Below are 103,188 nucleotides of genomic sequence, written 5' to 3'. Positions count from 1 at the left end.
GTTTCTTCCAACTACGAAGTTTCTTTCAACTACGTTGATCTTGGGCAAGTGTTGAGATGTATCGTAGCATGCCTTCATCATCTTCAAGCAGACGTTGTCAGGAATGATGTGCGTTGCCTACCCGGTCTTTATTTCCCAAAGATTCATCATCTGGCATTTGGGGCACGATTAGCCGATTGTCTTCTTATCGGGTCTGTTTGATTATGGCAAGTTCCTAATAGCACAACGATATCATCATCATCATCATTGGAGTAGAATAGAACTATTAGCTTATGCATTTCATTCAGCAAACCCCTTCGTTATATACAGGGAGCAAACATCAGAGGTTTATAAGTCAAACTTTGAAGAAGCTCGTCAGCATGTAGGCCTACGACATCGTGTATCGACGGTACTTGGCAAGCAATCTTTAAAAAAAAATATATCGCTTGAAGAGGAGGTAGTCAATCATCAATGGTTATTAGTAATGTTACTTTCATCCCGATCCTCAAAACTAATTCTCACCAATTGGGGGGGGGGGGGGGGTTCCCTTATTTAATGAAAAGATTTAACATAACATTTCAGTTCAGATATTTCTTTGCACGCTTGTAGCCGCAAATCAATGCGATTTGTTGAGTTTTTTAAAAGGCTGTTTCAATTTCCTGACGGAAATAAATTGCTCCTGAGGGTTGGTCGTCTTATTGAATTTATCTGCAGATTGTAAACTATTAAAAACAAAACCCTAGAATTAGGCCGTGTCCGAATAGATGGTGTCGTCAGTGGCTTCGACCGGATTGCCGCTCAAGTATTGTCTTCTTGATTTGTCGTTGCCGAGGTCACTTGATTTGAAGGCACGGCCCATAATGATGTACGTTGCCTTCAAACTCTGTTTCTTTGTCTTCTTCTTTTTTAACGACTCCAATTGAAATCCATGTCAAATTTAATTTTGGTTGTCATTGAGCAGAAAACTATAATGCATTAAGGATCATATCATAATACAATTTGACAATAACGCGGCCAGTTCTTGTTTTTACTACAATCCAATATCCTTCGTTTATGTTGTCTTTTCTATGTTGCTAATACTGTCCATAGGGAACGGTGACCCGGATCATGCCCGACCAATTGCGGGACGTACCCGGTAAAATTAAGCCTTGAGCGACAACGATATATGGACCGTTATCACAGTGCAGCCATCTTGAATTTCTCCCATTGAAACCCTGTGTTACCAAACCCAGGCTGGAAGAACAAAATAGTATGGTTCCCATTATTAAAATGATTATTAAACATTCATTATATTATATTTGATACGAGGAACATAACCAAGATGGAGGCAACATGATAAAGGTCTATAACGACTGCAGTGGAGAATTGGACTTTTGCTGTTCCAGTTTACTGCAGAAAACAACTTATGATAGTCTGCAAGAACCTCCCCATTACCACATTCGCCTAAAAATCCAACCACCCACCACTCCCAAATATTAGGCAATGTAAAATGCATTATTTTTGTGTTCTTGAAAATAATACAAACTGTCACAGTTATTCTCGTCATTTTGACCGAGTGGTTGGTAATGTGATTGGTCACCGTGGCAGTTTCTATTACGTAATGTAATGTAGGTTCGAGAGCATGTTCGACGAAATAATATTATCGGGTGGATTTATTGTTAGGTCCTACAGAGTGTCTATACCAGGTAAAATCACAGACACAAAGGTTCTCTGTGGGTAAAATCCAGTTTTCTCGGTAATCTGCGCATGCTCAGAACTACGTATAAACAATGACAGTTTACCTGGTAATAGTCAGGTGGCTTAGCGAAATTACCGTTACACGGCGGACAAAAGCACCATTTTTGGCACATGGCTTCCTAAGGGTCTATTAATTAATATTAGCCGAGGAGCCCTCCGGAATTTTTGTTAGTTTTTACGTAAATCAGAAAATTTCAAAATGGCCGCCAAATATGACAAATATAATTTTTCTTGAGTCCTTGGAGTCAAAACCTCAGCATGGTTGCTAAATAAGTGACTTACAGGTAGTTAGACAATAGAGAAGTACTAAAACATTTTTTGTTTCGCTTTTTAAATATCGCAGACATTCAACTTTCAATCACCCCCACCCCCAGTTCAACCCGATCAAATCTGACCCCCTTAGGGGGCGGATCCAAACATTCTGAAGAAAGGGGGTTTCTGGCCTATCAGTTTTTAGTTTCACATAATCATAATGCTCACCATACACAGATTGTAACCCCCATTTACAGGATATAATATATTTGTTAAAAAATAGTAATACTAATAACAACTGTTTGTAAAGCGCCAAATTACCAACTATGTCTATTGTAACAATGTTTTATTTTATTTATTTATTGTTTTCTTCTGGTTTTGTGGTGGAGCGGGAGGTCGATCATCCCCGATCATGGACACTAGTGGTTGCGCACATCATGTATATACATTCTTGACAAAGTTATCTTTCTCTGCATGTATCCGAGCCCCCAAGGTGCACAATTCGGCTACCATTAATTCATCTATGCACATGCGACTTGAGAAATAATCCAAGGAGGATTGCCCTTGGGAGGCCTGATCATTCTGCTGGAAGTTCTCCAGGATATCTCTAACATGAGAAGATGAGAATGAGGTTTTTGTCTCATGATTGGGTCCAAGTACATGAAAGTAGGATTTCTCCTCAGCATATTAATGTTTCTTCAAGCTGTGGCAGACTCTTTATCTTTGGGGCCCTCACTGAGCATGAAACCCTCACTCATGGAGATGTGCAGAGAGAAGAGAGTGATCTTGTGGGCTTGCCTATCGAGTTAGTGTGTGGGATGCCTTCAGATACAAGTCAGCCACACCAGATAATGCTGCCTCTTAGAAAAATGTCGTCCGGCCGGCCAGAAACTTAAAGCAGAGACATCCCCAATATTATTGCAGATTGCCTTTTCTGTTAGCAGACCACCTACATTTAGCACATGCTTACTCTCGCAGTGAGAATCTGGTCATTTCTACTGTACAGACTTTACCAGGGTGAACACAGGTTGGTCAAAGTAATGACTGGGTTTGTCACGGACTAAGAAATTTTACAGTTTGTCTCTCTCAACAATCCGTTGCATGCTTGCTCATAGCAGGAGTTTTTTTTTAATGCTCTACCCATCTAAGCACCTTTCGACTTGAAACGTAACACGTATACAATCTGGCACCGTCTTTAAAGTTATGGCTGGTACAATCCACTATACTTCGAAAAAATAAGAACTCATTGAAAGTGTCTTTTACACTGGTCTAAAGTCTCCGTGGTTTGAGATGGTACCGTTTGTTTGTCTTTTATCTAGATATTCAGATGATTCATGATTGTTTTATATTCACATTTAACCTGCAACCAGAGGTCTTCCCCCCCCCCCAAACTAAAAAAAAAATAATAATAAAAAAAGTAAAACAAAATATTTAAATAGGGGATTTTTTGTTATGTAGGCGGCCATTTTGAAGTTTTGTGATTTACATAAAAACAGTTACAAATTCCGGAGGGCTCCTCGGCTAATATTGATTAATAGACACTTAGGAAGCCCTGTGCCTAAAATGGTGCTTGTGTCCGCTGTGTAACGGTAACCTTGATATTTTACGCTAAGCCACCTGACTATAAGTCTGCTGCCACCTAGCGTTCCCAAAGGATCCCATAGGCTAGTTCGATGACGGGGAGGGCGTTTAATTACTGCAAGGACCGTCTTGCACAGTGGCGGACACGATTGCATATGCAAATGTGTCCGGGCGGACGCGAGGGGCGGACAGTATTGCTGTGCAATAATGTCCTCGCCTCGGACATGTATTGCATAAAGGACAGCATACCCGTTGCTTTTTAAAATGTCCCTCCCCCGGGATAGAATCGAGGAACTGCCTGTCAACACATAACCATGACTCCCATGTGAAGCCCCCCCCCCCCACCCCCTCTCTAACTCTCTAACTTTAATTAACGTCCTCCAAAGAGACAATTCATGGGATCTTCAATTCGCTGTCAATCTCATCTCATGTAAAGTCGTGTTTTAGAAAAGCAGCTGAACTGACTTGCTGACTTTGCGCGCATCATTTTTTCCCCCGCTGTTCTGTGACTTATGTAGTTTCTGTTTTGTGTGGACTACTTTGGAGGTGATCACACAGTGCTCTGATAAAAATGGAATGCCATTCAACGTGTATGACATCCCAAAATAAAAGGTATTTTATCTGACTCTTATGAGGAAAGGAATTTCCCAAATTGGGAAGTGCGTATAAGTTAGCATTTCGTTGGACCCATATGCACCATATTCAAACCATAGGCCAACCACTTAAAATCGTGAACATAAACCAGCTCTCGTTGGGAAAATATGTATGAAAATATGTACGTATTGACTTCCAAAAACAAGACTCGCAAAATCTGTATAGTTCCAAAAACAAGACTCGCACAAAATATAGGCCCATCCGTGCAGAATTACAGCCCATACTTGCGATGGCACTGATGGGCTTTCGTAGGAATGTCACATAAGGCCATTCATACATATATTAAATTCTTTAGTTTTGACCATAGGCATAACACTCTAAACACTAACTTGTTAAGAATTCATCCTGATACCGGGTGCCGTGGGGTATCAGCCTCTGACCTATTTCAGTGTCGGTAAGAACTCTCAATAACTGTCACAATGGTCTAGAAATGGGTTAAGCTGAAGCTATAAGCCGAGTTTAAATCCAATTTCAACCTCTGCGAACATTATAATCAAATGTGATGGCCACCTTTAGTGAACACAACAACATGCTGTTTATGTATTGTCAGTATTCATATTGGGCTTATTAATATTGTGGTGGCAATAGAAATAAGCAACGGTGATCCACTATAGTCTGCCAATGCTAATTTATCTACTTTGTTTGGCTTATTAAGGCATATTACGGGTAAGGCACACGTACGGCTTATTAAGGCGTACGTACGGGGTACATAAGGCGTACATACACGTTAGTAATGCGTACGTACGGGTTACATGAGGCGTACGTACGCGTTAGTTAGGCGTATGTACGGGTTACATAAGGCGTACATACGCGTTAGTTATGCGTATGTACGGGTTACATGAGGCGTGCGTACGCGTTAGTTAGGCGTATGTACGGGTTACATGAGGCATACGTACGCGTTAATAAGGCGTACTTACGGGTTACATAAGGCGTACGTACGCGTTAATAAGGCGTACGGGTTACATAAGGCGTACGCACGCCTTAATAAGGTGTACGTACGGGTTTGGAAAATTTAAAAATAAAATTCACCATGTCCCTTAAAGCCATTGGACCCTTTCGGTACAGAAAGAAAAAAAAAAGTTCACAGATTTACAAATAATTTACAGGGTTTACAGAAGGTAAAGGTGAAAGACTTCTCTTGAAATATTAGTCCATGAAATGCTTTACTTTTTGAGAAAACGGTAAAACAATATAAATTCTCGTTAGCGAGAATTACGGATTTGTTATAAACACATGTCATGACACGGCGAAATGCGCGAAAACAGGAGTGGGTTTTCCCGTTATTTTCTCCCGACTCCGATGTCTGATTGAGCCTAAATTTCCACAGGATTGTTATTTTATATATAAGTTGTGATACATGAAGTGTGGGACTTGGCCAATACTGTTTACCGAAAGAGTCCAATGGCTTTAAACAGCTTCGTACAATCCGACCCTATCCCTCTCTCTATTCATTATGTCTGTTTCTCTTTTTCTTTGGGGTTGGGGGCGGGGCAATGATCCGGTTGGGGTTCTTGTCTCTCCGTGCCACCGCTGATGGACCATGATTACGGCAACCCTCAAGGGGCGTGTGGGTGGAGGGGGTTGGCTGTCAAGTGCGACACAACCTTTAAGCATCACACTTTCCCCCGACGGATACCGAATATTTACCTTTAAAAATAGATGCTGTTACCATGACAACGGCAATTTCGGCCAAACTGAAACGTCGATAACTTCACTCAGATTACATGGGTCCTTATAATGAACATTCTTGTATGTTTGAAACGTCTCTTTTCTCAGCCTTTTATACAGTCAGTCGAAGTGTGAAACCTAGACCCAAATGTACGAAATATCATAACCTAGTCTCTCATCTTATTCCTTGGTTTCTGCTATATAGAGAGGTTTTTGTTTGATATCGCTTCACCTTCTCAACTCCGCTGGGTGAGCATCTTATTCCTTGGTTTCTGCTATATTAAGAGAGGTTTTTATTTGATATCGCTTCATCTTCTCAACTCCGCTGGGTGAGCACCTTATTATTACTGCCTCTGGATATTTTGTTGTCACCCGAAGTTTAAAGGGAGCTGTCTGACAACGAACGGCACGTAAAGTGTGTTGATCCCGATTGGATCAAGTATGATATGCGATACTGTGGATTTTTGATCGTTCAATCAACCCACAGAAATCTAACAAAATGATTCATACCAAATCGTTTCTCGCATTCTGCCAGAACATGTTTCCAAACCATACAACTTTGAAGGGTAAGCCTTTCTCAAAATCCGACAGCTGCACTGCTTCATTAAATTTTAGTTTGTATGACCAAATATTTTTTAGTATGTACCAATATTACCCTACCTTTACTTCCCCCAATGTAACCTTATCATATTTTATAAGTGGAGAGTATTTCATGTCCAACTTGCCCGTTTCGTATTAAGGTTGTCTTTCAATCAACCTCATTAACTCTTCTCAACAATTAGGTATGCTCACATAAGCATGGACACAAAACCTTGACTTAATTCTTTCTTTTCAAATAAAAAAGAGGCGCCAAGCAAGGATCTAAAAATGGGTCTTTAAAGGACGATATTGCTCATCTTAAGGCAGTATCTCGCTCGTATCACTGTGTCCTCAATATTGTCTGGTGACTCGAAACGCTTTTCATTTCATTATTTGAGGTCTAAATTTTGTTATTTCAGAGCATCGAACCGATGATATACTGATGAAGTCGAGCAAGCTCGTGCCAACTCGTACTCCAACAAACTCGTCCCACCCCGCACTCCGACAAACTCGTACTCCGACCAACTCGCACTCCGACCAACTCGCACTCCGACCAACTCGTCCCAATTCGTACGGGTCTCAACCCGTACTCCGTACTCCGACCAACTCGTACTCCAACCAACTCGTCCCAATTATAGTCAATTCGTACGGGTCCCAACCCGTATTCCGACCAACTCGTACTCCGACCAACTCGCAATCCGACCAAATCGCACTCCGACCAACTCGTACTCCGACCAACTCGTACTCCAACCAACTCGTCCCAATTATAGTCATTTCGTACTGCTCCCAACCCGTATTCAGACCAACTCGTACTCCGACCGACTCGTACTCCAACCAACTCGTCACAACTCGTACGGGTCTCAACCCGTACTCCAACCAACTCGTCCCAATTATAGTCAATTCGTACGCGGGTCCCAACCCATACTCCGACCAACTCAAATGGCAAATGTGATAGTGTTTCATTTCACTTTTGTTTTCTCCTGGGCAGCCCATATTTTGTTTCGTTGCTCCATGTTTGTTGTCAAATTTTTGGTTATCATATCTTTGTATGTTTTTGTATAAAATATATTTTACCGGTGTTTTAAGTGACGTATCGTGGTATGTCTTGATAAAGTATTTGTATTATTACAGCTACGGCTAAGGCTACATTGCATGATTGAAGTTTGAGTACATCCCTTAGCAACAGTCGCAGCCGTATAGCTGTGACCGCCAATTCGGATAGCTACAGCCTCAATATTGAATGGTTAGTTGATAGAGTTGACTCAAGTCACAATTCGTCCAAATCAGAAAGGAGTGTAACAATTAACGATTGTCTGCCCACCATTAGTCATAATGATCATTGGAAGCTAAATTCATCATGAAAATGGGAAAACGTGTCTTCAAACGTAATTTTTGTGAATCTTTCGAATAAAATCCATTATTGTTAACCTTCGGTTGTTACGAGCCCATCATGAGGTCGAATACGTCAGCCAAGCCCCGAACACGATTTCTGCTAATTTCAAATTGATCAATCGGCATAATCATTTTATGAATAGTCTCCGCAAAAAAAATCCCTCTTCCAAAAAGAAGAAAATCAGAAGAAAGGGTATAATTAATAATCATAGTCACACCATTGTTCTTAAATGTATGACAATGGTATTACATAACAATGATATTAAACATTGTTGATAAATTTACGAATGATGATATTTTTATTCTGTTTAAATATAAGGCAGCACTCCCTTCCTCTTTAAATTGGACGATAAAACGTGTATTTAATTAATTGAGAAGGAATCAATATTGACATAGTATTATTTGGGGAAGCTCTCTCGATCGATAGTGGGTAAATTACACAATCAACGCAGTTCTTATTTCATAATAAAAACGCATTTCATTAAGTTTCGTGACATGACTACGCATTGTCAATGAGGCAGGGGAGGGCATTGAGGGGGGGGGGGGGCGGTGGGATGAGGGGAGGGGCGGTGGGATGAGGGGGAGGGGCGGTGGGATGCAGGGGAGGGGGATTAACGACTTATTAGTATTATTACTGACTGATTTGTATTATCAACTCGGATTAAATATCAATATGCATTATTGATGAGGCATCTTCTTTTTGTTTTGCCCATAGTATACACCGGCACTATACACTCCATACCCGAGTTCTGTGAGAAAAAAATCACCGGCAAAACCCGAGTATTTGCGATTTTACGTCTAAAATATGCTATTTGTTTACAAAAAGGACAAAAGTTAGGCTTCGAAATGCTTTGATGTCAAGCTTTGCGTACAGTTTATTTCCGGATACCGGTAGTGAATTAAGTGGATCTGAACACCTGCTTTCTGGAAAATTGATTTAAAACAAATTAAGCCCATCATACAAATTGAAGACTGTATCATGAATTCACCCGTCTTGAAGGTATCGTTAGGTTTTTGTCAACTATGGGCAAATTGTCTGGCAAATGATGCATTCTCCTGTAGACGATCAGAGAATACCGTTCGAAACTATGAGTTGTCAACCACAGGTTCTTTTTTAGAACCAACACCACCAAAAGAAGAAGAGATTTACACATGGTGCTACCGCAAACCTCACATATAAACTCACACCATGCAAAGTTTCAATTTAAACTTAAAGGCACTGGATTGGACTCTATTGGTAATTATTCAAATAATTTTTAGCATAAAAACTTCCTTGGTAACGAGCAATCGGGAGTCGTTGTTAAGAAACGGCTTCCTCTAAAGTATAAAATGTAGTTTTGAGAAAGAGGTAATTTCTCACTCAAGTATTAAAAGACTCGCTCAAGTATTATATAAGACTTCAGGCCTGAAGCCTTTTATTCGGCATCTGAAAGCACACAAATAATTGTGCAAAAATGGTTATTTCTCTTTCACTTTTCTCCTGCAACTTCGGCGACCAATTGAATCCGAAGTTTCACAGATTTGTATTTTATACAAATGTTGGAATACACCAAGTGAGAACACTGGTCTTTGACACTAGTCAAGCCAAGAAAGATGCAATAAAAGTCACCTGTGAATGCAGTTGATTACAAACAGCGCCTACCCATTGATAACAACAAACTGTCAATGTATTTTCACAAGAACGTTGAATTTTCGAAACCATGCCTCTTTAAAGGCAAAAGAGTGAAAAAGAAGTGCCATAATATGAAGGACAACTCTTTTTCGAGTGGTCTTCCACTCTTTTAGATTGAAGTTTGCATCTTTTTGAGTGATGTTTCTCTCTGTACCGGAGTGAAACCCCTCTAAAAGAGAGAAATAACCACTACTCTTTTTAAAAGAGCCATTTGGAGGACAATTCAATGTATAAGAGTGGTGTTTTTCACTCTTTTACATTTAGAGAGATGGCTTCGGCTTTGGATTCGGCTTCAAGCTCCGTCCTCTCGTCTGAAGCCCTGTGCGGGTATACGCGCAATATTGGCGGAGCCAAGCTAACCTGAGCCAAATCCAGAGCCGAAGCCGTGGTTTCGAAAAGAGCTATAGTCGAATCCATCCAAGTTTTAGCAACACCGTTATCCGCAAGCATGAAGACAGGTCACTGCCGCTAGATCCAGTGATTTCATTGGATACTAATGATGGATAAACGTGCATCCATTATACCCAAACCAGTTTTTGATGCCGGTATCTGGCGTTACTCACGAACCTGGAAGTGTGACGGCAGATGGTCAGGCTACAGCGGTACCAGCTGAATCTCTGGTCGTACGAGGGCAGCATTCAAATGGCCACTACGGAAATATTCAAATCTCGCCCGCAGGCGATCTATGTGGAGTGGATTTAAATTAATTGTCGACATACAGATTTATTATCACAGCGGCCTACCACTTTCATCTTTGTAATAAGTAGCTTTCATAAAATCTATACTATTTCTATTCACAATTTGACTCTACCTTTAAAGGGAAGGTACACGTTTGGTAGTTACTCTAAATAAATATTAACTTAAAAACTGACGTGGTAACAAGCATTGGGGAGCTGTTGATAGTATAATACAACTGTGGGAAATGACTCCCTCTGAAGTAACTTATTTTTCGAGAAAGAGGTAATTTCTCACTAAAATAGTAAAAGACTTCTAGCTAGAAGTCTTTTATTCTTATCTGAAAGCACACAAGTTCGTCCAACAAGGGTGTTTTTTCTTTCACTATTTCCTCGCAACTTCGATGACCAATTGAGCCCACATTTTCACAGGCTCGTTATTTTATGGTTATGATGGTATACACTAAGTGAGAAGACTGGTCTTTGACAATAACCAAACGTGTACCTTCCCTTTAAATGCAACGAGTGTTGTTCCCGATAAATAAATACATTTTTCTGACCACAATAATGAACACAATCTATTTCTCCATATCATGAGAGGCACCTCTTTTTATTTATTTATTGCAGAACCAATGGGTAACATCACGAAAACACTCAAACTAAAACAGTGGTTAATCATTTCTATTATTAAGATAGCATTGATCATAAATCCAACCAGTTACAAGAAAATTCATACCTCCTCGTTAGCATTAATTATTAATCCAAATCTCAAATTGTTATCAATTTTAAAAAGAGAAACAAAATCACGAAAACGCTTCAATTGCCGCAGACTCAATACCAGGAATGCCAAACAAGTCATTAAGTTTTAATGAAAGTGTTTACCTAAAACAAGACCTAAATGCATTGAACTTGAACCCTAAACTTTGCTTTCTTGTAAAAAATACAGTAGCACGATATCTATAAAGATGTACTCTTATTATTATAATATTTGCATTGATTTTGCTGAAAACACAAAATATCCCCAAATAAAAAATATGTAATAATAATAATAAAAAAAGCATTACACAAGTAAAATACATACAGTGTTGATGTTTAAACAAAACATGTTATGAAATGTCCATTTTTGTACCAATAGTAGTTGGCATTTGAATTGTCTGCTTCCAGTTAGCACCAGTCATACTATACTGGTTCGCATTGGCCAACTTGTGACAATGATCTTTAAAAACGACCAAGTTACTGCTTTCGTCATTGTAATCGATTTAAGAAAACAGAATTAGTTATTTTGAGATATGACGGGACATCCTACTCAAACTCTATTAGGTATGGGTGACAATAACCCAGTGCATTCCTGTAGTGTCCACCATATCTCAAGAAGGCTGATCACAGATTCAGAAACAACTAAAGGTTTATAGTAACATCTTTAATTTACACCTGGATAAAATACATTACTTGGTATATACCGGTACACTGATGTGTATTAAGCAGTGTATACACAGTAGGCCTACTTTCCCAAGTACCGTTTGGTTGTGTGTTTGTTTGTTTGTTTGTTGGGTGGGGAGGGGTGGTGTTGGAATGGGGTATTGGTAAAACAAACAAACAAACAAACAAACAAACAAACAAACAAACAAACAAACAAACAAACAAACAAACAAACAAACAAACAAACAAACAAACAAACAAACAAACAAACAAACAAACAAACAAACAAACAAACAAACAAACAAACAAACCAATTCAGAAAACCAAACAAGGGAAAGTATGGTTCTTAAAACACATTGGTGTATGGATAAAAACAATGAATGTTTATTTTGATGTCCGTGGCTGCGCAAATTAACAATTAAAAACAATCAAAAGCACTACAAACTGCCCCAGGAAATAAACATGCAGCAAATAATTCTCTCTATACAAAATAAAGCAAATTGTACTCAGTTTAAACTACGTATACAGTCAGCTCTCGTTATAAAGAGGTTCTGTTATAAAGAGTACATTCTGAAGTCCTGAATCTCATTTCTGCTTTGTTTCTTTGTTTTGCTTTGCTCTTAGGCCTATAACTTTAATCCTAATATAAAGAGGTCATTTAGTCCCAGCGATCTTGTTATAACGAGAGTTGACTGTAAATGCAAAGTTCTAACTCCAACCACTCGGGAAATAAACACAATAACACGGAAAGAAAACATACAAAAAACATGAGGACAAAACGGTAAAATTAAAAAACATACAACAGGGGGACTGGGAAACGAATAGAAGGAAGGAGATGAGGCAGCGCACAAACTAGTATGGGTACAATTTTAGGGGGGTGGGGGGGCACAAGGTGCGCAACATTTGTTTTAGGTAGGATTTCTTGCCAACTAAAATTATATTTGCCCTTTTCCGTCGCTCTTGTTATGTTGTTTCCTCTTTTCAAATAAGATAGACACAGAGGCCACTAGGGAGGCGAAATTGTGCGGATACATTTGATGACAGCCAATTAAGCTCTGAACCCAGCCCCCACCCCCCTCCCCCACAAAAACCAAAAGCATCAAGAAAGAAACAAAAGGGCAAGATGAGTGGAAGAGTGAGACCTTGACAACTCTAGAGGGACACGTTGCCTTGGATCAGGCGAATTATGTAAAGCATTTGAAACCGTTTGTTGCAAAATGCATATTTTGGTTAGAACTATGCCTCCAAATTGCGTGGCTTGGCTTTAATTTTTTTTTACTAACACAGTGGGCCACTTTGTGTGGAGTCAAAAATTTGACTGGCATGCCCTGTTAGTTCAGTGTGAGTTCACAACGTATACTAAAAGGAAAACAGAGCAATTTTGAGGCATTTTTGTGTGAATCATTGTATTCTACTTTTAACACATCTTTCCAACCGTATGCATTTTATTACACACGGTTTTCAAATGCCTTTCATAAACCAACTCGCCCGATCCAAGGCAACATGTCCCTTTAAGTCTACCATTATTTCCTAGTCTAGTCTTATATACACATGTTTTAATTTGCATTGAACTGCAATAAACTGCACAGAACTGAACTCTGTAAAAGCTTCAAACATTGTTAACTTTATACCTAAACTTATTCCTTGCAAATAATGCTATGTTTAGACTATTGAACTGTTGGAGAACCCACTGCTAGTTGCAGGATTTTAACTGGCCACTTGACACCACACCCAGCACTACTCAAGAAAGCACTGATTAAACAGTGCTTACCACACATCAGTGCAGGGATAAACAAATAACATACAATATTCTTGTAGTACCGAGTGACCTTCAATTAGTTATTGGACCAGTTGGTGGCAAGTTGGGATAAAGGTTAGCATTATACATATAATAGCATTTGGTAACTAAGAGCCCTGTTAAACTCCCATACTTATTAAAAAAACAAAAACATGGCACTACAAATAGAATAAACTTGTGCGAGTTCCCTTAAAACCATTCTGCCCCAAACACCCACATAAACTTGACAATACCAATAAACCCTTAACTTTTAAAAGTTAAAACTCCTGTAAAGTGCATTTTTGTTTTCTGTAAAAGTGTTTGCATTGTTTGCTCACAGACGTTTCTGTTTCTTAGTTCTCGGCCAAATTTCGTTACTGCTCAACCAAATTATTGACTAAGCAAATATTGAGCATACCAAAGAATTAAGCTATTAACCTGTATTTTGCTATTAGCAAGATTTGTCTTTTGCTTAACAGAATTCTGTGGATGAAATTGGGCCAAGTAGATCTCCGTCATGTGGTTTACCCTGCTTCATCAATTCCCCACCATGTATCTAATTTTGTTCATATAAAATACATATTGGTCTACACTACTTTTCCCATAAGGTACATTAGACACTCTTTTAAATATACATGGATTATAATCTTATATGAAGTGAATATAATGGTTTTCAAATTTCTTAAAACTTACTGACCCAATCAGCCCTGAAATCAACACCCTGCAAATCTTTGATGCACAACTTTGGGAATCAAATTCCTTGTGCAGTACTATTGTTCCACATTTCAGGTGATGCATTCAGGGTAAAACGCACATCTTAACGTGCAATTTTACTTCCAAAATGGCATACCTTGCGCAAACAGGACACACAAGTGGTCAATAGGTACACAGGCCCCATCTACATGTAGCCATTGTAGAAAGAAAAAAACCCGAACCTATTCAACTATCGATGGTCCTAAGGCAGACATTACGATTGCCCTGGACTTAAGCACAAACGAAACCCTCATGTCAATAGTATACAGCACAAACCCAATCCCAAACATTACATCAATTAAATGTTTGATTGACAAAGAACAGATTGTGCAGCATTGTGCATAGTCCTACAATGTGCATCATTAAAGTGAAAGATGATCATTTCCTTCAAGTGGACAACCAAATAAGGTCTTTTGGTGTTGGCTCTTTATCATGCTGTCTCCATCTTGGTCATGTTCCTTGTAACCAATACAATAATGAATGCTAATAATCATTTTGCAAATAGCAACCAGACTATTTTGTTCTTCCAGCCTCGGTTTGATTACAGTGATATCAATGGGAAAAATTCAAGATGGCTGCACCATGATTAAGGTCTATTGTAGACTCCGACAAAAAGAAGGGGTTGAACTCTAGATAAGATTTATTGTCCATAAAAAGGCCATCAGTGAGTTACATTTCTATAATGTCTGGTACACTGACCTGCTTAATAAATCTAACTCACAAATGGATTATAGGAGACTCATTGTGTCCGTAATTCTGCTTCCAACCAAGATCATATGTCTCCATACAAGAGTATCATTTTTCATATTAATTTTAGAGATTATAACACCTAGATTATCATGATCAATATCATCCAAATTTGCTGCTATGTACACACAAATATCCCCAAATCACAGCTCCGCATTCCACACAAAATAACTTGAGATTATTGACACAGCAAAGAATCAGCTCAAGCGACACACATGTGACAAAGTTTGGTCATTACAATCCATTGAGAAAGCTGCATACTATTCAACCGTTAACACTAAACCACAACTGTTGTTGTCTAGTGATCTTCTCTGTATGGTAGCTAAAGACCCAAATGTCTTTAGCTACCATACAGAGAAGACCACAACTGTTGTTGTCTAGTGATCTTCTCTGTATGGTAGCTAAAGACCCAAATGTCTTTAGCTACCATACAGAGAAGACCACAACTGTTGTTGTCTAGTGATCTTCTCTGTATTGTAGCTAAAGACCCAAATGTCTGAGTAGTATCACTCTGCCTGTTCCAACAACAAACTTTTCTGAACAAGGCTGGCCGTACTATAGCCTTTAACATCAGACAACTTCATAAATAACGGATCCGATGAAATTGTTGTCTGTGCGAAAATATTAAAGACTGCATGTAACCTTTAGCCAATGAAAAAGGGTTGCAACTGCAAGAAAACTGTTATTCACAATAACCACCCCATGTGCTCATGATGTACCCATTGTACACCAAATGTGCACCCAGTGTACATTGGATGTACACTGGGTGTACATCCATTGTACACCCAATTTACACCCAGTGTACATCCAATGTACACTGGGTGTACAGTGTACACCCATTGTACACCCAATTTACACCCAGTGTACATCCATTGTACACTGGGTGTACAGTGTACACCCATTGTACACCCAATTTACACCCAGTGTACATCCAATGTACACCAAATGTACACTCACCCAATGAAGCCAGGATGCATTGCTGAACAGAGCCTCTTTTATGCAAGACACGACTTTACAACAAAATCAAGAAGCAACTAAATTACAAAATGGAGTTACAATACATCTACTCTGACGAGACTGACTGATTTATTCAACTGCAAAAGTATCTGAAGAGGACACTAAACATATATAATATAATGCTTGTTTTTCAGCATAGTGCATATTTCAGAAAGTAAACCCAAGACCACAAGATTTTACATTTCAGAATTCATCACAAACAGACAGAATCTTCTGCTCAAGGGCTTATTTATTATTATTATTATTATTATTATTTGTTACTTTTTGACGTGGAAGAAAATGATAGAAATACATATCAAATAAAACAGTCAGAAACCCAAGTAAAACCCGAATCAATAGGAATACTGGGGCCTATTTCATAGAGCTGGTTATGCACAAAAAAAGTATCACAGCACAAAAAAAAAATCTGCTTAACAGATTTAGGTTACCAGCCAAAACAAGGGCATGTACCAATTGTGACTGGTATACCAGCTCATTTTTGTTTAGCAAACAGTTGTTAAGCAATATTGTGTGCTTCAGCAGCTCTATGAAATCAGGCGTTGTTTGTGCACTTGCAATTTGTTGGGTCCTGTTTGGTGGTTTGTCGGTGGTTTGTCGCTGCTTAGTTGAAGAGAGCCAAGATGTCAATATTTGCTTGCTCAATGTGTTTGGAGAAGCGCCACGCATCCTAGGAGAAATGGAAACAGAAAATCAAAATTAGTTTAATTTGTTTAATTTTATATTCCGTATACATTATTTTGATTAGCATAGAGGAAGGAAAAACAATGATAGTCTATTGATAAAATGACAAAAAGGAATGCAGTGAAATTCAAAACTAGAAAAAAGACGTTTCATTGGAAAACCTTAAAGTTAATGGGAAACTATTGAAGGGGCATCAAGGCCAAGTAAAGGTAAATGGTTTCCATAAGCTCAATGTTATTCCAGGCCTAGCATTCAAACACAGAAAGCTTCACTTTTCCCAGGGACTTGTCACATCAGCCACATTCAGGGGTGACAGTCATTGCCAACAACAAAGTTTGAAACTGGGATATAAATTCTAAGGTTTGTTTGAAATGATGGCATTTCCACTTTTTGGTAAACCAATGAGTTATAGATTCCAATGAGCTTTTGGGAACAGTGTCTGAAGCACTAGAGAAGTAGACCACAGAGCAGGATTCCTTTATATTATGTGGAAAAAATACCGCCTGATTTTCTTCACAAAGCCGACATACAAAGTCTGAATTCAGATAAAAGACTGAAAAGTCTCATCCCTGCATATGCTTACAGGCAGCTTGGAGACAAGCAACTGTAAAGTCTCATCCCTGCATATGCTTACAGGCAGCTTGGAGACAACCAACTGTAAAGTCTCATCCCTGCATATGCTTACAGGCTGCTTGGAGACAAGCAACTGTAAAGTCTCATCCCTGCATATGCTTACAGGCTGCTTGGAGACAACCAACTGTAAAGTCTCATCCCTGCATATGCTTACAGGCAGCTTGGAGACAACCAACTGTAAAGTCTCATCCCTGCATATGCTTACAGGCAGCTTGGAGACAAGCAACTGTAAAGTCTCATTCCTGCATATGCTTACAGGCAGCTTGGAGACAACCAACTGTAAAGTCTCATCCCTCCATATGCTTACAGGCAGCTTGGAGACAACCAACTGTAAAGTCTCATCCCTGCATATGCTTACAGGCTGCATGGAGACAACCAACTGTAAAGTCTCATCCCTGCATATGCTTACAGGCTGCTTGGAGACAACCAACTGTAACGTCTCATCCCTGCATATGCTTACAGGCTGCTTGGAGACAAGCAACTGTAACGTCTCATCCCTGTATATGCTTACAGGCTGCTTGGAGACAACCAACTGTAAAGTCTCATCCCTGCATATGCTTACAGGCTGCTTGGAGACAACCAACTGTAAAGTCTCATCCCTGCATATGCTTACAGGCAGCTTGGAGACAACCAACTGTAGCGTCTCATCCCTGCATATGCTTACAGGCTGCTTGGAGACAACCAACTGTAAAGTCTCATCCCTGCATATGCTTACAGGCAGCTTGGAGACAACCAACTGTAAAGTCTCATCCCTGCATATGCTTACAGGCTGCTTGGAGACAACCAAATGTAAAGTCTTATCCCTGCATATGCTTACAGGCTGCTTGGAGACAACCAACTGTAAAGTCTCATCCCTGCATATGCTTACAGGCAGCTTGGAGACAAGCAACTGTAAAGTCTCATCCCTGCATATGCTTACAGGCTGCTTGGAGACAACCAACTGTAAAGTCTCATCCCTGCATATGCTTACAGGCTGCTTGGAGACAACCAACTGTTAAGTCTCATCCCTGCATATGCTTACAGGCAGCTTGGAGACAAGCAACTGTAAAGTCTCATCCCTGCATATGCTTACAGGCTGCTTGGAGACAACCAACTGTAAAGTCTCATCCCTGCATATGCTTACAGGCTGCTTGGAGACAAGCAACTGTTAAGTCTCATCCCTGCATATGCTTACAGGCAGCTTGGCGACAACCAACTGTACCACATGCAGACAGATAACTGTACAATTTAGATTTAAATGCTCAAGTTGCATTTTCCATGTTTTAAGATGAATACAATTTTTGTAAAGAATGTTTTTCTCAGAACAAATTATGGCAGCTGAAACTGTTTCAATAAGGAATACAAAGACTAGTACTCTCACTTGGTGTATGACAGCATATTAATATAACAATTCTTTTAAGAATTTTTAGTCAATTGGTCATCAAAGTTGCAAGAGAAAAAACACCCATGTTGCACAAATTTGTGTTCTTTCAGATACCTAGTTCAGTGAGAAGTTACCTTTCTCAAAAAATTACGTTCAACAGAGGGAAGCCAATTCACAAAATATTGTTAACAATCAACAGCTCTCCATTGCTCCTTATCAAGTAAGTTTTTATGTCAACAATTATTTGAATAATTAACAATAATGTCAAGTGCCTTTAACCAAGAAATACAAATAATTTTTTTTTTTAACTTTTCTTTCTTAGATACTCCCCATAATTGTTTGCCTATAAGTTGATACCATAGCAATTGTGTGGCCAGTACCAACACATAGCGGCTGCAACCTGGCACATGGTTTGACCTACCTCCATGCATGCCTACCTCCACTCAACCACAATGATCAAAGTAAAGGTTGTGTCCTGAAGTGACAATTTCCATTATTCCCAAACAAATCAATTTGTTTGTTTCTAATTGCTCTTCCAGCTACCGGGCAAGCTCAGTGGTCTAGTGTTTAAACATCTACTCTAGAATCTCAAAATTCCTAAGTTCAAATCCCACCCGGAAACATCTATACCAGTGGAAAAGTTCTCCGAGTATACAGGGCTCACACAAATTGGTGTTGGTAAAGCACATATAATGACCTTAACCCCCAATGAAAATTTCACATCTCTAAAAATCAACTTCTTTGATCAGTTATCAGACATAAAAATGTGCCGTGTCTGGGCACTTTATTGATGCTTGTAGAGAAAATAACATTCTCTAAAGGGTTATTATCACCTCACTTAATAACTTGACTCACTTTTCTTAAAGATTGATGCCATCATTAGTATTATACTGTCCGAGTTAGCAAAGGGAACCCAAGTGCCACAAACACTCATGAATCCTTAACAACTAAGCTTCCGGATCATCGTCTACTCTATTTAGCACATTGCTTTTAACCCTCTTCAAAAATAGCCATTTATCAACACTGGATTTATTAGGCTTTGAAAACCAGGAAATGAAAGATAATATATTATCCTTTTCGTCAAGACGGACTCTGCCCCTAGCTTTGCAAACAACACTATTTATTCTGAGCAGTTAATCCACCAACCCTATTGCACTCTCTAACACAGTGGCATAAGCGTTCAAAACCTCCCCCCCCCCCCGACCTCCAAATGAGATCCCTAAAATGAATAAATGAATGGCCGCTACATCAAAAGCTTACCCCCCCCCCCCGCCCCCTCCCTCCACATTATGTCTACTGGGTACTTAGTTACTTACAGTGTTAGGTGATGACCTACTGCTGGAGACATGATAGAAGATGACATTCTCACCAGCAACGATGTACGACACACCATAGCCATCCTTGGCAACCTAGATCAAAGATTAGAGGTCAAATACAATTTAATACTAAAGATAAGGGATGATACCTGATAGCTATGAGTATGTATTAGAAGGAGAAGGTCTCATAACAAATTGTAGTCCCACATACATGTACCAGGCAAGAAACACTGACAGTAAAAGCCCCTTGCGCGTCACTGAGGGATGGATATGAGCGCTATAGACGATGTGACCTGTGACATCACATGTTTCCAAAAGAGCCACAGAGCCTGGACTTCCTGCAGGCACAATTTGTACACAGCTCAATGGAAGAAAACATAAAATCTTATATTTTATGGAGATTGCACTTAATCTTATCAACTAAATCGTATCAACTTTTGATATGTATAAAAGGGGGCACATCTCAAAACTTGTCCAGCTTTTACTTTCAAACTCTTGGATTTGTGTGGAAATTATGACACAAAATGTAAACTTTCCCATAGGACCAGTGCAGTAGCTTGCCTGCCAGAATACTCAAAGAATGTACAAGGTCACACTTATTGTAAACAGAGTTCACATGGTCTACATAAGAAGCCACTATCATCAATAAGAAGTATTGCAAAACAGACTAATTCATCGAATGTTCACCGAATTAAGTACCAAAAAGACCTGCAAACCACCATGAAAGACATTTGTACTAAGTGACAAATAAAACTTTATGCAGGAAGTTTTAAAACATTCATAAAAAATTAAAAAAACAAAGGAGATACACACACAAAAATAACTTAGATTGAGAACAAGTGAGTTTTTAGGAATGATTTGAATGTGTGCCGTGATTCTGCTTAGTGAATCCACTTGTAATCTGTAGTGCTGGTAGTGCTTATAACGCTTCACCTCACCCAGCGTGTTTAATGTAAAGTTAGAATTATACAATAGAAGGAACAATCTGCATCCAACCACACCAGAAACACCGGGGCCAACCCCTTCTCTTTTTCACCTCAAGTGCACCACGGTACTTTTACATGCGATACATAACACGGGGACCAAATTTTAACGTCCCATCCTAAGAACAAACCAATGGTTAAGTGTCTTGCTTAAAGGAACACGTTGCCTTGGATCGGTCGAGTTAGTCTTTGAGAAGCGTTTGTAACCGTTTTTTATAAAATGCTTATGGGTAGAAAGATGATGTAAAAGTAGAATACAATGATCCACACGAGTTTGCCTCGAAATTGCACGGTTTTCCTTTTACCTCGTCGAATAACACAGTCGGCCATTTATGGGAGTCAAATTTTTGACTCCCATAAATGGCCGACCGTGTTAGTTCGCACAGGGATACGAAATCAACACTCTGCTGATCAGGAACACCAGAGTTTGAATTCGGTGCTCTTAAGCACTCGGCCACGACACTTCCAATTAAGGTTACCAATGTCTTGCACAAGGACACAAGTGCAGTGGCCAGAAATGACATTGACACTCTTGACAAGACCAGAACTTGAGCCCAGTGCACTAGACCGCTTTATAACACACCTCTTGCTTGTCCTGTATTCTGGTTGGCTGAAACATGGTCACATGGGGTGAACTAACATAGTCTAGTGATTGCACACACAGGTTTTGTGGAAATAGTGCCCGACGAGCAGGTACTAGTCCTTGAAAATAGTGCCTGGTTACACAGCCCCCTCTTTTGACGTGAACCGTGAAAAGCTAAAATACTAGACTGGACCCCTGTCTTTATCGGCAAGGTTCCTGTCGCTAAATCCAGTGATTCCCATGGATACAATGGTACCATTTGATAAGGGATGCTGTCTTTAACTAACCTCTGATTCCTGCTGAAACCCCCAGGATCCCACCAGCTTTAAGTCAAATGAACACTAACAAAAGGATTGCATAAATCATGAATATGCCAGCACACAAAAGGTCATGCTCAGGTCTAAGGGCTCATTCATGCAACAGGATCTGCATCCTTAGAAATAGAGAAGCAACACTTTGATTGCTCTGCTTTGTTATGGCAACTCACTCCACAGGACAAGCGCTAATCCGTTGTTAATACATTGTAATTAAGGGTAATCCCTTAACACTGACAGATCTAATAACCCAACACCATCCCTGGCAAGAGACTTAAACAGGTTTTATATCTTAAAGCTATTGATAAATCATATCTGAAAGATATTGATAAATCATATCTTATTCATATAGAAACCCTTGTTAACATTTTGTCAAAAGAAGACAAGTAAAATACAAAATTAATTTAATTTCAATGAAGAAGACAACAAATCATCCCAAAAAGTTTTGTTTCTTACATTTGGGGGCATAGTTCTTAAATTCATCTTATAAACATCTCGCTTCAGGCGCTCTTTTGCGTCTTTATTTTGGCAAATTCTTTTGCAAACTCGATTCGTCCGTTCACTACACAACCGATACCATACAAAGGCATTTGACAACAGCACCCTCTGTTGTTCAATGAATTGTGTTAGACTGGTTCCCTGTGAAATCGGGACATCAGATAAACTGGCGTGTAGACCATATGCAATGCAGGTTTGCGCCACTAGCGTGCGTGCAATGATGTATGCGAGGGAATCTCTGTTGCGCTGGATCAGGGGTTTCCCTTAACTTTTTTTTTCAAACGCCCGCCGGGCGTGTCAACCACAATTCTCGATCGCCCGCAGGTTTTTTCACTAGCCCGCATGTATTTATACACAAATTTTTCAACAAAAAAAACCCAAAATTAAGCCCTTAAAATTGCTTTTTTTTTAGATGATTTTATATCTGAATTTTTACCTTAAACTATCCCTTTTCCATCAACAACTTGAATGGCTTCATGGTTAGGGGTTGGTTGATTTGAACATGTTTTGAACTCCGTTTGCAACAAAATCGTCATGAATCAACGATCAGTCAACAACGCACATATCGAGAACTAATTCAATGAACTTTGCCTCGCAACGCCCTCTGTTGGTAAAAGTTGTCCATGTTATTGGAATTCCTCCAAGGCTGTACATTGTGCACAGTCTGCAGGCATTATGCACAACGTGCGGCAATTCTTTACTCCGTTCGTTAACGTGTACTGCATTGAAGTCTAGTCAAGAACATCATGAATATGGAATTATCAACAGCCGTCAACGGCCAATCACAGCGTTCAGAGTGTTGGTCAGAATGCACTTTGGACGACTGTGTGTGTGTTGTGTATGTGCTGTGCATACTGCATGGACGTAACAGTGGGCTACCATGTACATGTACTGTAAGGATACTCGGCACCATGTGGTTTGTGCATCGTGTTTTCAATTGATTGTACGTGTTTTCTGAAACGAACGACAGCAATTCCGGTCCCGATCACGGCAAAATTAAATCTAGCAAGTATCTAGAATTATCAAACTTATTACTTTAAAAGCTTTAGTAAAAGTTTTCAGTGGGATTTTGCCACTGAACCCTCATTTATATGTGAAAAGGAATAATTAATCGACTCGCCCGGCGGGCTAGTGAGAAAGGGTTTTCTCTCGCCCGCCGCTATTTTCACTCGCATTTGGCGACCGGGCGACCGCTAATTTCGAACCCTGTGGATGTGTGGTGAAAGTTAAATAAAGAATATCACAGGAACAGAGTTCATTGGATAATCATTGTCGGCCGTAAGTAGTCGGCCAATAAAAAAATATTGAACTGGAGTTAAAAAAGGGCACGACGGCCAACAGGGAGATAATTGTATTTTTGTGGTGGCGATGCTCAAAACCGTACTTTTTTGCAAAACCTGTTCACCTGTATGTTTTTTTTTCTTTTTTTCGTACGAAATACGGGAAAAACGTACTAGTTACAGTCTGCATCATACGTGGCCGGCAACAATCAATGATCTCGCACAGTGACCTTTGCCGTCAGCTGAACTGAACCGTTTAACTATGCGAGATCAATGTGAGATCATACTCATGTGTGAACGCGGCACAAAAATGCTTTTTGCAAAAAAGTGCAGCTATTTGAATTGACCTGAAGATAATGAGCTCATTAAAGTGGTGTAAGACAACCCGTGGGGATCCTGCGGGTCTTGGCGGATATTGGAGGTTAGTTAAAGAGGGCTTCCCTAAACATGCAGTGACATATGCCCAAACAAGTCACTGCTGTCATGTCCGCAATAGAATTTGACTGCGTATCTCTATGTGAAATGAGGGTAGGTCAATGGTGAATATACACGCCGGTCTCAAGGCAGATCTATGACGTTATTCGAGAGCCTCGAAGTGTGACGTCAGATGTTCAGGTCACTAAAATACTTCCTTTTTTTTCCAAATTTCTTTTCTTATACCACATTTAAGACCGAGGTGTGTTATAAAACACATACTGACTGGCATAATTTGGTAACTAGTGTACGTCTATTCCCCGTCTCTGAGAGACCAGAAGACGGACATATTTCCCTCGGCCGAATCTGGTCCCTTGGGGGAATATATGTACACTATTTACCTCAATGCCAGTCAATACTAGTTTGGGTAAAAGAAGGTTAAGAAACATTCACTTACTGGGCCGAATCCACCCCCTGCTGATATCAACTCAGGATGTTTAGCAAGGTCCAGATTGTTCATCTGCTGATGGGGTGTTTGGCTGGTTGACAAACGCCATGGCTCACTCAGCACCTAGTGATTGCAACAAGTACTTCATTACATTTCCCATACGTAGGTGTCAAATAGCAAATGCATGGTGAACAATAAAGATAAACAATATAGATGAGATGTTGGAAAGCAATTTGACACATATACAACCCATGCATGGGCTTATACTACCGTGTGTCTCAAAAACAAATATGATTCTGGGGGAAAAGGTCTATATGTATGGATAGCTTATGGACTCAACATTTCATATGACACCCAAAAGTCTGAAAATAATTCATGCTTGGGTGAGCACTGCTAACTGAAGAACAAGTAGCCGACATCTTGGAGTGCATTTTGTAAGCTCCAAAGGACTTACCTCTCACAAATTGAAAGGCTAACTACCTGCGCAACCTGATTTTCATACCCTGTGCTCACTCAATCATGAATTATTTTCGGACTTTTTGGTGTCATATGAAAGTTGAGTCCATAAGCTATCCATACATCTAACCTTTTCCCCCTGCCATTTCAAAAAGTGTATATTTTTTTTTAGACACACTGTAGTGTCAAGGATAAAAATAACTTTGCATCACAATATACCTTATGCATTGATGTCATTTAGCCGCCATCTTGGCGGGTAACTGATGATGAAACAATGGAAAAGCACAGGCTTGTACTAGCCACACACATGATGGGCCAATAAGGTTAATAGTGGATAGCAAAATATCAAGGGAGGCACTGTTCTGTCGAGCATGCTGAGTAACGAAAAGGGGCATCGGTAGCCCGGGCGCATCACATGACATGCGCACCTCCTCCATGACAACATACATTGCGGTCGGCGAATGCCCCCTCTGTCTACCCATGACACAGTGCGGTTCTTAATTGTGACAAACCTTTTGAACGACCTCCTTTTTAGCTCTGCTCAAATGACATTATGTGCACAGGGTCCATATCATTGTCAGATGTGGTGATTAATTGCTAAAACAACATTGGGATGTGGTGATTAATTGCTAAAACAACATTGGGTTTTGGGTTTGTGTCTCAACTTCAAGTCTCGGTTTTCAACCTGACATACCTGTATCAATTATTTCAAGCAGGGCTCAGAAAGCACTTTAATCAATGTAATAATTGCATCAGGGATATGGTAATTATTTTTCTAATTCAAAATTGTCTCCCTTTACTGGAATTACTGGAATTGTGTTAAATTGTTATGCGCTCTCGAACAGGCTGGTCCTGGAGAGAGCACAATATGATTTCAATAAATTAATATTGTTAAAAGCACTATATACTGAATCCTAAATGTAAAGACATCCACAATCACTCAGGTGAGATTTGAACACACAATGTCCCATTCTTTAGCAGATGTCTTAAACTATAGACCACCAATAATGAGTGCTTTCAGTGTAGGGTAAAGCTAGTTCACATCAAATTTATCCAAGACTTGACCTAGCAGTAAAACAAGGCTTGCTCCTACATGATTACTTAAGGGACCTTACCCTTTTAGGGATCCCATATCTCTGTTGTGCTCTTGGAATTTATAAAGACACAAAGTCACGCATTGTACACCTGTTTTCCCCAAATTGTTGTACATCTGATTAGTCTGTATACACTTGAAACAGTCTAAGTTCTTCTTTTGCAATATATTTCCATGTCAAATAAACTGTTTCATACCGGAAAGTTGCTAAATGTTATAAGTAGCTCGCCGGGCTACCTAAGAAGCAAATCTGACAAGCTAGCACCATTCTTGACAGTCTAGTGATCAGAATCCAGCCATTAAAAGTTTTGTTTACCTTCTGCAAGAAAGGAGAGTCTTCATTGAGGTACTTGGATACCACATAGAGGCAGAATAGATGTCGATCGATACCTTTGCCACACATAGCATCACGATAACCATTCACATGGGCATCTACTGCCTTGTGGAATTTGGCTAGACGTTCCTCTTTCTGTCAAGATGGAAAATAAAAAGATCTTTGAGACGGCATTTTTAAAATGTGTTATGACTCTGGACACTTTTGGGAACTTTCAAAGACAAGTCTTCTCACAGTATCTCAACATATGTACAAAATAACAAACCTATGAAAATTTGAACTTAACTGGTCATTGAGAAGAACACCCGTGTCACACAAAGTTATGTGCTTTCAGAAGCTTGCGTTCGGGACCTGAAAATCTAATTCTGAGGTCTTGAAAACAAATTCGTGGAAACTTACTTCTTTCTCAAAAACTACTTTTCTTCAGAGGGAGCCGTTTCTCACAATGTTTTATACTATCAACAGCTCTCCTTGTTACCAAGTAAGTTTTTATGCTAACATTTATTTTGAGTAATTACCAATAGTGTCCAGTATAAGCTTGGGCAGTTCCTTCGGTTACCGGTTCTACCCGGTTCCAAATTGAAAACCGGACCGGCGGTTCCACTCTTCTGTGGAACCGGGTACCCGCTTTTGTCGGTTCCGATTTTAAAAGACAGAGTCCCAACTATAAAAGGCTCTGTGGAGCCGATCCTGCGACGAAACGGCTCTAGAAATTGAGGCTTGATGTTGAAAGCGGTGACCGCAGATACAGTGTGCAAAGGCTTCAAGCCGACATGAGTATCAACTATCACGTGTGGCTGCATACACAGTGCACAGCCCCCTCCAATGCATAGGCATCTATACATGTATATCTCATGCATATACATGTACATGTACAGAGTCCAAAGTCCAAATAGACAGCACGTTGTGATTGGCTGCCGATATATCCATATTCATAAAAGCTTGGCCCATGCACAAAACACACAGTACTGTATGCATGTACAGGCATGTACACTTGTATGTACAGAGACAACACACTGCATGCACTACGGACGTACTGCACTACGGACGTACTGCACTACAGATGTACTGCACTACGGACGTACTGCTACACAACGGACGTACTGCCGGCTAAATCAAAGACTTGTTTAAATGCAGGGAGAATAGGTGCTCGGTGGCACGATGTCTGATTGACTTGGGATGGGTATTCTGGTATTTTCGTTAAAAATAGATCGGCTCCAATTGTGTGTGTGTGAGCTCGGGACCGATGTCTGGTTAACTTGGTTATTTTCAGTTAAAATAGATCGGCTCAATTGTGTGTGTGTGAGCTCGGGACGGGCGGCTTACATGTATGTTTTATATTGAATTGGAACCGGATATGTCTCAGAACCGAGCTTTTTTTCGGAACAGGAACCGAGCCCCAAATTTCTGGAACCACCCAAGCTTAGTCCAGTGCCTTTAAAAGATTAGGTAACAATTTTCATTGTTACACTTAAAAACAATTTGCAGGCAAGAAACTGCCATTTTGTCAACAAAGAGGAAAGCATTCAACACAGCAAGACCTTACAGACCAAACACAGACATCAGCTGATTAACTGAAAAGTTAAATGCCTGAATATGTTTAGGTAATGTACTATTGCAACAGTTTCTCTAAAAAAGGGATGTTTTTAGGCAATACACTTTTATGGTGAAACTTTCCAGCATAATAATAATAATAGCAGGCATTTATAGAGTGCTCTAATACAGGGCACAACAGCAATTTATCTTTAGTGAATTAAATTTAAGGATATATGATTCGAGGCATTGCATTGCGAGGTATCAATATGTTATTGATTCGCGGTAAACACCATGTGTACCTACTTGCCAGGTAGAGTTTGTTGTTTAGAGAACTTTCTTGCTTTATATTCTAATATCGGGGAGTAGATTTATAGGATTGTTCTGCAGATTTCTCAATTCTGAAAAGAACTGTCCTGCTTTTTAACTACTAACCGGGCGGAAGGTGTCGAAAATTGGCTGGGACTACTACATTGTGCCTATAGGATCGTGATTAACTGTAGTACCGTGGAGTGAGTTCTTAAATTGGTCTAAACATTTTTATCAAGGAGCAACACTCGTTCTTCATACATAAAATGTTTAGTGAAGGTTGAATTAATAATAATATAGAGAGACCTTACTACTGAGGCGCACCTCTTAACTGTGTGCTACTGCCAATTGCACACCCCAGCAACAAGTCTCAGGAACGAAATAACCAAATGTAGGTTAATTTAACGTAGGTTAATTTAACGTAGGTTAATTTAACGTAGGTTAATTTAACGTAGGTTAATTTAACGTAGGTTAATTTATGTGTACTCTCTGTACCTACTCTGGTGCTGGTCACAGGATTGGCCGTCAGCCACAGGTTAGCCACAATAAAATGAGAAGGAACGCCCCCCCCCCCCCCCCACCAAAAGAAAGTTCATTAAATTGTAACAACACTTTTTGTTTCTCACCGTTGCTGAAGCATCTTCCATGGATTTGACAAAGTCACATGAGCTGATGGTGCATGGTCTGACAGTTTCAGTGCGACCTTCTCTGAAGAAACGGGTCATTGAAGCCTCGTAGGTCAAATTGAACTTGCCAGCATCCTTAAAAGGGCAGGTCAAAATAATACAATATAAATGGTTTATTTTAGTTTTTGAATATAATTTATTTAAATGTAGTTGAACTACTTGCTAAATAAATTCAATTTAACGTAACCTTCTTAATCTACAACTGCATCAATGTGTATGATCAGTGTGCTCGTGTCTCTAAGCGGGGCCCTCCACCTCGACAATAAATTTCTTCTCGTCAATAAGGAGTAAGATTGGAACTAAACTGGGAGTCGGGGAGTGTTTGATGAAAATGAACCAACAACTACATCTCTACTTCTTCTTTTATTCATTTGGGTTTATTTCAAAGGCACTCATATGTATTGAAAACTAATTATGCCTTATAGGATCAGACATACCACCACAATAAGAATCCAACATTTGGAATGTTGAGTTACCTAAGGACTGCACTATTATACTGATGTTGCTTACATGAGATCAGGCATATCACCATGATCAGAGTCCAACAGTATGGATGTCAAGAGGCCATAATGGTGTTGGACTAAGGACTGCACTATTATACTGATGTTGCTTACATGAGATCAGGCATATCACCATGATCAGAGTCCAACAGTATGGATGTCAAGAGGCCATAATGCTGTTGGACTAAGGACTGCACTAGTATACTGATGTTGCTTACATGGGATCAGGCATATCACCATGATCAGAGTCCAACAGTATGGATGTCAAGAGGCCATAATGGTGTTGGACTAAGGACTGCACTAGTATACTGATGTTGCTTACATGGGATCAGGCATATCACCATGATCAGAGTCCAACAGTATGGGTGTCAAGAGGCCATAATGGTGTTGGACTAAGGACTGCACTAGTATACTGATGTTGCTTACATGGGATCAGGCATATCACCATGATCAGAGTCCAACAGTATGGGTGTCAAGAGGCCATAATGGTGTTGGACTAAGGACTGCACTAGTACAGTCGACTCCCGTTATTACGAGCTCGCATGTTACGAGGTTCCGGTTGATACAAGGTTTTTGCCGGTCCCGAACGGCCCCATGCGTGTTTCAATGCATTAAAATACTGATTATACGAGCACGGTAGTAGCGAGAACACGGTTATAACGAGGTAATTTGGGAGACCCATTACGAGCAAAACATTGTTTAAAACCCTTCTATAACGAGAACAATTCAAAAACCAACAAAGGAAATACCTGTACAGCTGGTAAAGTAGATATTTGTGGCTTTTAAGACATACAATAGAGGTGTTAAGTGGACGCTACCGCTAGCAACACTAATCCGAAATCGGGAGTCACGAGTCAGCAAGCAAGGTTGTTAATTCCAAACTCCGGACAATGGTGGGATTAGGAGGTTTGCATGGTTCAAACATTGGAGAAATCTTAAGAAAAGATACTGATCCACTGAGTTTATAAGCGCATTATAAATTTTCAGAAGAAAACAAACACCCGCAACTTACATGTACAATCAAAACTAGTTGCGTGATCAATATTATTGAATGCAAAAGCAAGATTTTACCTGGTATCCCACATTGGCAATGAACCATCTAACATGACACAGTATTTACCAATGAAAATCAAGATTCTATTTTTTGTTGCTGCGACGAGTGTATTGCACATGCACACACATGCACAGAACATCTTCCCTGGTATCTCGCGTTAGCAATGAACCTTCTATTATTACACTAGTGGTTACCAATGAAAATCCAGCTTTTATTTTATTGACTGAAAATTTTCACAGCGTGTGCAGTATGCATTGCAGCAGTAAGATTTCCCCTGGTGTCTCGCAGCAGCAATGAACCATCCAGCGTTAAACAGGTGGTTACTAATGAAAACCAAGACTCTATTTATTGCATTGGCAATAAACTGCCGGCGACCAAAGTTTTGTAAGAGAAACTTCCCAAAACATGAACGCAAGTTAAAATCTTACACTTTTTATCAATCTTGTAAAATGTAAATTGATTTTAAAATTGAATTTAAAACTAAACCAACTTAGTTAAAACAGTTTTATAATCCCTGCGTTGTGTTTGTTTGTGCAGTACATCGCACATACTACTCTATGCACACAGTAGTATAGTCAATTGCAGCTCTGCCATGCATCTGTGTGTACACACGTGCGGCCATTATGTCATGTATATGCAAGTACACATGTTGTGTGCATGCACAATGATGACGTATGTATCTATATTTAGCGCGCTGCGTTTAAGACGAGATTCGGATAATACGAGGAAAATGGGCCAGTCCGGCGGACCTCGTTATAACGGGAGTCGACTGTATACTGATCTTGCTTACATGGGATCAGGCATATCACCATGATCAGAGTCCAACAGTATGGGTGTCAAGAGGCCATAATGGTGTTGGACTAAGGACTGCACTAGTATACTGATCTTGCTTACATGGGATCAGGCACATCACAATGATCAGAGTCCAACAGTATGGATGTCAAGAGGCCATAATGGTGTTGGACTAAGGACTGCACTAGTATACTGATCTTGCTTACATGGGATCAGGCATATCACCATGATCAGAGTCCAACAGTATGGATGTCAAGAGGCCATAATGGTGTTGGACTAAGGACTGCACTAGTATACTGATCTTGCTTACATGGGATCAGGCATATCACCATGATCAGAGTCCAACAGTATGGGTGTCAAGAGGCCATAATGGTGTTGGACTAAGGACTGCACTAGTATACTGATGTTGCTTACATGGGATCAGGCATATCACCATGATCAGAGTCCAACAGTATGGGTGTCAAGAGGCCATAATGGTGTTGAACTATGGACTGCACTAGTATACTGATGTTGCTTACATGGGATCAGGCATATCACCATGATCAGAGTCCAACAGTATGGATGTCAAGAGGCCATAATGGTGTTGGACTAAGGACTGCACTAGTACACTGATTTTGCTTACATGAGATCAGGCATATCACAATGATCAGAGTCCAACAGTATGGGTGTCAAGAGGCCATAATGGTGTTGGACTAAGGACTGCACTAGTATACTGATGTTGCTTACATGGGATCAGGCATATCACCATGATCAGAGTCCAACAGTTTTGGAGTTCAGAGGCCATAATGGTGAAGGATATGCTAGAGTAACGAAGGACCTTTTTAATCACTCCAGATAGTTGGGGTTGTAAGGCCGAGTGTTTAGTTGGTAGCGTGATGGGAAAACAGTACTGACAAACACAGTTTTATAGTCATCGCTGAGTCCTAAAAACTGTTTCTTTTTATGAGCGCACGTCAGGATTTCCATCGCACAACCATCACGCCACCGACTATAAACCGGCCTTAAGACTCACTCTGTAGTAGGCAAGCTGCATGCCCATTTGGATGAAGCCATCAGGGCTGACTTTGCACTTCTTCATCTTGCCCTTGCCAAAGTGGTTGTGCACCAGCAGGTGGAAATCCAGATCATCAGCAATCTTCTTTGCAGTGTCCAGACTAGTTTCAATTACACTAGTCAACTGCAAAAAAAATAAAATTATTATTACACTCCCTAAACTTATACCAGGGAAAACAGTACTGACAAATGGCCTTTTTTATTTATAGGTGGTCACTCTTTCAACAACAATAACCTGTTCATGAGAAAATCCAATTTATAGGTAAAAAAACTTGTTTATAATTCTTTGAGATACAACTCAATTATCTGTTTCGGTGAAAACAGCCATCCATCCTGAGAAAAACGTTTATCTGGTTATCAGGCATGAGAATGGGTGATGAAAAAAAAAAAACAGGAAAAAATTCAGTTGATTGGAAATGTCAATATTCCATCATTTTTGTGTGCGCAGTGCGAAGTCCCTTCCCCCTTACGGCCGGGGTCCAGGGCCCGCTTAAGGGCCCTGGGAGCTCTGGGTATTTTAAAAGCTCTGTGGTGGTCTCTGATGCATTTCTGACACCTATTTTTCCAGGTACAAGTGAGCTACTGTTGTGTGATTTTTCCTCTTTTTTTTTTTTAATAATAGGTTTAAGGGAAAATAAGGAATGTAAAGCTCAAACAATTCAAACAATTTTGGGTTCGCCTGCGATTTTGTTACAATTCCGGAAAAAGAAAGGGGGAAAAAATAATAGTAATAATATTTTTATTTTGTTGACGATCTTATCCCTTATTTCTGCCCTTGAAAATGCTTTTTTTCTCACCAACAACCATTTTTATAGGTCCTTGATTTGAAATTCGGTTGTGTAAAAGAAATTCTTTTGCAATTAAATGTTTGTGATTTTAACGATCCGTCGGCGACGCACATTTTAAAATATATATAGGCCTATATATTTGGCGAGAGCGATGTGTTTTTGTGAAAGAGGTTGTTATTCAGCATAGGGTATAACTGAAACGAGGTTGAGATTAGACCCCAACATAGAAATAGAACCAATGAAGAAAGCACGTCGTCCGGACGTAGTGTGTTCGCTGGTTCCTAATATATCTTTCGCTGGTTGTGAGGCAATAACAGGTACCAGTTTACCATGGCCTGCCGACGATCTCAGATTCGTGCCGCGCCGCTCATTGGTTCGTGTGCAAACCTGCACGTACACAGTACACAGTACACATGGTGCAAACACGTGCATTGTTTTTTCAGTAGACTTTCAAAAGTCTCCACACGTGTTATCTTTGCTGTAGCAGCAAGCGCATTACACGCAAACATTATTGAACCGTACCACTATAAACGAAGCAAGGAATGAGGCAAGTTTATACATCTGTCGCTGCTGCTGCATGCATCCGCGATTCCAGGAAGACAACAAGCCGTAAATTGGGCCAGCTGCTGGACGGCAATTTATTGTTTAGGTGCCGGTATTTCATGAACGACGTGTGGGGATCCGCGATAATAACAATTACAAAAGTAACTTACATTGTCTGACTAGAGAAGAGGGATTAGAGAAATCCAAATGTATACCCCCAAAAACCTACCCCCCCCCCCCCCCCCCCCCCCCCCGAATTTTATAGCAAATTCACATCGAACTCGGAGACCACAATTTTGAAAGGAAAAAAAACGGAATTCCAGTTTAAACCGGAAGATTCTCATGCCTGGGTTATGAGAAAACAACTCGTTTGTTTTTTCAAAACTCCTGTAGGGCCTATTTGTTTATGAAATCATAAACTGTTTATACATTTCTGGAAAAAAACTACCTGTTTCATGTGTTTTTAGAGAAAAAACCTGTCTATCCGTCTCTGAAAAAAACAACCTTTTCATCCCTTTTTAAAAGTAAAATGTTCATATGTTTGTACAGGGACTTTGTAAACAACCTTTATGTGTGCACTTTCAAGTTGACATACCAATACAAAAAAAAACAGCATTGAAATCGATTTTTTCTCAAACATGACTATCTCAGATGGAAACATTTTTCGGACAAATTTTGGGCTATCGGGATCAACTTTAAACAAAGCTAGTGTCAGATTTACAAGACAATAATAATTGAAGTAGTAAAATCAAGTTATAGGCCCTGTTAGAAACAACGGTTACGGCTTTGGATTCGGCTTCAGGCTCCGTCCTCTCGTCTAAAGCCCTGGGCACGTACGCAAAGCACGCGCAATATTGGCAGGGCCAAGCTAAACTGGGCCAAATCCAAAGCCGAAGCCGTCGTTGCTAAAAGGGCATTTAATTCGATCCTCAATGGACCCTTACCTCCTCTGACAGCTCCCACTTTAGGCGTGTTGGGGATGCATAGGTGGCTCCTACTGTTCCCTTACATGCTCCTTCGTCAGTATAACCCAGAGACAGGTCCTCACCGAATGCATACTCAAACAGATGAGCCATGACAGGGGCATCCGCACTGATCAGGAGCAGAGAAATGAGTGTCATTAGAAAACCAAGGGGCTATGTTAGGCCAAACAAAATAAATGTTGTGCTTACGGTAACCCGACCGTCCTCAATTTTTTTAAAGTCACCTGGAAGTGGTATTTTTTCAAAATAAAGCTTTTGTCACTAATATATGTGTTTTGATGAGTGGAATGTGAATAAACAGTTAACTAAGGTTTAAAAAAATCAGTTCTTATGTTATTTACAAATTTAAGAGTAGACCCCGACCCGAGAGGGCGCTGTTCGTGACGTCAATCGAGGCAGACTTTGCCTGTAATGCGTAGAGTAAACACAATTGCAAAGTACATGTACGGACCAAGTCGTGAGTTTGTACGTTTCAAAAAGTGTTTTTCTGCATTCAGCAGCAATACACCTGGTCGGCATTGCCGGAAAAAAAAAACAATTTGTTTTTTTGAAACGTATGCACAGCACATGGATGGCAGACTAGCCTGCATATGTTTGTAACACGTTTTACGAGGACCGGTAAATCCCTTCACAGCCAAAAAAGCTCGTTAGATGTCAGCAAGACACTTCTAGATAATTAGAGGGCGCTGCACCGCGGCGACCACCTTTTTGTACAGCCATTCAACCTGTACAACCTGTTAAAATTAATGACATGTCTGTTGAAGTGGTAAAGGAGTACAAGTATCTGGGAACTGTAATTGATGATCAGCTGAACTGGAACTCTAACACCACGAAAATCTATAAGAAGGCTAATCAACGGTTGTACTTTGTCAGGAAGCTGAAGTATTTTAATGTTAACACCCGGATTCTTAATCTATTTTATCAGAATACTATTTTATCCTTGTTGACTTTTTGTGCAATCACTTGGTTTAATTCACTTTCAGTTTTTAATAGGCAAAAACTAGTTCGCATTACTAAACAAGCCAGTAGGATTATTGGTTCAGATAATGACGGTCTTCAGGAATTAGTTAAGAATAGACTTATGAGTAAGTTCCACTGTACTTTGTCTGACAACACACATCCCCTTTACCCACTGATTGTTCACAACAAATCTGGTAGGATCCGTCAACTAAGCCTTAAGACTAACAGGTTCAAGAACTCATTTTTACCTATTGCTATCCATAATTGTAACTGTGATTTTATTAGATAACTGCAATGCATCCAGCCCTATGTACTGTCTTATTGTTTATTATTGTTTTATTTGATTTTCTGGCATCTCCTGTGCAATTTGGCCTCTTTTAATTTGGGGAGGGGTCCACTACCCAATCATGCTTTAGCGTTTAACTGTTTGTTTGTTTGTTTGTTTGTTTGTTTGTTTGTTTGTTTGTTTGTTTGTTTGTTTGTTTGTTTGTTTGTTTGTTTGTTTTTTATAAACGTTCATTTTTTTAACTTACATTAAGGTTATTGTTTATGTAGTATTGTGGTAATTCTTGTGCAATTTTACATTTTAATATTTTATATGTTGCTGTACAATAGGATTGTAAATTTCATGTATTTTTATATACTTGACGAATAAACCATTCAATTCAATTCAATTCAATTCAATTAATCGATCTCCATGGGCCAAATTTTGATCAAGGGTGCTCAATGTACATCCCAATGTGGCTCACGGCAAGATATCAAACTTTTTCCAGCACGTAACGTCCGTATCAATCAGGTCTTTAAAATATAAATTCAATATCTATCAGGTAGTTTCCATGTGGAAGATGCAACCTTAAAACAACGCTAAGACCGACAGTTTAATAGTTTTGGCTTGATCCTCAGCACTTGTTAGTCCGAAATTGCGCCATCCTTCTCCATTTGTTTTTGGTTTTACAACATAGGAATATAAGAAATGTTGCAGCTTCCACTTGCTAGGCAAAGAGAATTACAGAACGCTACCGGGCTGTACATTTGTGTTGAAAAATCAACATGTTTGACTAAATAATAGCAAACATAATACACAAGTAAAATTACATACTTTTGTATAAATTCGAACATCCCTGTTTTTTAAACTCACAGAGATTCGAAATAAGAAATATATTTTGTTTTGGTCACTAAATACACACTGCGTCCTCATCGCATCATTAGTGTGCGATGTCAACCAGGGCTAGTAGAAAGGAGACTGATCACCTCACGTGGTCGGCTATGTGTGATACATTTTTTTATCATTTTGATTTTTTTCCAACGCTACAAAATTGGCTGATTCTTCAGTCTTCATTCTCTTTATATATGATATGAATATGATTTAACTGCCAATATACATGATGTCAGCCTAGCTTTAAAACTTAGTGATGGGAGATTTAGAGGCATCTTGAAGTGAGTGCTTATGCACATTGACATAATGGATCAGACAGTGGGCAAAGATTTATTCTATGGTTAGGCATTATCCCATTATAAGACTCACATGGAGTGTTCAGCATTGACTCCCAATCGGCCATTCTTGAAGATGACGAGGTTGAAGCACTTATCAAACCAACGATTGTGTCCAGTACCAGCGAGGAGAGAGTGACTGAACTGATCCAGTTTGCGATTCTGATTCTGTATGTCAAAACAAAATTACAAAAAACATCCCTATCAAGTTAAATAAGCATCACTTTTCCCCTGCATGACAATGTGAAACAGTTAAACGCTGGTCCTATAAAGCGACATGTCCATCGCCAAAAAATGTGTGTTTAGGAGAAGATTGCAATCGAAGTTGCAATATTTTTCAAACTAATGTTTTGGAGCCTGCATACCATTTCATAGTGGGGTTTTTCAGACCTAAATAAAGCTTCTTAATTCATACAACTATCAGTATGCTGTTATTTTGATTTGGGGTTGGAGACAGACAAATTGACTAGAGCAGGATTTGAACCATTGATCTCTGAATAAAAAGTGTGGTGCTCTACCAACAGAGCCATCTGGCCCTGTGTTGGCAGTCTCCCTTTATTTGTCAATGTCTTTGATCAGGGGGGGGGGGGGGGCCCTCAGAGGTCATACAACTGTTAAAGTGATGTGCAAGGGATTACACCCAAGGTTGAGGTACAACCTGGGAAGCGCCTTGGAAGCTGCAGACCCAAGGTTGAGGTACAACCTGGGAAGCGCCTTGGAAGCTGCAGACCCAAGGTTGAGGTACAACCTGCGAAGCGCCTTGGAAGCTGCAGACCCAAGGTTGAGGTACAACCTGGGAAGCGCCTTGGAAGCTGCAGACCCAAGGTTGAGGTACAACCTGGGAAGCGCCTTGGAAGCTGCAGACCCAAGGTTGAGGTACAACCTGGGAAGCGCCTGGGAAGCTGCAGACCCAAGGTTGAGGTACAACCTGGGAAGCGCCTTGGAAGCTGCAGACCCAAGGTTGAGGTACAACCTGGGAAGCGCCTGGGAAGCTGCAGACCCAAGGTTGAGGTACAACCTGGGAAGCGCCTTGGAAGCTGCAGACCCAAGGTTGAGGTACAACCTGGGAAGCGCCTTGGAAGCTGCAGACCCAAGGTTGAGGTACAACCTGGGAAGCGCCTTGGAAGCTGCAGACCCAAGGTTGAGGTACAACCTGGGAAGCGCCTGGGAAGCTGCAGCAGAGGGATCACCTTAACAGCAATGTCCCTTTTTCAGATATTAAAGGATAATTAAACCACAAGGGAAACTAACTGGGTAAAATTACTGCGATGCTGTTAAAACCTGTCGGCCCTTAATACATTCCAGTTAACCGTGATCCTACACCTGAGCACTGTAGCTATGACTGTTGACTCAAGAAATTACAATGTGACCTTGACCTTTGACCTAATAGGTCATTTCTTAGTACAGGGATGAATAGAGCCGACCAACCCAAGGCACACAGTCAGTTTCTATTGACAATCAAGCAGAATCACTCACCCATTCATCCTGTGCTGGTGATGGTTTCTGTGGGAAAAAGAACAACAACTGAGATGTCAGTATAATGCAATGAGCAAGACAACCCATAGAGGTTGATAACCACAAACAGAGGCAATGCTCTGGATACGTTATCTCTCATTCTGTGTGGAGTGGGAAAAGAGGTTTCAAATGCCTCCCAAATATTTGGGTTAAAAAACAAAGGCACTCAAGATGCTTTGAATAGAAATACAGATAGAAACAATGTCAGAAAACATACAATTTATTACATTTAAGAATCTATTCCCCCATAGAAAATGGGCATGGATTGATTGATAACTTGTGGCCATTACATTTAAGAATCTATTCCCCCATAGAAAACGGGCATGGATTGATTGATAACTTGTGGCCATTATTTCCATCTAACATATCTAGGAATAAACAAAAGTTTCACGTTGCTTCCTACATGTACATATCTTAACCAAATAAATACAGGGCCATGTTTGAATGGCACTCTGCACTAATGAAGTCACTTTCCTTCCAAATACCTGGGGCCAATTTCATAGAGCTGCTTAGAGACTCTGGGGTCGATTTCACAAACAGTTAAGACTGTCCTAACTTAGGACTAGTCATAAGAGATATCAAAAACACACAGCTAGTCCTAAGTTAGGACTAGTAACTCGTCCTAACTCGAGATAAGACTAGTCTTAACTCTTTGTGAAATCAACCCCTGGACACTACTGGTAATTGTCAGAGACCAGTCTTCTCACTTGGCGAATCTCAACATATGTATAAAATAACAAACCTGTGAAAATTTGAGCTCAATCGGTCGTCAAAGTTGCGAGATAATAATGAAAGAAAAAATTAGTCGTTACCAAATAATGTTTTATGGTAATAATTATTTTGAGTAATTACTAATAGTGTCAATAGCCTTTCAGCAAAAAATTCGCTTAAGCACGTAGTACAGGTAGTTCGCTTTTTTTACACATGTTACTGTCCAAAATGCCATGCCACATATATTGCTTGTGACTGGTATTTAGCTGTTGTTTACTTAGAATGACAATTGAGTTGAGTCTTGGCCAGTAATCTGATTTTACCAAGAAAGGATTTTTTCGCTTAAGCAAAATTTTGTGCTTAAGTGGCTCTATGAAATTGGGCCCTGGATGTCAGGCACACACATGACTAAAGCAATCACTGTATTGGTGCAGCAGACCGTAGTAGTAGTACAGTCAGTACAAGTGACTATTAACCTAAATCTTGGAAATGTTTGTGCGTTGATGCGTTGAAGCGTTATTTGAGATCCAAGTACTGAGCTTCTATGTTTAGCATTAGTGGGTTATTAATTGAATCAGCAATGGCTGACAAGGGCTACTCTTCAGCACAGATGCAGCCCCCATGACCGAAGTCTGTTTATTTGATTCAGACATTGGGTGCATTCGATTAGCTTCCCTGGGTTGACCCCGGTCTGCCCCCGGTACGTTCGAATAGCTTTGGCGTCATTCCACAGGCTCATCCGGGTCAGCCCCAAATGCCCTGCTGGTGGTGACCCACTTGGGGCTGGCCCCAGGTGCATGACGTTACCACAAGATGGCATGTGTAATCGTTTGATTAGCTCTTGTCAGGGGCTCACTCGAGTGAGCACCGCTGGGTCGACACAGGAAAGCTAATCGAACGCACCCATAGCACAATTCTAAGCAGCAAAAGCCACTTTGTGATATACTACAGGTTTTTTCAGTAACATTTTTTGATCTATTGATCCCTCGCACCAACATTACACGTGGCCAGTGTCAACCACTCTCTCCATTTGTGGAGTCAAATTGCACATTTAAATTCGGAATACACTGTAAAACACACAGGGACTGCAAAAAAAAGGCATAACTGAGATTACTATGATGATTGCATCAGGTTACTTGGGTCAACGGATACAATTCTTCCTTCTTTAGAATAAAGACAAGACAAGATTTACTAAAACATGTTCAAGAAGCAGGCATGCAAGGGCGCATTCAGCTGCCAGCCACATCAACCCACTATGACCACGGAGCACAGCCAAGATCAAAAGTGTTTGATTTTTCCTGAGGGAGGAAAACTGGATAGTCTGGCAGTGTCTGGAAAACCCGCGTGGCACAGCCAACGCACGACTCAACTCACATATGGCCCTGGCTGGGAATCGAACCGGGGTCACCTTGGTGAGAGGCAAGCGCTTTACGCACAAGCCAAGCGTTCCACCATCACGGTGTGGTCATCTTGATGTTACTCCATTCCAACTTATTGTAACCAAACTGAGGCTGGATGAAATAATAGTCTGATGCCATGTTTGCGCAATGAATGTTAGCATTCATTACTGTTATGGAAACAGGGAATATGACCGAGATGGTGACAGCGTTATAAAGGTCTGTACCAGACTATGTATAAAATAATAACTATAATCTTCAGTACTCTAGTACAGTAGGTGATGCTAAATCTATTACTGCTTTTGATAATATGCATAGTTACAAACATTCTCCAAATTGAAAACGGCTCCATGCCAAAACCAGGCACTTCCTGCAAACATTTTAAACAGCATTAGCCTAATTTGATCATCAATAGTGCTGTCAAATAACACATCACTAGGGCCTATAAACTTAATAAGTATTTCTCAACATATAGAATGTTAAAGATACATGTACCACTTCACATAGATACTTAGCGTGATGTTTCAGATGTCTTCACATTAAATGCAATTTCACTATTTCAAGGAAGTGCTTGATTTGGTCTGGGTGCAAGTCGTCAAATACTGTTTCTTTCATTCTCGTGTAATGTGTTTACACTAAACTTTTTCTAAAACACAAGATGTTTAAGACTGTGTGAAACCAAAACTATTTAACATGTTTAATGATATTATGTTCATCTTCACCTCTTCCTAACTGTTCAAATCTTTACCTGAGTAGCAGATGCCAGCCACTCAATTTAGGTAAATTGCGCATGTCCTGTACCGGAGTTGTTCTTCATTATTGGGATGCTTATGCATAGCACATGGTCTAAACTTGCCTTAATATCGTTGTGTTAACATAATTGGTCAGGGATGCCTGTAAAGCATAACAAAAATAAAAGCCTGGCAATTTTGCATCCTACTGGCTATCGTAGCTGCAATTCTACCAATAAACGCCTGGCAAATCTGCATCCTACTGGCTATCGTAGCTGCAATTCTACCAATAAACGCCTGGCAAATTTGCATCCCACTGGCTATCGTAGCTGCAATTCTACCAATAAACACCTGGCAAATCTGCATCCTACTGGCTATCGTAGCTGCAATTCTACCAATAAACGCCTGGCAAATTTGCATCCTACTGGCTATCGTAGCTGCAATTCTAACAATAATTGCCTGGCAAATCTGCATTCTACTGGCTATCGTAGCTGCAATTCTACCAATAAACGCCTGGCAAATCTGCATCCTACTGGCTAGCGTAGCTGCAATTCTACCAATAAACGCCTGGCAAATTTGCATCCTACTGGCTATCGTAGCTGCAATTCTACCAATAATCGCCTGGCAAATCTGCATCCTACTGGCTATCGTAGCTGCAATTCTACCAATAAACGCCTGGCAAATCTGCATCCTACTGGCTATCGTAGCTGCAATTCTACCAATAAACGCCTGGCAAATTTGCATCCTACTGGCTATCGTAGCTGCAATTCTACCAATAAACGCCTGGCAAATCTGCATCCTACTGGCTATCGTAGCTGCAATTCTACCAATAAACGCCTGGCAAATTTGCATCCTACTGGCTATCGTAGTTGCAATTCTACCAATAAACGCCTGGCAAATTTGCATCCTACTGGCTATCGTAGTTGCAATTCTACCAATAAACGCCTGGCAAATTTGCATCCTACTGGCTATCGTAGCTGCAATTCTACCAATAAACGCCTGGCAAATCTGCATCCTACTGGCTATCGTAGCTGCAATTCTACCAATAAACGCCTGGCAAATTTGCATCCTACTGGCTATCGTAGCTGCAATTCTACCAATAAACGCCTGGCAAATCTGCATCCTACTGGCTATCGTAGCTGCAATTCTACCAATAAACGCCTGGCAAATTTGCATCCTACTGGCTATCGTAGTTGCAATTCTACCAATCAACGCCTGGCAAATTTGCATCCTACTGGCTATCGTAGCTGCAATTCTACCAATAAACGCCTGGCAAATTTGCATCCTACTGGCTATCGTAGCTGCAATTCTACCAATAATCGCCTGGCAAATTTGCATCCTACTGGCTATCGTAGTTGCAATTCTACCAATAAACGCCTGGCAAATTTGCATCCTACTGGCTATCGTAGTTGCAATTCTACCAATAAACGCCTGGCAAATTTGCATCCTACTGGCTATCGTAGCTGCAATTCTACCAATAAACGCCTGGCAAATCTGCATCCTACTGGCTATCGTAGCTGCAATTCTACCAATAAACGCATGGCAAATTTGCATCCTACTGGCTATCGTAGCTGCAATTCTACCAATAAACGCCTGGCAAATTTGCATCCTACTGGCTATCGTAGCTACATTCTACCAATAAACGCCTGGCAAATTTGCATCCTACTGGCTATCGTAGTTGCAATTCTACCAATAAACGCCTGGCAAATCTGCATCCTACTGGCTATCGTAGCTGCAATTCTACCAATAAATGCCTGGCAAATTTCCATCCTACTGGCTATCGTAGTTGCAATTCTACCAATAAACGCCTGGCAAATTTGCATCCTACTGGCTATCGTAGTTGCAATTCTACCAATAAACGCCTGGCAAATTTGCATCCTACTGGCTATCGTAGCTGCAATTCTACCAATAAACGCCTGGCAAATCTGCATCCTACTGGCTATCGTAGCTGCAATTCTACCAATAAACGCATGGCAAATTTGCATCCTACTGGCTATCGTAGCTGCAATTCTACCAATAAACGCCTGGCAAATTTGCATCCTACTGGCTATCGTAGCTACATTCTACCAATAAACGCCTGGCAAATCTGCATCCTACTGGCTATCGTAGCTGCAATTCTACCAATAAACGCCTGGCAAATTTGCATCCTACTGGCTATCGTAGTTGCAATTCTACCAATAAACGCCTGGCAAATCTGCATCCTACTGGCTATCGTAGCTGCAATTCTACCAATAAATGCCTGGCAAATTTCCATCCTACTGGCTATCGTAGTTGCAATTCTACCAATAAACGCCTGGCAAATTTGCATCCTACTGGCTATCGTAGTTGCAATTCTACCAATAAACGCCTGGCAAATTTGCATCCTACAGGCTATCGTAGCTGTAATTCTACCAATAAACGCCTGGCAAATTTGCATCCTACTGGCTATCGTAGCTGCAATTCTACCAATAAACGCCTGGCAAATTTGCATCCTACTGGCTATCGTAGCTGCAATTCTACCAATAAATGCCTGGCAAATCTGCATCCTACTGGCTATCGTAGCTGCAATTCTACCAATAAACGCCTGGCAAATTTGCATCCTACTGGCTATCGTAGCTGCAATTCTACCAATAAACGCCTGGCAAATTTGCATCCTACTGGCTATCGTAGTTGCAATTCTACCAATAAACGCCTGGCAAATTTGCATCCTACAGGCTATCGTAGCTGCAATTCTACCAATAAACGCCTGGCAAATTTGCATCCTACTGGCTATCGTAGCTGCAATTCTACCAATAAACGCCTGGCAAATCTGCATCCTACTGGCTATCGTAGCTGCAATTCTACCAATAAACGCCTGGCAAATTTGCATCCTACTGGCTATCGTAGCTGCAATTCTACCAATAAACGCCTGGCAAATCTGCATCCTACTGGCTATCGTAGCTGCAATTCTACCAATAAACGCCTGGCAAATTTGCATCCTACTGGCTATCGTAGTTGCAATTCTACCAATCAACGCCTGGCAAATTTGCATCCTACTGGCTATCGTAGCTGCAATTCTACCAATAAACGCCTGGCAAATTTGCATCCTACTGGCTATCGTAGCTGCAATTCTACCAATAATCGCCTGGCAAATTTGCATCCTACTGGCTATCGTAGTTGCAATTCTACCAATAAACGCCTGGCAAATTTGCATCCTACTGGCTATCGTAGTTGCAATTCTACCAATAAACGCCTGGCAAATTTGCATCCTACTGGCTATCGTAGCTGCAATTCTACCAATAAACGCCTGGCAAATCTGCATCCTACTGGCTATCGTAGCTGCAATTCTACCAATAAACGCATGGCAAATTTGCATCCTACTGGCTATCGTAGCTGCAATTCTACCAATAAACGCCTGGCAAATTTGCATCCTACTGGCTATCGTAGCTACATTCTACCAATAAACGCCTGGCAAATCTGCATCCTACTGGCTATCGTAGCTGCAATTCTACCAATAAACGCCTGGCAAATTTGCATCCTACTGGCTATCGTAGTTGCAATTCTACCAATAAACGCCTGGCAAATCTGCATCCTACTGGCTATCGTAGCTGCAATTCTACCAATAAATGCCTGGCAAATTTCCATCCTACTGGCTATCGTAGTTGCAATTCTACCAATAAACGCCTGGCAAATTTGCATCCTACTGGCTATCGTAGTTGCAATTCTACCAATAAACGCCTGCCAAATTTGCATCCTACAGGCTATCGTAGCTGTAATTCTACCAATAAACGCCTGGCAAATTTGCATCCTACTGGCTATCGTAGCTGCAATTCTACCAATAAACGCCTGGCAAATTTGCATCCTACTGGCTATCGTAGCTGCAATTCTACCAATAAATGCCTGGCAAATCTGCATCCTACTGGCTATCGTAGCTGCAATTCTACCAATAAACGCCTGGCAAATTTGCATCCTACTGGCTATCGTAGCTGCAATTCTACCAATAAACGCCTGGCAAATTTGCATCCTACTGGCTATCGTAGTTGCAATTCTACCAATAAACGCCTGGCAAATTTGCATCCTACAGGCTATCGTAGCTGCAATTCTACCAATAAACGCCTGGCAAATTTGCATCCTACTGGCTATCGTAGCTGCAATTCTACCAATAACCTATTTTCTTCTATCTACATTATTCTAATAAAAATAAAAGAAATCATAGACCTGCATAAATATTACCCTTCAACAAATGACTCCTTTCTAAAGCCCTTTTCACACTATAGGTATTTCCCAGATAAATTCCCCGCAACTTTTGGTCAATCTTTTAACACTACGAAAGAACTCTCGGGAAATTCCCATGAAATAAATTTTTCCCAGGAAATAGTTAACCCTGCTCGGGGGTAGGGTTATTAAGGAAGTTAACCCCTGGTAAAACGTTTTTCCCAGGAAAAGGCAGCTAGTAAGAACAAAAGCGGGTTTAAACGATGCGTATTCCTGATCAATATAATAGAGATCAATGGAAATACAACTCCCGGGAGTTACCAAAATGGGATCGTGAGAACGGTTGCTTGGGTGAAGATGGGGCTAAAACATTCCAGGATTTGAAAAGGGCTTACATGAAAAAACATCAATATTTTTATTCCCCTTTACCTTTACTAACTCAAGTTATGTGCTTTCCCATCAATTCCTTATTGGCCACTCATTTGTTTTAATGTAGTGGGCAGCCTTAGAGTTACTTTGCAACCAATTGTTTCTTTGAAAAAGTAAGAATATAGCACCTGTAATGATTTAATTTCAACAACAAAATTGTTCAATGAATAACTTGATTTTAACGAATATTTCAAAAATGATCGTCAACCAAACTTATCTAAACCTTATTCATATAAACATGTCAATATGCTTAAATAATAAGGAATGAGTGGAGGGTTCTATGTTGTAGGGATGAAACAAAAGGGTTTGTGAAAATAAGAAAATTGTGGGTTAATATGTTAAAGCTGGTTGGTAAAGAAGCAAGCAAAGATTAGTAGACAAGCTAAGAAAACATATGCCAAGAAGCAGAACATGCGCAAACAATACAACTAACAAGCAATGTGAATCATCACCAAGACAGCAACTTGAAATGTGTGTACTCATACCAAAAGTGCACAACTGTTTGCAGTGGTTATGGTTAACACAAACTCTCCTTCAGTTAAGAGCAAATTGGAAGGCCCTTCTGTGATCGTTCTTGTTCTAAAAATTTCTCTGAATTACACCCACCAACAATTTGTCAACAACTATGACTTGAAAAATAGTATTTGGCTGTTGCAAACTGTAAGTTTGTGAAGTCTACATTCCACTTGGTACAAGCTTCAGAATCTTGTAGTAGAATTTTCAGCATACTTCTGTTTTATCAAGAGTCCCTTTGAAGAGGATTATAAGTGAGAGGCAAAAACAAAATTACTGTCGAACAGGAGAGTTGTATCAATTGCTTTTTTTAATCTGCTGTGAAGGTTTTTTCTCAATAACTTTGACAATTTTAGTTTGGGAGTCAAGCAAACCCCCAAAACAAAGCAATTGCATATGAAACAGCAACAGTACAACTAAAGCTTTCTTCAGTATTTTTTCTAAACGATTTTATTTCATGGATGCTGATATAGCCATCTTTTTTATCGGATAAAGAATTGGTTGTAAGCATTTACCTTTAAAAACAACAAATTAAACAGCAAGATTGTGTGTGTATTTGCAATAGTCATACAGTTTACATAACGCTGTAATACAGCTTTTCCTATTTCTCCTTGCTTGGGATAAAATATTCATTCATAACATCATGCACAAATTGTTTAAATTGAATATGCAAATGCTGTGAATGTCAACAAAAAATCGAACAGGTCTAAAACAACCGAGAATTCAAATGGCTCTAAGTTTTACAAGCACCCTGGTTAATCCAGTGGGAAAGAATAACACATGCGTAACATAGGTTTCAGAGGAAACAAACCATTATATTACCTGGTCATCAGTGAGCTCTTGGGGGCGCTCTTTGTACCATGGTGGTAGGGTTTGATTGGACAGGATCATCTTGAGTGGTTCCTAGTGGTTGGTTTTGAGTTCGTTCATTGACAGTGGTATTAAATGAAAGAATCATGAGAGAGGCCAAGTAATGACAGACCGTGAGTAGGTGGGAAAACATGGATGGAAGTAAAAGAGTGAAAAGAATCAATGTTCAAGAAAAGAATCAAGAATAATAGAGTAAAATAAGTAAAAAAATGAACAAATGTCACCATGCAAAATGAGCATACAGAGATTTTTGTTATTAAATTGCCCCTCTTTCTTGCAGTACAACTATGGGAATTTAAGGCAATGCTTGGCCTGATTTTCCCAAAAAGAAATTAATTTAAAGAATTTTTTCTCTGAACAAATTTTGAAAAGATGATGCGGTTTCAAATAAATAAAACTTACAAAAACTTTTGCATCCGCCTTAGGCAATGCACAGTATAGTGCAAAGTTGTTTGTACATGGCTGATGGGTTTAAGATAATGTAGAGGGCCTGACACTAAATCAGTTTCAGTTTTTAAACAACAACAATTTTTCAGTGGTAAATTGTTTTTGTGCAATACCTTAAATGAAAGCTCTAACTTTCTTTAGTTAAAAAAAAATAGTTATTTCAACTTTTAATCTGCATTGTTGAGTCAAAATCGACCAAAATTTGACCTACATCTTTAATATTAGCCCAGAACACAGTTGTGCACTCGCATATAAACTAAAATCTAAAAGTGGAAAGCTTACATGTATAAACTGCAAGAAATTGGGACTTTCAATAATGTAAACAACACTGTAATTGTCATATTGTCATGTTGTTTATTAGAGAGAGGGTGATGTGAACCCAAAGAAAGGTGTTGAAATGAAGATGTTTTTGATGAGTTCCCTTCTAATTGAGTTCCCTTCTAATTGAGTTCCCTTCTAATTGAGTTCCCTTCTAATTGAGTTCCCTTCTAATTGAGTTCCCTTCTAATTGAGTTCCCTTCTAATTGAGTTCCCTTCTAATTGAGTTCCCTTCTAATTGAGTTCCCTTCTAATTGAGTTCCCTTCTAATTGAGTTCCCTTCTAATTGAGTTCCCTTCTAATTGAGTTCCCTTCTAATTGAGTTCCCTTCTAATTGAGTTCCCTTCTAATTGAGTTCCCTTCTAATTGAGTTCCCTTCTAATTGAGTTCCCTTCTAATTGAGTTCCCTTCTAATTGAGTTCCCTTCTAATTGAGTTCCCTTCTAATTGAGTTCCCTTCTAATTGAGTTCCCTTCTAATTGAGTTCCCTTCTAATTGAGTTCCCTTCTAATTGAGTTCCCTTCTAATTGAGTTCCCTTCTAATTGAGTTCCCTTCTAATTGAGTTCCCTTCTAATTGAGTTCCCTTCTAATTGAGTTCCCTTCTAATTGAGTTCCCTTCTAATTGAGTTCCCTTCTAATTGAGTTCCCTTCTAATTGAGTTCCCTTCTAATTGAGTTCCCTTCTAATTGAGTTCCCTTCTAATTGAGTTCCCTTCTAATTGAGTTCCCTTCTAATTGAGTTCCCTTCTAATTGAGTTCCCTTCTAATTGAGTTCCCTTCTAATTGAGTTCCCTTCTAAATTGAGTTCCCTTCTAAATTGAGTTCCCTTCTAATTGAGTTCCCTTCTAATTGAGTTCCCTTCTAATTGAGTTCCCTTCTAATTGAGTTCCCTTCTAATTGAGTTCCCTTCTAATTGAGTTCCCTTCTAATTGAGACCAGTGTACCATGGCCAAGGATCTGTGAGATTTTAAAACATTATTCAAATCCAACTGCATGCTCGACTCTGTTAACCAGTTAACCGTGAACCAGTTAACCGTGGAAGATGTGCATATAAGCCAATAAATTATGTACCAGAAATTAGAAGATTTGTACACCAACTTCCGTAAACATGCCATGTGTGTAAACTCCTGCAATCGTGGACCCTCCTTTGTTCAACTCTTTGTGGACCACAATGCTGTTTTTTGTGATAGCAACCGTGGACCCATTGTCCCTTTTGTTATAGGTCCCGCTTTGAATGTGGATACCTACCCTCCCTAACATTCCAGTATGTACAGCACACAGTGCATGCAATCACTGTGCATGCACCACTTCATTCTATTAGAGGGACAGCAGGAACTGGAAGGCTTTTTTTCCAGGGAATCCACAACTTCAGACATTTGTTTTTTTGTTGTACAAACAGGAGTTATGAGAGATTGATAGGCTAGCACCCTTGATTTTTCATTGTCAATGGGCCGAGACCATGTCTGAGTGATCTGAGCATCAAGCATACTGTCCCACATCCCATGATCAGCTGTGCCTTACGGTCAATGCTCTGTGATTCACTGTGAATGCATCTAATATTTTTGTGAAAGAGAACAACACATCCTGGTGTTGTCTTTGCTTTGTAAAATCAGGGTTTCACCGTGACAGGGAAATTCTCAAATAACACAAATTATTCCATCAGGTCTAAAACAAATCCCGTCTGCGGACAACAAAACTTTTTAGAAACACTGGTGCTAAATGGTTAAAATCACGACTGCACTATTATAGAAACTGATCATGCTTTAGGGTCAGGCACACCACTAACAGTTTGTGTTTTTAGTACTGATTTGATGTTTGAGTTTCATCCAGAATGGCTCAATTTTATTTTTAGAAGCAGAAGTAAAGCTTAGTTGAGAGGGGTCCGGATAACTTTTCACCCCAAATTTTTGAATCTGAGGAACAATTCATGCATGAGTGGTTCCTCAGATGCTGAGGCCAGAGATGTAGTTGTTACTCGCAGTTACCTCGCTAAATTTGATTGGGTTGAGAAAATACCATGACAGTGTTTGCGATTTTCTTAGCAAGCAGACACTACACTCGGCTGAAAATTTCACATGTCACTTTCATTGTATCTTTCTTTTAAAATGTCTTCCTATCAACCGCATGACATTGAGAAAACACAAACTATGAGACTACCTTTAAAGACAGTGGACACTATTGGTAATTGTCAAAGACTAGTTTTCACAGTTGGTGTATCTCAACATATGCATAAAATAACAAACATTTGAGCTCAATCGGTCGTCGAAGTTGCGAGATATTAATGAAAAGAAAAATACCCTTGTCGCACCATGGTCACACAAAGTTGTGTGCTTTCTATGCTTGATTTCGAGACCTCAAATTCTAAACCTGAGGTCTCGAAATCAAATTTGTGGAAAACTACTTCTTTCTCGGAATTTACTTCACTTCAGAAGGAGCCGTTTCTGACAATGTTTAATACTATCAACCTCTCCCCATTACTTGTAATTGAGAAAGGTTTTATGCTAATAATTACTTTGAGTAATTACCAATAGTGTCCACTGCCTTTAAACACATGTTTTAACTATAAAGTTTATTCACTAGGATCTTAAACGTTGGCATCCACAATTCTTGGAAGTCACTCTCAGTCACTTGTCCTGCAATGTGCTGCAGGGAAATATTACACACTAAAGGTACTACTGGTTGCTCTTTAGGGAGCAAAGGGGCTGTAGCAACAGTAAACTTGTATCTTATGTACTTGTATACTAAATATCTGAAATAAATGTTAACGCACATCTCAGCTTTTAACAAACACTTATCATTCCTGCTTTGAAACATCATGCATGCCATGCTTCCCATTGCTTTCCCATATTTGCGTCTAGTTTGCAGCACTGCCAAAAGCTTTGTCAAAATAGCTGGGATAAAACTAAACGTTTGAAAACCACTCAACCACTGACCCATGTCTTGGCAAAGGTCAGTGGCGAACATCGTGCATGAAAGCTTGAGGTGCAGGATCTTTCCAGCAAGCAGGATTGAATCAATGAAATATTAATGCCTGAATGTTTACAGTACCTCAAGTGAAAGCTGGATTAAATTTGAGATCACACCTTTGAGGGTAGAATGACACGCCAGATACAAACCATTCGGTTGTACACCATTGACATTTTGGCTGGTGTCAAGGACATGAAGCAGATACTGCACCGCAAACACACGCAATCAGCTACATACATGTACACCAAATGGGATATATTAGAAGGTGTGCAAACATGTTCAGCGTCAATTCAACATGTAGAATGTTACAAGCCTGCAGCTTATCTTCATGATATATTCATTAGTACACTATCACCTCGGGGTAAAGAACCCCCCCCCCCCAACCCACCCACCCTACAGATGACCTAGGTCAAGACCCAGGGTCAAACTGTCAAGATTGCACTTACTGTATCATAGTCCTGCACCTCGTCGTCAAGCACAACCATAAACGCTGCCGTCTCTATGGCCTTCAATGATACTTTATTGACCCCACGCATGAAGAACCTCTGCCGAGCCAAAGCCCATGGGATCCTAACCAAAAATAAAAGAGAGGACTTTCAGAATAGATAAAGGTTAGGGTGATGGGCTGAATATTCTGTAAATTAAGTATTGGTAGCCTTTGTAAATTTGTAATCCATCAAGTATGTTACAACTTAATATGCAATATGATTTGACTTTGTGAGGTTAAAGAATTTTGTACAGTCTTTCATTAAGTTTCAAATAAAAAATTCCTACACGTATTCATTTCTATTTATCTAAACTCATACCAAATTAAACTACAAGATATCTGGTTCTTTCTGAATTCATAGATTGTATATCATAGGGTTGGAGAAGTCACAAAGAGATACTTCTGACAGTCTAAGTGTGTGGCAGAAGACTTTCAACGCGTGTATGTCCAGAATCTACCTAGGGCAAGTTCGAGTGGGCACAATTAGTCGACCCATGATTGACACACTCACTCAAACGACTCATTTGGAAGTCTAAGTCAACCTTCCGCCTTTTCGCTATACTGTCACTGGTTCCCCTCTGCGCTTTACACATGTCAGAATGGAACATGCTGTTGGGACCAGTGAAAAAAACATGGGCTTGAGGCTGTTTCTAAATGGTCGACCACAATAGTCAACTAATGGTGGACCAGCCTGAGTTCAAGTCAAAATGGTCAACCTTTAGTTAACCATAGGACACACTCAAACTTGCTCCTGGTATGTCTCCTTCAACCTGGGGGTCTACAAAGTCCCCCATAGAACCTTCTCACTGACATCACACTTGTACAGACCCATTGCAATGGCCACCATTGCTGAGGCCAAACAATGGAAACGTGCCGCACACAACTTGCAGCCAATAATAGGTGTTCATTGATCTCAGTGTGGGTGCTGTTTGGAGCTTGTGACGGGTTATCAAGGGGTTGATAGCATCGCATCGCAGGAAGGCTGCCACGCTAACTTTCAGAAAGATAGGTTTATTAAAGTGATGATCTCTGAGACCCAATTTTGTAGCAAGGTGCTACGGCGCATCCAGCATATGCATAGCGCACTAAATGCACAGTGCCATCCAGTATTGTATTTTGTAGCACATGCTTCAGCACGTGTGCATGACGAGCGTCTGTAAGTACTCCAGCATGATGTGCGATATAATAGTGACATCATCTGGGAAGGGGCTAGTGAGGATGTATATAAAGCTTACCTGTCACCAGCTGTTAGAGCAGCCAAGTGCTCCTCCCCATCCATGGGTCCTACTGGGTCATCTATAATCAACTGGTACTGCCTACAATGTCAAAGGTCACAAATTGATATTACAAAAGAGTTGCATACAGGTAGTTTTCCCAAACCTCGGCTTGTGCTCCTTCTTGGGCTCCATCATCTATCCTGGAGGAGTGTACATTTTGCATAGTGTTTCCAAGATCTAACAAAGCACTGAGCCGAAGAGTAAGCCTGGGTTTCGAAAAAAAGCTCTAGGACTAGAATTTCACCTTTGAGAAGGCAATAACACTTTAATTTTGAAACGGGAACTTCCAGTGAAAAATCATATTCATAAATACCTCAGACAGTTTCGCTATTCCTATTGGTGGAGAGCGTGTTTATGACCAGTGAAAAGTGTTGAAACATGGGCGTGACATGCGAGTTTACACCTGTGCTTATAAGACAGTTTCTTCATTCCTATTGGTCGAGAACAACAGGCCGAGACAGTTGTGCAACATCACGCGATATGCGCGACGCCCACAGCATTCCCGTATAAGGAGTTGTTTTGACCGAAAACGTATTTATGAATGGGAATCAAAGTGTGTTGAATCGGTTTGCAACTAGTGGTTCAAACCCGCCGAGGCCTGGTTTTTGATAATTTGCCTCGACTTCGCCTCGGTAAAATTATCAAGAACCAGGCCTTGTTGGGATTAAACCACTAGTTGAAAACCTCTTCATCACAAAACGGGTTATTATTATTGATTCCCTTATTAAAAGTCTATGGGATGGGGGGGGGTCAAGACAAGGTCAAGACAAGGGCAACAGAGGGAGCTCTCACTATGTCCTTTTCAAATTTATGTTCCCTGGACTGTACAAGGAACACAGAACCTAATCTGGAGTCGAGCCTTAAGCTGTTGTATCAAAACAGGGCTACAATCCCGGCCAACAGGGCTACAATCCCGGCCAAAATGCTTGGGCCACCCATTCCTAACGTTATATAAAACAATTCATTGTGCACTTCCCATTCACACTCAAACATTTGTCCCCCACCCCCCGCTCAATATTGACTGTAACTCAGAAGAAGATCCGCAATTGGAAACAACATTGAAAGGGGGCAGGGGGGCCCAACGAGATATGGCCAGGATTGTAGGTCTAAAAACATGTACATAACAAAATGCTACTCATAGGAAGAAGATTTCTCCAAAGTACACACGTGTAACTTACTTCTGCAGCTCAGCAGGATTCAGCATCTTCCCGTTGACCTGAAACACCACCTTGTAGAAGCGCCCTCGCGACATGACAGCAACATGTTTGCTGTCCTTCAGATGTACCACCTTGTCCGTCTCCAGACCAGGAATGCGTGTGGTGTTGAACAAACGTTCATACTGGTAGGAGCAGAGAGGGATCATTCCCTGAATGATCAGAGGCTTCAACGTTTCCCGCTCTATCTCTCGACGGAAGGTCAGGAGACCTGTGGTCTGGTTGGCCGCGCGGGCAGCTTGCATAAATGTGGGTGCCATTGCAATAGCATCCTGGATGAGAGAAATGAATAGCATCAGAGTTAAGGACACTATTTACATATTTCCAATGAGGACAGCCTGGAATAATTTTAAAACATCTATTAACTGTACCCCACACCAGACTAATGCACTTATTACAAAATATCAGTGGCTTGCTGTAGCATTATTGGTTTGGCTACAAAATGCACCATAGCTCTTCAATGTCTTCAAGTTGAGTTACAGTACTGAGCAAGTGAACATAAAATATATACAACGTAACGTCGCAAGTCTGAAATACTGAAGAATAAGCCTTGGTGCTATAGCTTATTCAACAAGATGTCAGATTTGCCACGATTAATATGAAAACAATGGCAGAGCTCCATTGATTGTTCTTTATAAAAGTAACTAAGGGAACAAAAGGGTAGCCAGAAGTTCTTAAACGGCCGTTTAAAACCAGCAGGGTCATGGCCGTGCGATAAAGTCCTTCGCCATAAAGGCATGAAAGGCCACAACCCTGCAAGGTTTCAAACAGCCGTTTAAGAACAAGTCACTACTCTTTTATTGCCATTCATAAATGCCCTTTTGTATAAAAAAAACGTGAAAAATTACACTTATAGGCACTGTAACAATCTGCTTCGTAGCAAAAAGCTTAAATAGATACATGTATTTTCTCAGAAAGCGTTTAGAAATAGATCACGCCCTTTTACTAATAGCTATGAATTGCATTCCATGCCATAAAATGGGCATACATGAGCTTGCATGCAAACATGCGGAAGCCAGCGGGTCTTAAACAGCTCCAGATGGTCTTTATCAACCGTTTAAACACCCCCACATGACATGCTCTCCAACAATAGGAATAGCGCAACTGTCTGGGATTTATGACTTTCATTGTATTACTGATGATCCACATTGTGATGCCATTGTACTCACCATGCCATAGTAGTTACTATTGACCATGATCGGAGCCCGGCCTCTCAAGTACACATACTCCTCCCACCAGTCACTCACATAGTTGGTGGACCACCACCACTTCAGGCGAAGGTAACGTTGGAGGCGTGGTCCCAAACCAACCTCAAAGTCTTTAACCAGCAGCTCCATACGTTCAAACTCCTCGTCATTCAGAAAACCTCTTACCGACAGCAAATACTGCAAGAAATGATTTAGAATGTAAGATATTTGCAGCAGATGTTTGCTACAAAAGACTGCAAGACTTTTCCTATATCAACACTGCCAATAGTATTAATGACAATAAGTGGTTCTTATGATGGGATTTGAGGCGTTGCATGGAGAGGAATCAATATATATTTGGTTTGCAGTAACACCATAGTGTGTGTCTACTTGCCAGGTAGAGTTTGTTCTTTAGAGAACTGTCTTGCTATATTTTTAAGGGGCTTCTACTACTTGGGCATAATAGGATTGCAAGATTTCTCCAATAACAATGGTGTGGAAAATGGATTGAAACTTACACGCCTCATTGTGTCCTTGAGTGGTGGCAATGGTAGATTAGGTAGTGCATTCTGGTAGCCAAACAGACGTGGCTTACGAGTAGCAAAACACCTGAGCAGCACCTGAATGTACATAAAACAATGAAAAGTCACATCACATGATTGCATCAGAGCCACACAACCTGCACTTCCTACAGGCACAATTTGTACATTCTTAAAGACACTCGGGACACATTTGATAATTGTCTTAGACCAGTCTTCTCACTTGGTGTATCTCACACTATGCACAAATTAACAAACCTGTGAAAATTTGAACACAATTGGTCGTTGAAGTTGCAAGATAAACATTGTGAGGTCTCACAAATCGAATTCAAATACTTTAGTGAGAAAAAATATCTTTCTCAAAAAACTACGTTTCACACAATGTTTTATACTACCAACAGCTCTCCATTGATGGTTAACAAGTAAGTTTTTATGCTAACAGTGATTACCAATTGTGCCCAGTACCTAATATTCTGGTATGGAGATTGCACTGTTTGATTGTTTTGCAAGCATGCTAGTCAAACTTACAGTCCATATCTTGGTCTTGAGGGAGACCTTCCCCCTGCCTTCATACATGAACCCCTTGTAGGAAAGCAGACGCTTCAAGATGAACCGGACTGAGAAGATGATGACCAGCCACAGCAACGTGGCATAGATTGCTGTGGAAAGGTAGATGGCAGGTGTTGCTCCAAGGTACTCCCTGCATCACAGAATGACAAGAGGGTTGTTTAAAAGTCAAAAGGGTCAGTCACACAGGCCTCGATATTGAGGTGAAAAAAACATTAATAAGCTTGGGCGATATCAATTTATTTTATTCACGATATATCGACGACAATATATTGCGATATTCGATATAATCGCGATTAATTAAATTTGACATCATCAGTCTTCAAACTCCAAGTGAAAGTTGTAGAAGAGACAGTCAAAGCATAAGAGAGGTGTTCTAATGACCTATTCGTCTGGTTTTACTCAAAACCTATGGGGTGCAAGATGTCTCAGCTAGCAAATACATCGTGATATTGTGATATTTAATCGATATCGCGATATATCACGATATATCGCTATCGATATTTCGATTAAAACCAAATCGATCCGATATCGATATCGTGATATCGCCCAAGCTTAAACATTAACAATGCGCACACTCGATTGGTGGAATGAGTGTGTGCGTATTCTGCAATCTAACCAATAAAATGCTCTTTGCGCCAATATCGTTATCGTTTTGATTATCACTGTCACACCCGGCAACTATCGGTCTAAAGGTTCTGGGCAACACTTCCTGCAACTTTCTTGGGAAAACAATATACTTTACAAGAAATGTCTTGTGTGCAACTAGAGTGGTCATTTAGCCTGTAGTGCAGTTGCCTGCATCCAAGTTGGCTGCAAAATAGCACATTCAAGATGGGAATAGACTCACACTGGCAGGAAGTTATTCTTGAGTTTCTCAATCATTCCCATGGAAGGATCAACACGGGCCAGAGTTAGAGCCGTAACAGCTGTCAGTACAGCCAACCAGCTGGCCGGGCTAGCTGGGTAGGTGGTGTTTACCATCCCATTCTGCAACAATACAAACATGTAAACATTCAAATGTTGGTGTATCCTGTTGGTTAAGAGTGTTTAATAGCACAGTAACCAGGGGTGGATTTCACAAAGAGTTAGGACTAGTCTTAGCTCAAGTTAGGACTAGTTACTCGTCCTAACTTGGGACTATCCATGCAATTTGTATATCTCTTTAGGACTAGTCCTAAGTTAGGACTAGTCCTAACTCTTTGTGAAATCGACCCCAGGTCAATTAATACAGTTAGGAATCACAATTATTAACTGAAGTGCACACATGTATTTTTTTCTGTTTGCCCTGTAGAATTTTTTTCTTGTTAAATTTTCTTGTTTAATTTTCTAGTGTAATTTTATTCCCTTAACCCTGTAATTCAGTGTCCAGCTGCGAATTGGTCTAGTAAAAGTTGATGAATTGAACACAGATCAAATATTAGTACCAATTTCCAGTAATGGCTAAGTAGTTTTACTTCCTCTTTCCATTTTTCTTCGTTTTGTACATTTGCCCCGATCTCAACGGCACCCCCCCCCCCTAGGTCTTATACCTGTGCCCACCGAAAATTCATTTTTTGTTGACCTTCTTATTTGTGTACGGATATCAGAACCTGAAATTTCTTTTAAAACTTCAATTTTTAGAGAACTTTCAGCAGAACGAGGGAGAGGTTTCAACTCTACACCCCAAAATGATTTACAAAGTTTTAAAAAGCTTAATTTTCATGAACTACATGTACATCCTCAAAACACAAAACAAACTCAAAATTGTCAAAATGCATCAACAAACCTGGAATCGTCTGAATCTCTTGACCCAGGATCGGCGGCCGCTTTCAAAGACAGCCTTCAGGGCTTCATGGTTGATGTCAAAATCGATTCCTTCATTGGTGACTGTGAACTGGAAGGCCACAGCCGCATGGGCTTCAGCCATCTTGTTGTGGTCTTTCTTGCTTCACTAAAACAAGAAGAGATAAAAAAAAAAAAAGTTACATTTTGGTTAATAATATTATACTGCCAAGACGGTTCTTTAGCACATACATACATTGTACCACCAGCCATGCCTGGATTTATGTATCACTGAGACCATAGCCTTGTCCAAGCACCGGCCTGCTCTGAATTCACAAACTGCATAGAAACTATACTACACGGTAGCCTACTTAACAGTACTTGATACCGTGGGGTCGAAGCATGGCTTTTCGAGGTATCAACGAGGTTACAACAAGGTAGGAACATAGAAAGCCAAGCTTCGACCCCAAAGTATCAAGTACTGTGCCTTGGACAAGGCTACTGAGACCATGGTCTTTTTTGCGCAGGTCATGAAGATACCCCTTCAAAAAGTTTCACAATTTTAGACTAAGTTTGCCCTTTGCCTTGCCATCTACAAAATGAAAATCCAGGCCTGGCATAGAGAATCAAAATGTGAGAATCAACATGAGGTCTTAAAGCTAGACCAGCTGTTATTTGCAAGTTGACACAAAGTGTACTCGACCAGTTAGCTAGAGATAGTCGAGGTGTAGTGTACAATGAACAATTTGGACACCTTCAGCATGCCCTAAAAACTTCCAGCAAGTTTGGACACTTTTTTACAAAATCCTGGCTAGAGCCTTGTATTCAATTAATAGACTGTAATCATGGTAATGTTATGGTTGACACTGAGACACAAATTTTTACAAATTCTACACATGGGTGCCTGCATATTTACAGTACCAACTGAACCTGAACACACTGATCCTAAATACCAAGTACATGTGGGTATGGAAACACAGTCAATGATAGTACATATGTAGTGACAAAGACAAACCGCTGGTGCCTGTTGCACAATAGCATTCAATTCGCATTATTAGCATTATTATTTTGTTTTCTGTCTATTGATTCATATTTTTTAACTGCTGTTTATGTGCAATGCTTTCCAGACTGGTTAGGGGCTGTGATTTTTGTGGGTTTTTTGGTGCAATTCTTTGTATTTTGCCCTGTAATTTTAGGGGTCTTGTGTCGTTTGAGAATTTTAATATTTTTCTGTTTTTTAATCGTTTTAACTACCTTCTTATTGTATTAACTGCCAAATTGTACAATTAAGAACACACTTCAGTTTTTTTTACTCCCAAAGTTTTTTATAAATATTGATGAATCAATAAACCATTAATAACATCTGCAGCCCAATAGTTCCTGGAAAAACTGAGACAGATGAAGTCAACTTGCCTGCATACATTTGCATACAACTAGGACAAAATGAACACTCTACAAAAATTCTTCAATTATTTGAGTGCTTTCTTCCTACGTTTCCAATGCTTTATTAAACCTAAACAAACTTGAATGTCTGAAAATTCTTATTATAGTGTGTTTCATTTTTTTGCTTTCCAACAGACTGAAACTATTTTTCATGCAAAGGAGCGCAACGAAGTAGCATGAAATAACTGTTCTAAACTGTAGGCCTACACATACATACGTACAATAGAGTTCCATATCGCAAATTGGCAATGAACTGTGCGTTTATACACAAATGGAGTTGAGTCACCAGGAACACACTTAACCGGGTTCTTAATTTACCATACTGTACTTAATTATACTAAAGAGTATTAACTTGTAACACACAAGAGTTCCATAGAAAGTTGGCAATGAAAAGTGCATTATTTTAGTAGTTTACATTAAATGAAGCCTAGATTAAAACCAGGAATAAACAGACTAAGTATAGTAGAACATGTGCAAAAGGACCATAGCAAGTCAAGTCAAATCAGGAACAAACAAACAAACTGGATAGTCATCCAGTTTTAATTGCCTCCAAGGTGCTTCCTGATTGTACACATATAACAGAAATTAGAGTGAACAGTACCACACATCTACAACAAGCAGTCGTGAATATCCACCAGACTGTCAGGGCCAAATTTCATAAATCCTAGAAGCACAAAAACTAGCAAAGCGCAGTAAAGCATTGCAAAAACAGGATATCAACCAAACTTACAAACTTTACGCTGGTTTGACTTTTTCTGCCCCATTAAATGTTTGTCAAGCAGTATGTTCTGCTAAACCGGTATGATATTGGACCCTGGTCAACTCCAGCAGGGTCTAGTGTTGTCTAATAAAACTGCTTCGGCCAAAAAACACCACTTCACAACTTGCCGTGTCAGCTACTTAAAAAACTGCACACCCTGGAAAAAGTTTGAGTTTGCAGTATTAAAGGAACGTTACAGAATTAATAATATGATAATAATAATAATGAAAACTTATAAAGCGCACAAATCCACAGAAGTGCTCATGGCGCTAAAATACAAACAATAGCATTAAATTAATATACAATAACAAAACAAATTAAAATATAAACCTAAGTTGAGAGAAATCTAGAACATGTGGTTTAGAATACAATCATACAAATGCAATATTTAAAAAAACATCCTAAAAGGTAAAAAAAAAAAAAAAATAATTAAACCATTGAATCAAATGCCTGTTTGTTTTAGTTGTTTTTTAAATTGGGTCAAAGAAACGGATGATTTAACTAGTGCAGGCAATTTGTTCCATAGACGAGGGGCAGCATATGAGAAAGATCGGTCTCCCCATGAATGTTTGGAAATGGGCTCAATAAGAAGGCTAGAATTATAAGACCGGAGTTTGCGAGGAGGATTGTATGAGCTGAGAAGATCATCAATATATGCAGGGGCATTACTGGTGAGCCATTTATACACGAAAAGCAAAAGTTTATACATAATCCTACTGCTTACCGGTAACCAGTATAATTCTTTTAAAATCGGCGTTATATGGCAGGACTTTTTAGTTAAAGGCTGTGGACACTATTGGTAATTGTCAAAGACCAGTCTTCTCACTTGGTGTATCTCAACATATGCATAAAATAACAAACCTTTGAAAATTTGAGCTCAATTGGTCGTCGAAGTTGTGAGATAATAATGAAAGAAAAAACACCCTTGTCACGCGAAGTTGTGTGCGTTTAGATGCTTGATTTCGATACCTCAAATTCTAAACTTGAGGTCTCGAAAACCAATTCGTGGAAAATTACTTCTTCCTTGAAAACTATGTCACTTCAGAGGGAGCCGTTTCTCACAATGTTTTATACTATCAACCTCTCCCCATTACTTGTTACAAAGTAAGGTTTTAAGCTAATAATTATTTTGAGTAGTTACCAATAGTGTCCACTGCCTTTAAGGTAATAACACGAGCAGCATAGTTTTGAATACGTTGAAGACGTTCAATTTGAGTACAAGGAAGGCCATATAGAAGTGAATTGCACATATCCAGTCTAAAAACTACAACTGAGTGGACTATCTGCTCAGTTGCATTTTGTGTCAAATATTTCCTTACTTTGCCTATATTACGGATATGAAATGTTGTAGAACGTGAAAAACTAGAAATATGTGAAACAAGTGTCATGGAAGAGTCGAATATAACACCCAGATTGCGAGCTTTTGCAACAGCGGTGACTTCGGAGTCACCACCAATATTAATGTGGGAAATAGTAATCTTCTAAGAGTTGTTGCCGTGAACCGAGTATAATAAATTCTGTCTTGTGATCATTTAGCTTAAGGAAGTTGTCCTGCATCCAAACACGAATTTCAGAAACACATGTTTCAATACGATTAATGCTCTCATCAGCAGAAGTTTGTGATGGTTTAAAAGAGAAATATAACTGAGTGTCATTCAGCATATACATGATAATTTAGATTGTGTTTCATGATGATGCTATGAACTGGGTAGGTGTAAACTGTAAACCACAGCGGTCCAAGAACTGACCCCTGAGGGACCGAAAAATCATAAACAACTCGATCCGATGTGGAATTGCCAATGCGAACATGTTGTGGTCTGTTTCGCAAAAAGGATTGGCACCATTTAAGGGCATTACCTTGTAAACCAATAATATCACAAAGTATCTTGAGCAAAATAGTGTGATCCACAGTGTCAAAAACCGCACTCAAATCAAGCAGAATCAGGGCAGTCACTTGGCCGCTATCCATAGCACATAGAATGTCATTTTGCACTTGCAAAAGTGCCGATTCAGTGCTATGCTTGCACCTGTATGCTGATTGAAATTTATCAGGAGGGCCAGAGTCAGAGATAACAGTATTCAATCTGCAACAATGCGCTCGATGGTCTTGCCAATAAACTTCAAATTAGACACCGCTCGATAGTTAGACAAAGTCTCAACATCTAAACCTGGCTTCTTGACAAAAGATCTTTTTAAAAGATCAGTAGGTATGGGGTCCAGTTCACATGATTTAGAAGGAGAACTTCTTATTAACTTCTTGACCTCAAACACAGTAGCGGATGCAAACTGGGAAATATTTTATACCTGAGCACACACAGGTAAATGGTTAGTTTGCGACATAGTAGAGCTAGTCGATACAGGGAAAATACTACGAATATTAAGAATTTTGTTACTGAAATAGCGAGAAAAACTATCAGCCAAAACCGCATCTGATACACTACTGGGCAAGACAGGCGTTTTCTTGGCTTGATGTAGTAACCCATTTACAACTTTAAATAACTTTTTCTGATCGCCTGAACAATCCATAATTTGGATCAGTAATATTCAATTTTAGCGACATTAATTAATTCATTAACCTTTTGCCTTTGATTACAATATAACTTTCTATCAATCTCTAGCCTTGTGTGCCTCCATTTTCTCTCATGAACCCTGCGCAGTTTTCTAGCAGTCTGTATAGCAACATTAAACCAAGGACTATGAGGTCTTAAATGAACTGATCTAGTCCGAGCTGGCGCATGCTTATTCAAAAGACCACTAAGGATATCCTCATAATTCTGCACACAAGAGTCGAGATTGGTAGAAGTCATATCAAAGTAAGAGTAACACAACTAGATCATTGCGGAAAACATCAACATCAATAGATTTAAGGTTGAGTATTGTAATAGTAACTTTAGGGGGTTGTGGTTTCTGAAGTGATAATTGAGACATAATAGCAAAGTGATCAGATAACCCAGGATAAAGATAAATACCAGAAACAAGTGTATCATTTTCACGAGTTATGAGTAGGTCAAGCAAATGCCCATGAATATGTGTTGACCCTGAGATATGCTGAGTAAGACCATAAGATTGTAATATAGTCTTAAACTGGATGGTGTTGGCATCATTTAAATTATCCATATGTATATTATAATCCCCAGCAAAAACAATTTCAGATGGAAGAAATAAATAATCATTAACCATGCCCTCAAAAAAAGACCAAAAGTCACATTCGGCACACTCGGAGGACGGTAGCCATTTACCAGACGGATTGATTTTGAATTGGAGGTAATTACGACATGAATAGCCTCAAAAGATGGGTAAACGGTCATTTCAGTTTTTAAAGTTACATCAAGAGCCGATCGAAACAGGATTCCAACCCCTACACCAGCCCTGTTAACTCTAGGTGCATGGAGAAAGGAGTAACCATTTGGCGTAACGGAATTGATGGTGATGTTATCAGTTGGTTTGATCCAGGTTTCAGTAATGGCTACAATATCCAAATTGTTGCTCAAAACAAAATCAATGAAACTGTCCACTTTGTTGGCAACGGACCGAGCGTTGAGTGAACAAAAATTTATTTTGGATGCATCTTGCCTTGGTATAGGCTGCAACTTACTAATGTCAGCTGATCTAGGTGCCTTGCTTTTATTGGGAGAGTGACGGGGAGACGAGATGACTGTGATTGGATTAGAATGTTGGCTCAAATCACTATTACATTCATTGATCTGCCATTGTTTGCGACGGCCACCTCGTTTACCACGATATTTGGGACGGTATGATGATTTGATTGGAATTGAGTTCAACAAAGTGAGGGGTAATGGTGAAACAGCTGCATGATGGGAGAGATTATTAAGTGCCAGGGACTGCCAGGAGTTGATCACGGTCATAAGTTATTCTATTGTTGTTGCAAGTTGTACTAACAACATCAGGTGAATGTCGTCTTTCTGCCATATCTGGGCCAGGGTTTGGATTAATATCACCAGCAACTAGAAGTTCTAGGTGAAAAGTTGCAACAGTGTTGTCATGGTAACGTATACGAGTTCCAAGAAAGCATTGGTGTTTTAACTGTAGCGATCCACCAAGGTGTAGTATTACAGTGGTTCCAGCCAGCACTGGCACTGTGGGATAATAATCAAGCAGATAAATCAGCCCCTTGAGCCCTTTTTACACGGGTGATGCAAACGCGGGTCCCTGACTAAAGGAACACGTTTTCTTGGATTGGACGAGTTGGTTTTGAAAAGCATTTGAAACCGTTTGTTATGAAATGCATATGGTTAGGTAGATAATTCAAAAGTAGAATAAAATGATCCACACAAATTTGCCTCGAAATTGCATTGTTTTCCTTTTACTTTGCGAAATAACACGGTCAGCCATTTATGGGAGTCAAAAATTTGACTTCCATAAATGGCTGACCGTGTTTGACAACGGGGTAAAAGGAAAACCACTGCTGTATCTCAACATATGCATAAAATAAGAAACCTGTGAAAATTTGAGCTTGATTGCTCGTCGGAGTTGCGAGATAACTATGAAAGAACAAAACACCCATGTCACGCGAAGTTATGTGCTTTCAGATGCTTGATTTCGGGACCTCAAATTCTAAACTTGAGGTCTCAAAATCAAATTCGTGAAAAATTACTTCTTTCTCGAAAACTACTCCACTTCAAAGGGAGCCGTTTCTCACAATGTTTTATACTACCAACCTCTCCCCATTACTCGTTACTAAGTAAGGTTTTATGCTAATAATTATTTTGACTAATTACCAATAGTGTCCACTGCCTAAAAGTTAAAACAAAAACCTTACAGTTAAAAGGAATAAAATAAATCAAGTTCATTGAAATCAGTTAAGTCCCATAAAATGTAGAATATTTTAAAAACATTTGCGATACCATAACTCTCCTCCGGCGACCGGCGGGAAGAGGGTTACGTTATCGAAGCTAAAAGAAGAAAAACACAAAATTCCACGATTCAAATAGCTTTTTGGACGTTAAAAATGCTACATTGTTGAATGAAAATGTTCTTTAGATATATGGAATAATTGATGAGACATAACAAATGGTGCATTAAAACATGACAAGCTTTGCCAAATGACGTATTCTGCTTCCGATTGAACGATGTTTTTGCGTCAAGGTTTGGGCTGGTCTAACATCCGGCCACAATATATGAGGGGCCGTTTATGACTAAATGAGCAAACCCATATATAACAGCAAACCCATATATATAAGAGCAAAACCACAATGGGCTACAATATGTGGGACAGACTAAGACCAAACTAAGTCTTCGCTTTGCGAATCATGCCACTTCCATAAAGACCAAGAAACCGTACTCAGACTCTATCCACTTCAACAGTCCCAATCATAGTGGCATTGATGTTGAACTTCTGGTGATTGAAGCTTGCAATGGTGATGACACACACCGCAAGCATAGAGAATCACACTGGATTCACCAACTCAAGACAGTCAAACCCTTTGGACTAAACATAAACACTGGTGTTAAATAACTTCTCATTACCCTCCACTTCACTTCTGCCTGAGAACTTATATGCTGTATATATTGTAAGTAACCCCCCCCCCCTCCTTTTTTCCACAGGTCCCTCATACCTTTTTTAAAACCATCCTACCTTTGATCTTGCTATTCTTATTAACTGACCATTGTTAGTTGCATCATGATGCAACTTGCCCTCTAATTCTACCCTTTCATGTTTCCCTGCATTGTTATCGAACAATACATTTACCACTTTTATGGTCCAGCAATCCATCCTTTCATACTAAACATCCTTTGTCCTCGCCACTTTACTCCTATTGGTTCATAGCCATCAATTGTTTCTGAAATAGTAACTTTGATTGGCTGTTATTTTCCCGCTTCTTTCTGGATCCTTCCCTTAATCCCTTTCCACTCTCTTTTTCTATATATGGATGTATTTGTTTGCACTTGTTTTATGCCTCTGAAGGTCAGGTTTGGATCGAAAGCTTAGGCCATCTACCCTATTCATTATATAAGAGCAAAACCATTAGGAGCAAAACCAAGAGCAAAGATTAATATAATTTTTATAATGATCAAAAAAATATATAAAAGACCACCGAAAATATATAAAGAATCAGCGGCAAATATATATGAAGGACCAAAAACTCAAATATAACAGACAAACACAAATATATTTAACAGCGCCCTCTATATTGGACGTAGTTTCATATATAAAGACATGTACACCCATATATATAAGACATAAAGGTCTCATACAAAGGACGTCAACAGCCGTCAAAGGCTAAAATCAGGAACGAAAATCATTGAGCCGTAAATTCAGCCTTGGTCTGGCACTTGGTAATCATTGCGCATGTTTTGCTGTGAAAGGGAGAGGATGACCGACGCGTCGCGAGGGCGTGACTGACCGACGCTAGCACTCGGGCTAGCTGGAAATGGGCAGCCGATTCGATCTGATCAGTGTGCATGCTGCAAGTACACCGACAGCGATTCCTCTTTTCAATACTATACCCAGATAGCATCACAACATAGAACCAACGTTGGGCCAACGGAACACTTTCATTGTACCAACATTGGCTGTCAACATTGGCCCAACATACTTTTGCTCATCGGCCTTATGTTGGGCCAATGTACAAGGTGGCCCAACGTTGGCCAAATGTAGACATTAGCTCTACATTGGGCCAATGTCTTGCCCATGTATGTTAAAACATTGAACTAATATCAGGCCAACGTAATCAAACATTGAGTCAACATCATTCTGCCAACAGAACAGTTTCATTCGGCCAACCTTGGCTGTCGACGTTGGCCAAACATACTTTTGCTCATAGGAGTTACGTTGAGCCAATGCTAAAATTGGGCCAACCCAAACATTGGCCAACGTACAACCAATGAAATGTTTATGTTTGGCCAATGTTGATTACCAATATTGGCCCAATGTACTTTTGCTCATCGGCATAACGTTGGGCCAATGTTAAAGTTGGCCCAACATTGGCCCCACTTAATAATCTTTATGTTGGCTAAACATTACCCCAACGTTGAGCCAACGTATCATTATTCAAAGTATTGACCTTGAGTTTATATTTCTGTTCATGAACTGAATGATCTTTATGATTAATTCAAGTAGTTAGAGTCTGTGGACATCTACTTATCAGTTATATTATTTACATGTAAATTACCAATAACTAAATACTTTCTAAACTGACTGCAACCTATAATTACATGCCTATGCATCCTTGTGCACTGTATGTTTTGTATTTATAGTCCAGGATCCATAGACTTTTCATCCATGGTTTGTTGTTAATTCAAACTGTGTACTTCTTAATTAACATGGTTGAATGACAAATGTTTGTTTGTAGTTTTGATGTCGACATGAACGTTATTGGGCCTATGCAAAGAGTATTGGACCAGCCTTCTGCCAGCAGTGGGCCATATCTGGCCAGATAACGGGCTGATTCTGGGTCAATAGTGACATGACTGTAATGGTCCAATAAAGAATTGTGCCAGCATCGACATGAACGTTATTGGGTCAATAGTTAAATGACTGTAATAGTCCAATAAAGAATTGTGCCAGCATCGACATGAACGTTATTGGGTCAATAGTGACATGACTGTAATGGTCCAATAAAGAATTGTGCCAGCATCGACATGAACGTTATTGGGTCAATAGTGACATGACTGTAATGGTCCAATAAAGAATTGTGCCAGCATCGACATGAACGTTATTGGGTCAATAGTGACATGACTGTAATGGTCCAATAAAGAATTGTGCCAGCATCGACATGAACGTTATTGGGTCAATAGTGACATGACTGTAATGGTCCAATAAAGAATTGTGCCAGCATCGGCATGAACGTTATTGGGTCAATAGTGACATGACTGTAATGGTCCAATAAAGAATTGTGCCAGCATCGACATGAACGTTATTGGGTCAATAGTGACATGACTGTAATGGTCCAATAAAGAATTGTGCCAGCATCGGCATGAACGTTATTGGGTCAATAGTGACATGACTGTAATGGTCCAATAAAGAATTGTGCCAGCATCGGCATGAACGTTATTGGGTCAATAGTGACATGACTGTAATGGCCCAATAAAGAATTGTGCCAGCATCGGCATGAACGTTATTGGGTCAATAGTGACATGACTGTAATGGTCCAATAAAGAATTGTGCCAGCATCGGCATGAACGTTATTGGGTCAATAGTGACATGACTGTAATGGCCCAATAAAGAATTGTGCCAGCATCGGCATGAACGTTATTGGGTCAATAGTGACATGACTGTAATGGCCCAATAAAGAATTGTGCCAGCATCGACATGAACGTTATTGGGTCAATAGTGACATGACTGTAATAGTCCAATAAAGAATTGTGCCAGCATCGACATGAACGTTATTGGGTCAATAGTGACATGACTGTAATGGTCCAATAAAGAATTGTGCCAGCATCGACATGAACGTTATTGGGTCAATAGTGACATGACTGTAATGGTCCAATAAAGAATTGTGCCAGCATCGGCATGAACGTTATTGGGTCAATAGTGACATGACTGTAATGGCCCAATAAAGAATTGTGCCAGCATCGGCATGAACTTTATTGGGCCTGTACATGATGAGGTATGGCAACTGTACTGGGCCGATTAATTGCCAATGTTTCAAATGTAAATGCCAGTATCGAGCCAATACAGATGTTTGCTGGGAGACTCCCATGTTGACCGGAAGTGAGGCCATAACTCAAGAACTACACAACTGATTTTCAATTTTTGTTCAGTTATAGACCTTTTGGCCAAAGACGAAACTGTTATTTCTCGAAATCAGACCAACTATAATCTTTGAAGCCCTCAATCGAAGCAAAAGACCACGGAACAGCTTTGTGCTTGTGCACAAACACCTAATGTCTACTTAATTAATTATTGTAATATTTTTAAAGATTTTGAATTATGCGGTATGCTGCGATGACATTTTAAAATAAATGAACCATAATTTAATTTTAAAAATTATAGCAAAAATAGCTATAATTTGTCATAATACCGACCTCAACATTGTTGGTCAATTGCAATCGTTGCCAAGGCAAATGTAATGGACTAAAAACCAACACAATGCCAATATTGATGTCCCACTTATGACCAACGTTGGCTCAACATTGCGTGCCTGTGCCAGCGTAAAAACCAATGTGGTAATGCCGACCTAGAGTCAACATTGGTTCTACGTCGGATACCAACACAATGCCGAATATTGTTTAATTACTAAAAAAAACGTTGGCTCAATATTGATCGCCAGTGTAAAACCAACGTGATTCTGCCGACCTACCGCCAACGTTGGCCTTATGTCAGAACTTAACATAGTGCCAATGCCGATCGTGGTGACGTAGTGCCAACATGGGGCCAACGCCAAAAGCTATACACAATACCCAGGGCTGTATGCTTCGTTTTTGAAAGGGCAAGGGCACCAAGGCATTTTCTTTTTGGCAAAGGGCACCCTATGAGGAAATTGTAAATTTCTACTGGAGCATTTCAAGGGCACCAAGGCAATGGCAAGGGGCAACGGAGGCAATCGCCTCCGTTGCCTCCGTGAAGTATCAGGCCTGAATACCAATGCCAACGGTGCCGACCAATCACCAACGTTGGCCCAATGTATGAATGTTATCTGGGTAGTGTAAAAACAAATAGGATAACAGGAAAATTGTTCATCACCAAAAACTATAAAACAACTATCCAACCTTTTTACACCGTGTGTTTAAAATCTTAAAAGTTTTGGTTTTACGCTGTGAGAGATAGTCCGCCATTTACTTTACTAATGTGTACGACATTGGAGCGAAGTCATATGTTTTCATTACTTTCATTGGTTCTTATACTTATTCTCTATTTGGCCAGTAAACAATCACTACAAGCAGACAGTATGTCAAATAGATAATATATACATATCGTAGGAGCTCCTGTTTCGAAGGTGTCCCTAAAATCGTGGAAATCTTTTACCTCTATGTGCGCGATGTAAACAGTTCCTAGATACCTTTTTTTTTGCCAAGCAAAGACTCTCCTCTCCCTTGACCAATTTTAGAAACACGTAGGCTCCACTGGATATTTTGCACATTTGTAAATGCAAAAAGTTTGGTATTGTAGGCATTTCTACAAGGTACAAAAATATGTCATAAAGTTGAGGCCATAAAAAAAAAATTGCCTACCGAATAAGTTTCATCAAACACATTTCAATTCACAATTCACGATTATCAAATCATGTGACTAAACATTCCGGGAAAAAAATACAGAGGCTTAAAGAAGCCATGTGCCTCATATTATTTTCTAATATTTTTTATTATTTTTTTATTCCTCGTATCAATATTAATGTAAATATTAAAATTTTAACATCAGCTTGGTGATTCAATTATCACTTTTTATTTTTACGCTTTAAGGTGAAAACATTTTATTAAAAATAAATAAAATTCAGATTTAAAAGCCAATTTATTATTAACACTTTGCAGGCCTGTGAGCGGGTCGTGAAAAAAAAAGCAGAAAATTGTTGTCCGGAATTTGGGCCAAAATTACGAACGTAATAAAAGGCTTTAATTAAAAACTGAAGCGTAGACAACACTTTCACAGAAACAGTAGGCCACAATTCTTACATGTAACAATGTGTTGTGCATCCTCATTTTCAATATATTTTAATGTCAAAATCAAATCAAATCGCAATTAAAGTGCTTCCCGATTCCAGGTACGTGCTGCTTGACGATCTATTTCGGATGTAAAAAAAGAAGATAAAAACAGAACGGGAAAAAGCGGAACCCACGAAAAATGCAGACTGGGAAAATTAAAAAGAGCGGAAATCCGCTTTAAAGCGGAGATTTCACAGGCCTGACTTTGGTAATTTTGAAAATGTCACCAAAAATATTGTGAACAAATTGAAGACAACTGCAGGCTATAGAGTCATACACAGAGTCTCACAGAACACTTGCAGATACTGCAGATATTTCTTCCACGTATTGCTTCACCGGGAAACCATTCTTTCTCGTTTGCCTTGAAAACAGGAAAAACTCAAAACAAATGGGACCAGTTGAAGTCATTGAAGATCGGTGTGTGTTGTGAACATTTCAATGTCCATCAAGTTTCAATTTATGTTTGCATACTTAAGATAAGCACGAAGATAATTAGGGCATCGGTTGATATCGCATTATTTTTTTTTTCCCAATTCAAAGAAAAAGGCATAATACCGTGAAAACTGGTAAGAGGAGGATACGAAAGTAAAGCAAGAAAAACAGTAGGGGCATAGGAAATTACAAAACAACCCTAATGTGATGGCCAGGATCAACAGGTATCTTATTGAAAATTCAGAAGCTAGTATGCCGTGCAAAATAAATCAAAAATCTCATTCAATTATATTAAACAAATTAATTACAATTAAAATCGCGCCGTCGCGACGTGTCGGTCCCCCTCTATATTTTCCAGCGAAACATGCGCAATGATTACCAAGTGCCAGACCAGGCTGAATTTACGGCTCGGTGATTTTTGTTCCCGATTTAAACCTTTGACAGCTGTTAACGTCCTTTGTATGAGACTTTTATGTCTTAAAGGGTGCACATGTCTTATATAATGAAACTACGCCCAATATAGAGGGCGCTGTTAAATATATTTGTGTTTGTCTGTTATATTTGAGTTTTGGTCCTTTTTATGTATGATCATTAATATTTATCTTTGCTCTTATTCTACCCTTTCATGTTTCCCTGCATTGTTATTGAACAATGTATTTACCACTTTTATGGTCCAGCAATCCATCCTTTCATACTAAACATCCTTTGTCCTCGCCACGTTACTCCTATTGGTTCATAGCCACCAATTGTTTCTGAAATAGTACCTTTGATTGGCTGTTATTTTCTCGCTTCTTTCTGGATCCTTCCCTTAATCCCTCTCTTGTATTTGTCTGTACTTGTTTTATGCCTCTGAAGAAGGTCCGGTTTGGATCGAAAGCTAAGGCCATATGCCCTATTCATTTTATCTTAGTTCTTCACGTGTCAACGCAGCGGTCCCTCATTACGATTGCAGGCATTCGGTTCAGACGATGGCTCCCCGTGATTATAACATCGATGTGATTTTTTGGAGGAGGTCTCCATCTGTGTTATGTACAACACGGAACCCAGGTAATTTCGTAACATAGATAGCATTCACACAACATGGATTTGCGATTTCGATGGTATGAAATCGCACGGGACCCTCGTTTGCAGCGCTCGTGTGAATGGGCCTTTGGAAAGCAGCAAGGTAATGAGTACATGTAGACACAGGGCAGCCATCCTCCAAGGTCAGCAGACACACTTCCAGATGGTGTATGTCATTAGCAACAAGATTGATGAGGCTGGGTGACCAGGTCCCGAAGAAATTTGAAAATATTCAAAATTGTCGACTCCAATATCTCAAACAAATCAGCAACCAAACAAATTGATAAAAGTCTAGTGGAATCCAGACCAGCAACTCTTCAACTGGTAAACATTTGGTATTGTTATACCTCGGTAACAAACTGTGAAGTTTGATTGGTCGAGAACCAATCATGTGACGCGCAATAAAAACGCATGTTACATGGCTCGACGGGCCGGGTAACATGAAAAGTGATGTACACCGGTGTACATCACCTTGATCGTTCCCAGCGCTGTGTACGAAACAACCGCGGGTACGTGGGAATTGTTCCTTGTTCGTCTGCTAATTAAACAATGAATAGTCCGTCGTAGTGTTTGAAGATGACAACAGAACTTCGAGAAGAGGAACAAACAATTATACAAAGGTATAACAAAACAATTGTTGCACGCTGTGACTGGGGTCCATGGGTTTTGTTCACCCTCGGAGGAAAATGGCACCCACGGCTTCGCCCGGGTGCCATTTTCCCCCTCGGGTGTACAAAACGCCATGGACCCCGTCACAGGGTGCAACAATTGTATATTGATTACAGGGGCTGTGTTGTCATTATCGAAGCAGCCTGTCTGTACATGGAATTATGAACTCTTACTAATGCATGTGAACGTATGAAAATCAATGGAGAGTGTGTGCAAGCAGTAGACTGGGTGAGAGTTTACAATTCAATGTATTACAGTCCTGCTTTGGATGATGTGACGACACAGCCCCTTTTAAGGGGAGGAAAAAAAACCTCGGAGGAAAATGGCACCCACGGCTTCGCCCGGGTGCCATTTTCCCCCTCGGGTGTACAAAACGCCATGGACCCCGTCACAGCGTGCAACAATTGTATAATGAAGAGACAGTTGAAACATAGAAAAAATATTTAAAAAATATCCAAAAACTCAACAAGTATGGTGGAGGTGCTGCCATCCAGTGGGGCGCCCTCAATAATGGTAAGAACAAAAATCGTGAAGATCACAGATTAACATAAAACTTACACGGTCAAATGATGGTGATAGTAGAAAACTTTCCATGAAATATTATTGTCAAAAATGTCATATTTGTTGAGAACAACTAAATAATCTTTGGAGTTTTTCGCTCAGTGAGCGTTTTTATTTATTTTTCTTTTTGCATCGATGTTTCCATGCAAAAATATGAATCGATTTTTCACTATTTTCTCGTGACCCAGATGGCCGAGCGATCTCAAACTTCTACAGGTTTGTCAGCTTAAATCCTATCTGATTGATTACAGGAACTGTTTTGTCAGCAAAACCAATTCTGTAATGTTCCTTTAGTAAAGGTTGACCATTTCTGATATCAAACTTGTCCATTGTTTGACCTCAGCGACAGCAGTCTATGCAATGGACCTAACCACTACATACTACGGCTTCCTTCTCCTACAGTAAATTGAAGGACAGGAATGAATCAGGGTCCAATTTCATGGCTCTGCTTACCGTAAGCACAGAATCGGCGCTTGCAGAAGCAGGGAATTCTGTGCTTACGGCAAGCGTATTTCACGTGTTAGCGGCGAATTTTGGCTTCTGCGCGTGCGTACTTCACGTTACTAGGCATTCTACGCTTACAAGGCTAGCGCAGAAATTCGGCGCTTGCACGTAAGCGGGGAATCGCAATCGTTAGCGCAGAATTCGGCGGTAAGCAGAGCCATGAAATTGGGCCCAGATGAGATGGTGTAATTTTTACATTCACTTATAATGATTTCAATTTTCAGATGCAGGTTAGCGAATGGAGAGCTACAATGTACGTGTAACTTTTTTACGGCATACACGAATTTGGACACTTTGCAGTTTTCCATAAAGTACCTTCTGTCAAATCAGCAATGAACTTGAATTGCCAAACAGAATGCACACAGTGTATTTGCAGGTTTTAAACAAATCTTGTACAATAGAACAGGACAATAGAATTAGCATTTAGGATCAATTCAAAGTTCTAAGATCACATTTTCACGTTTTGTGATATGATAGAGAGGTCTCCAAAAATGTACTTCCACAAAAGGATCTAGTATAAATAACTGATATTTGACTCATCTGATAAATCAAATCAATGTTTATTGTTACTAAACAAAGAGTCTTATCAACATTCGACAGGCTGTATAAATATGAGTTTGATAATATTATGCGTCAGTTTGATTGAAGGGAAAATACTAATTTTATACAATTGAACAGAGTCAATTATTACATCTAAGCTTTCAAACGCTTTTCATAGACCAACTTGCCTGATCCAATGCAACGTGTCCCCTTAATTAAACTTTCTGACCACTGATGCTTGATTGTTTTGGTTTTAGGCTTTATAACTCCACTTTACTTTAACAAAAAACTTGCACCTAAATATCACACTATTTTCTTAATAAAGTGGGCATATAATTCCAAACCAGAAAACTGTCCCCAAAATCTTTCGGAAAATTCAATTACTTTTAAAGCCATTGGACACTTTCGGTAAACAGTATTGTCCAAGGCCCACACTCCGTGTATCACAACTTAAAATAACAAACTTGTGAAAATTTAGGCTCAATCAGTCATCGGAGTCCGGAGAGCACCCACCCTCGTTTCCGCACGTTTCACAATGTCATGACATGTGTTTAAAATTAATCCGTAATTCTTGATAATCAAGAATTGATAATTGTTTTTATGTTTCTCAAAAAGTAAAGCATTTCATGGAATGATATTTCAAGGGAAGTCTTTCACCATTACCTTCTGTAAATCCTGTAAATTATTTGTAAATCTGTGAACTTTTAATTTTTTTCTGTACTGAAAGTGTCCAATGGCTTTAAAACTTTTAAAACTGTTGTACCCTTTTGGGTATTTGTATCTGTCACACGTAAAAAAGGGCAAACTTCATCGATGAAAAAGTGCTACACACACATGTACATATACGGCGCTTTAGTTGCTCCAAATTACCTTATGTTGTTCAGGATCATGAGTTGTGATCATTTATTGTTTTGTTTTTCAACTTACGTGCACTTAAGATGAGAAAATTTTCGATTAACCTTTGCCTTCAGACAACCACCGCTAACGCGGCCGCATCCATTTTGTATTTTTTTCACATGACGATGTGTTCTCATTTTCACCTTAATTTCTCGTGAAAGGATGGTGACACAAGATTTATATTTCACACAAATGTTGTAGAGAAATAAGTGTTCCGATCGTGAGAAAGTTATAAACATTTAGGCTTTTAAAAGGTAAGAAAATTTGTCTCAAACTTTGTATTGTTTGTCAAATTTGTTTCAGATTGGTGTCAGGTTCATTTCATTTCGTTGATTACTGAAAATCTAAAACCAAATAAAGTCCAATAGGGGTATCATCATATGTGTTAGGGTCACCGCTACAAAATGAATCCATAAGTTTTGTTGTAAACGCGTGTGCATTTTATTAGCGCAAGCCCATTTCTTGGAGGCAGGTCCAGACTCCATTTTTATCCTTTTGAGTTTTCCATTTTCTGTTCTACTATTTGTCGTCAAGCCGTCGTCAACACAACCACTACGCAGATGGCAGTATTTGAGTAGTCTTGGCAGAAGACGTCAGTGAGCAAATTACAGGAAGGGATGTACATAAGTGTCAGTTTATAGTCGGTCGCGCGATTGAAATCTTGACGTGCAATCATAAAAAGACACAGTTTTTAGGCCTCAGTCTTAGGATTGCGCGCAAGATTTCCCTCGCGCAACCATCACGCGACCGACTATAGTATAAACCGGCCTTTACATATGAGCAACACAACCTCGTCCCCAGGATGTGTCGAGCGGTTACAAGGGTGCTTGTCGAGATGGTTTAAAAAGTAAACTATGGGGACGAGGTTGATATTCACGGTAACGATCATTAGCGTATTGAGCTAAGACTATTCCATGTGCAGGAAAGCGCCCTCTGTTTTCCATCCTGTGCAAGCTAAGTGAAAAGCAAGATGTCGGCCGACGGCTTTGCTGATTGAGATTTTTCGCAAGGGAAAAACTCAATTATAGAACTGAAATGTAACCTCAAACTTATGAAAATTTTCTGTAGCAAATATTTTCAGTTCTCTGCCTCTTTTGTGGATTTTAATTTAATATTGGAGGAGTAAACGGCAAGTTGACAGTAAGAGCTTAGTTGACAGCACCAAGCGAATTGACGGCAGGTTGACGGCAAGTATTACAGCCCCTCCATTTTAAACTGCGTGTTAGCGATTATGCCATGGTTACGTGGTTAAACTTTAAGATTAAATATTTTTGCTGGTCCCACAGAACATCCTCAACTGAGAATCAATAATTAAACTTGAAGCACATCATCAATTTTTTTTTTTTTTTTGGTGTTAAATCATGGTTTTATTATCAAGGGAACAGCAAAGGACACCAAACAAACAAAAATACTCAAGAGTGACATCAGATTAACACTCATGACTCATGTTTAAAATTTATTTATTTATCTATTTTGAAACTTATCGTGCAGTATTGGATCGACCAATTTTGTTGCCAAGTGCTTTAAGTCCCTGGTTTTAACAAATGTTGAAATTTATAAATTTGAATTACATGAAGACACCCCTCCCCCCCACCCCATAAAAAAAATTTAAACGAGCATAACTTTGTAAATAATGAACCTATGGCAGTATTTTTGTTACTATCAACTTACATAAGACAAACTTTCCATTAATACCAATTGTGTGTATGTACTATGTGCGCTAAACAAAAATTGATTCAAATATATGACAGACACCCTCCCCCCAAAAAGCAACGTTTAAACGAGCTACGAGCATAACTTTGTTAATAATGAACCTATGGCAATCCTTTTTTTACTATCAAATTACTCATGGGACAAGCTTTCCATTGATATCAATTTTGATGAGGTGCTCTGGAAAAACCTCAAAAGTGCCGGATTCCCTACTGATCTGTTCTTCTGCTGGACTTGAAGATTCAATTGACAATTCAGATAATTAAAATGATAATAGATAAGCGGTAGCCTCTTAAGTGTATACCCTGACTGAACTTAGTGCAATGAGTACAGAGGTCACACCCACAGCAACAATCTATGTTTTCATTGATACATTTTTTCTAGTTAGTTTATCACAGCAGTGCAGTAAACCAGTGACGTTGTCGCTGTTGGGTTAAAAAAAAACTGTTTTCATGAAATTGTTTTCGACAATACACTATACCCAAAGCTATTTTACTAATAAAGACAGAAACTTCAAACCAGCATGCATAGTCAGTTCAAATTTGATTTGTGTAATTTGGTTTAATACGGAAAACATAATCGCATAAAAAGAGGAAGTTTTCTTACCGGAATTCTCAGCATTCACGAACAAGCACACACTACGTTATCGGTTTCAGTGATAGCTCCCTAGCCGCGTTTTCAGCCTGATGCGATTCGGGCAGAACTCTATGGTTTCGGCGGGTCGGTGTAGACGGAAAAGGAGACCGTATATGCATAGCGCCACCAAGCGATTGAGTTTTTTTGGGTGAGCTCGCAAAATCAAAATGGCAGCCGCCACAACAACCACGAATCAATCGCAACTCTTGCCGCTTGGTAAGTTTTTGTTTTGTTTTTGCCTAACCATCGAAGGCCTAACATATTTTAAGGAAAAATGTCCGTATCCCGCCACCACTTTTTCATTCTATTAATGAAATAATGTAGGGACAACTTTCCGTATGCTTACCCGTAGGGCGTAGGGCGCCATGAACTCGGGTCAACTCGTACCCAAGTCAACTCGTACCCAAGTCAATTCGTACCTAAGTCAACTCGTACCCGAGTCAACTCATACCCGAGTCAACTCGTACCCAAGTCAACTCGTACCCAAAGAAATTTTTACAATTTGTTTTTGTTTCAACTCGTGGATAACTTTCCGTATGGCACCACCACTTTTTCACTCATTTTTACAAAAAGGGATATATCAATCAGGTAAAAATAAGTTCCTATATTTTATATCGAATGAAAAAGTGGTGGCGCCATACGGACACTTTTCCCAACTCGTACTGATAAATATTGTATTGTAGTTTGATTTATTCTTTTATATTGTAACTTTTAATAGCCCACCTTCCTTGTTGAGCTGTTAATGGCTCTGCTTTTAACATCGGTCTCATCACTGTCACCATTACAGCCCACCTTCGATACATGTCCTTAACGCTAAGAGTATGTCACGGTAAATGTAATTTGTGTTCACGTTTTTTTTGACCAATTTTCAAATCATCACATCTGGACAAAGTCATCATTTAGTAAGCCCTGTTTCTTATGTGTCATAGTAATTCCACAAATGTAAGGAATAAAATGAAGTATGTTGGAGAAGTATTGGACTTTTTTTAAGTGGGAGAAATTTGCAATCAAACTACCTCGCATTTTGCGACCTTTGAAAAACTTAGCGTTTAAGACATGTATCGAAGGTGGGCTGTAATGGTGACAGTGATGAGACCGATGTTAAAAGCGGAGCCATTAACACTACAGCTCAACAAGGTAGGCTAATGTTAATCATACATTTAGCTATTCATTATTGCAATGATTTTGTTTTCTTGGTTTTTTTGTTGCACTGCAGGTAACGAACAGATATATGCAATGGCCTAATCTTAGGCCCTACGGTGGGGAAAATTATCAGAACTAAAGAACTTTTTTTAATATAGGCATGGAGCAATAAACTAGTTTATTGCTTCATAAAATAGGCTTGTTTTAGTGAATTTTTTGTTTTTTGTTTATTCGGAAAAAGATAATCAGAACTTACGCAAAGTGTTTGGTTGGAAAAAGTGGAACAGTACATGTATATTTGTTAAAATTTACTTGTTTGAATCGGAAAACGATAATCAGAACATAACGCAAATGAATGAATTTAATTAGTGTTTAGCATGAAATTTTCTTTTGGGAACACTTTAAAAGGAAAAACACCCAGGTAAACATGAACGTTTGCGTTTTATACATCAAATATTTTTTCATTGAAAAAAATTGGTTTCATATGAACATGGTGATATGAAGAATTAGTGTGCATCTGATCTGCTCAACGCCTTTCACGGCGACCCGTCAACACGGGAAATTAAAAGAAACCACAATGGATCTGAATGAATATCCTAGTGAAAAAAGCAGAAATAAGATGAACAAACATTATTAAAAACGAAATTCCTGAGATTAATATTAATAAAAGTGAGCTCCATATGATGGTAGAACATCGTTTTTATTTCCTATCGCTTACAAAATCACGCCGCACGGAAATTCTCCGTTTCGCCATACAATGTATGTTGTAGGGTACGAGTTGACTTGGGTACGAGTTGACCTGGGTACGAGTTGACCTGGGTATGAGTTGACTTAGGTACGAGTTGACTTGGGTACAATATTTTGGGTACGAGTTGACTTGGGTACAAGTTGACTTGGGTACGAGTTGACCTGTTTCGGGGCTCCATCACTCACTTTTTTTCCACAGTTACAGTCATTTAAAAAAAAAAAAGGGATATCTCATTAGCACTCTGGGAGTAACTATAGCCCTGGTAGGACGTCAGTCATTGCCACTGAACTGACGTCCTGGGTATAAAAAGCTTCTTTACAATGCAAACAAAAATTTGACTGAGCTAAGTAAAAGAAATTCTTTATTTTTTTACCTGATTTGACTTTGAGAAGTTGAAATTCCATTCATATATTCTTAGTAGTGTCTCTTAATACATTTTCAATAAGTTCACAGCTAACACATATATATATCCATGGAAGAAATTATTGCCGAAAATAAGCCGAAGTTCTGTACTGGCAATGTGTGATCATCATGTACCAAGTGATAGTGTGAGTTAAAGTATGCATGGCTTTGAGTATAGTGCCACAATACTGGCATACGTCGGGTGTACTTCTAGAGCCTTCTAGAAACTATAAGGCTCCCCTGTGAGCCTTATAGGGGTCTCATATTGAGGGCCTCCTTAACGCTATACGTTTTTCAAATCAGCGTTGATGGGTGAAAGTTTTACGACCGTTAGCCAGCCAGAACTTAAGTTTCTTGTGTGCTGTACACCTAAAGCTTCCCCCCCCTACTCAATATACATTCATAATGCTTGTATTTCCTTTTTGTTGAGTGAAATTAAAAAACATCGTTAAAAAGTACAATTTTCTGCTCAGTACTAACTGTTGCTTTTCTGCCGCATCGCACGCCTTTTGCCTTCTCATTATGCAGCCTACTACATGTAGATCGACGGACTGCCGAGCCGCGGTCGAGTCGGACTAAACCATTCTGTGGGAGGGGTGTTACAAACCCGTGCGTGGGCGCTTTATGCGTGAACGGTGGGTACTATTGTAAACAAACAGCGCACTCACTGCCACATGGGTTTGTAACACCCCTTTCACAGATCGGTTTAGTCCAACTCAGTCGTGGCTTGGCAGTTCGGCGAGTAGGTTGGTGTACTGCGCTTGGTGGTCGAGTGATCAAAAGATAAAGCGTTGAGCATTATTGAGAAGTCAAAAAACAATGCGTGATCTTGGAATTCCAACTACAAGGAACATGTGAGTGAAGGTTCAGCTTTCTGAGTTGATTTCTTTTCTGCAATGGTACAGGACCTTTATACACTGGCTCTGTCGCTTTGCCTGCAATGGAGGAGTCCAACCTGGACTAGGAGTAACTATAGAAAACAGGGCCATAATTCACTCCACACAGCTACCTCTATATATTCCCCATTGAAAAAGAATCCAGAAAACATGGCCATAGTGGAGTGGAGTTGCTTTCTATAATTGAACCTCATTCTGTGTCTCAATCTCATTCTCATTGAGAACACCTGTTTCAGATAGCCGCGCCAAACCATGGAGCTACATAGACTTGATTCAAGTCTTAGATCGCGGTTATTTTTCTGCATCTAAGCCACGAAAACGCCCCCACATTATTAGTACTCACCGTTACTTCCAATCTTTATGATGAAGAAAGATCACAAGAGGGCGCTGTTTGTAGCGGCTATCAGGATGACTAAACAGTCACGATTGAAGACTTGGAACCAAGTCTTGGAGCTATATAGCTCCATGGCCGAACCAAATAGTTTAAGAGCGACTCTAGGTTGACCCCCCAAAAAAAAAAAATTGAGACAGGCAAACTTAACATAACATTTACATTGGCTCGGCTCATAAACACCCCCCCCAAAAAAAAAAAATAATAATAATAAATTGAGACAGGCAAACTTAACATAGCATCATTTACATTGGCTCGGCTCATAAACAAGTTTGACCAAGGTGCTCCAAAGTCCCGCCTCCAGTTTCTCCTCCCATGCTCCTCCTAACTGTTTTAGACATCAAACTTTTCATGTACTTAATACAGAATTTGGTTCGGCACGACTGAATTGGGGGTTAATTAGAAAAACTATATTCATACGGACACTTATCCCGGAACTTCTGTTTAAAAAAATACTATATAGTAACAATATGTATCATACATTATTTTTTCTTTGGAATCCTTTAGAGCTGGTTGATAAATGCATTGGATCCAGAATACACATCGTGATGAAGAGTGACAAGGAGATTGTCGGTACTCTCCTTGGATTTGATGACTTTGTCAGTATCCTTTATGTGCTTCTAGACACTATTACAAAGAACTGTTATTCTTAACTATTGAATTTATATTGAGTTTTCGTGCTTTGGCAGAACTTTAAAACTTTCCATCAGTTACTAATTTAAGAGTTCAAGTCACCTGGAAGTGGTACTTTCTCAAAATAAAGCTTTTGTCACTGATAATGTGTTTTGATGAGTGGAATGTGAATAAATAGGTTCTAAAAAGTTAGTTCTTATCTTACTTAGAAATTTAAAAGTAGGTCACGACCCGAGAGGGCGCTGTTCCTGACGTCGATCGAGGCGCGATATTTAAAGAGAAAATGCTGCACAGTGCTGAAAAAGACGTCGGACCGGACCACTGCATCCAGCAGCAATACACTTAATCGGCATTGCCGGAAAAATGCAAGAAAACCAGTTTTTCAAAACATACAAACTCAATGACTTTGACTTGCATGTACTTTGCAAGTGTGTTTACTCTATGCATCAAGGCAAAGTCTGCCTCGATTGACGTCACAAAACGGGTAGGCGGAGTAAACCCCCAAACAACTTTAACTTTTTTTTAAACATATAAATCGTGACAAACAATTACTACAAAAAATGTTTTATTGTTACTAAACATATCCTCTTATGTTTGAAAAAATAAAATTATATTTCCAGGGGATTTTAAACTGTGCATGATGGAAGTACATGTACCTGTAACTGTAAAGAGAAGTTCGCTGTAACACCATGTGTGTGAATATCTTAGTCTGAGTAGTGTAGGTTCACAAAGACAAAGATATTCACTCACATGGTGTTATAGCAAATCTCTCTCAGTAATTTGAGAGAAAAAATATTTTGTTTGAAAACTTCTTTAGTCTCAGGTGGTGCATAAAACTAATTTTGAAATGTAACTTATAGGCAGTGTAAAGTTGTCTTCGTTTGCTGATAATTTTATCCCACAAAATTCTTTAACTGAAGTTTCCCAGACATGGTCTTGGAAGATGTTGTTGAATTGTAAGTATGCTATTTCATTTCCTTATTGTTTAAAGGCAGAGACACTATTGGTAATTACTCAAAATAATAATTATTAGCTTATAACCTTTCTTGGTGATGAGTAATGGGGAGAGGTTGATGGTATAAAACATTGTGAGAAACGGCTCCCTCTGAAGTGCCATAGCTTTCAAGAAAGAAGTTATTTTCCACGAGTTTGATTTCGAAACCTCACATTTATAATTTGAGGTCTCGAAGTCAAGCATCTGAAAGCACACAACTTCGTGTGACAAGGGTGTTTTTTCTTTCATCATTATCTCGCAAATTGGTTGACCAACTGAGCTCAAATTTTCATAGGTTTGTATTTTATGCATATGTTGAGATACACCAACTGTGAAGACTAGTCTTGGACAATTACCAATAGTGTCCACTGTATTTAATATATAATGTCTTCACATACATGTCTTTACAAAAGGGAATGGTGTGCCTTTTATAATAACAATAACACATGAACATGTATTCAGTTTTTATATAGCACTTTATACACCATGTCTCAAAGCGCTTCCAACATTATTACCCTGATCACTGGGCCATTTCATTCCTTAAACCATCTCAGCTCCCTGGGGAGTATACAGCCTGTGCCGCCAAATATGTAGCGCACTAAGCTAAACCAACCACAAGAACCGTCTCTGATTTCACAGGTACCATTTAGCTTGAGTTTGGTGCCCGTTCGGCCACGACACCCCATTTTAACCACTGAAGAGAAGCATGAGCATAATATAATAATAATATAACAGCGGTACCCGCTGCCAAAACATAGGATTCGAACTGCCTCTAGCTGCTGGGCAACCTCGGTGGCCTAGTTGGTAAGACACTGCTCTATATGCAAGGGTCGTGGGTTTGAACCCCTCCCGAGTAACATGCCTGTGATATTTTTTTCACAGGACTCGGCGAAGAACTGAGTATGAAGTGCTAACACACATCGGTGTATGGGTAAAAAACCAAAATTAATATAATGCTAAATAAAAAAACGGTAATGGGTATTTGTAATGCGCCAAATCAATCTAAACGGATGTTCAAGGCCAGCAGAGACAGTGTAAACAAAACAATATATGTACATGGTGTACATATCAAGATTATTCTGATGTAAACTTGTATAGAATATTTCCATTTCAGTGAGTTGACAGCTGAGGGGAGGAGAGTAACCAAACTAGACCAGATTCTTCTGAATGGAAATAACATCACCATGGTGAGTGCAATAACAAACTGCTCCTGCTTTGAGTGGCTTTAAAGGCAATTTGGACACCTTTGGTAATTGTCAATGACCAAAAATGAATAGAAACACAATGCCTTGGATCAGTCGAGTTGGTCTTTGAAAAGCGTTTGTTATAAAATGCATATGGGTAGAAAGATGTTTTTAAAGTAGAATACAAAGATCCACACAAACATGCCTCGAAATTGCACGGTTTTCCTTTTACCTCGTCGACTAACACGGTCGGCCATTAATGGGACTCTCATAAATGACTGACCATGTTAGTTCCACAGTAAAAGGAAAACCACTTAATTTCGAGGCAAATTTGTGTTGATCCTTGTAATCTACTTTTAAAACATCTTTCCAACCATATGCATTTTATATAAAAAACGGTTACAAACGCTTTTTATAGACCAACTCGTCTGATCCAAGGCAACGTGTTCCTTTAACTTGGTGTATCCCAACATATGCATAAAATAAACAAATCTGTGAAAATTTGAACTCGATTAGTCATCCCGTATTCATTGTTCTTTGATTTTTCGCTCACAGTTAATCCCTGGAAGTGAAGGCCCAGAAGTATAGCAACTGTTGGTGAAGGGGGTTGGACCAACCCGGTTGGTTAGGGGTGAATAAAGTAGCGAGCTGAGTGGGTGAGACGCTTCTACTAGAGTTTCTACTTCATTTCCAGTGGTGTGCTTACAGGTTAATTGAACTGTTATTCATTTCTCACTCTGGCTTTTATTGTAAACTGCACACAGGAGGTGGGTCCAAGCACACCTCATAAAACAAAATGAAATAACCTGTCTGCTGCCCTCTAGTGTCAGCAAGGCTCCCATTGGCCGTTTACTCTCAACATGCCTTCACCACGTGATTGTCCATTTCAAACTAAGAGTATAAGTGATTCAGTTCCAACTACTACATGTACATGTAGTCTGAATCAGTCGAGCTGTGTGTTCTCGTTGGAATTCAGTACCACAACCAAACAAGCCTTACCTTGCATATTGTAAATTGCAGTTGAAGATTCAATAAACCCACTATTCTACTTGAGGGGCAGTGACCCTATAACCCAAAAAGTCCTGCAATCTAATATTGTTCCAAACTTACACTTTTAAAGATTTACTGACACTAAGTGAAGTCTTAACCTTCTTTTGTAAGTTCAGCAAATATTGATAAGAAAGAAGTTATTCGGTCAAGTAAAACTTCTAAGTAACTCGATCTTGTGGACGTTTTTTTGAACTTAAACCCATGCAGTTGTGTATCAAATGTTATCATTGTTGCTGTATAAAAAAAATTCTTTATAATATTTTTGAGAAGGCAGGCCCAATTAGGCCCAAATTAAGAGACTCATTTCAAACAATGTGTACCCATAGACTTGGCTGACACAATTTTATTTGTCCATGGTTGTGGTTGTGGTTGAGACAATAGTCTCAATTGCTTGACATGCAAGAGGGGAGTGTAGACTTTTCATCAGTAAAGGGCATCCAGTGAGGTAAATGTCAATTTATACTAAAACACATAGATTTTTCACCCATTTCATCAATACCACGCACAAGACCAGTTGTGTCAAGGGATAAAGGTCTGGAAGATCATGTTTAATTCTTTAAAAACATTCAATTATCTGATTATTTCTCATGTTTTGTTTGTGTATGGTTAACGTAACCAGGTTACAATTTTGATTTCCAATGCCAAAATAGAAGCAAGATTTTGTTAGGAAGAAACGTTTTATTTTGGAAATACATGTCAATTAATTCTGAATACTTTCGCTAATCTGTTCTTGTTCAAAGCTTGACGGAACATGAGTAATTTTTTTAAGTTTTAAAGCATGTATACTTTGTGTTAATCAAGTGTAGTTTGTGATTACATTATGACTGTAGACCTTTTTATATATTAAAGAAAACTTTCTTTAGGAAAACAAAAACATACTATGTTCTCAAATATGTGATCTTTATTATTGCAATTTCACCCACCACAGGACGTCTGTGGTAATTGTCAAAAACCAGTATTCTCACTTGGGCATTAAAATGATTTGTGTTAAAGACAGTGGACACTATTGGTAATAACTCAAAGACTACTCTTCACAGTTGGTGTATCTCAACATATGCATAATATAACAAAGCTGTGAAAATTTGAGCTCAATCGGTCGTTGAAGTTGCGAGATAATAATGAAAGAAAAAACACGCAGTTGTGTGCTTTCAGATGCTTGATTTTGAATAATCAAGTAAGGTTTTATGCTAATAATTATTTTGAGTAATTACCAATACATGTAGTGCCCACTGCCTTTAAGATGATGGTTCCTGAAAAATATGTCAAATGCAGTGTAGGACATGCTGTTGATAATCACAATAGCAGCAGTCTTCTACAACATGACAATATGTCGGTGTCCCTTGAACGAAGCAAATGTCACGTATTGACTTCACAAACAGAGAGATGAACTCCTTCTAAAAATGTATACATTGTGTCAGTTCTTATGCAGTACCATCTTTTGCAGTAACACCATATGTACGAGAGTAACATGTAAATTTATACCATTTATAGGGTCGGTCCCAATCGCTAGTAGGTAATCATTAACCATAAGGGGTAGTAATATAAAGTCATCGCTTGGAATCAGCGTTACCAACACACTGTGGATACTTCTTCAAAAATACTTGAGAAATGTTCTATTTATGTCGACTGTAAAATACAATCCTGTTCTAAAGAACACCAGACATGAGTTCAGGTACTTTCATCACTGGCTGGGTTCCTCTGACAAACTTAGTCCTTGTGCGGTCATACTTCAGACAAGGGCTGTGGGTCTGACCAGAGGGCATATCTGTGTAGGCTCCCTGTCCCATATCATGACTCTGATACATGGAGTGAGATGAAGATGACTGGGAGGTACCCTCTCCCCAGTAACCCTCCATAGAGTCTCTGTTATGCCGAGGTGTGTCGTTACTAGGTTGTAGGTTTCTGTCTTTGTGCAGGTAATCTCTCCATTGGACAAGCCCTGGAGAAGAATGTCCCCGTGGGGTGAAGCCGTGGGTGTCCATACCCACCTGCAGGTCGTAGCTACTGTCTGAGAATGTGGGTGAGGCCCTTGACGCCTTCTCTGAGCTTAGTATCGGAAACCTACTTGAGTCTGAAAGGTGTGGAGGTTGATCAGAGTCGCTGCTTGCTGCAGATGTCGGTCTTTCATACTGTGCTCCAGTCCTTCCTGTTCTCTTATGAGAACTAGTTGATTGGGTTGTGGCAGAATGTGGCCTGTTGGGCCACGGGTAGTTCTCATCCAAAGTCAGTGGTGAAAGTTTGTCGCTGTTCAGTTTAATTTGGCCAACTGACTGAGATCGGTCTCTATGTTGTGTCTCACTTGCATTACAGTTGGTGTAAGTGTTTGCTTGCAATGCTGGATACTCGCCCAACTCGTCCTCTGAACTCTGAACCGGTGTCTGACCGTTTCTAGGGTCTTCCCGGAGCACTGGACGAGTTGGATCAGATTCAGGGATAGAGTATATTCTCTCTCTGGGCTTTTGGGTTGATCTCCACCTGCCACCAGTTTCCCTCGAAGATCCGTTCTTCTTTGGCGAGTCCACATGTCGATGTCTTCGCCTCATCATGATGTAGGCATCTTCGTAGGTTGAGTTTAATCCACTCGTGTGGTCAGTAATGTCATGATGCGTTTCACTGTTGACAAGCTGTGGAGCTACCTCATAGAGAGTCCGAGTAGCATTTGGAGTAGTTCTCCCAGAGCGCTCAGAGCTCACACTACCAGACCGTGAACCTTTCTCATGCATCCCCGCTGACTGCGGCCTGTATCTCCCATCAAGACTTTGTCTAGTTACCATGTCGCTATCACACTCAACGGAAGCCTGGTAGCCGGATTCACTGTCTCCATGTGAGGAGGTAACTTCACTGGCCCTGTTGTACTCATTGACGTAGCTGGGCGTACCTACCCCTGAGTCTGATATGTCAGCCTGGTGATCGTTGTGGAGAGGTTGTTGGACGAGCTGAGAGGCGTCATATTGCCGCAGGATCTGCTTCAATTCCCGGCGGATCGACTTGATCTCCTTGTGAATCAGACGTTGGGCTTCTTTAATACTGTCCTGTTTGGTAGAAGATAAGATAAGTTTAAAGACTGGATAGCCCGTTAAAAAAGTTCAACTGAAAATTACTTTATTGATGATGATAAGATTGATCTAAATAAGACACTGGACACTATTGGTAGTTGTCAAAGACCAGTCTTCTCACTTGCTGTATCTCAACATATGCATAAAATAACAAACCTGTGAACATTTGAGCTCAATCGGTCATCTAAGTTGCGAGATAAGTTGTGTGCTTTCAGATGATTGATTTCAAGGCCTCAAAATCTAATTCTGAGGTCTCGAAATCAAATTCCTGGAAAATTACTTCTCTCTCGAAAACTACGTTCCTTTAGAGGGAGCCGTTTCTCACAATGTTTGATACTTTCAACAGCTCCCTATTAGGCCTACTCATTACCAAGTACGTTTTGATGTGCTATTAATTATTTTGAGTTACTACCAATAGTGTCCACTGCCTTTAACCTACACAGTAGAGATCAAATCCATGTCCTGAAAATGTGTATTTTGAGTTTTGAAGTGATAACAAACCATTAAAGTCACTAGTCTGACAGACGTGTCTGGGAAATGCAAAAATTGAAGTGCGAATGCGTAGGCCCTCCTATGCCTTGTAACCCTCAAATCGAGGTGCTAAAAGCCCTTTAGGATTGAGTGAAGGGTATTCACAGTGTGATCACAGTGTGTTAAAAAATCTCAAGTTGCAGCAATGGCTGGTGGTAGCATGATAGCTGAAGACGAACAAAAATGACAATGTATTTGTGATTGTCTACTATCAGAATAGCAGAATATCATATTAAACGTGGGATCTTTCTTTTTACCGTTTTGTGTAAAAAGTCCATTTCCGACTTTCTTTTATTCTGATTCCAGAACAGCAGCTTTTTGAATTTCTCTGTTTACTATGCAGTCGAAAACTTCCTCTCAAGTTGTTTTCTCGAATGTTTTGCTCGAATGCTGTAGATGCTTTGAGTGCCATTTTTATGCCGGAAAGGCAAATAACTCCGTTCGCAAAACAGGTCACTTGCTTTTCTGCTTTTAATAAATAAAAACATAGGCCTACTCTAAAACGTGTCCGATTTCGAAACTAGGAGAACTTTTTCCTTCTAAACGAGATAAATACAACTTATAGCATCCCGCCATTAAATACTCGCCCGCCATTTGTGTGCAAATGCGGGGGATTTCACAAATTAATAGTTAGGACAATAGTCTTATCTTGAGTATTAGCCTTAAGTTTGTAATATCTACTTGAACTAGTCCTCTTTGTGAAATCGACCCCAGGTGTCATAATGGTTAATAACATTTAAATTACCATTGACTGAAGAAAATTGATTAAAAAAGGCGATGTCAGACGAGATTTATACACAATTCGTTGTATGTGGGAGTGAGAGGGGAGGGGGGGGGGCACACCGAATGACTAAACTGAAAGGGGTCCCTATTTACGTAATGCCCTGGTTCCCAATGCCCAAAGCTGTTTACTCGTCCTTTGCAAACGTACAAGTTTTTCTTTTGATCGCCCATACAATAATGCTGTACCTTATTAGAGCACAATGTGCGATTGTCATGACCCCATTTAACTGTCGAAAACCCCTCATCCCTAATGCTGTTGCGGATTCATGGCGGTAAAAAAAGAGACAAAAGCTGCCATCGAATTTCAGAGCTAATCTGTTTACGTTCGGGGGTTTGATAAGACACGCGATTATTACTGCATAATGCAATGTTTGGACACTTGAGGATGATGAGATGATGGAAATAATCTCTATTTAGCGGAGGTTACACAGCACTTTGAGCACAACCAGATATCAGCACAAGTTGCCATAGCACAAGTGAGCTTAGCATATGTAACACCGTTGCTTTGCTTTGCACATTTCCCCATGCTTTGTGCAAGCAAAAATAGCTACATGTGGCTATACCGACTTTTGACAAAATTACTGGTTCGTATTCGTACACAGCTTTTGCAGCGTATCCATATAGTCTTTGAAGTTTTAAAAGCGAGATCGCAAAGGTGCACATGGAAATAAATTAGAAAAATAATAATAGGCGTGACAAACAATAAACAGGCAAAAATTAGGGTTTGTTTGGGTTTAACTTATTGAAAACTTAATTTTGATGGTTAAGTCATTTGAACAAAGCAAAGAATGTTAGTTTGAATATAAATTACTTGTTGTGGCATTTGTGTCGTTGAGCAAAGTATTTTAACATTAATGTTCGAGAATTAGTACCGCTATAAGTGCCACATAAAATATTCCAAAACACTTTTGGTGGACGAGAAGAGGCTACACAACCCCGGTGTTTCTGGTTCACATTATTCAAGCACCACTGTTTGTTTCCTAAGCGAGCACCACTGTTAATATTGAGCTACAGTTAATTTAACTTATGGAGCATCTTTTGATAACATAATATTTACGATGTCTGTGTAACGATTAAGATATCCTCATATCGTGACTTCAAGAGAGATCGTGACCGAAGTTTGGAAACTCACAAAACGTTTTCTATAGGATTATACGCAATCTGACCTGTTCATCTCGCAACACTATGATCAGCTCATCGTCGGGAATCTCGTCAAGGTCTGAGCTGGTTTCGTCCCCATTGTCGCCTTCTTCGTACTCGCTACATTCACCGGACCACGCCATAGAGTACCATCTAGGAGTCCACTCTTGTCTAAAAGAAGAAATAGCGACAATACTTGTTGGTTAATTTAGTCAAAATACCTTCAACATTTCTCATAACACTCAATGTGACTCTTGGTTTCATATTGACACTGCCATGGTGTGGTATTACCAAAGTTTGAATCCTTAACTTGTAAAGAAGATTCAGTCTTTGCCTCAATCTGTATAAAACGAAAGTCAGTATTTATTACTGTTATTATACTATCTGGTAGCGGTTCCCAGCAAGAATCAGTATTCACAATAGGGCCTACATGAAGTACCTCTCGCACAAAACTAAATTTGTTGAATAATTACAAAGTTATCTGAGTTCGAAGATACCTTTTACTTTAAAAAAATATTAGCTTCAAAGAATACAGAGCTTCGTCCAAAATTTCGAAACTTATACATGTAGAAGTTCTCTTGGGTGTACCGATACAGGGATGCAGGCAACTAAACTTCACCTTTTTCTGAAATGGCTTTGGAATAATGCCGGAACCAAACTAACGCAGAGAACGCCTCAAGTGACGGTGACACCATTTCCCTGGTAAGGCCAAATAACAAACAATACCAGTTGATCGTCCGGATTTTTCAAAAAAGAGGAGGATGAGGGCCCTATTACTTACTCTTTACTAAAAAAAATTCAAGATGGCCGCTTAGTATTTCAAATCAAACAGACCACCAATTCTTCAGTTTGATTCGACCGCAAACTTATTTACCTATTAGTTGCGTGAGGACCTGTGTTAACACTAACATTAACAGGGTCGGATAACACTAAAAAGATTTGCTGGTAGGCATTCACTAATATTGTTTTATGAAACAGACGGTTACAAGTGTTCGAGAGCATCACGTTAGATTCGGGAAAAGCTCATATAGGCCAGTCCTTTTGAAAAGATTGATTTAAAAAAAAAAAATCGAAAAATAATAAATAGTAAACAAAAAAGGATGCGGCCCCCAAAAAGGAGGCGGGCGGGGACGATCAACTTTTTTCGATCGATTTTTTTTTGGGAGGGGGGGCCTAATTGTCTCAGCATAATTGGGCATCACATGACATCATAAGCCACAGAGCTCGGACTTTCTGCAGGCATAATTTGTACACAGTCCAATGGAAGAATGACGAACTTTATTTTTTACGGTATTTCTTATGGGAATGTGCTGACTGTTTTTGTTTATCAACTTTTGATTTAGAAGAAAGGGGCATCAAACATGTTAAGTTGTTATTGTTGTGACTCTTGAATGATGTGGACATTATGACACGTATAATATAATATTACTTTCTATGCGACTAGTTTTGCCTCCAGTGAAATGCCCTGGAATGTAGAACAATATATTATTTAGAACAAACTCATAGAAGGCGATTATACCACTCTAACAACACTACCCACTTTGATGCGTAAATAAACTCACTAACACCTTGGGGAGCGAACCATCATGCGCTCTGCAAAAGTACTTCCACAAAAGAGAAGGAACCTTCGACTGGATTTAATGAGCTATAATTATGGCAGTACCCTATGTAGCTGAATTTATTTAACAGTTTTTGTGTTATGACTGTCTCAGGTGTATGCCACTGTATACAGTTTGAATCCTCGTGAGGACTGGTCTTGTTATCTTAAGGCTAAGTAGATAAAAGCTTCAGAATTCGATCGACAAAACACTTTCAACGCCCATCTGAAACCCCGTGTAGATGGACCCATAGAATGATTGATCTGTACAAGTCAATTGGGACTCGGGGCCATGGAATTCATTATTGATGACATTTTGCTTGACGAATTGATCTTCCACGAAACTGTCTTGTACCATTGGGACACAGTGGTTGGATTTGTATTAAGATTTTCTCAAAATCGCCCCTTAAAATTAGCAAACTTCAATGTTCAAAGTTTGCGAGGATCTCTGAAACAGGAAACGCGGTGTCCGGAAAATATAGATGACGAAAGTTACACAACAACTTTAACAACAATATCCAATGTTAGAAACTCCAAGCTATTTAGTTTGTAAGAAATGTCTGTACTGAAGTTGAAGGCGAGTTTGCCAAGTTAAGTATGAGTTTGGAAGATTCGAGTTGACTTAAAAAGTAGGATACGAGTTTGCGAAGGTCCAAAGCTGTTGTTGCGACGGTAGTTTGCGAAGGAACGAGATTGACGCTTCATTCCGTTTCATCGCATCTGTTTATTTTCCACCCTCATAGGTACTTTGCTTTTTTGAAGTGGAAAAGTTTCCGTATGGCGCCACCACTTTTTCATTCGAAATAAAATAATATAGTATCTAATTTACCTGATAGATATATCCCTTTTTGTAAAAATGAGTGAAAAAGTGGTGGCGCCATATACGAAAAGTTATCCTTTGAAGTACACATTAGAACAAGTAGTTAATTTTTTACATTCAAGGCGTGTGAAACTTCTCGGAAACTTCTCAAACAGACTGAACTATTGATGTATTACTCAAAATGACCCATAACTCAATTTAAAGACACCTCAATTTTAATACAAGAATAATAGTTTCATACTCTCATAAAAGAATAACGACAGTATTTATGACACTTGACACTATTGGTAATTGTCAAAGACCAGTCTTCTCACTTGGTGTATCTCAACATGCATAACATAACAAATCAGTGAAAATTTGAGCTCGATTGGTCGTCGAAGTTGCGAGATATATGTAAGAAAAAACACCCTTGTCACACAAAGTTGTGTGCTTTCAGATGCTTGATTTCGAAACCTCAAAGTCAAATTATGAGGTCTCGAAATCAAATTCGTGGAAAATTACTTCTTCTCGAAAACTATACGTAACTTCAGAGGGGGCCATTTCTGTCAACAGCTCTCCATTGCTCGTTAGTATAGGTGAGTTTTTATGCTAATAATTATTTCGAGTAAATACTAATAGTGTCCACTTCCTTGTGTGAACAAATTACTGGGTAATGTGACATAATACCCTTCCGGTCAAGTAATACGTGAGTAAACTTTACTTATTTAACGCACAGATTGGTCGGAAAATTCGATGGGTCAAATGGTCAAACTTACCTGTAATTAATGTCGAATATTCCTCAACAAAGGTTTATGTTTTATTTATCCATGGAACCAATAAGCGGTTTTTTAATGTCCATATGAAGTATATACGAAAGTTGGTCTCCAAATATTCCTCAAGTCACAACTCTGATGTCAAAAGTCGTCAATTTCTCGTTGCAATTATACCCTACATGTGTTGTCTCAATGGTTCACTGCCAGAACTTGCACCCACGGTCACCACATGAAAAAAACCTTCATCCCAAATTACGAAGTATTTTGCGAGTCATCCCTACCGTATATAATGCGCCCATATACCACCCCGAACAATTCCTTTGTCACTGCTCGGAGTTCTCTGTAATGCACACACAATTCAACTTCATTCGGCCATTCTTCTGGATCGGCTTGACTTTTTGGGAAAGTCTTCTCACTCGTGACGACGAACTCATTGACAACGGATTAAGACGAAATTAATTGGCATCCATGCAAGGATCGGAGCGATGTTTGTTGTCATTGCACGAACAATGTAATGCCGAGCAATATGGACGAACAACGTTTGCGTGTTTGATGTTTGAACTTCACACAGGTTGTGGCCTAATTATGAATCCCCTTCTTACCCGAATATTATTTTTACATTACCATCAGGTCAAGCTTTGCTGTCCATAAAGTCACAAAGACGAAATCTTTTTAAACGTATCTCACAAAGACTGCAAGGGTTGACAGTCAGGTCATAACTTTACGAAAAATATGCATGATTTCACGTATTTCGAAAAATTATTAGATAAGAAATGTTTTATAGACACTAGTTACAACAAACAAACAAGTGAACTTTCGGGTACAACCTTGCATATACAATTGTTTGGGTATGACTCTCTTGGCTCTGAGAGGGGCTCCCGTGGTCTCGATGTTCCAAAAAGTATACTAAGCTCGTGTTCAGATCGGAGCTACAGCGGGTCTGTTCAGAGCCAACACTGATCCCAAACAGCTTCATTCGTGGTTGTACCCGCAAATAAAAAGAAAACAAAAAACCTAGACCTATATATAGTTAGTTTGTTTATAATCCACACCATGCAAAACTTCAAATGTCACTCTTCCGTCATATACTGCAGCATGAAAAGTTCTTCTTTTAAATCCGAAATGTTGTCAAACTTGTCGTTACATTATGTCCCTTTGTCAAATAAGGATGTGTCAAACCTTAAATTTACAGTGTTATTTCAGAGACAGATAAGAAAGTGTTTCGTGCAGCCTTGAACAACTTACCTTTAAAAGAACTCCAGTGGTCGAACTATCATTTCAACGTATCAATTCCAACGAAGCAATCACGATTTCAAAACAACATTTATTTTAGTGAAATTGTGCTCCAGTTTCAAACCTCATGAAGTAAGGACTTGGTGGTCCAAGGACTTACGCTGAAACGTTGGTTTTCAGGTATCCAACCTGCACATACTATAATCGATCCTTAACGGCATGTCAAGATGACAAAACAAATTACCAACTACACTCGTGTCAAGTCACGCCATTTAACACAATGTTTTCCCAGTCAATCCGGTGAGTAAACTACATAGCAAGCAATTGTTAACGGGTGATCGTTGCACCCGGAGTAGCAACTGAGTAAATTTGGTCTTCAAACACTGAAGTCGTCTCACCATCAATAAGTCACTCTGCTATGCTCCGTTACATGTAAAAAGGGCTCTTTTGACGGTGGGCAAAACAACTTACACGAATTCAGAACTCAAGAGAAAACCGGTTAAACAATACAAATTTCCTCTAAATATTCCCAATCTGCCGAACGCAGAGTATTTAGAAAATTAGGGAAATTTAAAATGAACATTGTGAGGTATGAAACTTGTATGAAAGGAGGTCCCCTTGAAAGTGACAAGTAGAAATGAGCAAATATTGACACTACTCAAGTGACGGACAAATAGGCGCCAGAGCTGGCTACCAAACTATTGGTCACTGCAGTCGATTGTACATGTATCGGGTACAATGTAGCAGGCCTACCTGTACCTCCAAAAATATCCGTGAAATCTTACGGCATTTTACCTGGCACCCTAGCTGACAGGTAAGGAACCGTAAATTTCACGGTGGAAGTTTGTAAAATGTGCCTCAATAGGTAGTTTGCAAAACTTCCACCGTGCAATTTACGATTCTTTACCTGGCAGCTATAGGGTGCCAGGTGAAGTGCCGTAAATTTCACGGATTTTTTTGTTACAGTGTTGGTATAAGGAATTTTTATTGAAGATGGTGAGCTTTAAAAGAAAAAAACACCTTCAAGTGAGTGCCAACTGAAACTTGACTCAACGTGACTCATCGCCAATGGGATCAATGTATATAAATGGGATCAAAATAACGGGCCTGAGATAGTGCCAGACCACCGTTTTGAGATCATCAATAAATTTCGTCTTGTTCGTTTTCGTGTACAGGCACGTAAACGATCACAGAACTGGCCTTCTTCCCAATCGAGGTCATCTTAAACCACTGTTGCTGCAGAATAGATATCTTCATTCAAACCAGACTAAATATACTCCAGTGCTCTTTTCCCCGTTGCTACAAACTGATCAATCGAACATGAAACTCACCTGTTTGTGATGCCAGCTCATGGCATCAATCGAAGCCCGACAACTAGATACTGCTAATGGTTCCTATGATATCGCTCTTGTCCCTGATGAGACCAACGCGGTGTCAATGAATCCGGCCTTGATGTCACCGTCTCTTTCTATTATTCACAAAGCTGTCTCCCTCACATGTGGATATCTAAATTTTTACCTGTCAAGTACCTGAGAATTCAGACATAGAATATGGGGAATCACTATTGAAAACAAGTGTCAACTGTCAAGAGTACATTTAAAAACTTGTTGTAACCATACAACACGTTTCAAGGGCTTGCGAGGGAGGGAAAGCAAGCAAACATTGTATACATACAAGAAAGTTATAAGAATGATGATAATCAATTAAACATTCTTGTGAATGGTCGCGTTGGGAACACATATAAATTGAAAACTTTGAAGCGCAAATTGAAAGATCTACTTCAATCTTCAAGTGACATGTTTCTTCCTCGTTAAAAAAAACCCAGAAATGCATTTAAAAGTAGCCGGCCCCTCTCAGCAGATCATCGTGTGTTGTTTGCCATCATTCTTAACATGACGACTTCCTGGCGAAAACAGCTTTCTTATTTTTGTGCTGTTATACTCTTATACAACATGGGTTTTTTATGCGAACGGTTGTTATGTTCAGACATAATTTTCTTACCATTTAAAGACATACACCGTGTATGTAGGCCTGTGAAGAAATGTCTGAGTTACAAGTCTGTTTCGAAATTTGTACCCCGTGGTGTGATTGGTCGTAACCAATAACTGTTTCGGATGAATTTGCATATTAGTTACCCACTGGTCAATTACCAAAATTGTTATTGGACAACAACGGTGCCTTGAGGTTGTGTCCGAATTGGTGACTGATCACTGCGTCATCAGGACGTCCTTAGCAACGCCAATCCGGATACGGCCTAACACTACAGTGACGACTGAGCCATTTGCTAAGGGTTTGGTACGCGTTTGTTCCGTTTTTGTCAAAGTTCCTGAATGATTACAATCATTACAATAAGTTATCAATTAAGTTACAATAAGTTATCAATTACAACTTTAATTGTTGTAATTTTGAGTAGCCTGCAGTGCTTCATCAAACTTTAGTATTACGCGAAAAATAACATTTTAGACCTATAGCCGATGGTAAAAAATGAAACCTTCTTCAGAACCGATTCACAAAATCTTTGAACAAAAAATTACTGTTGAAGTCTTGTGACGGTAGGCCTACCCCTACTTTTGCAGTTAAGCCATGTTGGTACTATTTATAGGCTACATACACGGGTTTCTCAAAAAGTACTCATGAAATAACTATATCTTTTGGGCCCCGACCTGCTCGTAAAGTTGAGGGTCATGTGAGGAAAGTTTGTTTTGAAAATATAGCTGTTGTTACGGCCTCAACGTTTCGAGATCATCTACGCTTCAGATACTCTGTCGTTCTCAAGACGAGCAGCGTGTAGTATTCCAATCGTCGATACCAAACACGAGTTTTATATGTCTTTATTATCCACACCTTGAAAATGTAAATCTGCAAATAATCATAAGATGGTATTCAGCAGACGACCATTGCCGCACATTATTTACCGTCGCCCTAGGTCTCTAACTGCACCTCTCCATTTCTATTCTATGAAAGAAGCCCTTCAAGTCCCCCAGCTTTGGAGAGCAAGGACTGACATACAACGCCTCATCGCAAGCCATTGTTACCAGGTCTTCAAAGCTTTCAGCAACTTAAACTGTTTTCAAGCCATTAAAAATTTACGCCATCGTTCAGCCCTTAAACCGCCTTCTTTTATCCTTCATCGACTGGAGTGGCTCCCCCTACCCATGGAGGACCGGAGTCACATCAAAAGCAATCCGAGTCAAAAGCAGATGCCCCGTTGTGTTCTTTTGTGTAGAAGAACGAGAAGCTGTAGGTAGTCAAGTAGTGTCCCCAACAATATTGCAACCCGCGCTGTGATGGGGCTCGGCTGGAAATATTGATGCAGGAATGCACGTGTGTTGTGGTGGTGTCTTTGCTGCGGCCTATAAGATTGGCATAACTGCTTGTTACAACATGGAGGACCTCCATGGTTACAACATTTTCAAACAAAGAAACAATATTTTTTTCTTCAAAGCCAAAAGTATTTATGACACCGTGGTCACACTATCAAATTCCTTTGAATTTGACAAAACTTTTCACACCGAACTGTCAACTAAAATTAATACACTAGGCCTAAACCAAAACTCTTGTTTATATATGTGGATAAATTATGCCGTGTCATTGTTATGATGAATGACATGTTATCTCTCACCTTGTGTGTAATAACATATTTCCGACTACGATGAAATAAAACCTTTCTTCTCGAAGTTGTGATATGTTTCATATTTCGGCCTAGCCGTTTACGGCTCTACTTTTTTCCGTTTCGCCAGAGGTCCACCTTCTTATTACTGCAGAACTGTGACACAATATGTTTTGTTGAAGATCAGATCATCAAAGTGATATGAAGATATTATACCGAACCTTGTCAGACTAAATTAATTGTGTCATTAAACACAATGCCTCTTTGGTACAGTCATTTAAATTCCAAGATGTTTGGTCACTCAAATTACCAGTGTTTCTGACGACTTAGTTATCCATAGCAACAGCTAAGTCTATTTTCTATAGCAACAGCTAATTCTATTTTCTCATGTGAGGGTTTTTTCAAATTTGTCTTAGTAATTTTCCTCAAATGCATAGCGTGTTAAATCAGGGAAGGTTTAAAACATTTAAATATAGTGTATGATTCCTTATAAGTTTATCTTACTTTGTGTATTTTGCCAAACGTCGTTTGGTCACATTAAAAAAAACTGTAAAAAAAAACATATAGGCATACTTTACAATGCTTGCTTGCAACATAAATTTCAACGCAGTTTGCTCAGCGGTTTACAATGGTGTTATAAAGTGAATTATTTTGTTAAAGACACTGGACACCTTTGGTAATTGTCAAATACCAGTCTTCTCACTTGGTGTATCTCAACATATGCATCAAAATAACAAACCTGTGACAATTTGAGCTCATATGGTCGTCGAAGTTGCGAGATAATAATGACCCGAAAAAAACTTGTCACGGTGCACACGAATTTGCGTGCTTCAAAATCTAATTCTAAGGTCTCAAATCAAATTCGTGGAAAATAAATTCTTTCTCGAAAACTGCGTTACTTCAGAGGGGGCCGTTTCTCACAATGTTGTATACTGTCCACAGCTCCCCCATTACTCGTTACTAAGTAAGGTTTTATGCTAAGGTCTCAAATCAAATTCATGGAAAATTACTACTTTCTCGAAAACTGAGTTACTTCAGAGCGAGCCGTTTCTCACAGTGTTGTATACTATCCACAGCTCCCCATTACTCGTTAGTATGGTTTCATGCTAAAACAAATATTTTGAGTAATTACCAATAGTGTCAACTGCCTTTAAGTGGAAAATAGTTTGTAAAATTGAAAACAATTTTTGTTCCAGTTGTGCTTTGTTGCACATCATGTTATCTTTCAATTTGGATATCCAGCCATTTTCAAATGAACTATTCACTTGAGTTTGTAACGAATCTAGATTTTAACGATTCGGTGCCGTTACACTTCGCCGTACCTGTGCCACTTCGTACACTGGACACTTCGACGGTACCTTCTTGCAAGGTACGAAGTGACTATGGACACTTCGTATCTTCTTACGGGACACTTTGTACCTTCTCACCCTTACAAGACACCTCGTACCTCAGACTAATTCTGGATTTATGCACCATTTTCTAGATTTTTGCAAAGTTCACACCACGAAAAGAGTAACTAATGACACGTTTTGACGGTGTCTGGACACTTCGTACCCTGGACATGAAATGACTTTGGACACTTCGTACCTGGGACACTTCGTACCTTCTTACAAGACACTTCTTCTTACAAGACACTTCGTACCTTCTCTCAAGACACTCATCCGTACCTTCTCACAAGACACCTCGAACCTTCTTACAAGACACTTCGTACCTTCTTACAAGACTTCGTACCTTCTAACAAGACACTTCGTACCTTCTCGAAGACACTTCGTACCTTCTCACAAGACACTTCGTACCTTCTCACAAGACACTTCGTACCTTCTCACAAGACACTTCGTACCTTCTCACAAGACACCTCGAACCGTCTTACAAGACACTTCGTACCTTCTTACAAGACACTTTGTACCTTCTTACAACACTTTACCCCACTTTACATGTTATATTGAAATGACAACTAATGGTCTGTATAATCATTGGGGTTACCTGTTGCGCTTTGTTAAAAAAAAATAAGCGATGGTAAAATGTTATAAATTGTAACAAAATGATATGCTAAATGAATTTACTTGTCTTTATGACGCTGACCATGACGACTGAGTATGGAACCATGGAACTGGCGACTTCTTCATTTCCATATTGATTGTGACAATTTTGTCAATATGTTGCCAACATGACCTGTGCAAATAGCTCAGTCACTACTTTATAATACTATTTAAAAATTCCTGTTGTTCTATTTTAAGATGAGATACAGATTTACCTTTCAAAACGGCACCAATGGCTGCACACAACTCCATTTATCTTGCGGAAGTTCTTGTTTTATGTACGAACCCTTTCTAGTTTTTGTATGGCATATTCTATAGCACACACCATGGAGGAACCCTCAATACACACACAGGTTGATAGAGAAAGGTCCTTCCTATATGGTTGCTGTACCGAGATGAAGGTAATTTGAACACAAAAGCTACACACATGACACACAAAAACCTACACACATGAAACAAGTGTAATGTCAATGGATTAAATAAGTAGAAGTTAATACCAATTAGTTAAATAATACTTACAGAAGTTGAAAGTTGATATCGGCCATTAACTCCTGCGAAACTGTTCCTCTACTTCAAAAATTGACACGCGGTGAGCCACACGTAGCCCTCCGGTTTTTTTTTAATCACTCAGTGCGGTTGTTATTGATAGGCTACTTGGGCACATTAATGTTTTGTTTATGTCTTTTGAAGTTCACTCACGGTAGTATGGGTCTTGTTTAACACTTTGGTTAACAATTAATCGGTCTAGTTCTCTGTGGCGCTGTTTTAGCAACACAAATACAGAGCACGCTGAATGGCTGGCAGATCGATGTCATACAAAACGCACAAGGAATAATCTATTGTGATCCAATAAGCCGCGTTGATGCTGTTGGATTTCCAGTCCCAACATCACAAAGAAACCGTTTGATTAAAACAACAATTCACTGGAGTTAGAGATATCAGCTGTTCAGCTTGATCGGACCTGGTTCTATTAAGACTTCCACGTGTAAATTACATATTTTACCTTCCATCAAGTAAAATGGAACAACTCGTTAGCATGAAATGACCCATCCCATGTGTATAGTCATTACTCCATGGCGTACCACACTCGGCAGACAACAGCCGCCTGACTTCGAGGTGTTTTACTCCGAAAGCCAAAGCCCATAATTAATCCTTTAATCTTGACACAAAGAAGAGCTGTCGTAAACAGTTAATGATCATCAGCTAGCAGTGACACATGAGTCCATGCACTGTGTCCTTCATCCCCTCTGTAACGTTACAAGCTTCATTAAGCTTCTTTTTGCTTTGATGCTATGCGCAGAAAGCGAGCTGGCTGAAGTTCTACTTCCATTCTACACTTTCGATAAACAGTCATGTCCAAAGCCCACACTTCGTGTATCACAACTTCTATATAAAATAACAAACCTGTGAAAATTTAGGCTCAATCGGTCATCGGTCATCGGGAGAAAATAACGGGAAACCCCACCTTTGTTTCCGCACGTTTCGCCGTGACATGACATTGTGTTTAAAGTCACCTGGAAATAGATTTTTTTTTTCTCTTTCAAACATAAGAGTATATGCTTACGAACAATAAAACAATTTTTTTAAGTAATTGTTTGTCACGATTTATATGTTTAAAAAATATATAAAGTTGTTTGGGGGGCTGACTCCGCCTACCCCTTTTGTGACGTCAACTTTGCCTGCAATGCGTATAGTAAACACACGTGCAAAGTACATGTACGTCCAAGTCGTGAGTTGGTACATTTCAAAAAGTGTTTTTCTGCATTCAGCAGCAATACACCTGGTCGGCATTGCCGGGAAAAAAATGTGTGTTTACTCTACGCATTACAGGCAAAGTCTGCCTCGATTGACGTCACAAACAGCGCCCTCTCGGGTCGGGGTCTACTCTTAAATTTGTAAATAACATAAGAACTGATTTTTTTTAAACCTTAGTTAACTGTTTATTCACATTCCACTCATCAAAACACATATATTAGTGACAAAAGCTTTATTTTGAAAAAATACCACTTCCAGGTGACTTTAAAATAAATCCGTAATTCTCGATGTTTTCTCAAAAAGTAAAGCATTCATGGAATAATATTTCACTAAGAGAAGTCTTTCACCATTACCTTCTGTAAACCATGTAAGTTATTTGTAAATCTGTGAACTTTTAATTATTTTCTGTACGAAAGTGTCCAATAGCTTTAAGATATTCTAAACGGGAAAAGTCATTTCTTTTCATTTGATGAGTTCCATAGTGTTCATACATAATTATTCATAAATACCTCGGACAGTTT

The 103,188-nt window shown here is 39.5% G+C and overlaps 3 protein-coding genes across 7 annotated transcripts; 1 reads left to right on the top strand and 2 right to left on the bottom strand.

Annotated features, from left to right (window-relative positions):
- Positions 1-16,363: 16,363 nt before the first annotated feature.
- Positions 16,364-77,975, bottom strand: LOC117291727 (carnitine O-palmitoyltransferase 1, liver isoform-like). Of its 2 annotated transcripts, XM_033773593.1 has the most exons (19): positions 77,881-77,975; positions 58,099-58,263; positions 57,181-57,320; positions 56,292-56,463; positions 55,743-55,844; positions 55,207-55,422; positions 54,002-54,309; positions 52,782-52,862; positions 51,506-51,629; positions 47,281-47,361; positions 38,466-38,492; positions 37,024-37,157; positions 34,500-34,647; positions 32,184-32,348; positions 28,766-28,900; positions 26,280-26,432; positions 24,424-24,537; positions 19,895-19,987; positions 16,364-16,568 (listed from the first exon to the last, which is right to left on the bottom strand). In XM_033773593.1, exons 2-19 carry the CDS (start codon positions 58,237-58,239, stop codon positions 16,503-16,505), a joined length of 2,400 nt encoding a protein of 799 aa, XP_033629484.1. In that variant the 5' UTR covers positions 58,240-58,263; positions 77,881-77,975; the 3' UTR covers positions 16,364-16,502. The 2 variants fall into 2 exon arrangements, with proteins under 2 accessions (XP_033629484.1, XP_033629485.1); XM_033773594.1 differs by lacking the exon at positions 47,281-47,361.
- Positions 77,976-78,022: 47 nt separating this feature from the next.
- LOC117291728 (U6 snRNA-associated Sm-like protein LSm5) lies at positions 78,023-86,227 on the top strand. The gene is made up of 5 exons (XM_033773595.1): positions 78,023-78,126; positions 81,998-82,093; positions 83,052-83,079; positions 84,232-84,304; positions 84,857-86,227. Exons 1-5 carry the CDS (start codon positions 78,078-78,080, stop codon positions 84,887-84,889), a joined length of 279 nt encoding a protein of 92 aa, XP_033629486.1. The 5' UTR covers positions 78,023-78,077; the 3' UTR covers positions 84,890-86,227.
- Positions 86,228-86,554: 327 nt separating this feature from the next.
- LOC117291144 lies at positions 86,555-101,591 on the bottom strand. 4 transcript variants are annotated; one of them, XM_033772688.1, is made up of 4 exons: positions 101,432-101,591; positions 96,595-96,792; positions 90,888-91,032; positions 86,555-88,383 (listed from the first exon to the last, which is right to left on the bottom strand). In XM_033772688.1, exons 3-4 carry the CDS (start codon positions 91,002-91,004, stop codon positions 86,998-87,000), a joined length of 1,503 nt encoding a protein of 500 aa, XP_033628579.1. In that variant the 5' UTR covers positions 91,005-91,032; positions 96,595-96,792; positions 101,432-101,591; the 3' UTR covers positions 86,555-86,997. The 4 variants fall into 4 exon arrangements, with proteins under 4 accessions (XP_033628579.1, XP_033628580.1, XP_033628581.1 ...); XM_033772689.1 differs by lacking the exon at positions 101,432-101,591 and adding an exon at positions 101,128-101,150; XM_033772690.1 differs by lacking the exons at positions 96,595-96,792; positions 101,432-101,591 and adding an exon at positions 95,276-95,299.
- Positions 101,592-103,188: the final 1,597 nt, after the last annotated feature.

The sequence above is a fragment of the Asterias rubens genome, chromosome 6, assembly GCF_902459465.1.
Source record: "Asterias rubens chromosome 6, eAstRub1.3, whole genome shotgun sequence".
Classification (NCBI taxonomy): domain Eukaryota; kingdom Metazoa; phylum Echinodermata; class Asteroidea; order Forcipulatida; family Asteriidae; genus Asterias; species Asterias rubens.
This window is presented reverse-complemented; position numbering and strand designations above follow the sequence as displayed.

What these genes read in the sequence shown, in the direction of transcription:
- LOC117291727 (XM_033773593.1), bottom strand. Translation starts at nt 58,239, where the DNA reads ATGGCTGAAGCCCATGCGGCTGTGGCCTTCCAGTTCACAGTCACCAAT. An exon ending in ATAGTAACTACTATGGCATG is followed by an intron (nt 54,310 to 55,206) that starts GTGAGTACAATG and finishes TCTCTCATCCAG; the next exon opens with GATGCTATTGCAATGGCACC. An exon ending in GTAGGTCATCACCTAACACT is followed by an intron (nt 16,569 to 19,894) that starts GTAAGTAACTAA and finishes CATTTCTCCTAG; the next exon opens with GATGCGTGGCGCTTCTCCAA.
- LOC117291728 (XM_033773595.1), top strand. Translation starts at nt 78,078, where the DNA reads ATGGCAGCCGCCACAACAACCACGAATCAATCGCAACTCTTGCCGCTT. An exon ending in TTGGAAGATGTTGTTGAATT is followed by an intron (nt 83,080 to 84,231) that starts GTAAGTATGCTA and finishes TTTCCATTTCAG; the next exon opens with TGAGTTGACAGCTGAGGGGA. An exon ending in ATGGAAATAACATCACCATG is followed by an intron (nt 84,305 to 84,856) that starts GTGAGTGCAATA and finishes TTTCGCTCACAG; the next exon opens with TTAATCCCTGGAAGTGAAGG.
- LOC117291144 (XM_033772688.1), bottom strand. Translation starts at nt 91,004, where the DNA reads ATGGCGTGGTCCGGTGAATGTAGCGAGTACGAAGAAGGCGACAATGGG. An exon ending in TAGTGTTGCGAGATGAACAG is followed by an intron (nt 88,384 to 90,887) that starts GTCAGATTGCGT and finishes TCTACCAAACAG; the next exon opens with GACAGTATTAAAGAAGCCCA.